This window comes from Mytilus edulis, chromosome 12 (genome assembly GCF_963676685.1).
Source record: "Mytilus edulis chromosome 12, xbMytEdul2.2, whole genome shotgun sequence".
NCBI classification, from domain to species: domain Eukaryota; kingdom Metazoa; phylum Mollusca; class Bivalvia; order Mytilida; family Mytilidae; genus Mytilus; species Mytilus edulis.
Window position 1 is genome coordinate 81,516,709 of NC_092355.1, and position 144,179 is coordinate 81,660,887.

The window sequence follows — 144,179 nt, forward strand, 5'->3', positions numbered from 1 at the left end:
TTTCTACTGGCACTCTGCTGCAGGCTCCCTCGATCACTTAAATATGACTACCAAGGTTGGTGGTTTTCTACTGGCACTCTGCTGCAGGCTCCCTTGATCACATAAATATGACTGCCAAGGTTGGTGGTTTTCTACTGGCACTCTGCTGCAGGCTCCCTTGATCACTTAAATATGACTGCCAAGGTTGGTGGTTTTCTACTGGCACTCTGCTGCAGGCTCCCTTGATCACTTAAATATGACTGCCAAGGTTGGTGGTTTTCTACTGGCACTCTGCAGGCTCCCTCGATCACTTAAATATGACTGCCAAGGTTGGTGGTTTTCTACTGGCACTCTGCTGCAGGCTCCCTCGATCACTTAAATATGACTGCCACAAAATAGTACAATTGTATTGAAAGCAGCATCAACCAATCAGATAGAAGTTATTGAGATGTTGCAAAAGTTGCATCAGATTAACCTGTGTTTGTTTCTAAAAAAACAAACATTTTAAGACAATTTAGATTTTAATAACATAGATATATGCACTGTATCCATGATATCCAGAATAACATAAATATATGCACCGTATCCATCATATCCAGAATAACATAGATATATGCACCGGATCCATCATATCCAGAATAACATAGATATATGCACCGTATCCATCATATCCAGAATAACATAGATATATGCACCGTATCCATCATATCCAGAATAACATAGATATATGCACCGTATCCATCATATCCAGAATAACATAAATATATGCACCGTATCCATCATATCCAGAATAACATAGATATATACACCGTATCCATCATATCCAGAATAACATAGATATATGCACCGTATCCATCATATCCAGAAATCACAATAATCAATCTCACAATTGTGTCCATGCAACAATCGCAGTAGTAAGTCCATGCAACAATCACAATTAAGTAAGTCCAAAAAAAATTCTCAATTTACCATATCAATTTAAATGTGCCTGCTACTACTGACCTTAAAATTGATTGGTTTAATTATTGGTGTTTAAAGCCACTTTCAACACTATTGTGCTATTTCATTGCGGTTAGTTTTTATACGACTGCAAAAATTTAATTTTTTTTGGTCGTATATTGGTATTACGTTGTTGTCGTGGTCGTCAGCGTTGTCTGTAGACAGATGGTTTCTGGGGATAATAACTTTAGTATAAGTAAATACAAATCAATAAAATTTTAATACAAGGTTTATAGCCACTAAATAAAGGTTGGTATTGATTTTCGGGTTATGGTCCCAACTGTTTAGGAATTAGGGGCCCCAAAAGTGGCCCAAATAAGCATTTTGTTAGTTTCCAGACAATAACTTGTGTTTAACTGTATTGATCTTTCTGAAATTGTACCATAAGGTACAACATACAGTCTTAAACAATAGACAAACGTCTTTACAAAATGTTAAGCCACAAATCGTCCTAAGTTCTATAAAGAGGTCCAAATACTGTCTTAAACAATAGACAAACGTCTATACAAAATGTCAAGCTCTAAATCGTTCCGAGTCTAAATAAAGATGTCAACATACAGTCTTAAATAATAGACAAACGTCTATACAAAATGTTAAGCCACAAATCGTCCTGAGTCTAATAAAGAGGTCAAGATACAGTCTTAAACAATATACAAACGCCTATACAAAATGTCCAGCTCTAAATCGTCCCGAGTCTAAATCAAGAGGTCATCATACAGTCTGAAACAATAGACAAACGTCTGTACAAAATGTTAATCTAAATCGTCCCGATTCTACATAAAGAGGTCAACATACAGTGTTAAACAATAGACAAACGTCTGTACAAAATGTCAAGCTCTAAATCGTTCCGAGTCTAATAAAGATGTCAACATACAGTCTTAAACAATAGCCAAAAGTCTATACAAAATGCCAAGCTCTAAATCGTCTCGAATCTGATTGAAGAGGTCATCATACAGTTTTAAATAATAGACAATTGTCTATACAAAATGTCAAGCTCTAAATCGTCTCGAATCTGAATAAAGAGGTCAACATACAGTCTTAAACAATAGACAAACGTCTATACAAAATGTCAAGCTCTAAATCGTCCCGAGTCTTAATAAAGAGGTCAACATACAGTCTTAAAAAATAGACAAACGTCTATACAAAATGTAAACCTCTAAATCGTCTCGAATGTAAATAAAAAGGTCAATATACAGTCTTAAACAATAGACAGGCGTTTATACAAGACGTCTATACAAACAAGAATGTGTCCATAGTACACGGATGCCCCATTCGCATCATCATTTTCTATGTTCAGTAGACCGTGAAATTGGGGTCAAAACTCTAATTTGGCAATTAAATTAGAAAGATCATATCATAGGAACATGTGTACTAAGTTTGAAGTTGATTGGACTTCAACTTCATTAAAAACTACCTTGACCAAAAACTTTAACCTGAAACTTGCACTATTATTTTCTATGTTCAGTGGACCGTGAAATTGGGGTCAAAAGTCTAATTTGGCAATTAAATTAGAAAGATCATATCATAGGGAACATGTGTACTAAGTTTGAAGTTGATTGGACTTCAACTTCATCAAAAACTACCTTGACCAAAAACTTTAACCTGAACGAACGAACGAACGGACAGATGGAAGGACTAAAGGACGGACGGACGGACGGACGCACAGACCAGAAAACATAATGCCCCTCTACTATCGTAGGTGGGGCATAAAAATCAACCTCTAAATCGTCCAGAGTTGAAATAAAAAGGTCAAGATACAATCTTAAACAATAGACACACGTCTATACAAAATGTCAAGCTCTAAATCGTCTCGAGTCTGAATAAAGAGGTCAACATGCAGTCTTAAATAATAGACAAACGTGTATACAAAATGTCAACCTCTAAATAGTCTCGAATCTAAATAAAGAGGTCAACATACAGTCTTAAACAATAAAAAAACGTCTATACAAAATGTCAAGCTTTAAATCGTCTCGAGTCTGAATAAAGAGGTCAACATACAGTCTTAAACAATAGAAAAACGTCTATACAAAATATCAAGCTATAAATCGTCCCGAGTCTTAATAAAGAGGTTAACATACAGTTTTAAATAATAGACAAACGTGTATACAAAATGTCAACCTCTAAATCGTTCCGAGTCTAATAAAGATGTCAACATACAGTCTTAAACAATAACCAAAAGTCTATACAAAATGCCAAGCTCTAAATCGTCTCGAATCTGATTGAAGAGGTCATCATACAGTTTTAAATAATAGACAATTGTCTATACAAAATGTCAAGCTCTAAATCGTCTCGAATCTGAATAAAGAGGTCAACATACAGTCTTAAACAATAGACAAACGTCTATACAAAATGTCAAGCTCTAAATCGTCCCGAGTCTTAATAAAGAGGTCAACATACAGTCTTAAAAAATAGACAAACGTCTATACAAAATGTAAACCTCTAAATCGTCTCGAATGTAAATAAAAAGGTCAATATACAGTCTTAAACAATAGACAGGCGTTTATACAACACGTCTATACAAACAAGAATGTGTCCATAGTACACGGATGCCCCATTCGCATCATCATTTTCTATGTTCAGTAGACCGTGAAATTGGGGTCAAAACTCTAATTTGGCAATTAAATTAGAAAGATCATATCATAGGAACATGTGTACTAAGTTTGAAGTTGATTGGACTTCAACTTCATTAAAAACTACCTTGACCAAAAACTTTAACCTGAAACTTGCACTATTATTTTCTATGTTCAGTGGACCGTGAAATTGGGGTCAAAAGTCTAATTTGGCAATTAAATTAGAAAGATCATATCATAGGGAACATGTGTACTAAGTTTGAAGTTGATTTGACTTCAACTTCATCAAAAACTACCTTGACCAAAAACTTTAGCCTGAACGAACGAACGAACTGACAGATGGAAGGAATAAAGGACGGACGGACGGACGCACAGACCAGAAAACATAATGCCCCTCTACTATCGTAGGTGGGGCATAAAAATCAATCTCTAAATCGTCCAGAGTTGAAATAAAGAGGTCAAAATACAATCTTAAACAATAGACACACGTCTATACAAAATGTCAAGCTCTAAATCGTCTCGAGTCTGAATAAAGAGGTCAACATACAGTCTTAAATAATAGACAAACGTGTATACAAAATGTCAACCTCTAAATCGTCTCGAATCTAAATAAAGAGGTCAACGTACAGTCTTAAACAATAAAAAAACGTCTATACAAAATGTCAAGCTTTAAATCGTCTCGAGTCTGAATAAAGAGGTCAATATACAGTCTTAAACAATAGACAAACGTCTATATAAAATATCAAGCTATAAATCGTCCCGAGTCTTAATAAAGAGGTTAACATACAGTTTTAGATAATAGACAAACGTATATACAAAATGTCAACCTCTAAATCGTGTCGAATCTAAATAAAGAGGTCAATATACAGTCTTAAACAATAGACAAACGTCTATACAAAATATCAAGCTATAAATCGTCCCGAGTCATGATAAAGAGGTCAGCATACAGTCTTAAATAATAGACAAACGTGTATACAAAATGTCAAGCTCTAAATCGTCTCGAATCTAAATAAAAAGGTCAATATACAGTCTTAAACAATAAAAAAACGTCTATACAAAAAGTCAAGCTCTAAATCGTCCCGATTTTACATAAAGAGGTCAACATACAATCTTAAACAATAGACAAGCGTCTATACAATATGTCCAACTCTAAATCGTCTCGAGTCTGAATAAAGAGCTCAGCATACAGTTTTTAACAATAGACAAACGTCTATACAAAATGTCAAGCTCCAAATCGTCTTTAGTCTTAATAAAAAGGTCAACATACAGTCTTAAACAATAGACAAACGTCTATACAAAATGTCAAGCTCTAAATCGTCCCGACGTTAAATAAAGAGGTCAACATACAGTCTTAAACAATAGACAAACGTCTATACAAAATGTCAAGCTCTAAATGGTCTCGAGTCTGAATAAAGAGGTCAACATACAGTTTTAAATAATAGACAAACGTCTATACAAAATGTGAACCTCTAAATCGTCTCTAATCTGAATGAAGAGGTCAACATACAGTTTTGAACAATAGACAAACGTGTATACAAAATGTCAAGCTCTAAATCGTCCCGACGTTAAATAAAGAGGTCAACATACAGTCTTAAACAATAGACAAACGTCTATACAAAATGTCAAGCTCTAAATGGTCTCGAGTCTGAATAAAGAGGTCAACATACAGTTTTAAATAATAGACAAACGTCTATACAAAATGTGAACCTCTAAATCGTCTCTAATCTGAATAAAGAGGTCAACATACAGTCTTAAATAATAGACAAACGTCTATACAAAATGTCAACCTCTAAATCGTCCCGATTCTAAATAAAGAGGTCAACATACAGTCTTAAACAATAGACAAACGTCTATACAAAATGTCAAGCTCTAAATCGTCTCGAATGTAAATAAAAAGGTCAATATACAGTCTTAAACAATAGACAGGCGTTTATACAACACGTCTATACAAACAAGAATGTGTCCATAGTACACGGATGCCCCATTCGCATCATCATTTTCTATGTTCAGTAGACCGTGAAATTGGGGTCAAAACTCTAATTTGGCAATTAAATTAGAAAGATCATATCATAGGAACATGTGTACTAAGTTTGAAGTTGATTTGACTTCAACTTCATCAAAAACTACCTTGACCAAAACCTTTAGCCTGAACGAACGAACGAACTGACAGATGGAAGGAATAAAGGACGGACGGACGGACGCACAGACCAGAAAACATAATGCCCCTCTACTATCGTAGGTGGGGCATAAAAATCAATCTCTAAATCGTCCAGAGTTGAAATAAAGAGGTCAAAATTCAATCTTAAACAATAGACACACGTCTATACAAAATGTCAAGCTCTAAATCGTCTCGAGTCTGAATAAAGAGGTCAACATACAGTCTTAAATAATAGACAAACGTGTATACAAAATGTCAACCTCTAAATCGTCTCGAATCTAAATAAAGAGGTCAACGTACAGTCTTAAACAATAAAAAAACGTCTATACAAAATGTCAAGCTTTAAATCGTCTCGAGTCTGAATAAAGAGGTCAATATACAGTCTTAAACAATAGACAAACGTCTATATAAAATATCAAGCTATACATCGTCCCGAGTCTTAATAAAGAGGTTAACATACAGTTTTAGATAATAGACAAACGTATATACAAAATGTCAACCTCTAAATCGTGTCGAATCTAAATAAAGAGGTCAATATACAGTCTTAAACAATAGACAAACGTCTATACAAAATATCAAGCTATAAATCGTCCCGAGTCATGATAAAGAGGTCAGCATACAGTCTTAAATAATAGACAAACGTGTATACAAAATGTCAAGCTCTAAATCGTCTCGAATCTAAATAAAAAGGTCAATATACAGTCTTAAACAATAAAAAAACGTCTATACAAAAAGTCAAGCTCTAAATCGTCCCGATTTTACATAAAGAGGTCAACATACAATCTTAAACAATAGACAAGCGTCTATACAATATGTCCAACTCTAAATCGTCTCGAGTCTGAATAAAGAGCTCAGCATACAGTTTTTAACAATAGACAAACGTCTATACAAAATGTCAAGCTCCAAATCGTCTTTAGTCTTAATAAAAAGGTCAACATACAGTCTTAAACAATAGACAAACGTCTATACAAAATGTCAAGCTCTAAATCGTCCCGACGTTAAATAAAGAGGTCAACATACAGTCTTAAACAATAGACAAACGTCTATACAAAATGTCAAGCTCTAAATGGTCTCGAGTCTGAATAAAGAGGTCAACATACAGTTTTAAATAATAGACAAACGTCTATACAAAATGTGAACCTCTAAATCGTCTCTAATCTGAATGAAGAGGTCAACATACAGTTTTGAACAATAGACAAACGTGTATACAAAATGTCAAGCTCTAAATCGTCCCGACGTTAAATAAAGAGGTCAACATACAGTCTTAAACAATAGACAAACGTCTATACAAAATGTCAAGCTCTAAATGGTCTCGAGTCTGAATAAAGAGGTCAACATACAGTTTTAAATAATAGACAAACGTCTATACAAAATGTGAACCTCTAAATCGTCTCCAATCTGAATAAAGAGGTCAACATACAGTCTTAAATAATAGACAAACGTCTATACAAAATGTCAACCTCTAAATCGTCCCGATTCTAAATAAAGAGGTCAACATACAGTCTTAAACAATAGACAAACGTCTATACAAAATGTCAAGCTCTAAATCGTCTCGAATGTAAATAAAAAGGTCAATATACAGTCTTAAACAATAGACAGGCGTTTATACAACACGTCTATACAAACAAGAATGTGTCCATAGTACACGGATGCCCCATTCGCATCATCATTTTCTATGTTCAGTAGACCGTGAAATTGGGGTCAAAACTCTAATTTGGCAATTAAATTAGAAAGATCATATCATAGGAACATGTGTACTAAGTTTGAAGTTGATTGGACTTCAACTTCATTAAAAACTACCTTGACCAAAAACTTTAACCTGAAACTTGCACTTTTATTTTCTATGTTCAGTGGACCGTGAAATTGGGGTCAAAAGTCTAATTTGGCAATTAAATTAGAAAGATCATATCATAGGGAACATGTGTACTAAGTTTGAAGTTGATTTGACTTCAACTTCATCAAAAACTACCTTGACCAAAACCTTTAGCCTGAACGAACGAACGAACTGACAGATGGAAGGAATAAAGGACGGACGGACGGACGCACAGACCAGAAAACATAATGCCCCTCTACTATCGTAGGTGGGGCATAAAAATCAATCTCTAAATCGTCCAGAGTTGAAATAAAGAGGTCAAAATACAATCTTAAACAATAGACACACGTCTATACAAAATGTCAAGCTCTAAATCGTCTCGAGTCTGAATAAAGAGGTCAACATACAGTCTTAAATAATAGACAAACGTGTATACAAAATGTCAACCTCTAAATCGTCTCGAATCTAAATAAAGAGGTCAACGTACAGTCTTAAACAATAAAAAAACGTCTATACAAAATGTCAAGCTTTAAATCGTCTCGAGTCTGAATAAAGAGGTCAATATACAGTCTTAAACAATAGACAAACGTCTATATAAAATATCAAGCTATAAATCGTCCCGAGTCTTAATAAAGAGGTTAACATACAGTTTTAGATAATAGACAAACGTATATACAAAATGTCAACCTCTAAATCGTGTCGAATCTAAATAAAGAGGTCAATATACAGTCTTAAACAATAGACAAACGTCTATACAAAATATCAAGCTATAAATCGTCCCGAGTCATGATAAAGAGGTCAGCATACAGTCTTAAATAATAGACAAACGTGTATACAAAATGTCAAGCTCTAAATCGTCTCGAATCTAAATAAAAAGGTCAATATACAGTCTTAAACAATAAAAAAACGTCTATACAAAAAGTCAAGCTCTAAATCGTCCCGATTTTACATAAAGAGGTCAACATACAATCTTAAACAATAGACAAGCGTCTATACAATATGTCCAACTCTAAATCGTCTCGAGTCTGAATAAAGAGCTCAGCATACAGTTTTTAACAATAGACAAACGTCTATACAAAATGTCAAGCTCCAAATCGTCTTTAGTCTTAATAAAAAGGTCAACATACAGTCTTAAACAATAGACAAACGTCTATACAAAATGTCAAGCTCTAAATCGTCTCGAATTTGAATGAAGAGGTCAACATACAGTTTTGAACAATAGACAAACGTGTATACAAAATGTCAAGCTCTAAATCGTCCCGACGTTAAATAAAGAGGTCAACATACAGTCTTAAACAATAGACAAATGTCTATACAAAATGTCAAGCTCTAAATGGTCTCGAGTCTGAATAAAGAGGTCAACATACAGTTTTAAATAATAGACAAACGTCTATACAAAATGTGAACCTCTAAATCGTCTCTTATCTGAATAAAGAGGTCAACATACAGTCTTAAATAATAGACAAACGTCTATACAAAATGTCAACCTCTAAATCGTCCCGATTCTAAATAAAGAGGTCAACATACAGTCTTAAACAATAGACAAACATCTATACAAAATGTCAAGCTCTAAATCGTCCCGGCTCTAAATAAAGAGGTTAAGATACAGTCTTAAACAATAGACTAGCGTCTATACAAAATGTCCAACTCTAAATCGTTCTGAGTCTAATTCAAGAGGTCAAAATACAATGTTAAACAATAGACAGGCGTTTATACAACATGTCAAGCCACAAATCGTCCCGAGTCTAATAAAGGGGTCAAAATACAGTCTTTAACAATAGACAAACGTTTATGCAATATATCAACCTCTAAATCGTACCGAGTTTAAATAAAGAGGCAACATACAGTTTGAAACAAAAGACAACTGTCTATACAAAATTTCAACCTCTAAATCGCGCGAGTCGGAATAAAGAGGTCAAAAGACAGTCTTCAACAAAATATCAACCTCTAAATCGTCCCGAGTTTAAAAAAAGAGGTAAACATATAGTCTTAAACAAAAGACAAACATCTATACAAAATGTCAAGCTCTAAATCGGCCCTAGTCTAAATAAAGAGGTAAACATTCAGTCTTAAACAGTAGACAAACGTCTATACAAATTGAAATATCAATCTCTAATTCGCACCGACTCTAAATAAAGAGGTCAACATACAGTCTTAACCAATAGACAAACGTCTATACATAATGTCAAGCTCTAAATCGTCCCGAGTCTTAATAAAGAGGTCAACATACAGTCTTAAACAATAGACAAGCGTCTATACAAAATGTCCAACTCTAAATCGTCTCGAGTCTGAATAAAGAGGTCAACATACAGTCTTAGATAATAGACAAACGTCTATACACAATGTCAACCTCTAAATCGTCCCGATTTTACATAAAGAGGTCAACATACAATCTTAAACAATAGACAAACGTCTATACAAAATGTTCAACACTAAATCGTCCCGATTCTAAATATAGAGGTCAACATACAGTCTTAAACAATAGACAAACGTCTATACAAAATGTCAAGCTCTAAATCGTCCCGATTTTACATAAAGAGGTCAACATACATTCTTCAACAATAGACAAACGTCTATACAAAATGTCCAGCTCTAAATCGTCCCGACTCTCAATAAAGAGGTCAGCATTCAGTCTTAAACAATAGACAAACGTTTATACAAAATGTTCAACTCCAAATCGTCTCGAATTTGAATGAAGAGGTCAACATACAGTTTTGAACAATAGACAATTGTCTTTTCAAAATTTCAAGCTCTAAATCGTCCCGACTCTAAATAAAGAGGTCAAGATACAGTCTTAAACAATAGACAAGCGTCTATACAAAATGTCAAGCTCTAAATCGTCTCGAGTCTGAATAAAGGGGTCAAAAGACAGTCTTCAACAAAATATCAACCTCTAAATCGTCCCGAGTGTTAATAAAGAGGTAAACATACAGTCTTAAACAAAAGACAAACATCTATACAAAATGTCAAGTTCTAAATCGGCCCGAGTCTAAATAAAGAGGTAAACATACAGTTTTAAACAGTAGACAAACGTCTATACAAAATATCAATCTCTAAATCGTCATGAGTCTAAATAAAGATGTCGACATACAATCTTCATTAATAGACTCACGTCTACTAGTATACAAAATTACAGGCTCTTATAAATCGTTCCGATTCTAAGTAAAGAGATCAACATACTGACTTAAACAATAGACAGACGTCTATACAAAATGTCAAGCTTTAAATCGTCCCGAGTCCTAAATAAGAGGTCAAAAGACAGTTTTCAACAATAGACAAGCGTCTATACAAAATGTCAGTCTCTTACATGTAATCGTCCCGAGTCTGCATAAAGACGTCAGCATACAGTCTTAAACATTAGACAAACGTCTATACAAAATGTCAACCTCTAAAACGTCCCGAGTCTCTAAATAAAGAGGTCAAGGTACAGTCTTAAACAATAGACAAGCGTCTATACAAAATATCAAGCTTTTCATCGTCCCCACTCTGTATAAAGAGTCACTTTAGTATTTCTTATTGGCAATCGAAAATCAAATTGTATTTTTTTCTCAATCAAATTCAACATTTAAGACTGCACGATATTTCAATGACAACGTCAGAACAATGCACAAGAAAAACAAACGAAAAGTTTGATATAACTCGTAATTATTTAGTTGTAGCATATTAATGTTATTATAAGAAACGAAGGCTTCCTTTTATTTTATTTCATAGGGTTGTGAAAGCGTTGATTTGCGCACTTTTTTTAGTGTGAAGCACTTTCTCATACAAAAAGTGCTTCAGTAAAGCACAAAATAGTTCCCAGAAAATTAACTTTGAGTACGGCATTGTTCAATTGTTTAACGCCACTTTAAGCATAAATTTGAAATGGCGCTATGCAAATACATTTGTTGCGTACAAATCTCAATCGATGAGTCAACAGTACGTCAGTACTTTTATTATTGTCTCGTTTTCACTACATATATTCACTTCCTGTGTTCATTACTAATCGAACTCTTCCTTCAAACCGAGGCCTTTCAAGGCAATAAGGCGTTGTTTTTTTTTCTTATAACGAACTGCCCAGAACGGTAAGTATGATTAATAACATTGTATATGATAATTTTTCCTCACTATGTTCAGATTTTATTTCAACTTTAAAGAAAAATATTTAAAGGCCTTTTCAAGCAATGGTAAACAAGGAAAATTAAGAAATGTACTGTTTTCAAACGTTTCTAAAAAAGCCTTAACATATGATTTTGTAAAGCATATACATAAATGAAATAAATATTATAATGAATTTTTAAATAAACAATCACAATGAAATGGACAACCGGAAGATTTCATTAACGTCGACATTATGTCAGGAAAAGAATGAATTATTTTGTTGAAGCCTATCGGCGGATATTAGGCAGAAATCAAGCCTTACGTGTATATATATAGTTCTGAAAAATATCAAATCCCAGTCAAAAACTGTATAGGTACATGATTGTCAACAGACATTTTTAGTTATTTATTTTACTTCAATTCATGAGAAAAGAGCTAATTCCTGGAGAAACGGAAACCTCTTATCATACATGTCATAACATTAAGGAAGACGGAAATTCGCAATTGAAATTTAAACTTTGAACTGTGTTATAGTTTTACATTTTTAAAACGGAAATGTATTTATCAACAATATATCAATTTTGAGAAAATCTATGCATTGGTGATTGGCGATTTGATCATTTTTAGACAAATTTAAGAACGTTTTCGCCTATTTAATGTGGTTTCTACAGAAATGTGCATCTTCTTTCAAAAGATCACTTTAGTTATATTTCAGAAAATTAAACATAAACCCATAACTTTTTGCCATTTTCAGTTTTAGTTCAACGAGCCAAAGTTGTATGCAAAATGTTACCAAAATCTGTGACATACCTCATTTTAAATACTGTATACCTTTCAGTATTAATTGAATGTATTGTTTATAAAAACTACCGACAGAGTGTTATAATATAGACAATAACTGTTTAGTGTCTTAAAATATCAGCTGTATTTGTACGAGGCTGAGAAACAGGTGTAATGCGAGCTTTAGCGAGCTATTACTCCTGTTTCGAGCCGAGTACAAATGCAGCTGATATCTAAAGACACTAAACAGTTGTTTTCTTTATACTGCAATTAATTTTGGATATTTGTTTTGCTTTGAACATGTTGAAAGACAGAAAAACTCACATTTATTGCATTTATTTTCGATTTAACATCTTTTGAGGCCCGCGTAATAATAAAATCACACATTCAGCTGAAGACGGGTTCGCAGAAAATAATTTCGAATGGTCAACAATAATAAATCGCTTAAAGTAAATAAATATTTATTATAACATAACAATTAATTTCAACAGTAAAAATAGATAACAAAACATTGTCCGATTTAAAACAAAAGTGTATGAGTTGTCCTACGCTTCAAAAATTTTGAACTGAACATGACATTCACTGAACATGCTGAAATTGACATTTTTGCATGGTTGTTTTTGTGTGTTACACGTTTATATATCGCCTTTGGTAAAGTTTTTTTTTTTCAAAACCCTTACTTGAAATGCAAGGAATATAGTATCGTAATAGATAACTGTTGCGCTCGATTTTGCACTTAAGTAGAACAGTTCCTCAGTTTGTTGTCACACCATCAAATCATCCAGTGAGCATCAAGAACAAGTAAAACCTACTCTGACAAAACTTGTTCAGTAGAACAGTTCCTCAGTATGGTGTCACACCATCAAATCATTCAATGAGCATTACGAACAAGTAAAACCTACTCTGACAAAACTTGTTCAGTAGAACAGTTCCCCAGTTTGATGTCACACCACCAAATCATCCAATGAGTATTAAGAACAAGTAAAACCTACTCTGAAAAAACTTGTTCAGTAGAACAGTTCCCCAGTTTGGTGTCACACCACCAAATCATCCAATGAGTATTACGAACAAGTAAAACCTACTCTGACAACACTTGTTCAGTAGAACAGTTCCTCAGTTTGGTGTCACACCACCAAATCATCCAATGAGCATTACGAACAAGTAAAACCTACTCTGACAAAACTTATTCAGTAGAACAGTTCCTCAGTTTGTTGTAACATCACCAAATCATCCAATGAGCATTACGAACAAGTAAAACCTACTCTGACAAAACTTGTTCAGTAGAACAGTTCCTCAGTTTGTTGTAACACCACCAAATCATCCAATGAGCATTACGAACAAGTAAAACCTACTTTGACAAAACTTGTTCAGTAGAACAGTTCATCAGTTTGTTGTCACACCACCAAATCATCCAATGAGCATTACGAACAAGTAAAACCTACTCTGACAAAACTTGTTCAGTAGAACAGTTCCTCAGTTTGGTGTCACACCACCAAATCATCTAATGAGCATTACGAACAAGTGAAACCTACTCTGACAAAACTTGTTCATTAGAAACCTCTAAATCGTCCCGAGTTAAAAAAAAGAGGTTAACATACAGTCTTAAACAAAAGACAAACATCTATACACAATGTCAAGCTCTAAATCGGCCCGAGTCTAAATAAAGAGGTCAACATACAATCTTAAACAATAGACAAACGTCTATACAAAATGTCCAGCTCTAAATCGTCTCGAATCTGAATAAACAGGTCAACATACAGTTTTAAACAATAGACAAACGTCTATACAAAATGTCAAGCTCTAAATCGCACCGACTCTAAATAAAGAGGTCAACATACAGTCTTAAACAATAGACAAACGTCTATACAAAATGTTCAACTCTAAATCGTCTAGAGTCTGAATAAAGAGGTCAACATACAGTCTCAAACAATAGACAAACGTCTATACAAGATGTCAAACTTTAAATCGTCTCGAGTCTGATTAAAGAGGTCAGCATACAGTATTGAATAATAGACAAACTTTTATACAAAATGTCAACCTCTAAATCGTCCCGATTTTACATAAAGAGGTCAACATACAATTTTAAACAATAGACAAACGTCTATACAAAATGTTCCACTCTAAATCGTCCTGACTCTAAATAAAGAGGTCAACATACAGTCTTAAACAATAGACAAACGTCTATACAAAATGTCAACCTCTAAATTGTCCCGACTCTAAATAAAGAGGACAACATACAGTCTTCAACAATAGACAAACGTCTATACAAAATGTTCCACTCTAAATCGTCCTGACTCTAAATAAAGAGGACAACATACAATTTTAAACAATAGACAAACGTCTATACAAAATGTTCCACTCTAAATCGTCCTGACTCTAAATAAAGAGGTCAACATACAGTCTTAAACTATAGACAAACGTCTATACAAAATGTCAACCTCTAAATTGTCCCGACTCTAAATAAAGAGGTCAACATACAGTCTTCAACAATAGACAAACGTCTATACAATATGTCAACCTCTAAATCGTCCCGACTCTAAATAAAGAGGACAACATACAGTCTTAAACAATAGACAAACGTCTATACAAAATGTCAAGCTCTAAATCGTCTAGAGTCTGAATCAAGAGGTCAACATACAGTCTTATAAAATAGACAAACGTCTATACAAAATGTCAAGCTCTAAATCGTCCCGACTCTAAATAAAGAGGACAACATACAGTCTTAAACAATAGACAAACGTCTATACAAGATGTCAAGCTCTAAATCGTCCCGAGTCTTAATAAAGAGGTCAACATACAATCTTAAACAATAGACAAACGTCTATACAAAATGTCAAGCTCTAAATAAAGAGGTCAAGATACAGTCTTAAACAATAGACAAGCGTCTATACAAAATGTCAAGCTCTAAATCGTCTCGAGTCTGAATAAAGGGGTCAAAAGACAGTCTTCAACAAAATATTAACATCTAAATCGTCCCGAGTCTTAATAAAGAGGTAAACATGCAGTCTCAAACAAAAGACAAACATCTATACAAAATGTCAAGCTCTAAATCGGCCCGAGTCTTAATAAAGAGGTAAACATACAGTCTTAAACAAAAGACAAACGTCTATACAAAATATACCAATCTCTAAATCGTCATGAGTCTAAATAAAGATGTCGACATACAATCTTCATCAATAGACTCACGTATACTAGTATACAAAATGTCAGGCTCTTATAAATCGTCCCTAGTCTAAGTAAAGAGATCAACATACTGACTTAAACAATAGACAGACGTCTATACAAAATGTCAAGCTTTAAATCGTCCCGAGTACTAATTAAGAGGTCAAAAGACAGTTTTCAACAATAGACAAGCGTCTATACAAAATGTCAGTCTCTTACATGTAATCGTCCCGAGTCTGAATAAAGACGTCAACATCCAGTCTTAAACATTAGACAAACGTCTATACAAAATGTCAAGCTTTTTATCGTCCCCACTCTGTTTAAAGAGTCAATATAGTATTTCTTATTGGCAATCGAAAATCAAATTGTATTTTTTTCTCAATCAAATTCAACATTTAAGACTGCACGATATTTCAATGACAACGTCAGAACAATGCACAAGAAAAACAAACGAAAAGTTTGATATAACTCGTAATTATTTAGTTGTAGCATATTAATGTTATTATAAGAAACGAATGCTTCCTTTTATTTTATTTCATAGGGTTGTGAAAGCGTTGATTTGCCCACTTTTTTAGTGTGAAGCACTTTCTCATACAAAAAGTGCTTCAGTAAAGCACAAAATAGTTCCCAGAAAATTAACTTTGAGTACGGCATTGTTCAATTGTTTAACGCCACTTTAAGCACTTTTGCTATTTCGTGGCGGTATTTTTTTATTAGTAGAGGCAGGGACTGAGCTTTTACTGCTTTTAGGAAAACTGACATTTTGTGTTACTAGTAATTCAGATTGGAGTCTAATGCATCCGTAATGTGCAGGGGTTGAACTCGGAATCTCAGTCGGACTACTTAGAACACAGGGTCACGGAGACCCCGCAATCCCCAGTAACACATCAGGTATGTACTCAGGTGCTCCTGAAGGTACAGCTGTTCCTGCTCCAAATATGACTCCTGTTGTGTTACTCTTAAAAAACATTGATGAGTCAAATCTACAAAAATAGCAAAAGGAAAGAAGATAGTTTAGTCACCGATAAAACATGGAAATTAAACTCTTCAATATTTTACTCGTTCTCCGCGGGGACGCTACTGGTCATAGGTGCACAAGAACCGTGACAATCTAGTAAAAATGAAAAGAGAAATTAAATTTCATACAAATGTATATATCATGTTAGCATTTCCCTCTTAACGACAAATTCGACATTTTGCGATAAGAAGTATGTGTTAAATAAATTTGAAATAGCGCTATGCAAATACATTTGTTGCGTACAAATCTCAATCGATGAGTCAACAGTACGTCAGTACTTTTATTATTGTCTCGTTTTCACTACATATATTCACTTCCTGTGTTCATTACTAATCGAACTCTTCCTTCAAACCGAGGCCTTTCAAGGCAATAAGGCGTTTTTTTTCTTATAACGAACTGCCCAGAACGGTAAGTATGATTAATAACATTGTATATGATAATTTTCCCTCACTATGTTCAGATTTTATTTCAACTTTAAAGAAAAATATTTAAAGGCCTTTTCAAGCAATGGTAAACAAGGAAAATTAAGAAATGTACTGTTTTCAAACGTTTCTAAAAAGCCTTAACATATGATTTTGTAAAGCATATACATAAATGAAATAGATATGATAATGATTTTTTAAAATAAACAATCACAATGAAATGGACAACCGGAAGATTTCATTAACGACATTATGTCAGGAAAAGAATGAATTATTTTGTTGAAGCCTATCGGATATTAGGCAGAAATCAAGCCTTAAGTGTATATATATAATTGTGAAAAATATCAACCACCTGTCAAAAACTGTATAGGTACATGATTGTCAACAGACATTTTTAGTTATCAACATTTATTTTACTTCAATTCATGAGAAAAGAGCTAATTCCTGGAGAAACGGAAACCTCTCATCATACATGTAGTAACATTAAGGAAGACGGAAATTCGAAATTGAAATTTAAACTTTGAACTGTGTTATAGTTTTACATTTTTAAAACGGAAATGTATTTATCAACAATATATCAATTTTGAGAAAATCTATGCATTGGTGATTGGCGATTTGATCATTTTTAGACAAATTTAAGAACGTTTTCGCCTATAATGTGGTTTCTACAGAAATGTGCATCTTCTTTCAAAAGATCACTTTAGTTATATTTCAGAAAATTAAACATGCATAAACCCATAACTTTTTGCCATTTTCAGTTTTAGTTCAACGAGCCAAAGTTGTATGCCAAATGTTACCAAAATCTGTGACATACCTCATTTTAAATACTATATACCTTTCAGTATTAATTGAATGTATTGTTTATAAAAACTACCGACAGAGTGTTATAATATAGACAATAACTGTTTAGTGTCTTTAAATATCAGCTGTATTTGTACGAGGCTGAGAAACAGGTGTAATGCGAGCTTTAGCGAGCTATTACTCCTGTTTCGAGCCGAGTACAAATGCAGCTGATATCTAAAGACACTAAACAGTTGTTGTCTTTATACTGCAATTAATTTTGGATATTTGTTTTGCTTTGAACATGTTGAAAGACAGAAAAACTCACATTTATTGCATTTATTTTCGATTTAACATCTTTTGAGGCCTGCGTAATAATAAAATCACACATTCAGCTGAAGACGGGTTCGCAGAAAATAATTTCGAATGGTCAACAATAATCAATCGCTTAAAGTAAATAAATATTTAATATAACATAACAATTAATTTCAACAGTAAAAATAGATAACAAAACATTGTCCGATTTAAAACAAAAGTGTATGAGTTGTCCTACGCTTCAAAAATTTTGAACTGAACATGACATTCACTGAAAATGCTGAAATTGACATTTTTGCATGGTTGTTTTTGTGTGTTAAACGTTTACATATCGCCTTTGGTAAAGTGTTTTTTTCAAAACCCTTACTTGAAATGCAACGAATATAGTATCGTAATAGATAACTGTTGCGCTCGATTTTGCACTTAAGTAGAACAGTTACTCAGTTTGTTGTCACACCATCAAATCATCCAATGAGCATTGAGAACAAGTAAAACCTACTCTGACAACACTTGTTCAGTAGAACAGTTCCTAAGTATGGTGTCACACCACCAAATCATTCAATGAGCATTACGAACAAGTAAAACATACTCTGACAAAACTTGTTCAGTAGAACAGTTCCTCAGTTTGTTGTCACACCACCAAATCATCCAATGAGCATTACAAACAAGTAAAACCTACTTTGACAAAACTTGTTCAGTAGAACAGTTCATCAGTTTGTTGTCACACCACCAAATCATCCAATGAGTATTACGAACAAGTAAAACTACTCTGACAAAACTTGTTCAGTAGAACAGTTACTCAGTTTGTTGTCACACCACCAAATCATCCAATGAGCATTACGAACAAGTAAAACCTACTCTGACAAAACTTGATCAGAAGAACGGTTCCTCAGTTTGGTGTCACACCACCAAATCATCCAATGAGCATTACGAACAAGTAAAACCTACTCTGACAAAACTTGTTCAGTAGAACAGTTCCTCAGTTTGGTGTCACACCACCAAATCATCCAATGAGCATTACGAACAAGTAAAACCTACTCTGACAAAACTTGTTCAGTAGAACAGTTCCTCAGTTTGGTGTCACACCACCAAATCATCTAATGAGCATTACGAACAAGTAAAACCTACTCTGACAAAACTTGTTCATTAGAAACCTCTAAATCGTCCCGAGTTTAAAAAAAGAGGTAAACATGCAGTCTTAAACAAAAGACAAACATCTATACAAAATGCCAAGCTCTAAATCGGCCCGAGTCTAAATAAAGAGGTAAACATACAGTCTTAAACAGTAGACAAGCGTCTATACAAAATATCAATCTCTAAATCGCACCGACTCTAAATAAAGAGGTCAACATACAGTCTCAAACAATAGACAAACGTCTATACAAGATGTCAAACTTTAAATCGTCTCGAGTCTGAATAAAGAGGTCAGCATACAGTCTTAAATAATAGACAAACTTTTATACAAAATGTCAACCTCTAAATCGTCCCGATTTTACATAAAGAGGTCAACATACAATCTTAAACAATAGACAAACGTCTATACAAAATGTCAAGCTCTAAATCGCACCGACTCTAAATAAAGAGGTCAACATACAGTCTTAAACAATAGACAAACGTCTATACAAAATGTTCAACTCTAAATCGTCCCGACTCTAAATAAAAAGGTCAAGATACAGTCTTAAACAATAGACAAACGTCTATACAAAATGTCAACCTCTAAATCGTCTACAGTCTGAATAAAGAGGTCAACATACAGTCTTAAAAAATAGACAAACGTCTATACAAAATGTCAAGCTCTAAATCGTCCTGACTCTAAATAATGAGAACAACATACAGTCTTAAACAATAGACAAACGTCTATACAAAATGTCAAGCTCTAAATCGTCCCGATTTTACATAAAGAGGTCAACATACAATCTTAAACAATAGACAAACGTCTATACAAAATGTCAAGCTCTAAATCGTCCCGAATCTTAATAAAGAGGTCAACATACAATCTTAAACAATAGACAAACGTCTATACAAAATGTCAAGCTCTAAATCGTCCCGAATCTTAATAAAGAGGTCAACATACAGTCTTAAACAATAGACAAGCTTCTATACAAAATGTCAAGCTCTAAATCGTCCCGACTCTAAATAAAGAGGTCAACATACAGTCTTCAACAATAGACAAACGTCTATACAAAATGTCAAGCTCTAAATCGTCCCGACTCTAAATAAAGATGTCAACATACAGTCTTGAACAATAGACAAGCGTCTATACAAAATGTTCAACTCAATCGTCTCGAGTTTAAATAAAGAGGCCAACATACAGTCTTAAACAATAGACAAGCGTCTATACAAAATATCAAGCTCTAAATCGTCCCGACTCTAAATAAAGAGGTCAACATTCAGTCTTAAACAATAGACAAACGTCTATACAAAATGTCAAGCTCTAAATCGTCTCGAGTCTGAATAAAGGGGTCAGAAGACAGTCTCCAACAAAATATCAACCTCTAAATCGTCCCGAGTCTTAATAAAGAGGTAAACATACAGTTCTAAACAATAGACAAACGTCTATACAAAATATCAATCTCTAAATCATCTAGAGTCTGAATAAAGAGGTCGACATACAGTCTTAAATAACAGACAGACGTCTATACAAAATGTCAAGCTCTAAATCGTCCCGACTCTAAATAAAGAGGTAAACATACAGTCTTCAACAATAGACAAGCGTCTATACAAAATGTCAACCTCTAAATCGTCTAGAGTCTGAATAAAAAGTTCGACATACAGTCTTAAACAACAGACAGACGTCTATACAAAATGTCAAGCTCTAAATCGTCCCGACTCTAAATAAAGAGGTCAACATTCAGTCTTAAACAATAGACAAACGTCTATACAAAATGTTCAACTCTAAATCGTCTCGAATTTGAATGAATCGGTCAACATACAGTTTTGAACAATAGACAATTGTCTATTTAAAATTTCAAGCTCTAAATCGTACCGACTGTAAATAAAGAGGTCACCATACAGTCTTAAACAATAGACAAACGTCTATACAAAATGTCAAGCTCTAAATCGTCTCTAGTCTGAATAAAGGGGTCAAAAGACAGTTTCCAACAAAATATCAACCTCTAAATCGTCCCGAGTCTTAATTAAGAGGTAAACATACAGTTCTAAACAATAGACAAACGTCTATACAAAATATCAATCTCTAAATCATCCCGAGTCTGAATAAAGATGTCGACATACAGACTTAAACAATAGACACAATCTTCATCAAAAGACTCACGTCTACTAGTATACAAAATGTCAGGCTCTTATAAATCGTCCCGAGTCTAAGTAAAGAGATCAACATACTGACTTAAACAATAGACAGACGTCTATACAAAATGTCAAGCTTTAAATCGTCCCGAGTCCTAAATAAGAGGTCAAAAGACAGTTTTCAACAATAGACAAGCGTCTATACAAAATGTCAGTCTCTTACATGTAATCGTCCCGAGTCTTATTGGCAATCGAATATCAAATTGTATTTTTTTCTCAATCAAATTCAACATTTAAGACTGCACGATATTTCAATGACAACGTCAGAACAATGCACAAGAAAAACAAACGAAAAGTTTGATATAACTCGTAATTATTTAGTTGTAGCATATTAATGTTATTATAAGAAACGAATGCTTCCTTTTATTTTATTTCATAGGGTTGTGAAAGCGTTGATTTGCCCACTTTTTTTTAGTGTGAAGCACTTTCTCATACAAAAAGTGCTTCAGTAAAGCACAAAATAGTTCCCAGAAAATTAACTTTGAGTACGGCATTGTTCAATTGTTTAACGCCACTTTAAGCACTATGGACTATTTCGTGGCGGTATTTTTTTATTGGTAGAGGCAGGGCCTGAGCTTTTACTGCTTTTAGGAAAACTGATATTTTGTGTTACTAGTAATTCAGATTGGAGTCTAATGCATCCGTAATGTGCAGGGGTTGAACTCAGAATCTCAGTCGGACTACTTAGAACACAGGGTCACGGAGACCCCGTAATCCCCAGTAACACATCAGGTATGTACTCAGGTGCTCCTGAAGGTACAGCTGTTCCTGCTCCAAATATGACTCCTGTCGTGTTACTCTTAAAAAACATTGATGAGTCAAATCTACAAAAATAGCAAAAGGAAAGAAGATAGTTTAGTCACCGATAAAACATGGAAATTAAACTCTTCAATATTTTACTCGTTCTCCGCGGGGACGCTACTGGTCATAGGTGCAAAAGAACCGTGACAATCTAGTAAAAATGAAAAGAAAAATTAAATTTCTTACAAATGTATATATCATGTTAGCATTTCCCTCTTAACGACAAATTCGACATTTTGCGATAAGAATTATGTGTTAAATAAATTTGAAATGGCGCTATGCAAATACATTTGTTGCGTACAAATCTCAATCGATGAGTCAACAGTACGTCAGTACTTTTATTATTGTCTCGTTTTCACTACATATATTCACTTCCTGTGTGCATTACTAATCGAACTCTTCCTTCAAACCGAGGCCTTTCAAGGCAATAAGGCGTTTTTTTTTTCTTATAACGAACTGCCCAGAACGGTAAGTATGATTAATAACATTGTATATGATAATTTTCCCTCACTATGTTCAGATTTTATTTCAACTTTAAAGAAAAATATTTAAAGGCCTTTTCAAGCAATGGTAAACAAGGAAAATTAAGAAATGTACTGTTTTCAAACGTTTCTAAAAAAGCCTTAACATATGATTTTGTAAAGCATATACATAAATGAAATAAATATTATAATGATTTTTTAAAATAAACAATCACAATGAAATGGACTACCGGAAGATTTCATTTACGACATTATGTCAGGAAAAGAATGAATTATGTTGTTGAAGCCTATCGGATATTAGGCAGTAATCAAGCCTTAAGTGTATATATATAATTGTGCAAAATATCAACCCCCTGTCAAAAACTGTATAGGTACATGATTGTCAACAGACATTTTTAGTTATCAACATTAATTTTACTTCAATTCATAAGAAAAGAGCTAATTCCTAGAAAACGGAAACCTCTCATCATACATGTAGTAACATTGAGGAAGACGGAAACTCGAAATTGAAATTTAAACTTTGAACTGTGTTATAGTTTTACATTATTAAAACGGAAATGTATTTATCAACAATATATCAATTTTGAGAAAATCTATGCATTGGTGATTGGCGATTTGATCATTTTTAGACAAATTTAAGAACGTTTTTGCCTATTTAATGTGGTTTCTACAGAAATGTGCATCTTCTTTCAAAAGATCACTTTAGTTATATTTCAGAAAATTAAACATAAACCCATAACTTTTTGCCATTTTCAGTTATAGTTCAACGAGCCAAAGTTGTATGCCAAATGTTACCAAAATCTGTGACATACCTCATTTTAAATACTGTATACCTTTCAGTATTAATTGAATGTATTGTTTATAAAAACTACCGACAGAGTGTTATAATAATATAGACAATAACTGTTTAGTGTCTTTAAATATCAGCTGTATTTGTACGAGGCTGAGAAACAGGTGTAATGCGAGCTTTAGCGAGCTATTACTCCTGTTTCGAGCCGAGTACAAATGCAGCTGATATCTAAAGACACTAAACAGTTGTTTTCTTTATACTGCAATTAATTTTGGATATTTGTTTTGCTTTGAACATGTTGAAAGACAGAAAAACTCACATTTATTGCATTTATTTTCGATTTAACATCTTTTGAGGCCCGCGTAATAATAAAATCACACATTCAGCTGAAGACGGGTTCGCAGAAAATAATTTCGAATGGTCAACAATAATAAATCGCTTAAAGTAAATAAATATTTATTATAACATAACAATTAATTTCAACAGTAAAAATAGATAACAAAACATTGTCCGATTTAAAACAAAAGTGTATGAGTTGTCCTACGCTTCAAAAATTTTGAACTGAACATGACATTCACTGAACATGCTGAAATTGACATTTTTGCATGGTTGTTTTTGTGTGTTACACGTTTATATATCGCCTTTGGTAAAGTTTTTTTTTTTCAAAACCCTTACTTGAAATGCAAGGAATATAGTATCGTAATAGATAACTGTTGCGCTCGATTTTGCACTTAAGTAGAACAGTTCCTCAGTTTGTTGTCACACCATCAAATCATCCAATGAGTATTAAGAACATGTAAAACTTACTCTGACAAAACTTGTTCAGTAGAACAGTTCCTCAGTTTGGTGTCACACCACCAAAGAATTCAATGAGCATTAAGAACAAGTAAAACCTACTCTGACAACACTTGTTCAGTAGAACAGTTCCTCAGTTTGGTGTCACACCACCAAGTCATCCAATGAGCATTACGAACAAGTAAAACCTACCCTGACAAAACTTGTTCAGTAGAATGGTTCCTCAGTTTGGTGTCACACCACCAAATCATCCAATGAGCATTACGAACAAGTAAAACCTACTCTGACAAAATTGTTCATTAGAATAGTTCCTCAGTTTGGTGTCACACCACCAAATCATCCAATGAGCATTACGAACAAGTAAAACCTACTCTGACAAAACTTGTTCAGTAGAACGGTTCCTCAGTATGGTGTCATACCACAAAATCATTCAATGAGCATTAAGAACATGTAAAACCTTTCCTGACAAAACATTGTGCTTCCGACGGTGTTGCTAACTAAGACTAGCAATAAGAGGGACATAAAGGAATCTTTACTGAATGAGAATTTTGGAGGCCAAATTTATTTTTCTATGAATTTGAATAACGGCTTTAGAGAAAATATGTACTTAATAATTTGCTTACATGTAGTCGAGATTGTTAGTAGTGGGCGACTTCCGGAATGTCACTGAACTGAATTACCTCTCCCTAAATATGTGAAAGTTTACACATTGTTGTATACTTTATAGAAATAAGGAGAATGTAAATAACGCAAAGTTATTTTGAAAACTATTCATAATTTTTTCTTTTACCCAACATAACAAACCAGATAACTGAAATTAGAAGTACTCTACTATACTGATTCTAACTCGACCATTCTGAATAAGTCTGAATAAATAATGTTTTGGTCAGGCAGATTTTTTTCATTTGATTGACCAGATGTCAAGCACAGAATCCAAACATTCGAGAAGACTGGTATCACATTACTACATACATGTACATGATGTGAACATGGAACACAATTCTATCACGGTAGCACTGTATATATATATGATATGATATGACAAGTACGTTTAAACAAGTGACAACTCTACGACAGATCCATCTATTGGATCACCAGTGATACACGGCTGAAAACACATTTTATTTTCATAACTACTCGAAATATCAGCACAAGAATGTTAAATCTACAAATTTGTTGGTCTGTAGAGAAGATTTTTAAAGGTCCGAAAACAATTTTTCAAGCAAGCTAGTGCTGGTGGGCGTGAAGACTGAATATAGAATGTAGAACAAAGAATTTACTGTCAGGTTGACATCAATATTGTCTTTACATCTAAACTGATTTTCACAAAAATATGAAAAAATAAATAAGGACATTTTCCTGCCAGATGGGCCTTTATAATTCTAAGGCCGTACCTATGCATATTATTTTAGTGAGGCAAAACTGATCACCGAGCGGAGGGATGCGACAAATATTGCCGACTACCCGCGCTAGGCGAAAAATGTCGACAGGGAGTCCGGGATAAAAGTAGTACAATCCTGCATTCTGGGCATTCTGCAGAGAGCTTGACATCGTTTTGAAACAAGCTGTCCGGAGTTTTTATATTTTGACACTTTTTACATCGGATGTGACCTTGAGAGGTCATACCGGTGTTATCATGGTTATGTTGCCGCAGAAATTTCCCTGTGCTTTTGACTTATCGCTGATTATAAATTCATTTCTGTAATAAATACTCATGAAAATATTTTTTAAGAATATAGATAAATGAGGGGGGATAGGACCTTTATCGGGACTCCGGGATCAGGTGTTTTTAAGCTCGGGATTTCGGGATTGACCCTTTTGGGATCCGGGAATTCTTGATTTTGAATTTCGGGACGTCGGGATCTCGTGTTTTTAAACCCGGGATTTCGGGATTTCGTGTTTTTAAGCTCGGGATTTCGGGATCAGGACCCCTCCTACCCCCCCTCATAAATGATATGAGAATATTTTGTCGTAAGAAATATATGATATATATATATCTCTTCAGTAACAAATCATGAATACCAAAAACGTGTGTTAACGCATGCGGAAGAATATCTGGAGAGATTGTTTGCTATATACATGTATATAACTGTTATACAAATATTAAAATAATATATGTAACACTCAGAAACGTGTCCATTCCCCCAAATGTCCATATCAAGTCTATACGTTTCCTTTTATGAACGCTCCATCTTGTTCATATTTTCAAATGCCCATGCAATTAATTTAATTTTTGACCTTCAAGTAACAATTACATGTCCACCAATATTAAAATTCACAATTTTGTTTAATAACAAATTTTGGTTATTGTTCTTCTATTGACGTATACTCCTTTTAATTTACTCTTTCATCTATTATCCTACTTCCAAGCGTGAATTGAGAGTAGAAACATGGTCAATTAGGTCTTCTTCCAACCGACAGTTAAATCCTTGTCAAAGTTGGGCGTCCATTTGTTTGTGTGGGATGTAAAAGTACGCAGTCATGCACCTCGTGTAGGAAGAGATAGATATACCTTATGTATTTATTTACATTGTCGTTCTGAATATGCATGAAATATTTGTAACTGGACTATAAGCAATGAACAATGAAGAGTAAATGCATATGTTGCAAATCAAACTTGCAATTATACTAATATAAATAGCCGGCGTTGAACAAACAAATGTCAACAAATTTAGAATTTTCTTCTTTAAACTCTGCTCCTTTTTTAATTTCCAAAATACTTCAGCATTTATGCCTTTTGAATAATGTTTTAATCCTTTTTTATAGGATCTAATCGAAACCCAACATCTTAAATCGTGTCCACGAGAAATTAATTGCCATAGGCGCGTCACTGAGAACATAAAAGCGCTAAATGTTTTAAGACGTTCAGGCCTACCAAAGTGGACACGTTTTGTCGAATAACAATTATCGGACACGTTTGCCATGGGAATGCGAAACTTGACATGTATTGGCGATTTGGGATTTTCAGGACACGTTTGGGCGAAATAGACACGTTTTGGGGAATCGGACACGTTTGGGGGGATGGACACGTTCGGAGTGTTAAATATATAACAACAAAGCAGATGATACTGATAACAAATGATTATATCACTACAATTTAATAATTATTACGGTCAGGTTAAATTCCCTGTCATTTATTCATCATCCACACAGAAACTTGTCTCAGAAAAAAATATATCTATGTACCTTAACCTAACTTTCAGATAAAGAGATATGTTTTTTTTGAGACCATCCACCATAAATTGCGGTCATACGATGTTCAGTTCTTCAGTACTTTGATTATATATTTTTGATACTGTACGGACACCAAAATTTCAACAACATCTAAATTTATATGCCAGATAAAAATCCAAATATCAAGTTGAGTCTGCCGCCAGATCACATAACAAACATTCAGTAGCAATTGTTATGTATATTGGAGTTTTACAATTTTTTCTATGTCCGGTTTCGTCAAATCGTTTCAGAATATTTGATTTGCTGACATCCTTATCGCGATAAACATGGAGCATGACAAGACCGCACAGTCTCTGACCACTCATGCATGCACTTTCCCAATTTTTCAGTCGTCTCAGGGCTGAAAATGAACGTTTACAGCAAACACTCTTCACTGGGAGGGTTATTACAAGCAGAAGAACACGTCTTACAGCAAACACTCTTCACTGGGAGAGTTATTAGAAGCAGAAGAACACGTCTTACAGCAAACACTCTTCACTGGGAGAGTTATTACAAACAGATGATCACGTCTTACAGCAAACACTCTTCACTGGGAGAGTTAATACAAACAGAAGATCACGTCTTACAGCAAACACTCTTCACTGGGAGAGTTAATACAAGCAGAAGATCACGTCTTACAGCAAACACTCTTCACTGGGAGAGTTATTACAAGCAGAAAAACACGTCTTACAGCAAACACTCTTCACTGGGAGAGTTATTACAAACAGAAGATCACGTCTTACAGCAAACACTCTTCACTGGGAGAGTTATTACAAACAGAAGATCATGTCTTACAGCAAACACTCTTCACTGGGAGAGTTATTAGAAGCAGAAGAACACGTCTTACAGCAAAAACTCTTCACTGGGAGAGTTATTAGAAGCAGAAGAACACGTCTTACAGCAAACACGCTTCACTGGGAGAGTTATTACAAACAGATGATCACGTCTTACAGCAAACACTCTTCACTGGGAGAGTTTATACAAACAGAAGATCACATCTTACAGCAAACACTCTTCACTGGGAGAGTTAATACAAGCAGAAGATCACGTCTTACAGCAAACACTCTTCACTGGGAGAGTTATTACAAGCAGAAAAACACGTCTTACAGCAAACACTCTTCACTGGGAGAGTTATTACAAACAGAAGATCACGTCTTACAGCAAACACTCTTCACTGGGAGAGTTATTACAAACAGAAGATCACGTCTTACAGCAAACACTCTTCACTGGGAGAGTTATTACAAACAGAAGATCATGTCTTACAGCAAACACTCTTCACTGGGAGAGTTATTAGAAGCAGAAGAACACGTCTTACAGCAAACACTCTTCACTGGGAGAGTTATTAGAAGCAGAAGAACACGTCTTACAGCAAACACTCTTCACTGGGAGAGTTATTACAAACAGATGATCACGTCTTACAGCAAACACTCTTCACTGGGAGAGTTTATACAAACAGAAGATCACATCTTACAGAAAACACTCTTCACTGGGAGAGTTAATACAAGCAGAAGATCACGTCTTACAGCAAACACTCTTCACTGGGAGAGTTATTACAAACAGAAGAACACGTCTTACAGCAAACACTCTTCACTGGGAGAGTTATTACAAACAGAAGATCACGTCTTACAGCAAACACTCTTCACTGGGAGAGTTAATACAAGCAGAAGATCACGTCTTACAGCAAACACTCTTCACTGGGAGAGTTATTACAAGCAGAAAAACACGTCTTACAGCAAACACTCTTCACTGGGAGAGTTATTACAAGCAGAAGATCACGTCTTACAGCAAACACTCTTCACTGGGAGAGTTAATACAAGCAGAAGATCACGCCTTACAACAAACACTCTTCACTGGGAGAGTTATAACAAACAGAAGATCATGTCTTACAGCAAACACTCTTCACTGGGAGAGTTATTAGAACCAGAAGAACACGTCTTACAGCAAACACTCTTCACTGGGAGAGTTATTAGAAGCAGAAGAACACGTCTTACAGCAAACACTCTTCACTGGGAGAGTTATTACAAACAGATGATCACGTCTTACAGCAAACACTCTTCACTGGGAGAGTTTATACAAACAGACCATCACATCTTACAGAAAACACTCTTCACTGGGAGAGTTAATACAAGCAGAAGATCACGTCTTACAGCAAACACTCTTCACTGGGAGAGTTATTACAAACAGAAGATCACGTCTTACAGCAAACACTCTTCACTGGGAGAGTTATTACAAACAGAAGATCACGTCTTACAGCAAACACTCTTCACTGGGAGAGTTATTACAAACAGAAGATCACGTCTTACAGAAAACACTCTTCACTGGGTGAGTTAATACAAACAGAAGATCACGTCTTACAGCAAACACTCTTCACTGGGAGAGTTGATACAAGCAGAAAAACACGTCTTACAGCAAACACTCTTCACTGGGAGAGTTATTACAAGAAGAAGATCACGTCTTACAGCAAACACTCTTCACTGGGAGAGTTTATACAAACAGAAGATCACGTCTTACAGCAAACACTCTTCACTGGGAGAGTTTATACAAACAGAAGATCACGTCTTACAGCAAACACTCTTCACTGGGAGAGTTAATACAAACAGAAAACACGTCTTACAGCAAACACTCTTCACTGGGAGAGTTTATACAAACAGAAGAACACGTCTTACAGCAAACACTCTTCACTGGGAGAGTTATTACAAACAGAAGAACACGTCTTACAGCAAACACACTTCCCTGGGAGCTAGAGTTATTACAAACAGAAGATCACGCCTTACATCAAACAATCTTCACTGGCAGAGTTATTACAAGCAGAAGAACACGTCTTACAGCAAACACTCTTCACTGGGAGAGTTATTACAAACAGAAGAACACGTCTTAAGTACAGCAAACACTTTTCACTGGGAAAGTTTATACAAACAGAAGAACACGTCTTACAGCAAACACTCTTCACTGGGAGAGTTATTACAAACAGAAGAACACGTCTTACAGCAAACACTCTTCACTTAGAGAGTTATTAGAAGCAGAAGAACACGTCTTACAGCAAACACTCTTCACTGGGAGAGTTATTACAAACAGAAGATCATGTCTTACAGCAAACACTCTTCACTGGGAGAGTTATTAGAAGCAGAAGAACACGTCTTACAGCAAACACTCTTCACTGGGAGAGTTAATACAAGCAGAAGATCACGTCTTACAGCAAACACTCTTCACTGGGAGAGTTATTACAAGCAGAAAAACACGTCTTACAGCAAACACTCTTCACTGGAAGAGTTATTACAAGCAGAAGATCACGTCTTACAGCAAACACTCTTCACTTAGAGAGTTATTAGAAGCAGAAGAACACGTCTTACAGCAAACACTCTTCACTGGGAGAGTTATTACAAACAGAAGATCATGTCTTACAGCAAACACTCCTCACTGGGAGAGTTATTAGAAGCAGAAGAACACGTCTTACAGCAAACACTCTTCACTGGGAGAGTTATTAGAAGCAGAAGAACACGTCTTACAGCAAACGCTCTTCACTGGGAGAGTTAATACAAACAGAAGATCACGTCTTACAGCAAACACTCTTCACTGGGAGAGTTAATACAAGCAGAAGATCACGTCTTACAGCAAACACTCTTCACTGGGAGAGTTATTACAAGCAGAAAACACGTCTTACAGCAAACACTCTTCACTGGGAGAGTTATTACAAGCAGAAGATCACGTCTTACAGCAAACACTCTTCACTGGGAGAGTTAATATAAGCAGACGATCACGCCTTACAGCAAACACTCTTCACTGGGAGAGTTATTACAAACAGAAGATCATGTCTTACAGCAAACACTCTTCACTGGGAGAGTTATTACAAGCAGAAGATCACGTCTTACAGCAAACACTCTTCACTGGGAGAGTTAATACAAGCAGAAGATCACGCCTTACAGCAAACACCCTTCACTGGGAGAGTTATAACAAACAGAAGATCATGTCTTACAGCAAACACTCTTCACTGGGAGAGTTATTAGAACCAGAAGAACACGTCTTACAGCAAACACTCTTCACTGGGAGAGTTATTACAAACAGATGATCACGTCTTACAGCAAACACTCTTCACTGGGAGAGTTTATACAAACAGAAGATCACATCTTACAGAAAACACTCTTCACTGGGAGAGTTAATACAAGCAGAAGATCACGTCTTACAGCAAACACTCTTCACTGGGAGAGTTATTACAAACAGAAGAACACGTCTTACAGCAAACACTCTTCACTGGGAGAGTTATTACAAACAGATGATCACGTCTTACAGCAAACACTCTTCACTGGGAGAGTTAATACAAACAGAAGATTACGTCTTACAGCAAACACTCTTCACTGGGAGAGTTAATACAAGCAGAATATCACGTCTTACAGCAAACACTCTTCACTGGGAGAGTTATTACAAGCAGAAAAACACGTCTTACAGCAAACACTCTTCACTGGGAGAGTTATTACAAGCAGAAGATCACGTCTTACAGCAAACACTCTTCACTGGGAGAGTTAATACAAGCAGAAGATCGCGCCTTACAGCAAACACCCTTCACTGGGAGAGTTATAACAAACAGAAGATCATGTCTTACAGCAAACACTCTTCACTGGGAGAGTTATTAGAACCAGAAGAACACGTCTTACAGCAAACACTCTTCACTGGGAGAGTTATTAGAAGCAGAAGAACACGTCTTACAGCAAACACTCTTCACTGGGAGAGTTATTACAAACAGATGATCACGTCTTACAGCAAACACTCTTCACTGGGAGAGTTATAACAAGCAGAAGATCACGTCTTACAGCAAACACTCTTCACTGGGAGAGTTAATACAAGCAGAAGATCACGCCTTACAGCAAACACCCTTCACTGGGAGAGTTATAACAAACAGAAGATCATGTCTTACAGCAAACACTCTTCACTGGGAGAGTTATTAGAACCAGAAGAACACGTCTTACAGCAAACACTCTTCACTGGGAGAGTTATTAGAAGCAGAAGAACACGTCTTACAGCAAACACTCTTCACTGGGAGAGTTATTACAAACAGATGATCACGTCTTACAGCAAACACTCTTCACTGGGAGAGTTATTACAAACAGAAGATCACGTCTTACAGCAAACACTCTTCACTGGGAGAGTTATTACAAACAGAAGATCACGTCTTACAGAAAACACTCTTCACTGGGTGAGATATTACAGACAGAAGATCACGTCTTACAGCAAACACTCTTCACTGGGAGAGTTAATACAAACAGAAGATCACGTCTTACAGCAAACACTCTTCACTGGGAGAGTTAATACAAGCAGAAAAACACGTCTTACAGCAAACACTCTTCACTGGGAGAGTTATTACAAACAGAAGATCACGTCTTACAGCAAACACTCTTCACTGGGAGAGTTTATACAAACAGAAGATCACGTCTTACAGCAAACACTCTTCACTGGGAGAGTTTATACAAACAGAAGATCACGTCTTACAGCAAACACTCTTCACTGGGAGAGTTAATACAAACAGAAGAACACGTCTTACAGCAAACACTCTTCACTGGGAGAGTTATTACAAACAGAAGAACACGTCTTACAGCAAACACACTTCCCTGGGAGCTAGAGTTATTACAAACAGAAGATCACGCCTTACATCAAACAATCTTCACTGGGAGAGTTATTACAAGCAGAAGAACACGTCTTACAGCAAACACTCTTCACTGGGAGAGTTATTACAAACAGAAGAACACGTCTTAAGTACAGCAAACACTTTTCACTGGGAAAGTTTATACAAACAGAAGAACACGTCTTACAGCAAACACTCTTCACTGGGAGAGTTATTACAAACAGAAGAACACGTCACAGCAAACACTCTTCACTTAGAGAGTTATTACAAGCAGAAGAACACGTCTTACGTTTGGGTAAAATACTGATGTGCGTATATTAAAGCTTGCTGAAAGGAATCGGGAACGGATTCCTTATCTGATAACTATACATGTTTTCCATCTTGGTTCTCTTGTTTTCACTTTAATTTACTTGTTAAAATTCAGCATAGATTGAAGATGTCACGGTTTGATTTCAAACCGTTTTATTGCGGTGTCGGAGCTAAATGTCAATTTTCAGCGTTGAACAGGGTATATTGGGATCTCTCTGCCATTTCACCTCCAGTAACATCGGATAATGATATTTGTTGTCATCTGAATTCAATGGATATTGGGGTACCTATGTCATTTTATGTTATTTTAGGAAAATCATTTTTAATTTTTCTTTTTGCCACATGCTACCTTTTAATGTTATGGATACGGTAATTTGGATATAACTATATCGGTTTATGTTATTCTAGTAATATTGAATTTTAGTTTTTTTACGCCGATACGGGGAAATTGGACTGGCGTTTTCGCCGTTTACATGAAGGCACGTTTTATTGGTCCTACCGTCTCTCAATACTGTCAAAACTGGATTACGGGATGTTCTTTTCAGTAAATTCTAAGGTGAACAAAACATGAATAAAAACTAATCCATGCAGGTTTCATATTATTTATATTTTGTTTATCTGTAAAGCAAACGAATAAACTAAGTTGAGGAAAACGGGGAAATTATGGAACGCCATGACTGCCTTATGTTAATGATCAGCATTATATGCAGTGTTCACATCATTATATGCAGTGCTCACATAATTATATGCAGTGCTCACAGCATTATATGCAGTGCTCACCGAACATTATATGAAGTGCTCACAACATTATACGCGGCAGTGGTCCAAACATTATATGCAGTGGTCACAACATTATATGAAGTCAGCGCTCACAACGTAAATATGAATTCACTATCATAATCAAAAGATTTGCCAGGAAAAAGAATAAAAATTAGTTAAGTATTTTGCCAACGGTAGGACGGATAAATTTTCTGGTACTAAGTGCACCGTTTTGGAGTATAAAACACTGAAAATCTTGTATTTGTTTGCTTCTTTTTGGTATAAAAAATTAAAGCTTTATATCAGTAAATCGTTTCAGAAGCGATACCCTCATCAAACCGCTAGAAATAGTCTAAATTGAAGGAATTATAGACTTGTTTATTTATTTTTTCCTTTCTTTCCGCTTCGTTAGTACCCAATTGCCGGTGGCGATGAATGATACACAGTGATCCTGAACCCTTTAAAAGATCAATCGAAGAAAGAAAAAAAATCAAGCATATTCTTATGACGTCTGTTGAAATTAAACCTAGTATTTGTAGATATTCCCTAGTGTTGTTCTCTAAACAGCAAAACTTGAAAAAAAAGTCCTAGTCTATCAGAAAAAAAGTTCCGGAAACAAGTCCTGAAACGAGTTATATATTATGCATAGTACATAGTTTCCCGCCGGCTGTCAAAGTATGTTTCCTGTAACGATTGTGAAAGAAATGGTAAGAATAAACGGTTTTTGTCAAACATACTCAAAGATAATTATATCAAATATGTTGTGAATACACAAAGAAGTTTGTTAAATAAGACGTGCAAGTTGAAATGCTGGTCCCAGCTGGTGTAGTGGCCTTCTTTTTACCTTAGGGCACAGGGGCTTGTTACAATTGCCGGGTTTACTATCCATACGAACCCCTGTTTTTTTAGGGGTTGGTATGGATAGTAAACCCGGCAATTGTAACAAGCCCCTGTGCTTAGGGGCCCCTATACTTTAGAGCTATACTTAACTACCCCCACCCCAAACCCAACCCTAACCAATACATAAATCACCACTAGCCCTAACCCTAGTCCTATAACATTTATATGACTTCGCATTCTTATTCAATTTTTAACGTTTTTATACTGATATTTTCATTTTTTATTTTTTTTGAATGCGAACATTGATAGTAAAAAAAAATTATCAGAACAGTAAATAGAAATAGTAAATAATGCCCCCGAGGTCATATGTTATAGGACTAGCCCTAACCCTAAAACCTAACCCTAACCTAGAACATCCCCTAATCTACAAGTAGTACCCCTGACTGACAGTGAGGCCTGTGTGCATAGGCGGATCCAGCCCCCCCCCCCCCCCCCCCCCCCCCCCCCCCCTTTCGTGGGAAAAATTTGGTTGCTATAGCTTGCTTTAGCAATAAACTTTCTTAAGACATCCGCCTTTAACCGGAAGTGAGACAGACTATCTTACTTTAGTGTGTCCTGCTTCTAGATAATATACAGTACTGGTGTTTGAAAACTATTTTTTACAGTGTGCTGTACTACTTTTGGGACAAATTATTTCAAAATTATAGAAAACTTCATCAGCTCTAACTCAAAATATGGACAATTTTATGTTTAGGGCATCTTGAAATCTTTTGACAGCTTCCGAAGTACTAATTTTTAATCTTTTTCAGCTGGACCAAATCACTACTTTCCTTTAAAATTCTGGACCCAATTTTTTTTACAGTGTAATTTCACCCCCTACTTGCAATTTGAGGCATTAAACATGGAGAAATATATTTGGAAGGGGTATAAAAATTAATGGCAAGTAACCCACTGTCAACACTAGGGACTATATTAGTGGACAACGAAAATCAAGGGAAGACAATTGTGGTCTCGGACCACTATAACTTGAAAACAGTAAGTGACAGACACACATGGTTTTCGGTAATGATCACAGGACCATAAAACAAATCAAATTGAATTCAGGTTTAGTCCATGGGATCACCCCAACCAACCCCTCATGTTTGAGAAGTTAAAAACAGTCAAGATCCCCACCCCTAAACCATATATATTCTTATATGGTACACTAAAACAAATCAAATGAAATAAAAGGCAAGTCCCCTGGGGTCACTCCCACCCCCTTGTTGTTTGAGAACTTGTTAACAGTTATTTCAGTTGAGATCCCCACCCATAAACCATATATATTTTTGTATTGGACAATGAAATAAATCAAATGAAATATATATAGGAACTCCAGAGGGGTCAGTCATCCCAACCCTTTCTTTCTGAAAACTTGTTAACAGTCAAGATCCCCACCCCTAAACCATATATATTTTTTTATGTGGCAACAAAACAAATCAAATGAAATAAAGTGGGAGTCAAGTCAGCCTCCACCCCTTCATGTTTGAGAACATGGAAATGGTTGAGATCCCCACCCTAAACCATATATATTGTGTATGGGGCAACAAAACAAATCAAATGAAATAAATTGGGAGTCCCTTTGGGTCAGCCCCACCCCTCTTGTTTGAGAACTTGGAAATGGTCAAGATCCCCTACCCTTAACCATATATATTCTTGTACGGGACAATAAAACAAATCAAATGAAATAGAAGGCAAGTCCCCAGGTGTCACTCACACCCCCTTTTTGTTTGAGAACTTGTAAAGGGTTGAGATCCCCACCGATAAACCATATATATTTTTGAATTGGCTAATAAAATAAATCAAATGAAATATAGAAGAAGTCCAGAGGGGTGAACCCACCCCCTTCTTTTTGAAAACTTGTAAACGATTGTGATCCCAACCCCTTAAGTTAACCATGTATTGAGCTATAATAAGTTAGGAGGCCGAAATCATAACATACATATATATAAAAAGAAACACAAAAAGCACTTTAAATATTCCATGCATTCGTCACGCTTTTTTGTGTAAACTTTCACCAGGAACTCTCAAAGATCAAACAATCATACCACATCTTCTTTTTTATATTGACTGTACATGATCCTTAATACTTAGATCTTTAAATTCAAATTTTATAGGGGGCCTCGGTGGCCGAGTGGTCTAAGTATTTACTACTGTAATAACTAGCCAGTCACAGTCAGGGGACTTACTGATGTAAGTGATTTTTAAATCACTTATTTGAGTAGCAAATTTGAAGTTTTGTCTCAAATTTTGATTTTGTAATTTTAACAAAATTTCAAACACATAGATTTAAATAATATCTTTTCATTAGTAAAATTGAAAAAAATGTATTTTTTGCTTCTTTTAAGTAGCAAGGATTATGCCTTTGATGCAATCATTTAGCTGCAAATTCTATTTTAGTTGAAAAAATGCTGTAATAAAGGCTTTACATAATGAATCGATACTTTCTTGACAGATTTTCCCCAGCAGTGGGAGTATTTTTCCTGTAAAGTTCAAGGTTTCAGCTTTCAGATTATGTAATAAAATTTTACTGTTTGTGATAAAAATTTCACTGTTCGGGGGTGTTGAAATTAGTGGGGGTTATTAAAATAATGATACAGTACAATTTTCGCGAAAGCCATCCCAAACTCCATACACCGAGTTTTTTCCTGGTGTGACACCAGGAAACTCCGACATCATTCCCTAAATTCTCGGAGAAATTTGGGAGTATTCCCTCCGACTTCTGCATAAAGAAGTGACTTTTGGGAAGGAAATTGAGGTATGATACTTAAACAAGTGATTTTTATGTCATTATCCTAGATGCAGTACAAGGTCATCACCTGAAATGACCTGGTCATCCTGGACAACACAGATGTTGGTTCTGATAAGTTTAGAAACATAATTAGTATTCTATATTTAAAGCTACAGTAAAATTAAATCACTTCTAGTGATTATTTTGTACTACTTAAATAGGTGATTATTAAAGAAAGACAACTCTTAATTCCAACCTTTATGAAAATAATGCTACTTGAATCAGTGATTTAGAAAATCACTCATTTAAGTAAGTCCCCTGACCAAATGAAGATAGGTATTTTTAAGCCAAAGAACGTATAAAAGAGAATAGGAAATAATTACCAATGAAGGAAATACACATTCGCTACATTCCTTATATGTACGTTCAAAGTCAGAAGCACGCAGTTTAGTAACTGTCGTTTCTTATAAAGTCTATAACATTTCCTTTTCTTTGTAAATTGTTTATGCCTTTAGTTTTCTCAATTGAATTGGTTCTTATTTTTCATGTCGGGGCGGGACGTTTTAAAACCGACTATTTTTCACTGTTGAAGGTCGTGTGGTTGTCTATATTTGGCGCTTACATCTTTTTGATTTGGCCTTTCTTGAACAGTTGTGTCATTGGCAATCATAATACATTTTTGTGCATTGTTCGAAACATAAACATATGTAAATTTCGGTGAAGACATATGAATGTGTTCGTTACAAAATTATACTTTGCATAAAATTTGTGTTACAATTTTTTATTAATAACTCATTTTTGTCGAGCCGTCGAGGGAGACATATTGAACATGTATTCTTTTGTCGGCAGTTGAGATGTCCACAAATATGCACTCTGTGGGTAAAGATTTTTAAATGTTGATAACTTTCTTAAACTATCATGTATTTCTCCCATACTTTGACAGAAGCTTGTTTGTGATCATTAGATACAGGTAGTATCCAGAAGTAAAAAAAACGACAAAAAAAAACCTACTTTTTTGTCCGTATGTTAATCATATAAAGTCTTAGTTTTCCTGCCAATTAACATTTTATTCACTTTGTGGTTACAGCTGATTGCATTGAGTGTGTAGACAAAGGTAATATATTTGGTGAAACAGATACATTGGATTGGTTACCTGTCGGGCTAGTCTAATATTAAAGGAGGGTAGATTACCTAACATAATAATGACTTCACTGTTCAGTTATAAAGCAAGCTAACAAAAGATATTACATTTGTCTACACACTATGCAATCGGCTGTAAAGTTTTTAAAATCTTAATAACTTTCTGAAACAATCCTGGATTTCTACCAAACTTGGACAGAAGCTAATTGTTTATGATAAAAAAAAATAGTATCTTAGTATCAGGAAATTTTGTAAAAATATATTTCCTGTTTTTCTGTATGTTACTTATAAATGGACTGAGTTTTTCTTTCAGTCGACATAACATACAGCCTGCCGTTAAAGTTCTTAACACATTTATAAGATTTATAAAGTAGGCAGGACACTGGATCCGCGTAACCCTACACATACATTTTGATTTAAGGAAATTGATTTGAAAAAACCAACTTTTTTGCTGCATGTTTACATGTATCTGGTTTATAAAAAAACTTCGGTGGTTTTCTTCATTAGAAGTTGGGACAAATAAACTTCAATCCAATTGTCATATAAAAAAAAGTGGGATAAATGTGCTCGTTTTTGAGTAAATTGTAAAAATAATTGGAAACATGCATTTTTATACGACCGCAAAATTTGAAAATTTTTTCGTCGTATATTGCTATCACGTTGGCGTCGTTGGCGTCGTCGTCGTCCGAATACTTTTAGTTTTCGCACTCTAACTTTAGTAAAAGTGAATAGAAATCTATGAAATTTTAACACAAGGTTTATGACCACAAAAGGAAGGTTGGTATTGATTTTGGGAGTTTTGGTCCCAACATTTTAGGAATTAGGGGCCAAAAAGGGCCCAAATAAGCATTTTCTTGGTTTTCGCACTATAACTTTAGTTTATGTTAATAGAAATCTATGAAATTTTGACACAAGGTTTATGACCACAAAAGAAAGGTTGGGATTGATTTTGGGAGTTTTGGTTTCAACAGTTTAGGAATTAAGGGCCAAAAAAGGGCCCAAATAAGCATTATTCTTGGTTTTCGCACATTAACTTTAGTTTAAGTAAAAAGAAATCAATGAAATTTAAACACAATGTTTATGACCACAAAAGGAAGGTTGGTATTGATTTTGGGAGTTAAGGACCCAACAGTTTAGGAATTAGGGGCCAAAAAGGGACCCAAATAAGCATTTTTCTTGGTTTTCGCACCATAACGTTAGTATAAGTAAATAGAAATCTATGAAATTTAAACACAAGGTTTATGACCATAGAAGGAAGGTTGGTATTGATTTTGGGAGTTTTGGTCCCAATAGTTTAGGAATAAGGGGCCCAAAGGGTCCAAAATTAAACTTTGTTTGATTTCATCAAAATTGAATAATCGGGGTTCTTTGATATGCCGAATCTAACTGTGTATGTAGATTCTTAACTTTTGGTCCCGTTTTCTTATTGGTCTACATTAAGGTCCAAAGGGTCCAAAATTAAACTTAGTTTGATTTTGACAAAAAATGAATTGGTTGGGTTCTTTGATATGCTGAATCTAAAAATGTACTTAGATTCTTGATTATTGGCCCACTTTTCAAGTTGGTCTAAATTGGGGTCCAAAATTAAACTTTGTTTGATTTCATCAAAAATTGAATAAATGGGGTTCTTTGATATGCCAAATCTAACTGTGTATGTAGATTCTTCATTTTTGGTCCTGTTTTCAAATTGGTCTACATTAAAGTCCAAAGGGTCCAAAATTAAACTTAGTTTGATTTTAACACAAATTGAAATCTTGGGGTTCTTTGATATGCTGAATCCAAACATGTACTTAGATTTTTGATTATGGGCCCATTTTTCAAGTTGGTCCAAATCAGGATCTAAAATTATTATATTAAGTATTGTGCAATAGCAAGTCTTTTCAATTGCAAAGTATTGTGAAATAGCAATATTTTTTTTTAATTAGAGTTATCTTTCTTTGTCCACTGACCAGAATAGTAAGCAAGAAATATCTAATTGCAAAATATTGTGCAATAGCAAGATTGTTTTTTAATTGGAGTTATCTTTCTTTGTCCAGAATCAACTTAAATCTTTGTTATATACAATATACAATGTATGTTCACTTTTTACTACCAACTGATAAATTAAAATAATCTTTACCATTCAGTGATAACAAGCATTTTTTTTACATCTTAATATTTTCTGATGTATTTAAATGAGTAGTTATTGTTGCAAACTCCATTAGAAATTTTAATTGAGATTAGTTTTGGAATAAGGGAAAGGGGGATGTGATTAAAAAAATTGGGTTCAATTTTTCTCATTTGAAATTTCATAAATAAAAAGAAAATTTCTTCAAACATTTTTTTGAGAGGATTAATATTCAACAGCATAGTGAATTGCTCTAAGAGAAAACAAAAAGTTCATTAGAACACATTCATTCTGTGTCAGAAACCTATGCTGTGTCAACTATTTAATCACAATCCAAATTTAGAGCTGAATCCAGCTTGAATGTTGTGTCTATACTTGCCCCAACCGTTCAGGGTTCAACCTCTGCGGTCGTATAAAGCTACGCCCTGCGGAGCATCTGGTTCATATAGATAAGACGGTTGGTTTTCACGTTTTAATGGTTTAATACTAGTCAATTTTTGGAAGCGCCAATGCTTTGTGTTTAAGTCTGTTCTTTGATCCATAATGGTTGACTTATACTAATTATGACTATGATGGAGAGTTATCTCATTGACAATCATCGCACATATTCTTATATATCTTTTACATCCCAACTTTGCCTGTATTACAGTGTCAATTTCTTAATAACTGGAGATAACTCGTTTTAAGTTGGCAAAATATTATTCCACGTTGAGGTTGCAATCATAAATATCTGAGATTCTTTTCCCCATCTGATATATGCTGATGTTTGCTATTAGTTTTAGCGGAAACTGTCGAAGTGATAATCACAATAACGACTCCCTGTTGTTTCCAGGAGACGGCAAAATGGCCGGCATAACAATGTTAAACATCCATAAGGATAGGAATTTGGGCGGTACATGATGATCAATGGAGCGGTCAGTTAAGGAATAATGTTAAATGGAATGGATGGACAGTTATCGAATGTAATTTCTTGGTCAAATGATTTAAATCATAGCGGTAAAAAAAATATAATGTTTTTAAGGCAGACAGGACCCCCTGAGCCAGACTATAGATGACGCTTGTACATATCACTTTACTAGACCAGACCAATTTGTATTGTACTTTGCCCAATGTCAGGCGACAGAGAATGACTAATTTTGAATGCTTTGTTTGGGAGCTTTGATTCGTACATGTAGCAGCATCCTGTTACAATTATTTCTTGTATGAAGTTTTTTTTTTAATGGAAAAAAGTTAACCAGGCAATCTACACGACAAGTTACTTGTCACAAGCTTAAAAGGTATATACATGTTCAGAAATGGTTCAACCAATATTTATCTAAAACTAAAATTGAGCTATTTTATATTTTCAGTTTAAAGATCGATCTACTGTTCGTTTTTATTTGATTTAAGTCCAGTCAGTTTATTACTAAGTAAAGGTAAGTGAACATTATAGTCAAACTGTATTGGAACGTTATTTATTTCATCAAATGAAATTCAGAAATATATTTCAATTGTAAAAGTTAAAATTATTAAAGGCTTCAAGAGCTAGCTGGTTCATTCTAAGTAACATTTCAGCAGTGCTTTTTTTAAAATTCTTTTTAAGGTGGTACCTAACGCTTTAACTAAATTTAATTTGGCTCGTTTAATTTTCTAGGTATTTTGACAAATATTTTACTTTGACCCTTTGACAAAAATATAAAAATTTCAAAAAATGTGAACCAACCGTTTAATCAGAAAAATTACACTAGTTATAAAATATAGCAGTTTGACAAACACTTATTTTGATCATTGAGAAGCTTGATACTCCCTTATAAACACAACGTCATTAAAACACTCTGCTGATTTTACAGTTATCTCCCTGTAGTGTCAGGTACCACCTTAAACAGGATTAACATTTTGCACTTACCAACTTTTGTTAAATAAATTGGAAACAAAAAATAACATGACATGATTACAAAAAATGAAGTGCATGCAGCATTGGGTAGTCAAAACAGCATTTGGTAGTCAAAACTAAACAAAACATTGCAATCATTACAATGTGAGTTGCTTAAAGAGTAAGAGTTTTTAAGAAGTCACTTGTGGTGTAGGAATGACAGATTGGATGTTAATGTCAATGAGACAGCAACCATTCAATGAAAGAGGTCAACATTGTATTCAACCATTGAAAACTATCTTTAAATTAGAACTATCACTGAGTGTGTACTTATTAATGAGCAACACAAGTGCCACATGTGGAGCACCTGAGATAACCCCTAACTTTTGATGTGTTAATGAGCAACACAAGTGCCACATGTGGAGCACCTGAGATAACCCAAACTTTTGATGGGTTAATGAGCAACACAAGTGCCACATGTGGAGCACCTGAGATAACCCCAACTTTTGATGGGTTAATGAGCAACACAAGTGCCACATGTGGAGCACCTGAGATAACCCTAACTTTTGATGGGTTAATGAGCAACACAAGTGCCACATGTGGAGCACCTGAGATAACCCCAACTTTTGATGGGTTAATGAGCAACACAAGTGCCACATTGGGAGCACCTGAGATAACCCCAACTTTTGATGGGTTAATGAGCAACACAAGTGCCACATGTGGAGCACCTGAGATAACCCCAACTTTTGATGGGTTAAAGAGCAACACAAGTGCCACATGTGGAGCACCTGAGATAACCCCAACTTTTGATGGGTTAATGAGCAACACAAGTGCCACATGTGGAGCACCTGAGATAATCCTAACTTTTGATGGGTTAATGAGCAACACAAGTGCCACATGTGGAGCACCTGAGATAACCCTAACTTTTGATGGGTTAATGAGCAACACAAGTGCCACATCTGGAGCACCTGAGATAACCCCAACTTTTGATGGGTTAATGAGCAACACAAGTGCCACATGTGGAGCACCTGAGATAACCCCAACTTTTGATGGGTTAATGAGCAACACAAGTGCCACATGTGGAGCACCTGAGATAACCCAAACTTTTGATGGGTTAATGAGCAACACAAGTGCCACATGTGGAGCACCTGAGATAACCCAAACTTTTGATGGGTTAATGAGCAACACAAGTGCCACATGTGGAGCACCTGAGATAACCCCAACTTTTGATGGGTTAATGAGCAACACCAGTGCCACATGTGGAGCACCTGAGATAACCCCAACTTTTGATGGGTTAATGAGCAACACAAGTGCCACATGTGGAGCACCTGAGATAACCCCAACTTTTGATGGGTTAATGAGCAACACAAGTGCCACATGTGGAGCACCTGAGATAACCCCAACTTTTGATGGGTTAATGAGCAACACAAGTGCCACATGTGGAGCACCTGAAATAACCCAAACTTTTGATGGGTTAATGAGCAACACAAGTGCCACATGTGGAGCACCTGAGATAACCCAAACTTTTGATGGGTTAATGAGCAACACAAGTGCCACATGTGGAGCACCTGAAGTAACCCAAACTTTCTATGGGTTAATGAGCAACACAAGTGCCACATGTGGAGCACCTGAGATAACCCCAACTTTTAATGGGTTAATGAGCAACACAAGTGCCACATGTGGAGCACCTGAAATAACCCTAACTGTTGATGGGTTAATGAGCAACACAAGTGCCACATGTGGAGCACCTGAGATAACCCTATCTTTTGATGGGTTAATGAGCAACACAAGTGCCACATGTGGAGCACCTGAGATAACCCCAACTTTTGATGGGTTACTGAGCAACACAAGTGCCACATGTGGAGCACCTGAGATAACCCCAACTTTTGATAGGTTAATGAGCAACACAAGTGCCACATGTGGAGCACCTGAGATAACCTCAACTTTTGATGGGTTAATGAGCAACACAAGTGCCACATGTGGAGCACCTGAGATTACCCAAACTTTTGATGGGTTAATGAGCAACACAAGTGCCACATGTGGAGCACCTGAAATAACCCTAACTGTTGATGGGTTAATGAGCAACACAAGTGCCACATGTGGAGCACCTGAGATAACCATAACTTTTGATGGGTTAATGAGCAACACAAGTGCCACATGTGGAGCACCTGAGATAACCCCAACTTTTGATGGGTTAATGAGCAACACAAGTGCCACATGTGGAGCACCTGAGATAACCCCAACTTTTGATGGGTTAATGAGCAACACAAGTGCCACATGTGGAGCACCTGAGATAACCATAACTTTTGATGGGTTAATGAGCAACACAAGTGCCACATGTGGAGCACCTGAGATAACCCCAACTTTTGATGGGTTAATGAGCAACACAAGTGCCACATGTGGAGCACCTGAGATAACCCCAACTTTTGATGGGTTAATGAGCAACACAAGTGCCACATGTGGAGCACCTGAGATAACCCCAACTTTTGATGGGTTAATGAGCAACACAAGTGCCACATGTGGAGAACCTGAGATAACCCCAACTTTTGATGGGTTAATGAGCAACACAAGTGCCACATGTGGAGCACCTGAGATAACCCCAACTTTTGATGGGTTAATGAGCAACACAAGTGCCACATGTGGAGCACCTGAGATAACCCAAACTTTTGATGTGTTTCCTGCTCAGTCTTTCATTGTTAATTTTGTGTTTTGTGTTTTGTTGTATTTCTTTTTCTTTTTTAGCCATATTTTTAGTTTAAACATCTATTATTTGTATTTATTAGATCCTTGTCCAGTCAAGATGTTATTATAGTTAATGTGATCCTTGTCCAGCCAAGTTGTTATTATAGGTAAGTGTACATTATATGTGAACTATATAGGATCATTTACTATTGAAATTTGATTCAAATGTAAAATGTTCAAACTCTATAGGGGAAGATAATGTGAATTGTTCAAACTCTATAGTCTATAAGCATGGTTAGGGGAGATAATGTAAAATGTTCAAACTCTATAGGGGGAGATAATGTAAAATATTCAAACTCTATAAGCATGGTAAGGGGAGATAATGTAAAATGTTTAAACTCTATAGGGGGAGATAATGTAAAATATTCAAACTCTGTAAGGGGAGATAATGTTAAATGTTCAAACTCTATAAGGGGAGATAAGGTAAAATGTTTAAACTCTAAAAGGGGAGATAATGTAAAATATTCAAACTCTGTAAGGGGAGATAATGTTAAATGTTCAAACTCTATAAGGGACGACATCAAAAGTTCAATGTAGAATAAAAAACTTAATTCACATAATTTTTTCGCTAACCCCGTACCCCCTTCTTAACTTAATTTGGGAAAAATTGATTTACCTATATGGATATATGTAAAATCGATTTTAGATTAACAAAACTTGCAGCAATGTTGACCCCCCACCCCCAAACTATTTGATTTAAGTTTTTTATCCTACATCGATCTTTTGATGTCATCCCTAAGGGGAGATAAGGTAAAATGTTTAAGGTGTAACACCACTAATTAAGGCCAGGCCATAAAGCACATACCAGAAAGTAGTACATATTTAACACAAAATAGTTCCTACGCATGAGTGTAACTTTCAAAATATGTAGAATATTTAGGTATTGTTGGTATGAAATGAAAGCTGATGGACTGGTGATCATTGTAGAACACTTTTGGACTTTTAATTTTGAATATTAAAAAAACTGCATCAAATTTTAAAAAGAGGGTTCATTTTGTCTGTTTGTCAGATCTGAAGTGCCTGTTTTGGTACATCCGAAATTCCGGGAACCAGTTCTTTCTTATATGCAATTAAAGGTATGTTGATTTTTTCAGTAGAAAACACCATAAAGTGTTGCTTTGAAATGCAATGATTGCCACTTTATTTGAACTTAAAACAAAAGGGGTGTGCCTTCTTGAAACGGAAGAATTTAACATAGAAAGCAATGGGACCATGAATTAGTGGTGTACTTCCTTAAACTCTATAAGTGGAGATAATGTAAAATATTCAAACTCTATCAGGGGAGATAATGTAAAATATTCAAACTCTATCAGGGAGATAATGTAAAATGTCCAAACTTTAAAAGAAGAGTTAAAGTAAAATGTTCAAACTCTATAAGGGGAGATAATGTAAAATATTCAAACTCTATAAGGGGAGATAATCAACATATAGTTTTTACATTCAAAATACCACCAATGTCTTTATAGTAAACAAGACACAAAGAATGTGATAACATCATTACAATGTTATTTGTCTTCAAATATAAGCATTGAACTTGTGCTATAGAAAAATAAAGTGAGATATATGTCAATGACAGCAACCCAACAAAGCAAGAATGGAGATGTGTACAGGTCAATATATAGTCAACGATTCAAAAATAACCTCATATGATAAGGTCTTCATTTTCATGAAGCGGGCCATTAAATCTAGGATTTATTCATGTTAAGGAAATAATTGCACATTATACCTTTTTATCGCACCACGGGTAAATTATGATGTGATTGGTTTAACGCTGTCACATGGTGACCCCTATGGATCTGTATGGGGTTAGTAAATTTCATATGGGTTCATGACGTCTGTCTATTTTTAATGGTGACGTCATCTATTGATGTTGTTGTATTTCATTGTTTATTTTTATACAAAACACAGCAGGAAAAGTCCCATGTGCGATAAATTCGTTATATCATATATATGGTTCACTACTTACCCCCTTTGGCCTCAGCCCCTTTGGATTTTACTAACCCTCTACGGATCCGTAGGGGGTCAATAGCGAACCATATAACTTATAACTGTAAGTTTATTTTATTGAAACAGGGAGATAACACACACACATTGATATGTTTATAAGAAACATTCATAACAAGTACGAATGAAGTATTTGTTAGTCATACTTCAATTTTACATATATATCGGGCTTAAACAAGTATATATGATTTATAGTTATTTTTCACAGATGCTTTAGATGACGACACAACGTTACTTATAAATTAGGCTGACCTCAGAAGTACATTCATCAGTATTTATTTATTAGTAAGTATTGTATAATATATGTTTTTTTAAGAGAACAAAACAAATCAATCCATAAAGACTGCCTCTTTGATCTTCACGGTGTTGTGGTATTATGTTAACTTTTAGTGTGGGAGGTGGTGGGTTTGAACCCTGGACAGTTAAACCAAAGTTCTTCACGGTGTTGTGGTATTGTGTTAACCTTTAGTGTGGGAGGTGGTGGGTTTGAACCCTGAACAGTTAAACCAAAGATCTTCATGGTGTTGTGGTATTGTGTTCACCTTTAGTGTGGGAGGTGGTGGGTTTAAACCCTGGACAATTAAACCAAAGATCTTCACGGTGTTGTGGTATTGTGTTAACCTTTAATGTGGGAGGTGGTGGGTTTGAACCCTGAACAGTTCAACCAAAGATCTTCACGGTGTTGTAGTATTGTGTTCACCTTTAGTGTGGGAGGTGGTGGGTTTGAACCCTGGACAGTTCAACCAAAGATCTTCACGGTGTTGTAGTATTGTGTTAACTTTTAGTGTGAGAGGTGGTGGGTTTAAACCCTGAACAGTTAAACCAAAGATCTTCACGGTGTTGTAGTATTGTGTTAACTTTTAGTGTGAGAGGTGGTGGGTTTAAACCCTGAACAGTTAAACCAAAGATCTTCACGGTGTTGTGGTATTGTGTTAACTTTTAGTGTGGGAGGTGGTGGGTTTAAACCCTGGACAGTTCAACCAAAGATCTTCACGGTGTTGTGGTATTGTGTTAACCTTTAGTGTGGGAGGTGGTGGGTTTAAACCCTGGACAGTTCAACCAAAGATCTTCACGGTGTTGTGGTATTGTGTTCACCTTTAGTGTGGGAGGTGGTGGGTTTGAACCCTGGACAGTTCAACCAAAGATCTTCACGGTGTTGTGGTATTGTGTTAACTTTTAGTGTGAGAGGTGGTGGGTTTGAACCCTGGACAGTTCAACCAAAGATCTTCACGGTGTTGTGGTATTGTGTTAACTTTTAGTGTGAGGGGTGGTGGGTTTAAACCCTGGACAGTTCAACCAAAGATCTTCACGGTGTTGTGGTATTGTGTTAACCTTTAGTGTGGGAGGTGGTGGGTTTGAACCCTGGACAGTTCAACCAAAGATCTTCACGGTGTTGTGGTATTGTGTTAACTTTTAGTGTGGGAGGTGGTGGGTTTGAACCCTGGACAGTTCAACCAAAGATCATCACGGTGTTGTAGTATTGTGTTAATTTTTAGTGTGGGAGGTGGTGGGTTTAAAGCCTGGACAGTTCAACCAAAGATCTTCACGGTGTTGTGGTATTGTGTTAACCTTTAGTGTGGGAGGTGGTGGGTTTAAACTCTGGACAGTTCAACCAAAGATCTTCATGGTGTTGTGGTATTGTGTTAACTTTTAGTGTGGGAGGTGGTGGGTTTGAACCCTGGACAGTTCAACCAAAGACTTGAAAAGTAATATTTGCTGCTTCTCCAAAATGAGGTAAATCAATACAGAGTCAGAGTAAGTAGTTTTCACATATGCCATACAGCCACTTCCTTTTTTCACATCTGCCATACAGCCACTTCCTTTTTTCACATCTGCCATACAGTCACTTCCTGTTTTCACATCTGCCATACAGCCACTTCCTGTTTTCACATCTGTAATACATCCACTTCCTGGTTTCACATCTGTCATACATCCACTTCCTGTTCTCATATTTGTCATACAGCCACTTCATGTTTTCACATCTGCCATACAGTCACTTCCTGTTTTCACATCTGCCATACAGTCACTTCCTTTTTTCACATCTGCCATACAGTCACTTCCTTTTTTCACATCTGCCATACAGCCACTTCCTGTTTTCACATCTGCCATACAGTCACTTCCTTTTTTCACATCTGCCATACAGTCACTTCCTGTTTTCACATCTGCCATAGAGCCACTTCCTTTTTTTCACATCTGCCATACAGTCACTTCCTTTTTTCACATCTGCCATACAGCCACTTCCTTTTTTCACATCTGCCATACAGTCACTTCCTGTTTTCACATCTGCCATACAGCCACTTCCTGTTTTCACATCTGTAATACATCCACTTCCTGGTTTCACATCTGTCATACATCCACTTCCTGTTCTAATATTTGTCATACAGCCACTTCATGTTTTCACATCTGCCATACAGTCACTTCCTGTTTTCACATCTGCCATACAGTCACTTTCTTTTTTCACATCTGCCATACAGTCACTTCCTGTTTTCACATCTGCCATACAGCCACTTCCTTTTTTTCACATCTGCCATACAGTCACTTCCTTTTTTCAGATCTACCATACAGTCACTTCGTTTTTTCACATTTGCCATACAGTCACTTCCTGTTTTCACATCTGCCATACAGCCACTTCCTGTTTTCACATCTGTAATACATCCACTTCCTGGTTTCGCATCTGTCATACATCCACTTCCTGTTCTCATATCTGTAATACAGCTACTTCCTGTTTTCACATCTGTCATACAGCCACATCCTATTGGTTGATAGTTTGAAATTATACAACACTCATTGTACAATGAAAATTTCTTTTTCTTGGTTTCTATGGAAGGGAATGATTTTGTATTTGATGAACAGCTTGAAAATGTTGATTTGTAGAATGTTAGCAATTTTTATGTCCCATTTATGGGCATTATGTTTTTTGATCTGTGGGTCCATCTGTCCTGCTTCAAGTTAAAGTTTTTGATGAACTTGAAGTCCAATGAACTTGAAACTTAGTACACATGTTCCTTATGATATGATCTTTCTAATTTTAATGCCAAATTAGAGATTACTTTCAGTTCACGGTCCACTGAACATAGAAAATTATAATGCGGAATGGGCATCCGTGTACTTAGGACACATTCTTGTTGTTTATACTGTGCAACTTCTTTCTGTTACCCAATAGTTTGAAATTATTCAAATTCATTGTATAAAGAAAATATTCATGAAAGTTAATGTGATGAATAACAATGATACACGTATCCCTAGACTAAAGAATAATGATATAAACAATTGCAGTTTGTCCAACAGCCTTCCACAATGAGCAAAACCCATACCATATAATAATTAGGAGATGTGGTATGATTAACAATGATACAATTAATCCTAGACCATAGGACAAAGATATAAACAATTACAGGTCGTCCAACAGCCTTCAACAATGAGCAAAACCCATACCATATAATAATTAGGAGATGTGGTATGATTAACAATGATACAATTAATCCTAGACCATAGGACAAAGATATAAACAATTGCAGGTCGTCCAACAGCCTTCAACAATGAGCAAAACACATACCATATAATCATCTATAAAAAGCCTTGGTACGATAAAATGTGAAACATTTCAAAAGAAAAACGAACAGCCTACTACAACAATGAAGGAAACACAAATATGGTACACAGCTTCTAACTACAGCCACTACGTTATAGGTCCTGGCTGTGGACAGGCACATACAGAATAAAAAAAACATGATTGAATTTAATGTGACTGTTCTAGTTGATCATAGACAGTGTTTGGAGATGCTGCAATATGATATTTAATATTGTTCTTTATGTGTGTCTTAATGCTGGTAAATAAAACTTTTGGAATTTTTAGATCTGGAAAAGTGCAATAGATGTTCTGGTGTTCGATGGAAAAAGTCACACCCTGCTTGTAGAATACATTTGTACCTTATTTAGGTATGTGATTAGATTTTTAAGGTTTTGAGTTCAGTTCATTAACTTTAAATAGTGCAGAAAAGTTGAGATAAATGACTGTTTCGATGCTATAAAAGAGGGACGAAAGATACCAAAGGGACAGTCAAACTCATAAATCTAAAACAAACTGACAACGCGATGGCTAAAAATGAAAAAGACAAACAGAAAAACAATAGTACACATGACACAACATAGAAAACTAAAGAATAAACAACACGAACCCCACCAAAAACTAGGGGTGATCTCAGGTGCTCCGGAAGGGTAAGCAGATCCTGCTCCACATGTGGCACCCGTCGTGTTGCTTACGTGATTACAAATCCGGTTAATAGTCTAATTCGGTAGGTCACATTCATGAAAGTGAAGGGGATTGTAGTTACGACGTAAGGAACATATCCGATATCATTTGTGAAACGGTTATTCCATAACGGTCAACCAACTCGTGATGGCGTCCGTAAAATTTACGAAGGGATGATTTCAACTTCACCATTTGGAACTCTTGGTTTAATAGCTTCCTTGTGAGCAGTAACCCTCTATCAAGAAAATCATGATAGGAAATGCAAGCACGGGAATATCGTATAATATATTATTTGAATGAAATAAGAAGATAAAAATATTAAGTCAGTATTTTACCACTCATAGTGATCATGCTTCAATTGGCAATAACACAAATACCTCAATTAAAACTCAACAGTATATATTGACTATAATTATTCTTTTCTATTTTTAGGCTATAATGGAAAGTTGGAATGAGGTAAGATTTACTTAAAAGTCTCCTTGTCATTTGTAGTTTTGTTCCCCATTAGGCCAAATAAAAATATATGTGTGGTTCCAGTAACCCTACCGTCCCTACTTTTGCGGCTTAAAAAAAGCCTACCCTAAAGATTTTATTGTCATTTTTCATTAAGCACTGTTAAAGTCAGAATGTTGCTCCCATAGACTCATTGTAAAGAAAAAACATAAAATAAAAAAAATCCCTGCCTACCTACCCTAACTTATTTTCAGATGTAACTGGAACCACACATACTTTTTTATTTGGCCTTAGTGTACAATTAGATACACTGGTGACACACAGCATTTGAATCAGTATTCAGTAACTAAACAAAACAAACAAAAATGCAGTTTAAGAAATTTAGCGAATATTTTTCAAGTATGAATGTACATGATGTAGGAGGGGATGGACAGCTTTTGAGGGAGGTGGGAAAGGGGGGGGGGGAGATTTTTAAAGTGGGAGATAGTGTATTATTTATGAAGTACCTTCAGAATCCTTGTTTATTTGTAACTCTAAGTAGGTCTATAGAGTTATTTGAAAAAAATATTGGGACAATTTTTGTACATAAAAAAAAATAAAATACAGAAGTTATCTCCCCTTGCCATTGTTAAGTTCATGTGAGTTGAATAAGACCAATCTATTTTATGGTATAAAGAGCTGACTGATGCAACACAGTTTTTGTCTTGTTAGGTTACATTCTCATTGCTTTATTATATCCCACATCTACATTTATTCAGTCTACATACATTTATATCTGTATCTCTTTAAGTTAATAGAGAGATTTCTACTAGCTGATATGAAAAAGGATGAGAAAGTACCTAGGGGCAAAGTGAAGGAAACACAACTACATGTCTTTAAAAGGCAATTAAAGGACTTAGTGAATGAAAAACACAACTACATGTCTTTAAAAGGACAAAAGTAGGGGCAACTAAAGGACTAAGTGTATTACATGTCTTTAAAAGGACAAAGGTCAAAGTCCAGAAAATACTACAAGAAAGAAAAATCAAGGATATGCCAAATCTAGTCCATGATTCTATAAAAAAATAATTTTTTAAAGGTTAACAATTTTTGTCGAGCCTGTGGCTTAAGTCACAGAAAGCTCGACATAGGGATAGTGATCCGACGACGGATATCATCTTAAAAGCTTCATATTTTAGAAGGTTGAAAACCTGGATGCTTCATACTTTGTATATAGATGCCTCATGTTATGAAGTTTCCGTCAGTCACATGTCCAATGTCCTTCACCTCATTTCCATGGTTCAGTGACTACTTGAAAAAAATATTTTTTGTAATGTTAAATTCTCTCTTATTATAAGTAATAGGATTACTATATTTGGTATGTGTGTACCTTGCAAGGTCTTCATGCCTGTTAGACAGTTTTTACTCGACCTCATTTCATGAATCAGTGAACAAGGTTAAGTTTTGGTGGTCAGGTCCATATCGCAGATACTATAAGCAATAGATCTAGTATATTCAGTGTATGGAAGGACTGTAAAGTGTATATGTCCAAATGACAGGTGTTTTCTGACCTTGAACTCATTTTGATTGTTCAGTGGTTACAGTAAGGTTTTTGTGTTTTGGTCTGTTTTCTTATTCTGTATGCAATAGGTCTACCATATTTGGTGTATGGAATGATTGTAAGGTGTACATGTCTAGCTGGCAGGTGTCATCTGACCGTGACCTCATTTTCATGGTTCACTGGTCAAAGTTCAGTTTTTTAGTTTTGGTCTTTTTATTTAATACTTTATGCAATATGTCAACTATATTTGTTGTATGGAAATATTTTATGGTGTATATGTCAATCGCACAGGTTTTATTTGATCTTGACCTCATTTTCACAGTTCATTGCTCAGTGTTAAGTTTTTGTGTTTTGGTCTGATTTTCTTAAACTATAACCAATAGGTCAACTATATCTGTTGTTTGGAAGAATTGTTAGCTGTACATGCCTTGACCTCATTTTCATGGTTCATTGGTCAATGTTTAGTTTTCTTGGTTAATGTTAAGTTTATGTGACAGTTGTGATAAAGCTTTTTATTTAGGACTATCAACATAATATGAATAATTAGTAAAGAAGGCGAGACATTTCATCGTGTGCACTCTTGGTGTTTTTCTTGATAATATAAAATGCATAAATCCCAACAATTATATGCTATTAAAAGAATTCCACTCTGTCTGTTATTTGAAGGAAGGATACTACTGATTTATGTAGTCATTGCTAAACAGAAGAATACATAATTATTACCTAATTTAACAGTAAGGACATTCATTACAATCTATTTTTATTATGGTTTACTTACAGAAACTTTCTACAGCTGCTGGGGATAGAGATATAGAAGCCTTAACATTGTGTCTACAGAATGGTGCAGACATTGATTATCAAGATTAAATGTAATTTCTATGTTATACTTACAGAAACTTCTTACAGCTGCTAGAAAGGGAGATAAAGAAGATGTGAAAATATGCCTAGAGAATAAAGCAGACATTGATTATCAAAATGTAAGTAAAATAGTCACATTCAAAACTTCCTTATTTTAATAATTCATAGAAAAATCATTTAAAGATACAGCCTTTTATGGTACATGAACAAAAAAGACACAAAACTGCATGTTACTTAAAATTAAAGCACAGTGAAACAGTGAAAACTACAAGTAACTTCAAAATGTTGAATATTGTACATAAACACACAACAACAATTTACTTTAGAACTATAAGAACAGAAGTATAAAAAATAAAAAAACAAGTTGCTTCAGAACATAACAGATTGTACATAAGCAGTATAAAAGAAACAAAGTTCTACAAATTACTTCAGAACAGAACAAATTGTACACAAGCAGTATAAAACACACAACTACAAGTTACTCCAGAACAGATCAAATTTTACACAAGCAGTATAAAACACACAACAACAAATTACTTCAGAACATAACAGATTGTACATAGGCAGTATAAAACACACAACTACAAGTTACTTCAGAACATAACAGATTGTACACAAGCAGTATAAAACACACAACTACAAGTTACTTCAGAACAGAACAAATTGTACACAAGCAGTATAAAACACACAACTACAAGTTACTCCAGAACAGATCAAATTTTACACAAGCAGTATAAAACACACAACAACAAATTACTTCAGAACATAACAGATTGTACATAGGCAGTATAAAACACGCGACTACAAGTTACTTCAGAACATAACAGATTGTACACAAGCAGTATAAAACACACAACTACAAGTTACTTCAGAACAGAACGAATTGTAAATAAGAAATATAAAACACACAACTACAAATTACTTCAGAACATAACAGAGTGTACATTAGCAGTATAAAACACACAACTACAAGTTACTTCAGAACAGAACAGATTGTACACCAGCAGTATAAAACACACAACTACAAGTTACTTCAGAACAGAACAAAGTGTACATCAGAAATATAAAACACACAACAACAAATTACTTCAGAACACAACAGATTGTACACCAGCAGTATAAAACACACAACTACAAGTTACTTCAGAACAGAACAAATTGTAAATAAGAAATATAAAACACACAACTACAAGTTACTTCAGAACATAACAGACTGTACGTAAGCAGTAAAAAAACACACAACTACAAGTTACTTCAGAACAGAACAAATTGTACACCAGCAGTATAAAACACACAACTACAAGTTACTTCAGAACAGAATAAATTGTACATAAGAAATATAAAACACACAACTACAAATTACTTCAGACCATAACAAATTGTACACCAGCAGTATAAAACACACAACTACAAGTTACTGCAGAACAGAATAAATTGTACATAAGAAATATAAAACACACAACTACAAATTACTTCAGACCATAACAAATTGTACACCAGCAGTTTAAAACACACAACTACAAGTTACTTCATAACAGAACGAATTGTACATAAACAGTAAAAAAACACACATCTACAAGTTACTCAGAACAGAACAAATTGTACATCAGAAATATAAAACACACAACAACAAATTACTTCAAAACATAACAGATTGTACACCTGCAGTACAAAACACAACTGCAAGTTACTTCAGAACAGAACAAATTGTACATAAGACATATGAAGCACACAACAACAAATTACTTCAGAACATAACAGATTGTACATAAGCAGTATAAAACACATAACTGCAAGTTACTTCAGAATATAACAGATTGTACACCTGTAGTATAAAACACAACTGCAAGTAACTTCAGAACATAACAGATTGTGCATTAGCAGTATAAAACACACAACCACAAGTTACTTCAGAACATAACAGATAGTACACCAGCAGTATAAAACACACAACTACAAGTTACTTCAGAACATAACAGATTGTGCACCAGCAGTATAAAACACGCAACCACAAATGACTTCAGAACATAACAGATAGTACACCAGCAGTATAAAATATACAAGTGCAAGTTACTTCAGAACATAACAGATTGTACATGTGTAGTATAAAACACACAACCACAAGTTACTTCAGAACATAACAGATTGTGCACCAGCAGTATAAAACACACAACTACAAGTTACTTCAGAACATAACAGATTGTACATTAGCAGTATAAAACACACAACTGCAAGTTACTTCAGAACATAACAGATTGTGCACCAGCAGTATAAAACACACAACTACAAGTTACTTCAGAACATAACAGATTGTACATTAGCAGTATAAAACACACAACCACAAGTTACTCAGAACATAACAGATTATACATAAGCAGTATAAACATACAAATACAAGTTACTTCAGAACATAACAGATTGTACATTAGCAGTATAAAGCACACAACCATAAGTTACTTCTGAACATAACAGATTGTGCACCAGCAGTATAAAACACACAACCACAAGTTACTTCAGAACAGAACAAATTGTACATCAGAAATATAAAACACACAACAACAAATTACTTCAGAACATAACAGATTGTACACTAGCAGTATAAAATATACAACCACAAGTTACTTCAGAACATAACAGATTGTACATTAGCAGTATTAAACACACAACCACAAGTTACTTCAGAACATAACAGAGTGTACATCAGCAGTATAAAACACACAACTACAAGTTACTTCAGAACATAACAGATTGTACATCAGCAGTATAAAACACACAACTACAAGTTACTTCAGAACATAACAGATTGTACACAAGCAGTATTAAACACACAACCACAAGTTACTTCAGAACATAACAGATTGTACATCAGCAGTATAAAACACACAACTACAAGTTACTTCAGAACATAACAGATTGTACACAAGCAGTATAAACATACAAATACAAGTTACTTCAGAACATAACAGATTGTACACAAGCATGTTCAAATAAGGCCTTTGAAAATAGTGGAATTAATTACTTTTGGAGTGTCAAAAACTCGTTGGAAGTACTTGATAAATTGCATGCATATATTGGTGATTTTGAATCTGTTCAAAGTTTTGATTTTTCCACCCTATATACCACTTTGCCTCATATTCTTATTAAGAAAAAATTCACATCCCTAATTAACTGGGCATTTAAAAAGTCGGAATGCGAGTACATATGTTCAAACTCTTTTAGATCATTTTTTAGTAGCAATAAACAAAAGAACTATGTCAATTGGACATGCTTTGATACTATTTATGCACTTGAATTTTTACTTGATAACATTTTTGTTCGCTTTGGAGATTCCGTATATCGTCAAGTTATTGGAATTCCAATGGGGACTAACTGTGCACCACTTATTGCGGACCTGTTTTTGTATTGTTATGAGTTACAATTTATGACTAAAATTAGCAAAGACCCATCAAAACAACATTTGATACAAAAATTTAACAATACTTTTAGATATTTGGATGATATATTGGCTCTAAATAATGACGACTTCAGTATGTATACTAAAGAAATTTATCCTGTAGAACTTACTTTAAATAAAGCTAATGATAACAATGACCACTGCCCTTTCCTCGATCTTGATATCTATATCATAAACGGGAAGCTTAATACTAAAATTTATGATAAAAGAGATGATTTTTCATTTCCTATTGTTAATTATCCATTTTTAGATGGTGACGTTCCCTTGTCACCATCTTATGGTGTTTATATATCTCAACTTGTACGATTCGCTCGTGTATGTAACAATGTATTAGATTTTAGCGAGAGAAATTTATGTATTACTGAAAAATTATTACACCAGGGTTTTCGATATCACAAACTGGTCAAAACATTTACTAAATTTTATCACCGGTATAAGGAAATAATTCGTAAATATAACTCAACATGCAGACATCTTATACGTTCAGGTATTTCACATCCAAAATTTTATGGAAATATTCTTTATAAAGCACAAAAATGTCAGTATTCTCCTCAGAAACTAACAAAACCTTTAAATAGACTTATTAAAAGGGGATATAGTTACGATACTGTTGTCAGGTCATTAAAGATTGCATATTTTGGCTTTAACATTGATTCACTGATAGGGTCTTTGCATCGGAACTAAACACATTTATTTCTTAAAAAAACAGTTGTTGGCATGACACGGGTTATGTTCTTCTCATATATTTTATGATAGTATGATACTAAACCCCTAACGGGAGGGATTGTACCTGATATTCATATGATGAAGACATAATCTTTCAATCAGTTTAATTGAGGTCTGGAGCTGGCATGTCAGTTAACTGCTAGTAGTCTGTTGTTATTTATGTATTATTGTCATTTTATTTATTTTCTTTTGTTACATCTTTTGACATCAGACTCGGACTTCTCTTTAACTGAATTTTAATGTGCGTATTGTTATTGTTTTACTTTTCTACATTGGCTAGAGGTATAGGGGGAGGGTTGAGATCTCATAAACATGTTTAACCCCGCCGCAATTTTGCGCCTGTCCCAAGTCAGGAGCCTCTGGCCTTTGTTAGTCTTGTATGATTTTAAAATTTTAGTTTCTTGTGTACAATTCGGAGTTTAGTATGACGTCCATTATCACTGTACTATTATGCATATTTTAGGGGCCAGCTGAAGGACACCTACGGGTGCGGGAATTCTCGCTACATTGAAGACCCATTGGTTGCCTTCGGCTGTTGTTTGCTCTATGGTCGGGTGGTTGTCGCTTTGACATATTCACCATTTCCTTTCTCAATTTTATAGTATAAATATACAAATACAAGTTACTTCAGAACATAACAGATTTTACATCAGCAGTATAAAACACACAACCATAAGTTACTTCAGAACATAACAGATTGTACATAAGCAGTATAAACATACAAATACAAGTTACTTCAGAACATAACAGATTGTACATTAGCAGTATAAAGCACACAACCATAAGTTACTTCAGAACATAACAGATTGTACGCAAGCAGTATTAAACACACAACCACAAGTTACTTCAGAACATAACAGATTGTACATCAGCAGTATAAAACACACAACTACAAGTTACTTCAGAACATAACAGATTGTACACAAGCAGTATTAAACACAACCACAAGTTACTTCAGAACATAACAGATTGTACATCAGCAGTATTAAACACACAACTACAAGTTACTTCAGAACATAACAGATTGTACACAAGCAGTATAAACATACAAATACAAGTTACTTCAGAACATAACAGATTGTACATCAGCAGTATAAAACACACAACTACAAGTTACTTCAGGACATAACAGATTGTACACAAGCAGTATAAACATACAAATACAAGGTACTTCAGAACATAACAGATTGTACATTAGCAGTATAAAACACACAACCACAAGTTACTTCAGAACATAACAGATTGTACATTAGCAGTATAAAACACACAACTACGTTACTTCAGAACATAACAGATTGAACATTAGCAGTATAAAATACACAACCACAAGTTACTTCAGAGCATAACAGATTGTACATTAGCAGTATAAAACACATAACTACAAGTTACCTCAGAACATAACAGATTGTACATCAGCAGTATAAAATATACAACTGCCAGTTACTTCAGAATATAACAGATTATACACAAGCAGTATAAAACACATAACTACAAGTTACTTCTGAACATAATATAATAATATATCGGCATGGAAACTGATATTTATATCATTATACTGAATTTGATATTAAATCAAAATCTGTTTTTAATTTAACAGTTTAAATGAAAGAAAAAAAGTACGTAAAGGTATTTTTTTCTCTCATTAATTGTTTTTGTTTGTTTTGAATTATAGTTGATAAAGTTCTTACTTTGAATATTTATACAAGAACATTTTTTACACCAAGGTTTTACAGCGGGTGTAAAACAAATATCACACATGTATGTTATTGCTTCACTTTGACAACATTTCTTAATATATACAAAATTATGTTGTTAATTAGACAGGTTGAATGGACAACAAATATTTGTAAGAATCATATAAAGTGGGGTCTCATTTTGTTTGTCTCCTCATGCTAAATCAGGAAATGTAGCTATTTTTCATATTTCTTTGAAAAAGTTACTTTTAAAAAAAATGATTATTATTCTGAATCATGTTAATCAGACAGATTTAATCATTATATTAACAAATACTTGTTAGAATTATATAAAGTGAGATGTCATTTTACTCAGAGAATTGTAATGAATCCATTGATATAAATATTTTGTTCATTTCTTAAAAAAAAAACCAAAAAAAAAATTAACACGACAGTTCTGATGGAAGTTTTGACATCTCACAAAAAAAAACAACAGTTGTTTATTTGTTGTTTATGATCAATATAAATACAAGTGTGACTGGTCATTTTATTCAGTTTTGACCACTGATTCATGTGATATATATTTTGTTTATATTTATTACACAAAATTGTCCAGTTTATCAGACAAGTTTTGATGTCAGTTGTATTATTCCAGGATAAAGGACAGACAGCATTAATGTGGGCTGCCTTTGGAGGACACCTGGAGATCTGTAGACTCCTCATTGATAGAAGATGTAAGATCGACACCACAATGGTATGTTATCTACTTAGTCTGATCACATTACTATTAATCTACACTAAATCATGTTGTTAATTAGACAAGTTTAATTTATAAATATTTGTAATAATTATATCAAGTGGGGTCTCATTTTACTCATAGCATTGTTCTGAATCAGAAAATATTACTTTTTTCATGTTTCTTTAAAAAATTTTTTTTTTTATTAAAATGGACAATGATACTGAATCTACACTAAATCATGTTGTTAATTAGACAGTTTTAATGAACAAATATTTGTAAGAATCATATAAAGTGGGGTCTCATTTTGCTTGTTTTGTTCTACTGAATCCATTGATATAATTATTTTACACATTTCTTGAAAAAAAAAATTTTTTTAAGATATCAGGTTTTATGGAAGTTTTGACATTTCACAACAAAACATGTTTATTTATTGTTTATATACAATATAAATACAAGTGTGACTGGTCATTTTATTCAGTTTTGACCACTGATTCATGTGATATATATTTAGTTTATATTTATTACACAACATTGTCCAGTTTATCAGACAAGTTTTGATGTCAGTTGTATTATTCCAGGAGAATGGATTGACAGCATTAATGATTGCTGCCAGGAATGGACACCTGGAGGTCTGTAAACTCCTCATTGATAGAGGATGTAAGATCGACATCACAGCAACAGTATGTTATCTACTTAGTCTGATCACATTACTATTAATCTACACTAAATCATGTTGTTAATTAAACAGGTTTAATGAACAAATATTTGTAATAATTATATCAAGTGGGGTCTCATTTTACTCATATTATTGTTCTGAATCAAAAAATATAAAAAAATTTCATGTTTCTTAAAATTTTTTTTTTTATTAAAATGATCAATGATACTGAATCTACACTAATTCCTGTTGTTAATTAGTCAGTTTTAATGAACAAATATGTATAAGAATCATATAAAGTGGGGTCTCATTTTACTTGTTTTGTTCTACTGAATCCATTGATATAATTATTTTACACATTTCTTGAAAAAAATATTTTTTTAAGATATCAGGTTTAATGGAAATTTTGACATCTCACAACAAAACATGTTTATTTATTGTTTATATACCATATAAATACAAGTGTGACTGGTCATTGCATTCAGTTTTGACAACTGATTCATGTGATATATATTTAGTTTATATTACACAACATTGTCCAGTTTATCAGACAAGTTTTGATGTCAGTTGTATTATTCCAGGGTTTTGGAATGACAGCATCTATAAGGGCCATCTTGGATGGATACGTGGATATCCGTCGACTCCTCATTGATAGAGGATGTAAGATCGACACCACAGATGTATGTTATCTACTTAGTCTGATCACATTACTATTAATCTACACTAAATCATGTTGTTAATTAGACAGGTTTAATGAACAAATATTTGTAATTTGTAATAATTATACAAAGTGGGGTCTCATTTTACTCGTATTATTGTTCCGAATTAGAAAATATTACTCTTTTTCATGTTGCTTTAAAAAAATATATTTCACAACAAACCATGTTTATTTATTGTTTATATACAATATAAATACAAGTGTGACTGGTCATTGTATTCAGTTTTGACCACTGATTCATGTGATATATATTTAGTTTATATTTATTACACACCATTCATTGCCCAGTTTATCAGACAAAGTTTAATGTCAGTGGTAGGATATGTTGTATATTATTGATATTGACAACAAAGTATTGAACATAATAGTTACATGTTATTTGGTTATATTATAGATTGTTGGAAGAACAGCTTTACATATGGCTGCTGAGGGGGGACATCTACAGACCACAAGATGTCTGGTAGAACAAGGAGGTGCAAGTCCCTTGGTTACAACACTTAAGGTAATATTTTATAGTATATGCCCAGTGTTCAACTATTAAGTAATAAATCACTAAAATGATGTATAACATATGCTTGGTCAAATTAAATCTTTTTCAAGGCTATAGTTAAAAATCATATGATAATTTAAATTGGACTTAAAATATGAAAAAGTTATATAGACTTGAATGTCTAAATTTTACTATAAAACACATAGACTATCATACTAGCTGTAATTAAAGTCAGTGTAAACAAACAAATTGTCAAACAAAACTTACACCAATCCGTTGTCATGACAATTATAACAAAGTTATGTGATAATATCAAAACAGTCTAAGCAATGCATTGTCATTCGTTCACCATGTGTTTATATATTCAAACAGATGCGAGGTGGGCAATGACAGATAATCTTTATGATGGGTGAAACAAACTTTATATACAGGAATAAACACTACTAGACAATATTTATATGGATTCAATAAGGGGAAATACAAATTTCTTAATTATTTCATATAGTTGGCAGTTTGAAAATATTTAATGCAATAATTTGAAAGAGATGATCCTATGGAGACAATTTCTACAAAGCTGTTTAGTGTCAAGAGATAAATGTCCTAATCTATTTATTTCCTTATTTGAACAATACCAGTAGGACAACCAGAAGCGCCTGAGTAAGAATTTCAGCGCTCAATGATACGGTTCACTAGACGACGTTGTCAACACGTAATGGCGGCCATTATTTAACGTCGGATTTGGCATTCCACGTTGAAAAGTTGCATTTATGACATTCTTGGATGCTTAAACCTTGTGCCACACAACATAAAAGATAAACACTAAAAACTATGAAATGCTGTAAAATAACTATATACAGATATAGGAGGGTAGAAATAGGGTATACAAATATAGGAGGGTAGAAATAGGGTATGCAGATATAGAAGGGTAGAAATAGGGTATACAAATATAGGAGGGTAGAAATAGCTATAGGGTATACAGATATAGAAGGGTAGAAATAGGGTATACAAATATAGGAGGGTAGAAATAGGGTATACAAATATAGGAGAGTGTGGATGGGGTATACAGATATAGGAGGGTATACATAGGGTATACAGATATAGGAGGGTAGAAATAAGGTATACAGATATAGGAAGGTATACATGGGGTATACAAATATAGGAGGGTGTGGATGTGGTATACAGATATAGGAGGGTAGAAATAAGGTATACATATATATATATAGGAGGGTATACATAGGGTATATAGACATAGGAGGGTAGAAATAAGGTATACATATATAGGAGGGTATACATAGGGTATACAGACATAGGAGGGTAGAAATAAGGTATACATATATAGGATGGTATACATAGGGTATACAGACATAAGAGGGTAGAAATAAGGTATACATATATAGGAGGGTATACATAGGGTATACAGACATAGGAGGGTAGAAATAAGGTATAGATATATAGGAGGGTATACATAGGGTATACAAATATAGGAGGGTGTGGATGGGGTATACAGATATAGGAGGGTATACATAGGGTATACAAATATAGGAGGGTAGAAAAAAGGCATACAGATATAGGAGGGTGTGGATGGGGTATACAGATATAGGAGGGTGTGGATAGGGTATACAGATATAGGAGGGTAGAAATAGGGTATACAAATATAGAAGAGTAGAAATCGGGTATACAAATGTAGGAGGGTAGAAATAGGGTATACAAATATAGGAGGGTAAACATAGAGTATACAAATATAGGAAGGTAGAAATAAGGTATACAGATATAGGAGGGTATACATTGGGTATACACATATAGGAGGGTATACATAGGGTATAGAAATATAGGAGGGTAGAAAAAGGGTATACAAATATAGGAGGGTAGAAATAAGGTATACAGATATAGGAGGGTATACATTGGATATACACATATAGGAGCGTGTGGATGGGGTATACAGATATAGGAGGGTATAAATAGGGTATAGAAATATAGGAGGGTAGAGAAAGGTATACAGATATAGGAGGGTAGAAATAGGGTATACAAATATAGGAGGGTGTGGATGGGGTTTACAGATATAGGAGGGTATACATATGGTATACAGATATAGGAGGGTAGAAATAAGGTATACAGATATAGGAGGGTATACATAGGGTTTACAAATATAGGAGGATGTGGATGGGGTATACAGATATAGGAGGGTGTGGATAGGGTATACAGATATAGTACGGGATACTTAGGGTTTACAAATATAGGAGGGTGTGGATGGGGTATACAGATATAGGAGGGTATACAGATATAGGAGGGTAGAAATAAGGTATACAGATATAGGAGGGTAAACATAGGGTATACAGATGTAGGAGGGTAGAAATAAGGTATACAGATATAGGAGGGTATACCTAGGGTATACACATATGGGAGGGTGTTGAGGATAAATAGAGACAATCACATTACGCGGGATTCATACATGTACTTATACGCGTTACTGCTCTCTATATGTAATGTCATGGTTGATATGTATTAACGCCATTGTATTCCAGCATTAAATCATCAATTTGTATAGATGTCTTTTTCTCTATTCAAAACACAACGCAAACAACAAATATACGATCACGAGATGGGTGTGGATGGGGTATACAAATATAGAAGGGTAGAAATAAGGTATACAGATATAGGAGGGTATATATAGGGTTTATAAATATAGGAGGATGTGGATAGGGTATACAGATATAGGAGGGTATACATTGGGTTTACAAATATAGGAGGGTGTGGAAGGGTATACAGATATAGGAGGGTATACATAGGGTATACAGATATACGAGGGTAGAAATAAGGTATACAGATATAGGAGGGTATACATAGGGTATACCAATATAGCAGGATGCGGATAGGGTATACAGATATAGGAGGGTACACATAGGGTATATAAATATAGGAGGGTGTGGATTGGGTATACAGATATAGGAGGGTATACATAGGGTATACAAATATAGGAGGGTAGAAATAAGGTATACAGATAAAGGAGGGTATACATAGGGTATACAAATATAGGAGGATGTGGATGTGGTATACAGATATAGGAGGGTATACATTGGTATACAAATATAGGAGGGTATGGACGTGGTAAAGAGATATAGGAGGGTATACATAGGGTATACAGATATAGGAGGGTGTGGATGGGGTATACAGATATAGGAGGGTATACATAGGGTATACAAATATAGGAGGGTGTGGATGGGTTATACAGATACAGGAGGTTGTGGATGAGTAATACAGATATAAGGAGGGTGTGGATAGGTTGTACAGATATAGGAAGGTGTGAATGAGGCACACATATATAGGAGGGTGTAGATGAGTAATATAGATATAGGAAAGTGTGGATTGGTTTAACAGATATAGGCGGGTGTGAATGGGTTATACAGATACAGAAGGGTGTGGATTGGAAATACAGATACAGGAAGGTGTGGATGAGTAATACAGATATAGAAGGATGTGGATAGGTTATACAGATAGATGAAGGTGGTGTGGAGGAAGCACACAGATATAGAAGGGTGTGAAATGATAATATATAGGAGGGTTTAGATTTAAAGGAAATACAGATAAAGGAGGGTGTGGAGGGGGTTCATAGATTTTACAGATATAGGACAAACACATATTAGGAATGGGGAGAAATGGGCAAAACAATTAATTAAAACAAAAATAACAGGGTACAACAATATAAAGAAAAAAGAATGATAGGGTGCAACAATATAAAGAATATAAATGATAGGGTAAAACAATATAAAGAATAGAAATGATAGGGTAAAACAATATAAAGAATAGAGAATGATAGGGTACAACAATATAAAGAATAGAGTATGATAGAGTGCAACAATATAAAGAATAGAAATGATAGGGTGCAACATTATAAAGAATAGAAATAATAGGGTGTAACAATAACAAAGAATAGATAATGATAGGATACAACAATATAAAGAATAGGGAATGATAGGGTACAACATTATAAAGAATAGAGAATGATAGGGTGTAACAATATAAAGAATAGATAATGATAGGATACAACAATATAAAGAATAGAGAATGGTAGGGTGTAACATTATAAGGAATAGAAATGATAGGGTACAACATTATAAAGAATACAGAATGATAGGGTGCAACAATATAAAGAATAGAAATGATAGGGTACAACATTATAAAGAATAGAGAATGATAGGGTGCAACAATATAAAGAATAGAAAATGATAGGATACAACAATATAAAGAATAGAGAATGATAGGGTACAACAATATAAAGAATAGGGAATGATAGGGTACAACAATATAAAGAATAGAGAATGATAGGGTAAAACAATATAAAGAACAGAAAATGATAGGGTACAACAATATAAAGAATAGAGAATGATAGGGTTAAACAATATAAAGAATAGAAAATGATGATAGGGTGTAACAATATAAAGAATAGAGAATGATAGGTTACATCAATATAAAGAATAGAGAATGATAGGTTACATCAATAAAAGAATAGAGAATGATAGGGTACAACAATATAAAGAATAGAGAATGATAGGTTACAACAATATAAAGAATAGACAATGATAGGGAACAACAATATAAAGAATAGAGAACAATAGGGTACAACATTATAAAGAATAGAGAATGATAGGGTACAACAATATAAAGAATAGAGAATGATAGGGTACAACAGTATAAAGAATAGAGAATGATAGGGTACAACAATATAAAGAATAGAGAATGATAGGGTACAACAATATAAAGAATAGAGAATGATAGGGTACAACAATATAAAGAATAGAGAATGATAGGGTACAACAGTATAAAGAATAGAGAATGATAGGGTACAACAATATAAAGAATAGAGAATGATTGGGTACAACAATATAAAGAATAAAGAATGATAGGGTACAACAATATAAAGAATAAAGAATGATAGGTTACATCAATATCAAGAATAGAGAATGATAGGTTACATCAATATAAAGAATAGACAATGATAGGGTGTAACAATATAAAGAATAGAGAATGATAGGGTACAACAATATAAAGAATAGAGAATGGTAGGGTGTAACAATATAAAGAATAGATAATGATAGGGTACAACAATATAAACAATAGAGAATGATAGGGTACAACAATATAAACAATAGAGAATGATAGGGTACAACAATATAAAGAATAGAGAATGATAGGGTACAACAATATAAACAATAGAGAATGATAGGGTACAACAATATAAACAATAGAGAATGATAGGGTACAACAATATAAAGAATAGACAATGACAGGGTGTAACAATATAAAGAATAGAGAATGATAGGGTACAACAATATAAAGAATAGAGAATGGTAGGGTGTAACAATATAAACAATAGATAATGATAGGGTACAACAATATAAAAAATAGAGAATGATAGGGTACAACTATATAAAGAATAGAGAATGATAGGGTACAACAATATAAAGAATAGAGAATGATAGGTTACAAGGTACAACAATATAAACAATAGAGAATGATAGGGTACAACAATATAAAGAATAGAGAATGATAGGGTACAACAATATAAAAAATAGAGAATGATAGGGTACAACAATATAAAGAATAGAGAATGATAGGGTACAACAATATAAAGAATAGAGAATGATAGGGTACAACAATATAAAGAATAGAAATTGATAGGGTACAACAATATAAAGAATAGATAATGACAGGGTATAACAATATAAAGAATAGATAATGATAGGTTACAACAATATAAAGAATAGATAATGATAGGGTACAACAATATAAAGAATAGATAATGACAGAGTATAACAATATAAAAAATAGATAATGATAGGGTACAACAATATAAAGAATAGAGAATGATAGGGTACAGCAATATAAAGAATAAAGAATGATAGGGTACAACAATATAAAGAATAGATAATGATAGGGTACAACAATATAAAGAATAGATAATGACAGAGTATAACAATATAAAAAATAGATAATGATAGGGTACAACAATATAAAGAATAGAGAATGATAGGGTACAACAATATAAAGAATAAAGAATGATAGGGTACAACAATATAAAGAATAGAGAATAATGGGGTACAACATTATAAAGAATAGACAATGATAGGGTGTAACAATATAAAGAATAGAGAATGATAGGATACAACAATATAAAGAATAGAGAATGGTAGGGTGTAACAATATAAAGAATAGATAATGATAGGGTACAACAATAGAAACAATAGAGAATGATAGGGTACAACAATATAAAGAATAGACAATGATAGGGTGTAACAATATAAAGAATAGAGAATGATAGGGTACAACAATATAAAGAATAGAGAATGGTAGGGTGTAACAATATAAACAATAGATAATGATAGGGTACAACAATATAAACAATAGAGAATGATAGGGTACAACTATATAAAGAATAGAGAATGATAGGGTACAACAATATAAAGAATAGAGAATGATAGGGTACAACAATATAAAGAATAGAGAATGATAGGGTACAAGGTACAACAATATAAACAATAGAGAATGATAGGGTACAACAATATAAAGAATAGAGAATGATAGGGTACAACAATATAAAAAATAGAGAATTATAGGGTACAACAATATAAAGAATAGAGAATAATAGGGTACAACATTATAAAGAATAGAGAATGATAGGGTACAACAATATAAAGAATAGAGAATGATAGGGTACAACAGTATAAAGAATAGAGAATGATAGGGTACAACAATATAAAGAATAGAGAATGATAGGGTACAACATTATAAAGAATAGAGAATGATAGGGTACAACAATATAAAGAATAGAGAATGATAGGGTACAACAGTATAAAGAATAGAGAATGATAGGGTACAACAATATAAAGAATAGAGAATGATAGGGTACAACAATATAAAGAATAAAGAATGATAGGGTACAACAATATAAAGAATAGAGAATGATAGGTTACATCAATATAAAGAATAGAGAATGATAGGCTACATCAATATAAAGAATAGACAATGATAGGGTATAACAATATAAAGAATAGAGAATGATAGGGTACAACAATATAAAGAATAGAGAATGGTAGGGTGTAACAATATAAAGAATAGATAATGATAGGGTACAACAATATAAACAATAGAGAATGATAGGGTACAACAATATAAAGAATAGAGAATGATAGGGTACAACAATATAAACAATAGAGAATGATAGGGTACAACAATATAAACAATAGAGAATGATAGGGTACAACAATATAAAGAATAGACAATGATAGGGTGTAACAATATAAAGAATAGAGAATGATAGGGTACAACAATATGAAGAATAGAGAATGGTAGGGTGTAACAATATAAACAATAGATAATGATAGGGTACAACAATATAAACAATAGAGAATGATAGGGTACAACTATATAAAGAATAGAGAATGATAGGGTACAACAATATAAAGAATAGAGAATGATAGGGTACAACAATATAAAGAATAGAGAATGATAGGGTACAAGGTACAACAATATAAAGAATAGAGAATGATAGGGTACAACAATATAAAGAATAGAGAATGATAGGGTACAACAATATAAAAAATAGAGAATGATAGGGTACAACAATATAAAGAATAGAGAATGATAGGGTACAACAATATAAAGAATAGAGAATGATAGGGTACAACAATATAAAGAATAGAAATTGATAGGGTACAACAATATAAAGAATAGATAATGACAGGGTATAACAAAATAAAGAATAGATAATGATAGGTTACAACAATATAAAGAATAGATAATGATAGGGTACAACAATATAAAGAATAGATAATGACAGAGTATAACAATATAAAAAATAGATAATGATAGGGTACAACAATATAAAGAATAGAGAATGATAGGGTACAACAATATAAAGAATAAATAATGATAGGGTACAACAATATAAAGAATAGAGAATGATAGGGTGTAACAGTATAAAGAATAGAGAATGATAGGGTGTAACAATGTAAAGAATAGAGAATGATAGGGTACAACAATATAAAGAATAGAGAATGATAGGGTACAACAATATAAAGAATAGAGAATGATAGGGTACAACAAAATAAAGAATAGAGAATGATAGGGTACAACAATATAAAGAATAGAGAATGATAGGGTACACTATATAAAGAATAGAGAATGATAGGGTGTAACAATATAAAGAATAGAGAATGATAGGGTACAACAATATAAAGAATAGATAATGATAGGGTACAACAATATAAAGAATAGAGAATGATAGGGTACAACAATATAAAGAATAGAGAATGAGAGAATGATAGAGTGTAACAATATAAAGAATAGAGAATGATAGGGTACAACAATTTAAAGAATAGATAATGATAGGGTACAACAATATAAAGAATAGAGAATGATAGGGTACAACAATATAAAGAATAGAGAATGATAGGGTGTAACAATATACAGAATAGAGGATGATAGGGTGTAACAATATAAAGAATAGAGAATGATAGGGTGTAACAATATAAAGAATAGAGAATGATAGGGTACAACAATATAAAGAAAAGAGAATGATAGGGTACAACAACATAAAGAATAGAGAATGATAGGGTACAACAATATAAAGAATAGAGAATGATAGGGTGTGACAGTATAAAGAATAGAGAATGATAGGGTGTAACAATGTAGAGAATAGAGAATGATAGGGTACAACAATATAAAGAATCGAGAATGATAGGGTACAACAATATAAAGAATAGAGAACGATAGGGTACAACAATATAAAGAATAGATAATGATAGGGTACAACAATATAAAGAATAGGGAATGATAGGGTACAACAATATAAAGAATAGAGAATGATAGGTTACAACAATATAAAAAATAGAGAATGATAGGGTACAACAATATAAAGAATATAGAATGATAGGGTACAACAATATAAAGAATATAGAATGATAGGGTGTAACAGTATAAAGAATAGAGAATGATAGGGTGTAACAATATAAAGATTAGAGAATGATAGGGTACAACAATATAAAGAATAGAGAATGATAGTGTGTAACAATATAAAAAATAGAGAATGATAGGGTGTAACAATGTAAAGAATAGAGAATGATAGGGTACAACAATATAAAGAATAGATAATGATAGAGTACAACAATATAAAGAATAGAGAATGATAGGGTACAACAATATAAAGAATAGAGAATGATAGGGTACAACAACATAAAGAATAGAGAATGATAGGGTGTAACAATATACAGAATAGAGAATGATAGGGTGTAACAATTTAAAGAATAGATGATAGGGTGCAACAATATAAAGAATAGGGAATGATAGGGTGAAAAAATATAAAGAATAGAGAATGATAGGATACAACAATATAAAGAATAGAGAATGATAGGGTACAACAATATAAAGAATAGAGAATGATAGGGTACAACAATATAAAGAATAAAGAATGATAGGGTGCAACAATATAAAGAATAGAGAATGATAGGGTGTAACAATATAAAGAATAGAGAATGATAGGGTACAACAATATAAAGAATAGAGAATGGTAGGGTACAACAATATAAAGAATAGATAATGATAGGGTACAACAAGATAAAGAATAGAGAATGATAGGGTACAACAATATAAAGAATAGATAATAATAGGGTGTAACAATATAAAGAATAGAGAATGATAGGGTACAACAATATAAAGAATAGAGAATGATAGGGTACAACAATATAAAGAATAGAGAATGATAGGGTACAACAATATAAAGAATAGATAATAATAGGGTGTAACAATATAAAGAATAGAGAATGATAGGGTACAACAAGATAAAGAATAGAGAATGATAGGGTACAACAATATAAAGAATAGAGAATGATAGGGTGTAACAATATAAAGAATAAAGAATGATAGGGTACAACAATATAAAGAATAGAGAATGATAGGGTGTAACAGTATAAAGAATAGAGAATGATAGGGTGTAACAATATAAAGAATAGAGAATGATAGAGTGTAACAATATAAAGAATAGAGAATGATAGGGTACAACATTATAAAGAATAGAAAATGATAGGGTGTAACAATATAAAGAATACAGAATGATAGAGTGTAACAATATAAAGAATAGAGAATGATAGGGTACAACAATATAAAGAATACAGAATGATAGAGTGTAACAATATAAAGAATAGAGAATGATAGGGTGCAACAATATAAAGAATAGAGAATGATAGGGTGTAACAATATAAAGAATAGAGAATGATAGGGTACAACAATATAAAGAATAGAGAATGGTAGGGTACAACAATATAAAGAATAGATAATGATAGGGTACAACAATATATAGAATAGAGAATGATAGGGTACAACAATATAAAGAATAGGGAATGATAGGGTACAACAATATACAGAATAGGGAATAATAGGGTACAACAATATAAAGAATAGGGAATAATAGGGTGTAACAATATAAAGAATAGAGAATGATAGGGTGTAACAATATAAAGAATAGAGAATGATAGGGTACAACAATATAAAGAATAGAGAATGATAGGGTACAACAATATAAAGAATAGAGAATGATAGGGTACAACAATATAAAGAATAGAGAATGATAGGGTGTAACAATATAAAGAATAGAGAATGATAGGGTACAACAATTTAAAGAATAGATAATGATAGGGTACAACAATATAAAGAATAGAGAATGATAGGGTACAACAATATAAAGAATAGAGAATGATAGGGTGTAACAATATACAGAATAGAGGATGATAGGGTGTAACAATATAAAGAATAGAGAATGATAGGGTGTAACAATATAAAGAATAGAGAATGATAGGGTACAACAATATAAAGAAAAGAGAATGATAGGGTACAACAACATAAAGAATAGAGAATGATAGGGTACAACAATATAAAGAATAGAGAATGATAGGGTGTGACAGTATAAAGAATAGAGAATGATAGGGTGTAACAATGTAGAGAATAGAGAATGATAGGGTACAACAATATAAAGAATCGAGAATGATAGGGTACAACAATATAAAGAATAGAGAACGATAGGGTACAACAATATAAAGAATAGATAATGATAGGGTACAACAATATAAAGAATAGGGAATGATAGGGTACAACAATATAAAGAATAGAGAATGATAGGTTACAACAATATAAAAAATAGAGAATGATAGGGTACAACAATATAAAGAATATAGAATGATAGGGTACAACAATATAAAGAATATAGAATGATAGGGTGTAACAGTATAAAGAATAGAGAATGATAGGGTGTAACAATATAAAGATTAGAGAATGATAGGGTACAACAATATAAAGAATAGAGAATGATAGTGTGTAACAATATAAAAAATAGAGAATGATAGGGTGTAACAATGTAAAGAATAGAGAATGATAGGGTACAACAATATAAAGAATAGATAATGATAGAGTACAACAATATAAAGAATAGAGAATGATAGGGTACAACAATATAAAGAATAGAGAATGATAGGGTACAACAACATAAAGAATAGAGAATGATAGGGTGTAACAATATACAGAATAGAGAATGATAGGGTGTAACAATTTAAAGAATAGATGATAGGGTGCAACAATATAAAGAATAGGGAATGATAGGGTGAAAAAATATAAAGAATAGAGAATGATAGGATACAACAATATAAAGAATAGAGAATGATAGGGTACAACAATATAAAGAATAGAGAATGATAGGGTACAACAATATAAAGAATAAAGAATGATAGGGTGCAACAATATAAAGAATAGAGAATGATAGGGTGTAACAATATAAAGAATAGAGAATGATAGGGTACAACAATATAAAGAATAGAGAATGGTAGGGTACAACAATATAAAGAATAGATAATGATAGGGTACAACAAGATAAAGAATAGAGAATGATAGGGTACAACAATATAAAGAATAGATAATAATAGGGTGTAACAATATAAAGAATAGAGAATGATAGGGTACAACAATATAAAGAATAGAGAATGATAGGGTGCAACAATATAAAGAATAGAGAATGATAGGGTACAACAATATAAAGAATAGATAATAATAGGGTGTAACAATATAAAGAATAGAGAATGATAGGGTACAACAAGATAAAGAATAGAGAATGATAGGGTACAACAATATAAAGAATAGAGAATGATAGGGTGTAACAATATAAAGAATAAAGAATGATAGGGTACAACAATATAAAGAATAGAGAATGATAGGGTGTAACAGTATAAAGAATAGAGAATGATAGGGTGTAACAATATAAAGAATAGAGAATGATAGAGTGTAACAATATAAAGAATAGAGAATGATAGGGTACAACATTATAAAGAATAGAAAATGATAGGGTGTAACAATATAAAGAATACAGAATGATAGAGTGTAACAATATAAAGAATAGAGAATGATAGGGTACAACAATATAAAGAATACAGAATGATAGAGTGTAACAATATAAAGAATAGAGAATGATAGGGTGCAACAATATAAAGAATAGAGAATGATAGGGTGTAACAATATAAAGAATAGAGAATGATAGGGTACAACAATATAAAGAATAGAGAATGGTAGGGTACAACAATATAAAGAATAGATAATGATAGGGTACAACAATATATAGAATAGAGAATGATAGGGTACAACAATATAAAGAATAGGGAATGATAGGGTACAACAATATACAGAATAGGGAATAATAGGGTACAACAATATAAAGAATAGGGAATAATAGGGTGTAACAATATAAAGAATAGAGAATGATAGGGTGTAACAATATAAAGAATAGAGAATGATAGGGTACAACAATATAAAGAATAGAGAATGATAGGGTACAACAATATAAAGAATAGAGAATGATAGGGTACAACAATATAAAGAATAGAGAATGATAGGGTGTAACAATATAAAGAATAGAGAATGATAGGGTGTAACAATATAAAGAATAGACAATGGTAGGGTGTAACAATATAAAGAATAGAGAATGATAGGGTACAACAATATATAGAATAGAGAATGATAGGGTACAACAATATAAAGAATAGAGAATGATAGGATACAACAATATAAAGAATAGAGAATGATAGGGTGTAACAGTATAAAGAATAGAGAATGATAGGGTGTAACAATATAAAGAATAGAGAATGATAGAGTGTAACAAGATAAAGAATACAGAATGATAGGGTACAACAATATAAAGAATAGAGAATGATAGGGTACAACAATATAAAGAATAGAGAATGATAGGGTGTAACAATATAAAGAATAGAGAATGATAGGGTGTAACAATATAAAGAATACAGAATTATAGAGTGTAACAATATAAAGAATAGAGAATGATAGGGTGTAACAATATAAAGAATAGAGAATGATAGGGTACAACAATATAAAGAATAGAGAATGATAGGGTATAACAATATAAAGAATAGAGAATGATAGGGTACAACAATATAAAGAATATAGAATAATAGGGTGTAACAATATAAAGAATACAGAATGATAGGGTACAACAATATAAAGAATAGAGAATGATAGGGTACAACAATATAAAGAATAGAGAATGATAGGGTGTAACAATATAAAGAATAGAGAATGATAGGGTGTAACAATATAAAGAATATAGAATGATAGGGTACAACAATATAAAGAATAGAGAATGATAGGATGTAACAAGATAAAGAATAGAGAATGATAGGGTACAACAATATAAAGAATAGAGAGTGATAGGGTACAACAATATAAAGAATAGAGAATGATAGGATGTAACAAGATAAAGAATAGAGAATGATAGGGTACAACAATATAAAGAATAGAGAGTGATAGGGTACAACAAGATAAAGAATACAGAATGATAGGGTACAACAATATAAAGAATATAGAATGATAGGGTACAACAATATAAAGAATAGAGAATGATAGGGTGTAACAATATAAAGAATAGAGGATGATAGGCTACAGCACTATAAAGAAAAGAGAATGATAGGGTGTAGCAATATAAAGAATAGAGAATGATAGGGTGTAACAATATAAAGAATAGACAATGGTAGGGTGTAACAATATAAAGAATAGAGAATGATAGGGTACAACAATATAAAGAATACAGAATGATAGGGTAAAACAATATAAAGAATAGAGAATGATAGGGTACAACAAGATAAAGAATAGAGAATGATAGGGTGTAACAATATAAAGAATAAAGAATGATAGGGTGTAACAATATAAAGAATAGAGAATGATAGGGTACAACAATATAAAGAATAGAGAATGATAGGGTGTAACAGTATAAAGAATAGAGAATGATAGGGTGTAACAATATAAAGAATAGACAATGGTAGGGTGTAACAATATAAAGAATAGAGAATGATAGGGTACAACAATATATAGAATAGAGAATGATAGGGTACAACAATATAAAGAATAGAGAATGATAGGATACAACAATATAAAGAAGAGAGAATAATAGGGTACAACAATATAAAGAATAGAGAATGATAGGGTGTAACAATATAAAGAATAGATAATGATAGGGTACACCATTATAAAGAATAGAGAATGATAGGGTGTAACAATATAAAGAATAGATAATGGTAGGGTGTAACAATATAAAGAATAGAGAATGATAGGGTACAACAATATAAAGAATAGAGAATGATAGGGTACAACAATATAAAGAATATAGAATGATAGGGTACAACAATATAAAGAATATAGAATGATAGGGTGTAACAGTATAAAGAATAGAGAATGATAGGGTGTAACAATATAAAGATTAGAGAATGATAGTGTGTAACAATATAAAAAATAGAGAATGATAGGGTGTAACAATGTAAAGAATAGAGAATGATAGGGTACAACAATATAAAGAATAGATAATGATAGAGTACAACAATATAAAGAATAGAGAATGATAGGGTACAACAATATAAAGAATAGAGAATGATAGGGTACAACAACATAAAGAATAGAGAATGATAGGGTGTAACAATATACAGAATAGAGAATGATAGGGTGTAACAATTTAAAGAATAGAGAATGGTAGGGTGTAACAATATAAAGAATAGAGAATGATAGGGTACAACAATATAAAGAATAGGGAATGATAGGGTACAACAATATAAAGAATAGAGAATGATAGGTTACAACAATATAAAAAATAGAGAATGATAGGGTACAACAATATAAAGAATATAGAATGATAGGGTGAAACAATATAAAGAATAGAGAATGATAGGGTACAACAATATAAAGAATAACGAATGATAGGGTACAACAATATAAAGAATAAAGAATGATAGGGTACAACAATATAAAGAATAGAGAATGATAGGGTACAACAATATAAAGAATAACGAATGATAGGGTACAACAATATACAGAATAGAGAATGGTAGGGTGTAACAATATATAGAATAGGGAATGGTAGGGTGTAACAATATATAGAATAGGGAATGATAGGGTACAACAATATAAAGAATAAAGAATGATAGGGTACAACAATATAAAGAATTGAGAATGATAGGGTACAACAATATAAAGAATAAAGAATGATAGGGTACAACAATATAAAGAATAGAGAATGATAGGGTACAACAATATAAAGAATAAAGAATGATAGGGTACAACAATATACAGAATAGAGAATGGTAGGGTGTAACAATATATAGAATAGGGAATGATAGGGTACAACAATATAAAGATTAGATAATGATAGGGTACAACAATATAAAGAATAAAGAATGATAGGGTACAACAATATACAGAATAGAGAATGATAGGGTACAACAATATATAGAATAGGGAATGATAGGGTGCAACAATATAAAGAATAGAGAATGATAGGGTACAACAATATACAGAATAGAGAATGATAGGGTGTAACAATATAAAGAATATAGAATGATAGGGTACAACAATATAAAGAATAGAGAATGATAGGGTGTAACAATATAAAGATTAGATAATGATAGGGTACAACAAGATAAAGAATAGAGAATGATAGGGTACAACAATATAAAGAATAGAGAATGATAGGGTACAACAATATAAAGAATAGAGAATGATAGGGTACAACAATATAAAGAATAGAGAATGGTAGGGTACAACAATATAAAGAATAGAGAATGATAGGGTGTAACAATATACAGAATAGAGGATGATAGGGTACAACAATATAAAGAATAGAGAATGATAGGGTACAACAAGATAAAGAATAGAGAATGATAGGGTACAACAAGATAAAGAATAGAGAATGATAGGGTACAACAATATACAGAATAGAGAATGATAGGGTACAACAAGATAAAGAATACAGAATGATAGGGTACAACAATATAAAGAATAGAGAATGATAGGGTACAACAATATATAGAATAGAGAATGATAGGGTACAACAAGATAAAGAATAGAGAATGATAGGGTACAACAATATAAAGAATAGATAATGATAGGGTACAACAATATAAAGAATAGAGAATGATAGGGTACAACAATATAAAGAATAGAGAATGATAGGGTACAACAATATAAAGAATAGAGAATGATAGGGTACAACAAGATAAAGAATAGAGAATGATAGGGTACAACAATATAAAGAATAGATAATGATAGGGTACAACAATATAAAGAATAGAGAATGATAGGGTACAACAATATAAAGAATAGAGAATGATAGGGTACAACAATATAAAGAATAGATAATGATAGGGTACAACAATATATAGAATAGAGAATGATAGGGTACAACAATATAAAGAATAGAGAATGGTAGGGTGTAACAATATATAGAATAGAGAATGATAGGGTACAACAATATAAAGAATAGAGAATGGTAGGGTGTAACAATATATAGAATAGGGAATGATAGGGTACAACAATATAAAGAATAGAGAATGATAGGGTACAACAATATAAAGAATAGAGAATGATAGGGTACAACAATATAAAGAATAGAGAATGATAGGGTACAACAACATAAAGAATAGAGAATGATAGGGTACAACAAGATAAAGAATAGAGAATGATAGGGTACAACAATATAAAGAATAGATAATGATAGGTTACAACAATATAAAGAATAGAGAATGATAGGGTACAACAATATATAGAATAGGGAATGATAGGGTGCAACAATATAAAGAATAGAGAATGATAGGGTACAACAATATACAGAATAGAGAATGATAGGGTGTAACAATATAAAGAATATAGAATGATAGGGTACAACAATATAAAGAATAGAGAATGATAGGGTGTAACAATATAAAGATTAGAGAATGATAGGGTACAACAATATATAGAATAGGGAATGATAGGGTACAACAATATAAAGAATATAGAATGATAGGGTACAACAATATAAAGAATAGAGAATGATAGGGTACAACAATATAAAGAATAGAGAATGATAGGGTGTAACAATATAAAGAATATAGAATGATAGGGTACAACAATATAAAGAATAGAGAATGATAGGGTACAACAATATAAAGAATATAGAATGATAGGGTACAACAATATAAAGAATAGAGAATGATAGGGTGTAGCAATATAAAGATTAGAGAATGATAGGGTACAACAATATAAAGAATAGAGAATGATAGGGTACAACAATATAAAGAATAGAGAATGATAGGGTACAACAATATAAAGAATTGAGAATGATAGGGTACAACAATATAAAGAATAGAGAATGATAGGGTGTAACAATATATAGAATAGGGAATGATAGGGTGCAACAATATAAAGAATAGAGAATGATAGGGTACAACAATATACAGAATAGAGAATGATAGGGTACAACAATATACAGAATAGAAAATGGTAGGGTGTAACAATATATAGAATAGGGAATGATAGGGTGTAACAATATAAAGAATAGGGAATGATAGGTTACAACAATATAAAGAAAAAATAATGATAGGGTACAACAATATAAAGAATAGATAATGATAGGGTACAACAATATAAAGAATAGATAATGATAGGGTACAACAATATAAAGAATAGAGAATGATAGGGTACAACATTATAAAGAATAGAGAATGATAGGGTACAACATTATAAAGAATAGAGAATGATAGGGTACAACAATATAAAGAATAGAGAATGATAGGATACAACAATATAAAGAATAGCGAATGATAGGGTACAACAATATAAAGAATAGAGAATGATAGGGTACAACAATATAAAGAATAGAGAATGATAGGGTACAACATTATAAAGAATAGAGAATGATAGGGTACAACAATATAAAGAATAGAGAATGATAGGGTGTAACAATATAAAGAATAGAGAATGGTAGGGTACAACAACAACATAAAGAATAGAGAATGATAGGGTGTAACAATATAAAGAATAGAGAATGGTAGGGTGTAACAATATATAGAATAGGGAATGGTAGGGTGTAACAATATAAAGAATAGAGAATGATAGGGTACAACAAGATAAAGAATAGAAATGATAGGGTACAAAAATATAAAGAATAGAGAATGATAGGGTACAACATTTTAAAGAATAGAGAATGATAGGGTACAACAACATAAAGAATAGAGAATGATAGGGTACAACAATATAAAGAATAGAGAATGATAGGGTGTAACAATATAAAGAATAGAGAATGGTAGGGTACAACAACAACATAAAGAATAGAGAATGATAGGGTGTAACAATATAAAGAATAGAGAATGGTAGGGTGTAACAATATATAGAATAGGGAATGATAGGGTGAAACAATATAAAGAATAGAGAATGATAGGGTACAACAATATAAAGAATAGAGAATGATAGGGTACAACATTATAAAGAATAGAGAATGATAGGGTGTAACAATATAAACAATAGAGAATGATAGGGTACAACAATATAAAGAATAGAGAACGATAGGGTGTAACAATATAAAGAATAGAGAATGATAGGGTACAACAATATAAAGAATAGAGAATGATAGGATGTAACAATATAAAGAATAGAGAATGATAGGGTGTAACAATATAAAGAATAGAGAATGATAGGGTACAACAATATAAAGAATAGAGAATGATAGGGTACAACAATATAAAGAATAGACAATGATAGGGTACAACAATATAAAGAATAGAGAATGATAGGATGTAACAAGATAAAGAATAGAGAATGATAGGGTGTAACAATATAAAGAATAGATAATGATAGGGTACAACAATATAAAGAATAGAGAATGATAGGGTACAACAATATAAAGAATAGAGAATGATAGGGTACAACAATATAAAGAATAGAGAATGATAGGGTACAACATTATAAAGAATAGAGAATGATAGGGTGTAACAATATAAACAATAGAGAATGATAGGGTACAACAATATAAAGAATAGAGAATGATAGGGTGTAACAATATAAAGAATAGACAATGATAGGGTACAACAATATAAAGAATAGAGAATGATAGGATGTAACAATATAAAGAATAGAGAATGATAGGGTGTAACAATATAAAGAATAGAGAATGATAGGGTACAACAATATAAAGAATAGAGAATGATAGGGTACAACAATATAAAGAATAGACAATGATAGGGTACAACAATATAAAGAATAGAGAATGATAGGGTACAACAATATAAAGAATAGAGAATGATAGGGTACAACAATATAAAGAATAGAGAATGGTAGGGTGTAACAATATAAAGATTAGAGAATGATAGGGTACAACAATATAAAGAATAGAGAATGATAGGGTGTAACAATATAAAAAATAGAGAATGATAGGGTGTAACAATGTAAAGAATAGAGAATGATAGGGTACAACAATATAAAGAATAGAGAATGGTAGGGTGTAACAATATACAGAATAGAGAATGATAGGGTGTAACAATTTAAAGAATAGATGATAGGGTGCAACAATATAAAGAATAGGGAATGATAGGGTGAAACAATATAAAGAATAGAGAAGGATAGGGTACAACAATATAAAGAATAGAGAATGATAGGGTACAACAATATAAAGAATAAAGAATGATAGGGTACAACAATATAAAGAATAGACAATGATAGGGTACAACAATATAAAGAATAGAGAATGATAGGATGTAACAAGATAAAGAATAGAGAATGATAGGGTGTAACAATATAAAGAATAGATAATGATAGGGTACAACAATATAAAGAATAGAGAATGATAGGGTACAACAATATAAAGAATAGAGAATGATAGGGTACAACAATATAAAGAATAGAGAATGGTAGGGTGTAACAATATAAAGAATAGAGAATGATAGGGTACAACAATATAAAGATTAGATAATGATAGGGTAAAACAATATGAAGAATAGAGAATGATAGGGTACAACAATATAAAGAATAGAGAATGATAGGGTGTAACAATATAAAGAATAGAGAATGATAGGGTGTAACAATGTAAAGAATATAGAATGATAGGGTACAACAATATAAAGAATAGAGAATGATAGGGTACAACAATATAAAGAATAGAGAATGATAGGGTACAACAATATAGAGAATAGAGAATGATAGGATGTAACAATGTAAAGAATATAGAATGATAGGGTACAACAATATAAAGAATAGAGAATGGTAGGGTGTAACAATATAAAGAATAGAGAATGATAGGGTACAACAATATAAAGATTAGAGAATGATAGGGTAAAACAATATAAAGAATAGAGAATGATAGGGTACAACAATATAAAGAATAGAGAATGATAGGGTGTAACAATATAAAGAATAGAGAATGATAGGGTGTAACAATGTAAAGAATATAGAATGATAGGGTACAACAATATAAAGAATAGAGAATGATAGGGTAAAACAATATAAAGAATAGAGAATGATAGGGTACAACAATATAGAGAATAGAGAATGATAGGATGTAACAATGTAAAGAATATAGAATGATAGGGTACAACAATATAAAGAATAGAGAATGATAGGGTAAAACAATATAAAGAATAGAGAATGATAGGGTGCAACAATATAGAGAATAGAGAATGATAGGGTACAACAATATAGAGAATAGAGAATGATAGGATGTAACAATGTAAAGAATATAGAATGATAGGGTACAACAATATAAAGAATAGAGAATGATAGGGTGTAACAATATAAAGATTAGAGAATGATAGGGTACAACAATATAAAGAATAGAGAATGATAGGGTACAACAATATAAAGAATATAGAATGATAGGGTACAACAATATAAAGAATAGAGAATGATAGGGTAAAACAATATAAAGAATAGAGAATGATAGGGTACAACAATATAGAGAATAGAGAATGATAGGGTACAACAATATAGAGAATAGAGAATGATAGGATGTAACAATGTAAAGAATATAGAATGATAGGGTACAACAATATAAAGAATAGAGAATGATAGGGTGTAACAATATACAGAATAGAGAATGATAGGGTGTAACAATTTAAAGAATAGAGAATGGTAGGGTGTAACAAGATAAAGAATAGAGAATGATAGGGTGTAACAGTATAAAGAATAGAGAATGATAGGGTACAACATTATAAAGAATAGAGAATGATAGGGTACAACATTATAAAGAATAGAGAATGATAGGGTACAACAATATAAAGAAGAGATAATGATAGGGTGTAACAATATAAAGAATAGAGAATGATAGGGTACAACAATATAAAGAATAGATAATGATAGGGTACAACAATATAAAGAATAGATAATGATAGGGTGTAACAATATAAAGAATAGAGAATGATAGGATGTAACAAGATAAAGAATAGAGAATGATAGGGTGTAACAATATAAAGAGTAGAGAATGATAGGGTACAACAATATAAAGAATAGATAATGATAGGGTGTAACAATATAAAGAATAGAGAATGATAGAGTGTAACAATATAAAGAATAGAGAATGATAGGGTACAACATTATAAAGAATAGAGAATGATAGGGTACAACATTATAAAGAATAGAGAATGATAGAGTGTAACAATATAAAGAATAGAGAATGATAGGGTACAACAATATAGAGAATAGAGAATGATAGGGTACAACAATATAAAGAATAGAGAATGATAGGGTACAACAATATAAAGAATAGAGAATGGTAGGGTACAACAACAACATAAAGAATAGAGAATGATAGGGTGTAACAATATAAAGAATAGATAATTATAGGGTACAACAAGATAAAAAATAGAGAATGATAGGGTGTGACAATATAAAGAATAGATAATGATAGGGTGTAACAATATAAAGAATAGAGAATGATAGGGTACAACATTATAAAGAATAGAGAATGATAGGGTGTAACAATATAAACAATAGAGAATGATAGGGTACAACATTATAAAGAATAGAGAATGATAGGGTACAACAATATAAAGAATAGAGAATGATAGGGTGTAACAATATAAACAATAGAGAATGATAGGGTACAACAATATAAAGAATAGAGAATGATAGGGTGTAACAATATAAAGAATAGAGAATGATATTGTACAACATTATAAAGAATAGAGAATGATAGGGTGTAACAATATAAACAATAGAGAATGATAGGGTACATTAATAAAAAGAATAGAGAATGATAGGGTGTAACAATATAAAGAATAGAGAATGATAGGGTACAACAATATAAAGAATAGAGAATGATAGGGTGTAACAATATAAAGAATAGAGAATGATAGGGTACAACAATATAAAGAATAGAGAATGATAGGGTGTTACAATATAAAGAATAGAGAATGATAGGGTACAACAATATTAAGAATAGAGAATTGTAGGGTGTAACAATATAAAGAATAGATAAGGATAGGGTACAACAATATAAACAATAGAGAATGATAGGGTACAACAATATAAAGAATAGAGAATGATAGGGTGTAACAATGTAAAGAATAGATAATGATAGGGTACAACAATATAAAGAATAGATAATGATAGGGTACAACAATATAAAGAATAGAGAATGATAGGGTGTAACAATAGAAAGAATGGAGAATGATAGGGTGTAACAATATACAGAATAGATAATGATAGGGTGTAACAATATAAAGAATAGAGAATGATAGGGTGTAACAATATAAAGAATAGAGAATGATAGGGTACAACAATATAAAGAATAGAGAATGATAGGGTACAACAACATAAAGAATAGAGAATGATAGGGTACAACAATATAAAGAATAGAGAATGATAGGGTGTAACAATATAAAGAATAGAGAATGATAGGGTGTAACAATATAAAGAATAGAGAATGATAGGGTACAACAACATAGAGAATAGAGAATGATAGGGTACAACAATATAAAGAATAGAGAATGATAGGGTGTAACAATATAAAGAATAGAGAATGATAGGATGTAACAATATGAAAAATAGACAATGATAGGGTACAACAATATAAAGAATAGAGAATGATAGAGTGTAACAATATAAAGATTAGAGAATGATAGGGTGTAACAATATAAATAATAGAGATCCAATGATAGGGTACAACAATATAAAGAATATAGAATGATAGGGTACAACAATATAAAGAATAGAGAATGATAGGGTACAACAACATAAAGAATAGAGAATGATAGGGTACAACAATATAAAGAATAGAGAATGATAGGGTGTAACAATATAAAGAATAGAGAATGATAGGGTGTAACAATGTAAAGAATAGAGAATGATAGGGTACAACAATATAAAGAATAGAGAATGATAGAGTACAACAATATAAAGAATAGAGAATAATACGGTACAACAATATAAAGAATACAGAATGATAGGGTACAACAATATAAAGAATAGAGAATGATAGGGTACAACAATATAGAGAATAGAGAATGATAGGGTGTAACAATATAAAGAATAAAGAATGATAGGGTACAACAATATAAAGGTACAACAATATAAAGAATAGAGAATGATAGGGTACAACAATATAAAGAATAGATAATGATAGGGTACACCAATATAGAGAATAGAGAATGATAGGGTGTAACAATATAAAGAATAGAGAATGATAGGGTACAACAATATAAAGAATAGAGAATGATAGGGTGTGACAGTATAAAGAATACAGAATGATAGGGTGTAACAATGTAAAGAATAGAGAATGATAGGGTACAACAATATAAAGAATAGAGAATGATAAGGTACAACAATATAAAGAATAGAGAATGGTAGGGTGTAACAATGTAAAAAATAGATAATGATAGGGTACAACAATATAAAGAATAGAGAATGATAGGGTAAAACAATATAAAGAATAGATAATGATAGTGTACAACAATATAAAGAAGAGAGAATAATAGGGTACAGCAATATAAAGAATAGAGAATGATAGGGTACAACAATATAAAGAATAGATAATGATAGGGTACAACAATATAAAGAATAGAGAATGATAGGGTGTAACAATATAAAAAATAGAGAATGGTAGGGTACAACAATATAAAGAATAGAAAATGATAGGGTACAACAATATAAAGACTAGATAATGATAGGGTGTAACAATATAAAGAATAGAGAATGATAGGGTACAACAAGATAAAGAATAGAGAATGATAGGGTACAACAATATAAAGAATAGAGAATGATAGGGTACAACAATATACAGAATAGAGAATGATAGGGTACAACAATATACAGAATAGAGAATGATAGGGTACAACAAGATAAAGAATAGAAAATGATAGGGTGTAACGATATAAAGAATAGAGAATGATAGGTTGTAACAATATAAAGAATAGAGAATGATAGGGTACAACAATATAAAGAATAGAGAATGATAGGGTACAACAATATAAAGAATAGAGAATGACAGGGTACAACAATAAAAAGAATAGAGAATGATAGGGTGTAACAATATAAAGAATAGAGAATGATAGGGTACAACAATATAAAGAATAGAGAATGATAGGGTGTGACAGTATAAAGAATAGAGAATGATAGGGTACAACAATATAAAGAATAGAGAATGATAGGGTACAACAATATAAAGAATAGATAATGATAGGGTACAACAATATAAAGAATAGGGAATGATAGGGTACAACAATATAAAGAATAGAGAATGATAGGTTACAACAATATAAAAAATAGAGAATGATAGGGTACAACAATATAAAGAATATAGAATGATAGGGTACAACAATATAAAGAATATAGAATGATAGGGTGTAACAGTATAAAGAATATAGAATGATAGGGTGTAACAATATAAAGATTAGAGAATGATAGGGTACAACAATATAAAGAATAGAGAATGATAGGGTGTAACAATATAAAAAATAGAGAATGATAGGGTACAACAATATAAAGAATAGAGAATGATAGGGTACAACAATATAAAGAATAGAGAATGATAGGGTAAAACAATATAAAGAATAGAGAATGATAGAGTACAACAATATAAAGAATAGAGAATGATAGGGTACAACAATATAAAGAATAGAGAATGATAGGGTACAACAATATAAAGAATAGATAATGATAGGGTGTAACAATATAAAGAATAGAGAATGATAGGGTACAACAATATAAAGAATAGACAATGATAGGGTGTAACAATATAAAGAATAGAGAATGATAGGGTACAACAATATAAAGAATAGATAATGATAGGGTGTAACAATATAAAGAATACAGAATGATAGGGTACAACAATATAAAGAATAGAGAATGATAGGGTACAACAATATAAAGAATAGAGAATGATAGGGTACAACAATATAAAGAATAGAGAATGATAGGGTACAACAATATAAAGAATATATAATGATAGGGTACAACAATATAAAGAATACAGAATGATAGGGTACAACAATATAAAGAATAGAGAATGATAGGGTACAACAATATAAAGAATAGAGAATGATAGGGTACAACAATATAAAGAATAGAGAATGATAGGGTACAACATAATAAAGAATAGAGAATGATAGGGTACAACAATATAAAGAATAGAGAATGATAGGGTACAACAATATAAAGAATAGAAAATGATAGGGTACAACAATATAAAGAATAGAGAATGATAGGGTACAACATTATAAAGAATAGAGAATGATAGGGTACAACATTATAAAGAATAGAAAAGGATAGGGTGTAACGATATAAAGAATAGAGAATGATAGGGTACAACATTATAAAGAATAGAAAAGGATAGGGTGTAACGATATAAAGAATAGAGAATGATAGGGTACAACAATATAAAGAATACAGAATGATAGGGTACAACAATATAAAGAATAGAGAATGATAGGGTACAACAATATAGAGAATAGAGAATGATAGGGTGTAACAATATAAAGAATAGAGAATGATAGGGTACAACAATTTAAAGAATAGAGAATGATAGGGTGTGACAGTATAAAGAATACAGAATGATAGGGTGTAACAATGTAAAGAATACAGAATGATAGGGTACAACAATATAAAGAATAGAGAATGATAGGGTACAACAATATAAAGAATAGAGAATGGTAGGGTGTAACAATGTAAAGAATAGATAATGATAGGGTACAACAATATAAAGAATAGAGAATGATAGGGTAAAACAATATAAAGAATAGATAATGATAGGGTACAACAAAATAAAGAATGGTAGGGTACAACAATATAAAGAAGAGAGAATGATAGGGTGTAACAATATAAAGAATAGAGAATGATAGGGTACAACAAGATAAAGAATAGAGATGATAGGGTACAACAAAATAAAGAATAGAGAATGATACAACAATATAAAGAATAGATAATTATAGGGTACAACAATATAAGAATAGAGAATGATAGGGTACAACAATATAAAGAATAGAGAATGATAGGGTGTAACAATATAAAGAATAGAGAATGATAGGGTACAACAATATAAAGAATAGATAATGATAGGGTACAACATTATAAAGAATAGAGAATGATAAGTTACAACAATATAAAGAATAGAGAATGATAGGGTGTAACAATATAAAGAATAGAGAATGATAGGGTGTAACAATATAAAGAATAGAGAATGATAGGGTACAACAACATAGAGAATAGACAATGATAGGGTACAACAATATAAAGATTAGAGAATGATAGGATGTAACAATATAAAAAATAGAGAATGATAGGGTACAACAATATAAAGAATAGAGAATGATAGGGTACAACAAGATAAAGAATAAAGATGATAGGGTACAACAAAATAAAGAATAGAGAATGATACAACAATATAAAGAATAGATAATTATAGGGTGTAACAATATAAAGAATAGAGAATGATAGGGTACAACAACATAGAGAATAGAGAATGATAGGGTACAACAATATAAAGAATAGAGAATGATAAGTTACAACAGTATAAAGAATAGATAATGATAGGGTGCAACAATATAAAGAATAGAGAATGATAGGGTACAACAGTATAAAGAATAGAGAATGATAGGGTACAACAATATAAAGAATAGAGAATGAAAGGGTACAACAATATAAAGAATAGATGATAGGGTGCAACAATATAAAGAATAGAGAATGATAGGGTACAACAATATAAAGAATAGAGAATGATAGGGTACAACAGTATAAAGAATAGAGAATGATAGGGTACAACAATATAAAGAATAGGGAATGAAAGGGTACAACAATATAAAGAATAGAGAATGATAGGGTGTAACAGTATAAAGAATAGAGAATGATAGGGTACAACAATATAAAGAATAGAGAATGATAGGGTACAACAATATAAAGAATAGAGAATGATAGGGTACAACAATATAAAGAATAGAGAATGATAGGGTACAACAATATAAAGAATAGAGAATGATAGGGTACAACAGTATAAAGAATAGAGAATGATAGGGTACAACAATATAAAGAATAGGGAATGAAAGGGTACAACAATATAAAGAATAGAGAATGATAGGGTGTAACAGTATAAAGAATAGAGAATGATAGGGTACAACAATATAAAGAATAGAGAATGATAGGGTACAACAATATAAAGAATAGAGAATGATAGGGTACAACAATATAAAGAATAGAGAAGGATAGGGTACAACAATATAAAGAATAGAGAATGATAGGGTGTAACAATATACAGAATAGAGAATGATAGGGTACAACAATATAAACAATAGATAATGATAGGGTACAACAATATAAACAATAGATAATGATAGGGTACAACAACATAAAGAATAGAGAATGATAGAGTACAACAATATAAAGAATAGAGAATGATAGAGTACAACAATATAAAGAATAGAGAATGGTAGGGTACAACAATATAAAGAATAGAGAATGATAGGGTACAACAATGTAAAGATCAAAAATTGTTAAGGTGCAACTATAAAAAGAATAGAAAATAATAGGGTGCAACAATATAAAGAACAGAAAAAATAAGAGGGTGTAACAATATAAAGAATAGAGAATGATAGGGTGTAACAATATAAAGAATAGAGAATGATAGGGTGTAACAATATAAACAATAGAGAATGATAGGGTGCAACAGTATAAAGAATAGAGAATGATAGGGTACAACAATATAAAGAATAGGGAATGATGGGGTGCAACAATATAAAGAATAAAAAATAATAGGCTTGTAAAATTTAATGAACTGGGAATAATTAGTAAAACAAATAGACAAATGAATAGTTTGAAATGAAGACACCAAAAAAAAACCCCAACCCCTCGTAAAGACATGCATATAAACGCATTTAGAATCTTCAAACTGCGAAGAAAATTACAAAAATCAAACGATGACAGATGGAGCTTATATATATAAGAGCCAATTTAAAGTCTTGAAAAAATTTTGAAAAATAATCTGAATGTTGTCTAATCAGTTATATTTAATGTAGGAATATAATTTTGTTAGCATTGTTAAGATGAAATACAACATCACTCAGCTGCTACTAATTGTAAAATATGTGCTACAAAAGTCTTCTTTGTAATTAGCAGACGAAAGCAATATACAAATGTGTCTGTATTTCAGGGTAATACTCCATACGATCTAGCAGCAGCAAGAAAAGAGGGGCAATATAAAGAAGTGATGGAATACTTAGAAGTAATTAAAGTGTTAAAATGCAAATGCTTACACTTTAAATAGTTTGATATAAAATAATTAAATAAATGTAAAAGCTGAAAAACAGAATACCACCAAAAAGGGAAAACACATAAAACCATGTAAGGTTAACCAGAAGGGTAAACTTTCGTTTACATCTGATAGTTAAAATTTCTCATTACAAAAGTAAAATTATGAAAGTACAATATTTTTTTTTATGATATTTGAGGTATCTGTGGGTCCTGTAGTCACCATACAGTTGCTATTGACATTGCGATGACAATGTGGTAACCTCTTTCTAGATTTAATCCTATATAGAAATATAATATGCATTAACTGGTTCACACCCTTTTAAGTCGGATTCCTTCCCAGCTTTATGAACAATAAACACATTTTCTATAAGACCTTCATACAACAACATGATACTGTTTTCAATGTGTCAAAGATATTTTTCTGATCTTCCTTAATCAGGTTAGAAAGAGACTTCAACTTCTGAAAGCAAAACATCTTAAACATTTAAGCAAATAAAAATCAATAGGACCCGTTAAAGCTCAGAAAGCTCATCTTCACAAACGGTTAATAACATTCTAATGCAATTCGTTTTAAGGAGAGTTTTCATTGGACGTTGACAATTATTTTGAAGGGGTAAACTCCACGTTCTACTAGTCTGTAACTAAGAAAGCCACCATTTTGAATTAAGATTTTTTGGTACATTTATGTTATATCTCACAAAATAATCACGAAAGATACATTTTGAGCTTGCAAATGTTCTTTTTATCAACGTTGGAATCATTATGAAGCGTACGAAATGTATAAATACCTCTAGAGTTGTATGTTGGACATCGTGGGTATTAATATGACATCACATTGTTTAGTTGCTAAAGTCAATGCACTAGTTTCACAGACTTTTCCATTTACATCATTTTATGCAAAATATTTATTCAAAATGGTACTTATTTTCATTTGCTGAAATAGAATGGAGATAACTGTATTGTATAACGCGTCACTAGGTAACCTCAATTTGTAAAATCTTCGTTTTACGTAAGCCAAACTTATCATACAATACAGTTATTTTCTAATTAATCTTTACAATAAATTCTTCAGTTGTTCTTAAACATGATTCTGTATAAACAAAGTACATATATTTAAAAAAAAATGTTTTATGGATTTCCACAAGGGACATAATCAATAATTAAGTCAATGTACAAACAATGTTATTAGTATCTAAGTTTTATGTTGCTAATTTTTATTATTTGATAGTATTTTCTTTTCAAACCACTCATTGTATACTTTATAGACTACTACTTAAAGTTGTGAAAACCCAAAACAACAAAATGTGTGAAAATGTGGAAATAAAAACGTTTGAATTGACAGCAAAAAAAAGCCTGAAATTGTTAACTTTGCCTGATAGAGTTGCCACCTTTTGGTTTACCCAAATAACTTAACCATATCAATTGAAAATGACAGTAATAAAACAAAACATTTAACAACCACTTTACTTCTAAAATAAATAAATGGAAACCCGAGAATGGGTTATTCACATTCAGAACATAATAACTGATTCCCGTATAAATAAATGTCCGTCATTACAAGCATTCCAATAGTTCTAAACCTAGGTTGTATTAAAAAATCGTAATAGTTTCAGAGCCTTATGATCAAAGAAGATATAAATAAAGTGTACTTTGCAAATTGTGATTCTTATTTCTTTGTTAAACAATATTATAAGACAGCTACAACTTTTTTATATTGACTTATCGTAGTTACTTAAGACCAGGATAAACATAAATTAATAGACTAATTCTGTTAATTACATAGAAAATGACAGATCCCATTTTGACCAAACTCAGACAGTTGAATAGAAATGACTTCCAGGATCTTGTAGCTCTCGGAACATTTGCTTCCTATGAAAACAGGGTTTATTTGTCTGGGCCTTGTAACATTGGAAAATCGTCGCTTGCAAGTATTCTTATTGGCGAGGAAATTCCAAAGACGTGGTTTTCAACTGATGGACTAATTATTCATTTTGGAAGAAATGGCATCGACTTACAACAACGAAAGATGATTCCATTGGAAAAAGGTCTGTATTATATGTTTTACCACTAAACAATCTGCTTACAGTCTGAAAAGACCATATTTTGTGCTCATTGACAATCAATGACTTGACAAAATATCGACAGTACTGAACTTTAGTATCTACTTTACTTAATAAATCTAATTAGGTACTTGATAATTGTGGTAAAGTCTAAATATGTTCTCGACCAGTCTTGGCCTTTTTCGTCCTGCCTCGACATGTCTCGTCTCAGTTTAAATATTTTTGTTGAATTTGGAGGTTTGTTCTTCCAACAGACTATTGGAATCCCAATGGGTACCAATTGAGCCCCTCTACTTGCAGATTTGTTTTTATACTCCTATGAAGCAGAATTTATCCAAGGGCTTGAACAGAAAGGAGAAAAGAAATTAGCCCAGTCTTTTAATTTCACCTTTCGGTATATTGATGATGTACTGTCTCTTAATAATAATAGATTCAGTGATCACTTACATTTAATGTATCCAAGTGAACTTGAAATTAAAGATACTACAGACACAGATAAATCTGCTTCATATTTAGACCTTTTTTCTCGAAATGACTACTGATGGTAGGTTGAATACCAAAATTTATGACAAACGCGATGGATTTAATTTTCCTATAGTCAACTTTCCATTTCTGTGTAGCAACATCCCCCAGCATCGGCATATAGAGTATATGTGTCTCAATTGATACGTTACTCTAGAGCTAGCTGAAAGTACGTTGATTTTGTTGAACGAGGAATACTACTTTCTCAAAAGTTGCTAAGACAGGGCTATGAATCACTCAAATTAAGGTCATCACTCGAGAAATTTTATGGTCGCCATCATGAGCTGATTGGCCATTATGACAAAAGTGTGTCAGAAATCATATCTGATATTCATCCTCAGTCATAGTAACCTTAGGTCATTAACGAACTGAACAAAAAAATAACATGACGGGTGCTGTATACGGTGCTGGAAATGCTTACCCTTCCGGAGCACCTCACTGATTTCACTCCCGGTTTTTAGTAGAGTTGGTGTTGTTTCTTATTTATTATTTATAACTGTTGATGTAAATGTCCTTTTGTTTTATGAGTCTTTGTTTACTCCTTGGTTTTGATTGTTATATTGTCTTTCTATATTTTTTTTAATTCAACTTGAATTCTCAGCAAAATCTACAGCTACATGTATATTAATTATCTATTAATTATCTATTGATCTTACACATTGCTAGGTTATTTTGGTAGTTTATTTTGTTGCTGTCAAATTTAAATATTATAATTATAGGTACATGTACCTCTCTAAATTTAACCAAACTTAAATTTAAGCTTTTTTTTTACCTTCAAATTTCATCTTTATTAGTTATCAAAGGTATCAGGATAATAGTTGAGTACGCCACATGCACTTTTTGTCTACGTAAGACTCATCAGTGTCGAAAGAACAAAGTTGAAGAGCATTTAAGATCCAAATTTCAAAAAAAATGTGCCAAATATGGCTGAGGTAATCTTATAATGCCTGGAAAAAAAAATCCTTAGTTTTGTGAGAAATTTGAAAAAATAACCACATAATTGATATTCATGTCAATATTCGGGACCATATGAGTATTTGGACCATACGCGTATTGTAATGACTGTACTGGTATATACTAGTACGCATATGGCCGACCATACGCGTAGTACTCATATGGTCCGACCGTACGCGTATGGTCAGGATAATCAACAAGTTTACAGTTAATATTTATCTCTTCATAAGGAATGAACCTTCTGGTTGTCACGTCAATAAAAAGACAATATCAAGGGTCAGAATATTATATTATAATGATAAAAATTAACCAGTTTTATGTATTTATTTTACTCTCTAGTCACTATAGTATAGTAAACACCCTTTATACATTACCGATTTGTTATGACAATTGAATGGCAATATGTCGACTTGGGGAGATATTTCCAAAATTTCCGGATGACTGTTATGTATGTATCATTATACGTATATTGACTTGACCATTCACATATGGTTAAAATACTCATATGTTCCGGAACATCAAAACCGAAGTGTTGACTACTGGGCAGGCGATACTCTCGGGGAGGAAACGTCGGTCAGTAGTGGCATCGACCCAGTGGAGTTAATAAGATCCTTGATTAAAATTGACTACACCAGTCGCGTGTTTCGTCGACAAGACTCATCAGTGACGCTTATATCAAAATAGTTATAAAGCCAAACAATTACAAAGTTGAAGAGCATTGAGGATCCAAAATTCCCTTGGATAGATAAATTATGTGCAACACAGTAGAAATTTGAACTCAGTTATTCTAATATCTAGGTGTCATTAAAATAAAATTATTTTGTAAGGCTTTCAAGAATAGGTTGACATTTATTTAAATTTTTTATTTTATTTTTTTATTTTTAAATGTCCAAGGTCAAATTATTGCTTTTCTCATGCCTCTTCCTTTTATTTTTAACCTTGTTAGGTAGTGGTGATGTTTTAGCAAAACTACTTCTTGGGAATCCAGAATTAAAGAAACAACCAAGTCTGCAAGGTGAGAGTATAGAAAAAAATCCAGGTGATCCAAAGTCTAATGTTAAAACAAAGGGAAATCAATTAGATCTATCGAATATAAATCTGGGTCCTTCAAACCAGGAACGCATGTCATCGAAATCCAATCAGGAGACATCAAAAGAATTCAAGGAACCACCAATCCATACTGCTAATTCCATTCAAGATGACTTATTGGAAAAGATTAAGAAAGGTACAAATATCATGAATATAGCACCATCAGATCTGGTCGATTTTGGTGGACAAAAATCATTTGATATGACCCATCAGTTATTTATCCAGCACAGGGGAACGTTCATTCTGATGTTTGATGGACGTAAAGGCCTTTATACAAAATTAGAAGAATATCCGCAAGGAGATGTTACAGCAGCATGTAAGTCGCTTTGAATAGACAATTGGGTTTCAAAATACTCTAAGAGATTATAATATAATTTATTTAATTGGACGTTTCTGTATTGACCCTGATATAGATTCGAAGTTAGTTGTATTAAACAAGATACTGAAGGGCCAATATAGGAGATCGAGAATCTATAACATTTACAATACAGAAACACCGAGTTCATAAAACTTTTATTAAATGAGTTTGATTCACACTTTTCGCAGTCACGATTGATATATTGTCAACAGTGTTGTCATTCATGATTCCTAGTCCAAATTCTTCAGTCTTAGAGTAGCTAGATTGTGTCTAGCAAATTAAAGGAGATGAGAAGAATAACTCAGACAGTTTAACCATTTATTCCACTGCATTCTGATAATAATCGATCTACGGAAATGAAACAGTGATAATAATCAAAAGTTTAATGCGAAAGGCTGTAAAATATTTCCATCTTAAGACATTACAAAACAAGAAAAATCATTTAATTTATTTGTGCTATTTTAAGTCAAATTTCAAACTATATGAAACAAATGTATTGTATCCAGAATGATAAGCAAAATGTTATTTTAAGAATAAAGCGCATCTGCAGCAATCAATAATATTTGTATTTCAATACTATAGTTAACCAATTATTTGATTAGTTTTCAAGAGAAGAAAAGTAACATGAATTTGAATCAATGTAATCATGGCTAAAATGGCAAGCTTTATACAGTTATATATATCCATCATGATAAAATATATTATTGAGAAGTCTGCAGAAAAATCAGGAAATAGGTTTAGAAAACCTCTGTACTGTTAATGAAAATTCAAGCAATTTGAAATGAAGTGAATCTTTTGGAAACATTTTATTACTTGGTTTACTGTTGTAGCTATTCTGGAGCATTGGATTAATTCTGTATTGACATACTGTAACAAAACTGAAGATAAAATGCCAAGAATTTTGTTTGCGGCCACTCATAGTGATAGCTTCTCAGAGGTATGTCTGCCTTTATTATTCCTTTTTCCGTCTTACTTTTCAACACACATATGCAAAATTTCAGTGACAAAACTGTTTCTCCCTCCATATTTTTAAATATTTAACAATTGAAACAATCAGGCACTGAACTTAATTCTTTTTTGTCAAGGGCCAAGTTTTAAATTAAGGGCCCAACCTATATTTGTCATATTAAATAAGACTTAAATGTAATTTTAATATACCAAATACAGCCTTTTTATGCAATCATATATGTAGCTCTTGAGTCTTAAAAAAGATTATCTGTTATAATTTTATATTAAAGTCAATGCCACTTAAACTACATAAACTATGTCAAATGGAAACAAACCTTATGCATCCACTGATCTACAATTTTCAATTACTTGTTATTGAAGATCGGATGTATAGCAAACAAGATCTTTCGAAATTTATTTAGAAGATTTTGCGTTCGGTATTTCATTGAAAATTTTGTAAATAGATATAAGTGGACAAATTATTGTCAAATAAGTGCTTGTAAGCACTCCCTGGAAAACTATAATAAATCTCTGAATCAATGTTGAGTCAACAGTTTAGGAAAAAAACACTAAACACTAATGAAAAAATCGTTTGGAAAATCATGACTTTGCATTGAAAACCTAGTCGTTCGATCAAGTAATGGTTATTGAAATGAATTCTCGCTTTAATTTTTCCACTTTGATAAAACAATAAGGTTTCTGTTTTGGGATACTTTTTGGTTATATCGGTGGGAAACAGTAGAAATGGGATTCACTTCAAAATAGTTTGCAGTAACCAACTTGGCAGTCATTGTCAAGAGGATAAAATACATTTACATGGTCGAGAATCTGAGATACAATGTACGTTTTTAAAGCTTAACCTGGAAATTTTGAGTCATCTGAAAAAAAAATAGGTTTTGTTATTGTTTAACAGTGTTTCAAAATATTTCGGTTGATTACATTTAGTGGTTCTATGAAATATGTTGGGATTATAAGAAAAGCCCTCTCCAAATGATTTTTGTATAGAAATAAAAAGCTTTTTTGTGATTGCAAACTTCCTACTTACGTTTTTGTTTTTGTTTTCTTGTGCTATTACCGCTATACAACCAGGTTTAATCCACCATTTTCTACATTTGAAAATGCCTGTACCAAGTCAGCAATATGACGGTTCTTGTTCACTCCGTTTTTATGTGTTTTTTCATTTGAATGTGGACTTTCCGATTGGATTTTCCTCTGAGTTCAGTATTTTTGTGACTTTACTTTTTAACCATTTCATTGTTATGATTGACAGGATGAGCAAAAGAAACTGGTGCTTAAATTCAAAGAAGAACTGCGGAAAATGTTTTCCTCACACAAGCTTCAAGAGCATATCATGTATGACACTGTCTTTTTCATGAATGCAACAGATGCAGCAGACCAAGATATTGAGCGCATGAAGGATACATTAGTTGATATCGCATTTCAGCAGTCAACATGGGGACAACAAATGCCGATTGTTTGGGTGCCTCTTGATTTACAGATATCAGATATGAGAGCAGAGGGAGTAAAGTTGATAACAAAGAAGAGACTTTTAGAGATAAACAAATCTAATAATGAATTTGCTCTAAATGAAAGAAGAGTAGACGATTTCTTACTTGTTCAGCACTCAATCGGAAAGCTGTTGTATTTCGATGAACCTGCTTTGAGAGATTTCATTGTCATTCAACCTTCAGCAATGGTCAATATCCTGAGAGCCTTCGTTACAGACATAATGTTTTGGCCAGAAAAAGGACCTGTTCGAGACATACTTGAAAATTTATCATCTACTGGAGTTCTAAAGAAGACAGACCTTTTTACTCTTTGGTCACAACCAGCTTTCAAGGAAATTTTGACCGATATCAGAACAAAGGAATATATAGTGCAAGTCCTCCTCCATCTAGATATCCTTGTAGAACCTAAAAGATACAGTGAAACAGAAGTTGCTGCAGATTTTTTTCTAGTACCCTGCATTGTGAAGGAAAATATTCCACAAAAAATGCGCAGAAATGCAACAGACGACAAAACACTATGCATAGCTTATCATCTGAAGGAGACAGTAGTTCCATCTGCTTTGTCGTTCAAGCTTATAGGGGCTGCTATTAGCATCTGGCCTCTGAAAGTAGAAGACTCTCGGTTTTGTCTTTATTTTCAAGCTGCAATTATGGATGCTGACAACAGAAATGAACTTCAAATTCATGTTAAAGGGCAGAGAATATTTGCATACCTCATAAATGACGAGTCAAAGCAGCTCATATCACCAGATCTAGCAACAACAACACAGGAATGCCTAACTTTGGCACTTGAGCGAATTCTTCAGTTTTACCGTCGTTGTTTTGGTAAACAAAGTCACCATTTTATGTCAGATCTGTTTGAAATAGAGGTCGGAGAAGTATGCAAAGGCGAAACGTGCTTACTTCCATTGTGTGATGCTAAAACAAGAAAGTCTTGGATATGCAAGAATGGAATAGAACATAAAACCAAAATTTCTCTGAACTGGGTTTTTGATAAGGTCAGTGACACTTTTTTATAACTATTATCTTTATCTTCTGACTGCATAAGACTGAATTTATTGAGGATAAATTAGGAAAAATGAATTTGACATGTATCTTGTAAAACAGATTGATTGATGTGTTAATACATTTCAGCAAATTTCAAACACTTATTAGATTGCTTTAACGAAATATGAAGAAAATCTAGATCTGTAGAAAATGCCTTTACCAAGTCAGAAATATGACAGTTGTTATACATTCATTTTATGTATTTTATCTGTTGATTTTGCTATTTTATAAGGAACTTTCAATTTTGAATTTTCCTCAGAGTTTGGTATTTTTGTTAATTCACTTTTATGATCGTGATAGAAATCAAAAGTTACCATAATAAGATACATTTATACTTGGTTAATTTTTTCTTTTACATGCTCCTGATTTTATAAAAAGTAAAGTATAACTAACATAACTCCCGTCTTGTCATTGGTTATATTGGAAAAGATAGCATATTAGAGTCCAACGTAAAAAAATTAAATTGCTTCAAAATTGGTTGATTATCTTTAGAAAACTATCGAAAACGAAAAAAAAATTGATAAACTCATCAGTGGCAAGATAAGTGAAATTATACCAGTAAAACCAAAACACAAAATTAGAAATCTAAAGAAGCAGTCCTGTAAAATAGTCAACAACAAAATAGTCATGCAAAACATTACTGATATTCCTAATGTATATATGTATCTCTTTATTTCAGAAAAAAGAGACTTGTGACGAAAACTGCAATGGTAATAAATTACAATATTTTTGATAATATTTTTTTCAATGAATAGTAGTTAGAGTATGTAGCAGATTTTAGTAAAATAATGCATACAACTGTGGCTCGTTACAATAACTTAAACAATTGAAAATCGAAAATATATTATCTCTTTTATTATCTGACATTTAACTGATTGAATTCTTTCAGAACAATAAATCATTTGTAAAGAATGCATATAAAAGCGGCGAATACCATTCACAACGTTCTTTAAACTAACAATTATTGTATTTCAAATCCACATTTAAAAAAATAAATATTGTATTGGTACATACATTTCAGTAGTAATAATTTTGAATAACCATATTGTCATCGATTTATTGTTTGCTCTATTAACCAACCGGTTACCTTATCGGTAGTTTAAAACAACACCTTAACAGCCTACAACTCACTGGTGCTTTTGTTATCTGGACGATTTATATGTGATGTTTTAAAAGAACAGACATGTATGTTTCAACTACACATGGTTTTTAACAAAAAATCAACTCTTTAAAATACATTTTCAAGAGCGTTTTACTCTGATGTAAGTATCTTTAATGTAATAATAAATGTTCTCTGCCTGAAGATAGTTTCTATGTTGTTTTTATTTACAACCGACTGGTATATACTCCGTATAATACTGCAATGAGGACGGTCTAGCTAATGTTGTGAGTTCAATGAAACAAATGTTGCCGCTGTGATTGATAGATATGAACAAAGTCTTACACGAAGATATAAAGTAGATAGAGAGGATTAAATGAGATGAGATAAAGATATAGACATTTTGGTATATAACAAAATTAGATAGCAAATCTAAATATTGATGTCAGTCATCATGGCATATCATATTAGCAACAGTCATTATTCTTTTATTTAAGGTCTTGGCTCAGAAATGCTACTCCTAGAACCAAATGATCATCATTTCGTCCATTTAGCACAAATAATGGGGATTGATGAGTTTCGTGAATTCTTGATTCATCTAGGTATCAGCACATCTGATTACGAAAAATTGAATCATTGTTATTTCTCAAATCCAATGAATTTTATGTTGATGGGGCTGTTTAAATGGAGGGATAAGGCAGAAATTGACCAATCAATATCAACATTTGAGGAATTGATGAGAGCACTGACAGCTATTGATAGAAAACATTATCTTTGCAAGGTATGTATAATCAACTGCTCTTTTGATTATTATAGTTGGTTTTTTTTGGGGGGGGAGGGGGCGTTTACACTCTCTTCAGACATAAATTTGGTTACTGATTGTGGGTTACTCATGGATAATAGAATTGGGGTGAATGTCGATATTGACGATATAGATTTTGAGTTGAACATGAATTATAGAATTCGGGTGACGTCGATATTGACGATATAGCTTTTGGGTTGAACATGAATCATAGAATCAGGGTGAATGTTGATATTGACGATATAGATTTTGGGTTGAACATGAATCATAGAATCGGGTGAGGGTCGATATTGACGATATAGATTTTTCATTCAAGAGTTATGGTCCTTGCTTGATTAGAAAATGACACTTTGTCGTTTGTGTTCATTACTTTAAAGTACTTTAAACCATTATTTCCAAATCGTATTACGCTTTTATTGATCTCAAAAATCGAGGCCTACAATTAGGAGTGAGTCCTTGCTTGATTAGAAAATGACACTTTGTCGTTCCTGTTCATTACTTTAAAGTACTTTAAACGATTTTTTCCAAATCGTATTACGTTTTTATTGATCTCAAAAATCGAGGCCTAAATCTTCATATATTATTCAGGAGTGAGTCCTTGCTTGATAGGTTAATGTCATTTCACGTTGTTCCCATGTGATGCCTTAAGAATTGTTTTACCAATGCTTTCTTAATGCAGACTACACATTTTGTTGTCAATTTGACATCGTATTTCTTGTTTTGATTTAACAAATACATATACATTGTATATATAATTATGAATAATAAACATAAATATATGTGTCCTAGTATTTGTCAACTTTAAAACAGATGTTATAAAGTAACAACTACTTCATTACAAATGTTACATATATCATATAACAATTGTAAAAATGACAATTTTCAGGTACAAAGAGAGGACCATAGTTTAATGGGTATGTTCAATTACAACTATAAATGTTGTTGTTTTATATTTCAAATTCATATGAAAAAATGTTCTTGTAATGATAAGGCTGATGAATAAATGCATGCATATTGAAAATATACCAAACCGAGTACGTTGTAAGGATTTTATTTAACATGTTTTATATATAAATAACATAATCAACATATTTCATATGAGGAATTGTTTTATAGCAAAGCTGCTTATCACTTTTTGTTTGTTGAAGTTTATTTTTGACCTTTGTTTTAAAGATGTTTTGTACCAAGTTTGACATATATCAGGTACACAGATATATATGTAGGACTCTAGAGTGCGATGAGGACGCTAAAATGAGATTGTCACACTAAAGTGCGATGGCCTACGCTAAAGTTCGATGGTTTGAAACGCTGAAGTGCGTTTTTCTGCAAATGTATCGACGTTAACAACGTTCGACAGCATAATGACGAGAATGTTTGTCCAGATTAAGGATTTTTATTTCACAAAAAAAGAAAGAAGAGAAGAAAAAAACAAATGGTCACAATCTGGATTTTTTGGTCATTGCTGACAGAGGTTAACTTAATTTGTGAAATTGTAGAAATAACTTTAACCAAAACAGTTACTTTTTAATTGAATTATTCAATACAAAAAAAAAATACAATATGGTTTGTTATTTCTGTTAAATAATGAATATACGTCAATTAGACAGCAACTTAACAAACAGATGTGAATTATCATCATACTATATGATTGCCAATACGACAACTATCTATTTTCGACCTGATGTAATTAATGAATGGCTATTATTTATTTTGAATTTATTGAACCATAAAACTAATTTTTGACTCTTCACATTGAATAATCCGCGAAGCGGATTATGTAAAATGTGAAGAGTCAAAAATTAGTTTTATGGTTCAATAAAATCAAAATAAATTATTGCCATTCATTATAAATAAATTTCTATCAAAAATAAGACTCAAAGAACTTATGTATATTATTTATCTTGACAAAAACAACGTACACACATGTTAGCGTATGAATACACAATGTCAGAGTGGGCGTGTCGCCATCAGAATTGATAACATTGAAAATAAAACTAATAATTTTAACCAATCAGAAGACAGCAAATACACAAAATTTATTTATTTGAAATATGCAATTTTAAGTATGACCTTTAACACAGGGCATTGTCTCATAACATATTATTTTATTAAAAAACGACTTCCACTAAATTCCAGATGTACTAACTATACTGCAGTGTAACCATTACACCTTTTGGACAACTATCGTACTTTAGATAAACAAATAAGAAGATGTAGAATAAAATAATCATTCATTCCTAAATGTCGTTCATGTATGCAACTTATAATCATACGACCGTCAACGTAAAGCCTTGGCCCATGCCGCAACAAGCTATATAGGGTTATACAATGACCAGTGTAAAACAATTCAAGAGGAAGACTAAGGCTTGACATATAATTAAAACAATAAACGAAAAAGTAATAGGAACTCAGCAACAAACGAAAACCATTGCCTAAACCACATTCCCGTTACACCATCGGACTTTACCGTGTCATACCATCGCACTTTAGTGTGATTTCTGATCCACTTATAAAACAAACAACCATCGCACTTTAGCGTCTGATACCAACCCACTTTAGCGTAGAGCAGCCTACTTTAGCGTGACCATCCTACCTTAGCGTGACCATCACACTTTAGAGTACCATTGCACTTTAGAGTCCTACATATATATGACCCATTTATTTATCTGATTCTCTTGTCATAACAGGTTTAGTTGCCTTTCATTTCATCTTGTCTTGCATCATTGCGATATGTTATTATTGAAGTAATACAAGAGATATCGGCGAACTAGCATACGAGAAGACACTATTTCAAAAGCATTGAAGATATTTTTTTTTATATAAAATCAATGGATTTCATTGAAATGAATGTCTTTAACATAAATTTGATTCAAATCTTAGGCCGTGTTCACACCAAACGCCGTGTACAGTAAACATGTTTACATTTGGTTTGATGTTATGTACACTAGTTTCACATTAAATTTGTTCACATTTATACACCTTGTTTAGTTATCTGTACATAAGATTTGTTCAAACTTGTAAACTATATGTCATCTAAAAGTTCATTACGTAGAACCGAATTCAAATTTTCGAACAACTTTTCTAGCAGTTAGGGAACGACCATTTGACTAAATGAAAAAGGGGGATGGATTGATTTTTTACACAATTTGATTAAAAAATCAAGGTCAGTTTTAAACGGGACTTAAACGTGTAAGTACTAATGAAAGAAATTATTTCCGTACCCTTAGTAATGGTGTATGTACTTGAAATTTTTGCATTATTTATACATTTTCTTCATTTGAAAGTGCCTGTACCAAGTCAGGAATATGACAGTTCTTGTCCATTCGTTTTTGATGCGTTTTGTTATTGGATTTTGCCCTGTGATTATGGACTTTTCGAATTGATTTTCCTCTAAGTTCAGTATTTTTGTGATTTTAATTTTTACATGACACATTTTAAGATGAAGTGAGTTAAATTAAAAGATGCGGACGATGTATAAAGATTTTTTAAGGAAGTCAAACACAAACTGAAAAAGCCATGGTTACCAATCAAATATAACCACAAGACAAAAAACAGTCCGAAAATCAAAATATAAAAAAATTTAAGACAGAGTAAAACAAGCATCTTTAGAAAATGATGATCTCAGATGCTCAGAAATATTAAATAACTACTTTTACACATTTGCTAATATAAGTTGAAATTCGAAAATTTTACATTCGTGAAAATAATTTTGGTTAAGACACAATCAACATATCTACTGTCATTTCTTAAAAAGTCAATTAAGGTCAAGCTACTCATGATTGCGTCTGTAAAATTTACTTAGATAAATGACCACAACTAAAAAATATGGGGTGTTCTTAGGTGCTCCAGAACAGAATGCAGATCCTTCTCTACTTGTGGCACGGACATTTAGTTAATAACATTTGTTACAAGTTAAAGTATTACCATTCTAATTGTGAATGAGAAATATAATATCAAAGTTACATAAATGTATGACATATAAGTTGTTATGCTTAAAATATTTAAATAGGTGTTTATTAATTCATTCTTCTTTTTATCTTTTTTCCTCCATGATAAGTTATATATAAACAGTTTTCATACTATTATTAATTGATTTTTTATTTATAAATTTATTTATTTGTTAACCTCTTTCAGTAAAATCTCACAGTCGCCTTCAAGATGTTCCATCAGAAGACATTATTAAAGCTTTGACACAAAAGAACCTAATAGGTGACTGCGTTGTTCACTTTGGTATTGAACTAGGTCTTACCAGTGTGGACATCAGTAAGACTTTGTACAATTTTCAAAGGGATTTAGATGGTCAAATACATGACCTTCTTATGAAATGGAGAAAGACTGATGGGAAGAAGCCAACAATTTACTGGTTGATGGTAGCTTTAAAACGTGTTCAAGCAGTGAAAGGACTCAAATATGTAAAGAAAACATATTGTGTTGAATAAGTTGGTGTGCTCAAGTACGAAAAAAGTTATCACTTTATAGAAGAGATAATACTTTTTCTTAGATAAACTATACCCATTGGTGGCCTAGACCTGTTTTCTGCTCATCCGTCTGTTTGTTGTCTGTTTCACACATTCCCTGTTCCCATTCTCTATTTCAGTTTTTTAACTTGTTTTTGTCTTTCCTGCATATAATGATGCAGAACGAGGACAGCGAGATAACTCTCTATCTTCCATTGTCCTTGGCGTAATTTTTTATCGAGCCTACAACTTCTGTGATGATAATGATACGGCCACGGCACCTCGAGCTAACTTCTTAAAAGCTTACAATTACAGAAAGTATAAGACCTGGATGTATATAGCTGCCTTAAGTTATAACATTACTGTCTGTCAAATGTCCATTATCTTTAACCTCATTATCATGGTTCATTACCTACTTGAACAATAAAATTATGACTTTTTGTATAATTATTTCTCTCTTGATATGTATGACATGATAACTATATTGGGTATGTTCGTACTGTGTAAGTTCCCGATGATATGGGTAATATGATAACTATATTGGGTATGTTCGTACCGTGTAAGTTCCCAATGGGTAATATGATAACTATATTAGGTATGTACTGTACCGTGTAAGTTCCCGATGGGTAATATGATAAATATATTGGGTATGTTCGTACCGTGTAAGTTCCCAATGATATGGGTAACATGATAACTATATTGGGTATGTTCGTACCGTGTAAGTTCCCGATGATATGGGTAACATGATAACTATATTGGGTATGTTCGTACCGTATAAGTTCCCGATGATATGGGTAATATGATAACTATTGGGTATGTTCGTACCGTGTAAGTTCCCAATGATATGGGTAATATGATAACTATATTGGGTATGTTCGTACCGTGTAAGTTCCCAATGATATGGGTAATATGATAACTATATTGGGTATGTTCGTACCGTGTAAGTTCCCAATGATATGGGTAATATGATAACTATATTGGGTATGTTCGTACCGTGTAAGTTCCCAATGATATGGGTAATATGATAACTATATTGGGTATGTTCGTACCGTGTAAGTTCCCAATGATATGGGTAATATATGGTGTACCATTTGGTTCAAAAGGTATTTTTATCGATTAACCGCTATTTTTATCGATTAACCGCTAACTATATTGCGGTTAACCGCTAATTTTATACCGGTTAACCGCTATTTATATCGGTTAACCGCCATTTTTATACCGATTAACCGCTATTTATATCGGTTAACCGCTATTTTTATACCGATTAACCGCTATTTATATCGGTTAACCGCTAGTTATATATCGGTTAACCGCTATTTTTGTCGGTTAATCGCTAGTTATATATTGGTTAACCGCTATATTCATGTGTCAATCGCTATCTTATAGGGTTAATCACTTTTAATCTATCGATAATCTACAAATCAGTTTATTATTCGAAATGAATAAGTGATTGGTGGATAAGGTTTTCGCTGAACCTATTTTGTGAGTGGTTTACTCCTCCCATTCATCTATTTTATTGTCAATCATTACAACCCAATTTGTAGAGTTGTCTGTCAAACGCCCACATGTTTCGAGTGCTGAACACGCAGCATTTTTAAAGCATATTACACTTGATTGCACGTTAGCAACGAAAAAATAGCGGTTAACCGACAAATAACTGGGCATTTTAAAAGTCAGAATGAGGGTACATATGTTCAAACTCTTTAGGTCATTTTTAGTTGCAATAAACAAAAGAACTACTAGTATGTCATTTTGATATGCTTTGATACTATATATGCGCTTGAATTTTTACTTGATAACATTTTTGTTCGCTTTGGAGATTCCGTATATCGTCAAATTATTGGAATTCCAATGGGGACTAACTGTGCATCATTTATATACATAGGCCCCCTATAGACAATACATTCAAATGTCTTATTTTGGAGAAACACTGAATGGAATGAAACCAAACATGGCATGTATGTTCCTTATGAGGTGCTGACCAAGTTTTGTGTCTTTGAAGCCGTTTTTATTTATAAGGGCCAATACTTAGCTTAATTTGGCCTTAATTATTATATGGGATTATGCTATAATTTCAATCTATTGTCACACAATTTCCAAAACTAAAGTAGAGTCAACCGGTGTAGAGTCAGATGAGCGACAAAGAATGTCAGGCGCACCCAGTTTTAATATAGGAACTCTTTTGTAATATCTTAGTTTATAATTATAACGTACATTCATACCCTTTTAATATAAAACTACAATAACACAATCTTTTGACACGATGAAAATTCTTATACTATAAATTATTTTTGGTTCAGCGCTTCCATTTTCAACATATAAATGAGTATAGGTTTACACCAAATCTTCTTTGACATTTTTTTAAGACCGTTTGCAAACTGATTATTTTTATGTTTTCGGTTTCAATCGTTTCGTTTATACCTTGTTTTTCAAGTATAATAAAAGTACTAATGTACTGAACATCGGATGACTGCAAGTTCTTGTGGATGGTGACAAATCACAACTCTATACCTGAAACTGAGGTTTATGTAAAGATAAAAAAAAATCTGATACAGGTTCGCGTGTGGATGATGAATAAATGACAAGGAATTCAACTTCTCTGCTTTAATATCTATTGTATTGTGGTGATACAAATCAGTATACTCTGGTTTATTGTTATATATTATATTAATATTTGTATATAGCAGTTACATGTATGTATAATTTTCATCAAATTGTATATCATTCTATTTTACGATTCTAATAAAAGTGCAGAACACGTGCATGGTGGACACTCTTCTATAACAATTCGATTGTTCCAATAGATAAGATTTGAGTTGACATTCATATGTTTCCACTAAACTGTTCTGTGATATTCTTCTGCATGCGTTAACACAATTTTTGTTAGATGACTAGGGATTGTTCTACTCACAGCAGATTAAAACAAATTCTTCAGAAGTGTTTATGACATACGAGTATTTCTCTGATAAAATTTGTTGTTAAATGAGTCGATGCGAAAAAAAGAAAAAAAGATTGCACGTTTTACTCAAATGTTCACGACTAAAGAGTACTTTTTCTCATAAGATTTTTGTGAGAATTTTCATTCATGTGTATAGCTTCGAATCTTTTGATAGCAACGCTAGGAAACAAAGAAACTATCTGGTTGCAGAGGTTAATTAAAATCTTACTTTTGATCGCATTTTCTTTTTTCAATGTATCTTGCTTTTATAAAGTGGGAGTGTGGTCATTAGTAAGTTATTTCTTTGTTATCTCTCTGGGGCCTTGTCTTTATGAAATATCCGAGTAAAATATTTCGACATCTTATATCCTTGAAACGAAGCAGATCAATATTTTGATGCATATTTAAAAATGGGAACTTATATAGATCAGACCATTTCATGAAATTATGTTATGCCAAAGATGCAAGAAAAGTCGTATATACAGTTTCACGTTATTATAACGCGAACGTCAAATTACGGTTACGGGGACATGTCATTGGACATCTGAGATCGTTTCGGATTTTCTACCTGCAACTCAAACAAATTTATAATCACATCTTTTTTAAAGGAAATTAAATTTATTTTCCATCCATATCAGGTAACAGGTGTTAAAAATTGAGATAAAAGTAGAATTTCGTTTGATAAAAAGCCTCTGAACTATTCTTTGTGTTATTTTGTCCATTGGTACATTTTATTGGACACGGGGAAAATGACGATGTTTTTAAGATAAAACCGCAGTTACATAATCATGACTTCAGATGGCTTCTTCGGGACATATAATTTTTCTGATATAATTAAAATCTATTTTCGTCCGTTATATCTTATGAGAGCGAAGACAAAGTCTTTTACGGGTTGTGCAGCTAATTGGAAGTTTTCATTAAAAAATAGAAAAAACACAAAATCATCTCTGTTATTGATTTCTATGGTTTATTTCCTTTCGAATGATATGCATAACATGGATATTTATTGCCGTATAGGATGAGAGCTTGAATTTGAATAACCCGCATTCTAACCTATATTTCCAAAGTGACACTAATATCGTGCGCAACGTCTTAAATCTTTCCGACTTGAGTTTTTATTGACCCTTTGATATCATCCGCCTCCTTTCACATGTATACATACAACCAAACAAAGTTTAAGGTAGTATAATGTTAATAAGTTGTGTTCGTCGTTGTCCGAAGACATTTATTTTCCAGCCAATAACTTGAGTATAAGAGTAACGATCTCTATATGAAATTGTACCACAAGATTCTACATCATACATTGTAACAGGAAGGTCAGGATATTTTTTTGAGTTACTTGTACTGTCCCATCTTTTTAGGAATTAGGGACAAAACAAGTCCACTTTTATTTTTTGTCTATCTGATGAGTTAAGCCTTATTCAACTGATTTTTATAGTTCGTTTCTTATGTTGTACTGTTATACCACTGTCCCAGGTTAGGGGGAGGGTTGGGATCCCGCTAACATGTTTAACCCCGCCACATTATTGATGTATGTGCCTGTCTGTAAGTCAGGAGCCTGTAATTCAGTGGTTGTCGTTTGTTTATATGTTACATATTGGTTTTTCGTTCATATTTTTTTTACATAAATAAGGCCGTTAGTTTTCTCGTTTGAATTGTTTTACATTGTCTTATCGGGGCCTTTTATAGCTGAATATGCGGTATGGGCTTTGCTCATTGTTGAAGGCCGTACGGTGACCTATAGTTGTTAATGTTTGTGTCATTTTAGTCTTTTGTGGATAGTTGTCTCATTGGCAATCATACCACATCTTCTTTTTTATATTGTTCTTGTTTAAGTACAAAAACTTGTTGATAAGTGTAAGGCGCGGATCCAGCCATATTAAAAAGGGGGGAGTGCCAACCCAGGACAAAGTGGGGTTTGCAACTATATGTCCCCATTCAAATGCATTGATCTTCGAAAAAAAGGGGGGTCCTACCCCCGGAACCATCCACTGGATCCGTCACTGAGTTTATGGATCTCAATAAAATTGTTCCACAAGGTCCCATAACTCCAAGGGAATGTTTGAATTACTATTGAGGATAATGGATCATATGATTTAGATATATGGAGTCAGACAAAACAAGGATTTTACATGTTTCTTGATCATAACTTGACCATTAGTCAATGAATCTCTATGATATTGTATCACATGGATTCGTGAAAATTAAAGGAAGCTTGAGAATTATGATATGGCCTCAATCGTTTGCTTAAAATTAACCCACACGATACTGTTATAAAACTTTGTATAAAATTCTTTAGCAACTTCAATATAATTATAAAGTTTGATTTAAAATATGTGATATTCCTTAATCTAAACATGTACGTTAATAGATTTTCAATTTTCACAATTTTTTGGAAATATTTTAACAACTTCGTGGTGGGTATAAAGTTTTACATGAATTTATTTAATCTATGTGTAATTTGATATTGTGAATCTATCCGAGTATCACTTAAATTTTAGATATTGGAGGATCATAGGTAAAACTCAATTTCGTTTTTTTTTCATTTCTTTGACCACATTTATTCTGTGTCAGAAACCTATGTGGTGTCACGTACCTATCACAATAAAAAAAAAATCAGAGCTGTCATTACCCTAATATGTTGTTCATACTTGCCCTTACTGATCAGGATTCGGCCTCTGCATCTTTTGATTTTACTTAAGAAGCTTTAAAGCCATTCAATCATTTAATTTTTACAGATTGTACATTTAACAAGTTTTTATTGGAAGTGCCTTATTTGGCTGATTTCTTTATTTGTTTGGATTTGTTACTTGGTACTGTGATGAAATCGGTAGCCACTCTCTTTGTTGTCAACTCAAACTAAGTCTGAAGGCCGTACGGTGACCTATAATTGTTAATGTTTGTGTCATTTTGGTATTTTGTGGATAGTTGTCTCATTGGCAATCATACCACATCTTCTTTTTTATATTATTTAAGTTTCATGGAAGATGAACTTTGATTGCAACTTTGTATATGTAGATTTAGTATATACCTGCACCAGATCACTGACTAGTCTAACCATGCAATCAAGGATTGATTTAATTGTTGCTAAAATATTATACGAATGTATAGAAAGTGTCGGTTAGATAGCTTACCACCATTGCAGAACCACATGAATCAACTTAATCGATGAATCCAATATTTGAACCGCTAATTTAAGCATAATAAAAAACATTTTATCCCGGACTTTTAATGTATAACTTGAACCTTTGAATGCCAATTTACGTTTTTGGTGAAGACAGATAATGACTCGGAAATAACCTACGACTAAGAAAAGCCCTAGAACTTTGTACACAATTTTTATAAATATACTTCGTAGCTAATCTACCTCAAGATAATACTAATTGACTATTTCCATATAACCGACTTTTTTTAGACAGGTTATCTTCTGTTTGCTAGGTCACACCGGTGCTCGGTCACTCCCTTGTGAAATGAAAGTAAAAAGGTACCAGCAAGCTTTTAATCGGTTAAATCGTTTGGGGGAAGTTAGCTGTGGATATCTCAACTAGTATACTAGTATACACTACAAAATAATAAGAAAGCAATTGATTTTCGACCATAAAACTCACCTACTGTTTGTTAGAATTTATTTCTTTAGATTGCTCTTACCTAACCGAGTACTAGTTAATAAATATAGGCCACCATACGACCCTCTCCAATGGATATAACCTTCCCGAATAGCCTCCAAATGAAAAATAAAATTAAACCAAGGCCGTTAGTTTTCTCGTTGCAATTGTTCTACATTGTCATTTCGGGGCCTTTTAAAGCTGACTATGCAGTATGGGCTTTGCTCATTGTTGGTGACCGAACGGTGACCTATGGTTGTTAACTTCTCTGTCATTTTGGTCTCTTGTTGACAGTTGTCTCATTGGCAATCATACAACATCTTCTTTTTTATATGAAGAACCAGATATATTTTATTACCAATGTCATGTATCTATTATAAAGAACGTACAATAAATCTTTAAAAAAAACAATTCAGCCTTTATTGTTTGAAACAAGAAATTCATAGTAACAGAGACATATAATACAAGAGATTGGCAACTCGGCGAAATCCCGTAATATCACACGGCCACATTTAAATCTCGCGAGATCTCTTTGGGTAATAGAGTTATTATCAAAGTATTAAAAGTACTCGAGGTAATGTTGAATGTTTAAGCATAAATTAACTGTTTCAGTGTTAAATTTAACATAATTAATGAAATAATTTGAGTTCATACATTCATAATTATTTATTTCAATGTCCTTTTAATTTTTATTTGTATTATTTGTATTATTGAAAAAGAGACATAATTTGATATTGAATTAAAAAAACCAATATTAAATAATTAACACTTAATAAATTGTATCAGAGTTCATTTTATTTGATACTTTCACAATGGGTTTCTATTAAATATACACCTGTCTCGGAGACATAATTTCACAGTGTAACATGTATATTAGGCTTGAATTATTCGATGGTAAGGTAAATCACAACTGAAGAGTTTTATTTGACACCTGGTACACAAGAAGTTGTTACACCACAGGTGTCCACACTATTTCCGAAAATACTATTTACAAAATATATAAAATTAATTAATGTGTAGAAAAAAATAATTAATTTGTTTGTTTATCGTTAATCATGATCGACTTCGTCTTATATTCATAATTTGTATAGATCATTAAAAATTGAATACTTATTGTGTTCATTATTAATTGGGCTTGTATTAAGTTTTTTTCTATGATTGTCGGTAAATTGTTTTCTAAGTGTGTTTTTTTCAAAATTAACATTATGAGCTTGCATTGAGTTTTTTTTTTTTTATGATTGTCGGTTTATTTATGGTTTCTCCTTTTCACGGATTGTGTATTTAGGACTTACATTTAATGATTATTAAATAGAAAATGGCAATATAAGTCTCACTTTTGACCTCGAATAGAAAGAGATTAAACCATATTTTAAGTGTAAGGAACTGATAAATATACGATAAAGACTCAGAGCAGCAGGTATTGCTGCCTTTTCATGTAACAATTTTTGTAAGAAGAAACATTTTACTATGTTATACTTCTGTCAGCTTGGAAAGTTGACTTCAAAGCATACACCCGTTTTACTGCCACATTGATATCTAAATGTTTCGAAATGTACACGTTTTCCTTCTTTCTTTCTTTTGGACTAGTTAAAATCTCCTTTTAGTTTTGAAACGGACATGCAAATGTGTAAATAGTTTTACAACTATTTGACTTGATTTGTAAGTCAAAACCTTTTTGTTTTACTTTATACAAACTGCACGAAAATGCGCCTACCTTTGTTGTTGATCAGGCTGATTTAATTGATGGTTGCCTAACGTCCAGTGGAAAATATGTCATGGCATATTTTTAATATATTGATGTGCGAGTGTATAACATTTCTTTTCTGTACAGTATATGCAATATAATAATGAACTCTCCACAAGAAACCAAATGATACAGACATTAACAACTGTAGGTAACCATAAGGCTCTTAGCAACGAGTAAAATTCATACTGCACTGCGAACTATACAAGGTCTATTTACGTCATGTATGAAAAATTCAAACAAGAAAACTAACCGCCCGATTTATGTACAAAAAAATCCAAATATGATATACAGCAACAAACATGGGCGTCAAGTTGGTTACCTATTCCCTATTCCCTATTCGTTACCTATTCCCTATTCCCTATTCGTTACCTATTCGTTACCTATTCCCTATTCCCTATTCGTTGCCTATTCGTTACCTATTCCCTATTCCCTATTCGTTACCTATTCGTTACCTATTCCCTATTCCCTATTCGTTACCTATTCCCTATTCCCTATTCGTTGCCTATTCGTTACCTATTCCCTATTCCCTATTCGTTACCTATCCGTTACCTATTCCCTATTCCCTATTCGTTACGTATTCGTTACTTATTTGATTTTTAATATCCTTGCCCCTTTTTAATTATGGCATGGAATAGTTTAATATGGCTGCCGTTACCATTTTAAAACATTGTAGGTGCCCACTATATACAGGTGTTGGATGATTTTGGCGATCATTGGAACTACTATGTTGCCATGGAAACTACACCAAAATTTTCAAAATTCTCAAAACTTCACAGTAATGATAAGCAACATTGGTAGATGTGGCATTTGGAGTTGGAATTTCCAAAATAGGTCTTGTTACCATGGAAACAATGCAAAAAGATCAAAAATTTCAAAAATAAGAATTCAGAGTAAACTGGATGAAACTTTCCAGAAATGGTAACTGGCATAGGCAGAGTTGGATTTTGAAGTTAGAATTTTCAAAATGGCCGCCGTAACCATGGAAACAGCAAAAATATCAAAAATTTCAAAATGTTCAAACTTAATGAAACTTTGCAAAAATGTTACTAGACATCTGTAGATGCTCTCTTTGACTTTGGAATTGTTAAAATGGCTGCCGCTCACCTGGTAATAGGGGGAAGGGTGCCATCCGTTATTGCTAGCATTTACAAATCTAGTTGTTAATACTCTTACATATGGTAATAGTTCTAAATTTGTTGAGGTAAAATGATCTTTTTATGACCTATGTATATGTGTTTGTGCTCAACCGATCCTGTTACTTCATGTTCGATACGCATTTGTTCCTTACTTGTTTTTTATACGTTCTACCTTTTAACTGCTTTATGTCCGTATGTTTGAAGATGGATCTTGGTTCGACGGGATGAAATCACCGTGTTAGCGCCTTGCATAAAAAAAAAGATGTGGTATGATTGCCAATGAGACAACACTCCACATTAGACCAAAATGACACAGAAATTATCAACTATAGTTCACTGTACGGCCTTCAACAATGACCATAGCCCAAACCGTGTAGTCACCCATAAAAGGCCCAGACATGACAACCTCATACAATTCAAACAACAAAACTGACGGCCGTATTTCATAAACAAAAATAAACGGAAATATGTAACATAAAAACAAACGATAACTACTTAATTTCAGGCTCTTGTCTAGGGACAGGCACAAACTAACATAATGTGCTGGAGTTAAACATGTAAGCAGGGTGTACATCGTTTCGGAGCATGCTATTACCTTGTTTAATTCGTTCCATCACTCGCTTATAATTCGCTTATAATACGAGTACAAGTATCTTACGTTGCACCTTTTAAAACATCATTTTCAATTGTTTTCTTGTCTCTGGTTGAAGATTTGGGCTCTTAGAGGTGATATAACTCTGTAACTGCATTTGTATCCGTTCCAGCGCTCGGATAATACCCTGTTAAATATTCGTTACTTATTTGCTTTTAAAAAGTTTGTTGTACGTTGCACCTTTTAGAAAAGAATTTTCAATTAAGTTCATATCTGTGGTGGTAATAATGTGTTCTTATAGATGAAATACCCCTATTAGCGCATATGTACTCGTTCCAGCGCTCGGATAATACCCTGTTACTTATTCGTTCCTTATTTGCTTTTAATGCACGAGGTATACGTTGCACCTTGAAATAAATCGTTTTTTAATTGTGTTCATGTCTCTGGTGGTACAATGTGTTCTTAGAGATGAAATGACCATATAAGCGCGCATGTACCCGTTCCAGTGCTCGGTTAATACCCTGTTACCTATTCGTTACCTATTCGTTACCTATTCACTTATAGTACGTTTGTTGTACGTTGCACCTTTTAGAAAAGGATTTTCAATTAAATTCATATCTCTGGTGGTAATAATGTGTTCTTATAGATGAAATACCCCCTATAAGAGCATATGTACTCGTTCCAGCGCTCAGATAATACCCTGTTACTTATTCGTTCCTTATTTGCTTTTAATGCACGAGGTATACGTTGCACCTTGAAATAAATCGTTTTTTAATTGTGTTCATGTCTCTGGTGGTAATAATGTGTTCTTAGAGATGAAATGACCCTATTAGAGCGCATGTACCCGTTCCAGCGCTCGGTTAATACCCTGTTACCTATTCGTTACCTATTCGTTACCTATTCACTTATAGTACGTTTGTTGTACGTTGCACCTTTTAGAAAAGGATTTTCAATTAAATTCATATCTCTGGTGGTAATAATGTGTTCTTATAGATGAAATACCCCTATTAGCGCGTATGTACCCGTTCCAGCGCTCGGATAATACCCTGTTACTTATTCGTTCCTTATTTGCTTTTAATGCACGAGGTATACGTTGCACCTTGAAATGAATCGTTTTTTAATTGTGTTTATGTCTCTGGTGGTAACATTGTGTTCTTAGAGATGAAATTACCCTATTAGAGTGCATGAACCCGTTCCAGCGCTCGGTTAATACCCTGTTACCTATTCGTTACCTATTCGTTACATATTCGTTACCTATTCACTTATAATACGTTTGTTGTACGTTGCACCTTTTAGAAAAGGATTTTTAATTGTCTCCATGTCTCTTGTGGTAACAATGTGTTCTAAGAGATGAAATTACCTTATTAGCGCGCATGTACCCGTTCCAGCGCTCAGTAAATACCCTGTTACCTATTCGTTACCTATTCGTTACTTGTTCACTTATAATACGTTTGTTGTACGTTAAACCTTTTAGAAAAGGATTTTCAATTGTGTCCGTGTCTCTGGTGGTAACAATGTGTTCTTAGACATGAAATGACCCTATTAGCGCGCATGTAACTGTTCAAGCGCTCGGTCACAGTTATACCCTGTTACCTATTCGTTACCTATTCGTCACATATTCGCTTTTATATAGATATAGGAAGATGTGGTGTGAGTGCCAATGAGACAACTCTCCATACAAATAACAATTTAAAAAGTAAACCATTATAGGTTAAAGTACGGCCTTCAACAAGGAGCCTTAGCTCACACCGAACAACAAGCTATAAAGGGCCCCAAAATTACTAGTGTAAAACCATTCAAACGGGAAAACCAACGGTCTAATCTATATAAACAAAACGAGAAACGAGAAACACGTATATATTACATAAACAAACGACAACTACTGTACATCAGATTCCTGACTTAGGACAGGTGCAAACATTTGCAGCGGGATTAAACGTTTTAATGGATAAAAACATACGTTTGTTGTACGATGCATCTTTTAGAAAAGAATTTTCAATTAAGTTCATATCTCTGGTGGAAATATAGTGTTCTTATAGATGAAATACCCCTATTAGCGCATATGTACTCGTTCCAGCGCTCGGATAATACCCTGTTACTTATTCGTTCCTTATTTGCTTTTAATGCACGAGGTATACGTTGCACCTTGAAATAAATCGTTTTTTAAATTGTGTTCATGTCTCTGGTGGTAACAATGTGTTCTTAGAGATGAAATGACCCTATTAGAGCGCATGTACCCGTTCCAGCGCTCGGTTAATACCCTGTTACCTATTCGTTACCTATTCACTTATAATACGTTTGTTGTACGTTGCCCCTTTTAGAAAAGGATTTTTAATTATCATCATGTCTCTTGTGGTAACAATTTGTTCTTAGAGATGAAATTACCCTATAAGCGCGCATGTTCCCGTTCCAGCGCTCAGTAAATACCCTGTTACCTATTCGTTACCTATTCGTCACCTTTTCACTTATAATACGTTTGTTGTACGTAACACCTTTTAGAAAAGGATTTCAATTGTGTCCGTGTCTCTGGTGGTAACAATGTGTTCTTAGAGATGAAATTACCCTATTAGCGCGCATGTACCTGTTCAAGCGCTCGGTCACAGTAATACCCTGTTACCTATTCGTTACCTATTCGTCACATATTCGCTTTTAATACGTTTGTTGTACGATGCACCTTTTAGAAAAGAATTTTCAATTAAGTTCATATCTCTGATGGAAATATAGTGTTCTTATAGATGAAATACCCCTATTAGCGCATATGTACTCGTTCCAGCGCTCGGATAATACCCTGTTACTTATTCGTCCCTTATTTGCTTTTAATGCACGAGGTATACGTTGCACCTTGAAATAAATCGTTTTTTTAATTGTGTTCATGTCTCTGGTGGTAACAATGTGTTCTTAGAGATGAAATGACCCTATTAGCGCGCATGTACCCGTTCCAGCGATCAATTAATACCCTGTTACCGATTCGTTACCTATTCGTTACCTATTCACTTAAAATACGTTTGTTGTACGTTGCACCTTTTAGAAAAGGATTTTTAATTATCTCCATGTCTCTTGTAGTAACAATGTGTTCTTAGAGATGAAATTACCCTATTAGCGCGCATGTACCCGTTCCAGCGCTCGGTAAATACCCTGTCACCTATTCGTTACCGATTCGTTACCTATTCACTTATAATACGTTTGTTGTAAATTGGACCTTTTAGAAAAGGATTTTCAATTGTGTCCGTGTCTCTGGTGGTAATAATGTGTTCTAAGAGATGAAATGACCCTATTAGCGCGCATGTTCCCTTTCCAGCACTCGGTTAATACCCTGTTACCTATTCGTTACCTATTCACTTGTAATACGTTTGTTGTACGTTGCACCTTTTAGAAAAAGATTCTAAGATGTATCCATGTCTCGGGTGGTAATAATGTGTTCTTAGAGATGAAATGACCCTATAAGCGAGCATGCACCCCTTCCAGCGCTCGGTAAATAACCTGTTACCTATTCGTTATTTATTCGATTTTAATGCGCGCGATATACGTTGCACCTTGAAATAAATCGTTTTTTAATTGTGTTCATATCTCTGGTGGTAACAATGTGTTCTTAGAGATGAAATGACCATGTTAGCGCGCATGTATCCGTTTCAGCGCTCGGTTAATATCCTGTTACCTATTCGTTACATATTTGTTACCTATTCACTTATAAAACGTTTGTTGTACGTTGCACCTTTTAAAAAAGGATTTTCAATTGTGCCCATTTCTCTGGTGGTAGCCATGTGTTCTTAGAGATGAAATGACCCTATTAGAGCGCATGTACCCGTTCCAGCGCTCGGTTAATACCCTGTTACCTATTCGTTACCTATTCGTTACCTATTCACTTATAATACGTTTGTTGTACATTGCACTTTTTAGAAAAGGATTTTTAATTGTGTTCAAGTCTCTGGTGGTAAGAATGTGTTCTTAGAGATAAAATGACCCTATTAGTGCGCATGTACCCGTTCCAGCGCTCGGTTAATACCCTGTTACCTATTCGTTACCTATTCGTTACCTATTCACTTATAATACGTTTGTTGTACATTGCACTTTTTAGAAAAGGATTTTCAATTGTGTCCACGTCTCTGGTGGTAACAATGTGTTCTTAGTTACCACCAGAGACATGAACACAATAAAAAAACGATTTATTTCAAGGTGCAACGTATACCTCGTGCATTAAAAGCAAATGCGAGTACATATGCCCTTATAGGGGTATTTCATCAATAAGAACACATTGTTACCACCAGAGATATGAACTTAATTGAAAATTCTTTTCTAAAAGATGCAACGTACAACAAACGTATTAAAAGCGAATAAGTAAGAATAGGTAACGAATAGGTAACAGGGTATTAATCGAGCGCTTGAACGGGTACATGCGCGCTAATAAGATAATATCATCTCTAAGAACACATTGTTACCACCAGAGACACGGACACAATTGAAAATCCTTTTCTAAAAGGTGCAACGTACAACAAACGTATTATAAGTGAATAGGTAACGAATAGGTAACGAATATGTAACAGGGTATTTACCGAGCACTGGAACGGGTACATGCGCTCTAATAGGGTCATTTCATCTCTAAGAACACATTGTTACCACCAGAGACATGAACACAATTAAAAAAACGATTTCTTTCAAGGTGCAACGTATACCTCGTGTATTAAAAGCAAATAAGGAACACGAATAAGTAACAGGGTATTATCCGAGCGCTGGAACGAGTACATATGCGCTAATAGGGGTATTTCATCTATAAGAACACATTATTACCACCACAGATATGAACTTAATTGAAAATTCTTTTCTAAAAGGTGCAACGTACAACAAACGTACTATAAGTGAATAGGTAACGAATAGGTAACGAATAATTAACAGGGTATTATCCGAGCGCTGGAACGAGTACATATGCGCTAATAGGGGTATTTCATCTATAAGAACACATTATTACCACCAGAGATGTTAATTTAATTGAAAATCCTTTTCTAAAAGGTGCAACGTACAACAAACGTACTATAAGTGAATAGGTAACGAATAGGTAACAGGGTATAAACCGAGCGCTGGAACGGGTACATGCGCGCTAATAGGGTAATTTCGTCTCTTAGAACACATTGTTACCACATGAGACATGGAGACAATTAAAAATCCTTTTCTAAAAGGTGCAACGTACAACAAACGTATTATAAGTGAATAGTTAACGAATAGGTAACGAATAGGTAACAGGGTATTAACCGAGCGCTGGAACGGGTACATGCGCGCTTATAGGGTCATTTCATCTCTAAGAACACATTCTTACCACCAGAGACTTGAACACAATTAAAAAACGATTTATTTCAAGGTGCAACGTATATCCCGCGCATCAAAATCGAATAAGTAACGAATAGGTGACAGGTTATTTACCGAGCGCTGGAACGGGTGCATGCTCGCTAATAGGGTAATTTCATCTCTAAGAACACATTGTTACCACCAGAGACATGGATACAATTAAAAATCTTTTTCTAAAAGGTGCAACGTACAACAAACGTATTACAAGGGAATAGGTAACGAATAGGTAACGAATAGGTAACAGGGTATTAACCGAGCGCTGGAACGGGTTCATGCACTCTAATAGGGTAATTTCATCTCTTAGAACACATTGTTACCACCAGAGACATAAACACAATAAAAAAACGATTTATTTCAAGGTGCAACGTATACATCGTGCATTTAAAGCAAATAAGGAACGAATAAGTAGCAGGGTATTAACTGAGCGCTGAAACGGGTACATACGCGCTAATAGGGGTATTTCATCTATAAGAACACATTATTACCACCAGAGATATGAATTTAATTGAAAATCCTTTTCTAAAAGGTGCAACGTACAACAAACGTACTATAAGTGAATAGGTAACGAATAGGTAACAGGGTATTAACCGAGCGCTGGAACGGGAACATGCGCGCTAATAGGGGTATTTCATCTATAAGAACACATTATTACCACCAGAGAAATGAATTTAATTGAAAATCCTTTTCTAAAAGGTGCAACGTACAACAAACGTACTATAAGTGAATAGGTAACGAATAGGTAACAGGGTATTAACCGAGCGCTGGAACGGGTACATGCGCTCTAATAGGGTCATTTCATCTCTAAGAACATATTCTTACTACCAGAGACATGAACACAATTAAAAAACGATTTATTTCAAGGTGCAACGTATACCTCGTGCATTAAAAGCAAATAAGGAACGAATAAGTAACAGGGTATTATCCGAGCGCTGGAACGAGTACATATGCGCTTATAGGGATATTTCATCAATAAGAACACATTGTTACCACCAGAGATATGAACTTAATTGAAAATTCTTTTCTAAAAGATGCAACGTACAACAAACGTATTAAAAGCGAATAAGTAACGAATAGGTAACGAATAGGTAACAGGGTATTACTGTGACCGAGCCCTTGAACAGGTACATGCGCGCTAATAGGATAAGTTCATCTCTAAGAACACATTGTTACCACCAGAGACACGGACACAATTGAAAATCCTTTTCTAAAAGGTGCAACGTACAACAAACGTATTATAAGTGAATAGGTAACGAATATGTAACAGGGTATTTACCGAGCGCTGGAACGGGTACATGCGCGCTAATAGGGTTATTTCATCTCTTAGAACACATTGTTACCACAAGAGACATGGAGACAATTAAAAATGCTTTTCTAAAAGGGGCAACGTACAACAAATGTATTATAAGTGAATAGGTAACGAATAGGTAACAGGGTATTAACCGAGCACTGGAACGGGTACATGCGCGCTTATATGGTCATTTCATCTCTAAGAACACATTGTACCACCAGACACATGAACACACAATTAAAAAACGATTTATTTCAAGGTGCAACGTAAACCTCATGCATTAAAAGCAAATAAGGAACGAATAAGTAACAGGGTTTTATCCGAGCGCTGGAACGGGTACATACGTGCTAATAGGGGTATTTCATCTATAAGAACACATTATTACCACCAAAGATATGAATTTAATTGAAAATCCTTTTCTAAAAGGTGCAACGTACAACAAACGTACTATAAGTGAATAGGTAACGAATAGGTAACAGGGTATTAACCGAGCGCTGGAACGGGTACATGCGCTCTAATAGGGTCATTTCATCTCTAAGAACACATTCTTACTACCAGAGACATGAACACAATTAAAAAACGATTTATTTCAAGGTGCAACGTATACCTCGTGCATTAAAAGCAAATAAGGAACGAATAAGTAACAGGGTATTATCCGAGCGCTGGAACGAGTACATATGCGCTTATAGGGGTATTTCATCAATAAGAACACATTGTTACCACCAGAGATATGAACTTAATTGAAAATTCTTTTCTAAAAGATGCAACGTACAACAAACGTATTAAAAGCGAATAAGTAACGAATAGGTAACGAATAGGTAACAGGGTATTACTGTGACCGAGCGCTTGAACAGGTACATGCGCGCTAATAGGATAATTTCATCTCTAAGAACACATTGTTACCACCAGAGACACGGACACAATTGAAAATCCTTTTCTAAAAGGTGCAACGTACAACAAACGTATTATAAGTGAATAGGTAACGAATAGGTAACGAATATGTAACAGGGTATTTACCGAGCGCTGGAACGGGTACATGCGCGCTAATAGTGTAATTTCATCTCTTAGAACACATTGTTACCACAAGAGACATGGAGACAATTAAAAATGCTTTTCTAAAAGGGGCAACGTACAACAAATGTATTATAAGTGAATAGGTAACGAATAGGTAACGAATAGGTAACAGGGTATTAACCGAGCACTGGAACGGGTACATGCGCGCTTATATGGTCATTTCATCTCTAAGAACACATTGTACCACCAGAGACATGAACACACAATTAAAAAACGATTTATTTCAAGGTGCAACGTATACCTCATACATTAAAAGCAAATAAGGAACGAATAAGTAACAGGGTATTATCCGAGCGCTGGAACGAGTACATATGCGCTAATAGGGGTATTTCATCTATAAGAACACATTATTACCACCACAGATATGAACTTAATTGAAAATTCTTTTCTAAAAGGTGCAACGTACAACAATCTTTTTAAAAGCGAATAAGTAACGAATATTTAACAGGGTATTATCCGAGCGCTGGAACGGATACAAATGCACTTATAGAGTTATATCACCTCTAAGAGCCCAAATCTTCCACCAGAGACAACAAAAATATTGAAAATGATGTTTTAAAAGGTGCAACGTAAGATACTCGTATTATAAGCGAATTATAAGTGAGTGATGGAACGAATTAAACAAGGTAATAGCATGCTCCGAAACGATGTACACCCTGATTACATGTTTACCTCCACCACATTATGTTAGTATGTGCCTGTCTCTAGACAAGAGCCTGAAATTAAGTAGTTATCGTTTGTTTTTGTGTTACATATTTCCGTTTATTTTTGTATATGAAATACGGCCGTCAGTTTTGTTGTTTGAATTGTATGAGGTTGTCATGTCTGGGCCTTTTATGGGTGACTTCACGGTTTGGGCTATGGTCATTGTTGAAGGCCGTACAGTGAACTATAGTTGATAATTTCTGTGTCATTTTGGTCTAATGTGGAGTGTTGTCTCATTGGCAATCATACCTCATCTTCTTTTTTATGCAAGCGCTGACACGGTGATTTCATCCCGTCGAACCAAGATCCATCTTCAAACATACGGACATAAAGCAGTTAAAAGGTAGAACGTATAAAAAACAAGTAAGGAACAAATGCGTATCGAACATGAAGTAACAGGATCGGTTGAGCACAAACACATATACATAGGTCATAAAAAGATCATTTTACCTCAACAAATTTAGAACTATTACCATATGTAAGAGTATTAACAACTAGATTTGTAATTGCTAGCAATAACGGATGGCACCCTTCCCCCTATTATCAGGTGAGCGGCAGCCATTTTGACAATTTCAAAGTCAAAGAGAGCATCTACAGATGTCTAGTAACATTTTTGCAAAGTTTCATTAAGTTTGAACATTTTGAAATTTTTGATATTTTTGCTGTTTCCATGGTTACGGCGGCCATTTTGAAAATTCTAACTTCAAAATCCAACTCTGCCTATGCCAGTTACCATGCCTTGAAAGTTTCATCCAGTTTACGCAGAATTCTTATTTTTGAAATTTTTGACCTTTTTGCATTGTTTCCATGGTAACAAGACCTATTTTGGAAATTCCAACTCCAAATGCCACATCTACCAATGTTGCTCATCATTACTGTGAAGTTTCATGAAGTTTTGAGCATTTTGAGAATTTTGAAAATTTTGGTGTAGTTTCCATGGCAACATAGTAGTTCCAATGATCGCCAAAATCATCCAACACCTGTATATAGTGGGCACCTACAATGTTTTAAAATATGATGATTCTGAGTTGATGCATATTCAAACAGTTCACCAAAAACCAAAAACTGATTTTTTTCACAATTGTGCCGTTTCCATGGTAACGGCAGCCATATTAAACTATTCCATGCCATAATTAAAAAGGGGGAAGGATATTAAAAATCAAATAAGTAACGAATAGGTAACGAATAGGGAATAGGGAATAGGTAACGAATAGGTAACGAATAGGGAATAGGGAATAGGTAACGAATAGGCAACGAATAGGGAATAGGGAATAGGTAACGAATAGGTAACGAATAGGGAATAGGGAATAGGTAACGAATAGGGAATAGGGAATAGGTAACGAATAGGGAATAGGGAATAGGTAACCAACTTGACGCCCATGCAACAAACCACAAGTGAATTACAGGCTTCTTACTTTGGCATAAAGGCATGATAATATATTTCACCATTTATATCAAAAGCCGTACAGTTTTATGTTTTTGTTTGGTTTTTTTTATGTTCCCCCCCCCCCCCCCCCCCCCCCCACAGTAAGCATATCTATAAATCATATAAACCAATTAATTTGGTGTGGCTTTTGGATAAACCAAATTACATCATTCTGTAAAAAAAAACACTGTCATACATCCCATTATTCTGAAATGAAAAGGACCAGTCACACTGAGAATCAGAACAAGTATTTATGTATACAATATATCTAGACTATCACTACACATCATTCCATCCTTTTTCAATAATTAAACCAAGATATAAGAGAACAAAACTAATTCCAGGTATAAATAATATTTTTATTATCAAACATTCACTTATAATGTTACTGTCAATGATAACTGAGAGATTCGTGCTAATTTCCCTGCAACTGATCTGGTACAGTTCAACTGTATGCAAATTTCGGTATCTGTACAGCTAAGGATATATGTACATGTATCATTGATGCTAACTTGTAATAAATTGCATAAAGTCTGAAAGGGAGAATGGGAGAAAGGTAAGGTTCTTCATGTTCATTGTGTGTCTCATTCACTGCAAATATCTCAATTACAAATGTATTGTGTAATCAGTTGCTCTGTGCCTTCCAGTGGTGCAAGAAAAAAATCAGCATGGCAATCAAATTCAAGCGTACATATTTTTTCATTCTCAAATGGCTGTTCTTTTGCTGCATAAGTGTGGTCTGAATGTTCATCTAACAAGAGTTCTCCTTTGACTTCTTCTGATGTAATAGAAATTTCCTCAGAACGTACAAACTCGACCAGAGATGTGTCATAATGATCCTTTTCATCTTCTGGATTGAAACTGCAACAGATATCTCCTCCATAATGGTATCAACAGCTGTCCATGGTCGAGGATTACCTTTCTTTTTAACTCCTTTTGTTAACTTACTACATTTTTTCCTCTTTTGGCATTCTAAATTAAAAAAAAAATAATATTTTAGAGTTGAAAAGAAATTTGAATTTGTAGAGCCTATTATACAACATCTATTTGTCTTACTTTTAAACTTTATTTCCTACATGTATGTCATACAACATTCTGCAGGTTTTTATTATGCTAAATCTATTTTAAATTTCATTTTGTCATGTATGGACCTTTCAAGCTTGCTATTAGGAACAAATATTTGATATGTTTGTCAATTGTTCAACATCGTACAGTGAACATACAATGTAAGTTGCTGACATCAACTTTACTTAGTCTCTGCTTCTATCTCATGAGGGTCTGCAAGCAGGGGCGGATCAACCCAGGATAAAGGGGGGGGGGGGGGGTTCCAACCACATGTCCCCATTCAAATTCATTGATCATCCAAAAAAGGGGGCTGGATCCGACAATGGGAAGGTGTTTACAAAAGGTAAGCGGACAGAAAGTCACAGGACATAAAATCACAAATTTGGTAGGACAAAAAGTCACAAATAACCTGTTGACAATTGTTTGTATATATAAGAGAAATATCTTTAAATATTTACTTTTTAATACATATATTCATATTAAAGTTTAATAAATGTGTCATTATATTTGAAAAATGAAGATTTATTTAATTTTAATCATGCAAAAGAAAGATTTCTTGGCACCATGAAGCCATTTAAGTGCCAAACCAGTTTGACATTTTGTTTTTTCAACAATTATTTGATCATTTTTTAATTGTTTTTGATAATTTTTGTTTACAAAGTTGGTTTATATACAATTGTTCAAGAATAGAAATAAGCGTTTTTTTGTTCAAAGAAATAATCAGAAAAAATGAATTGTGACTTTTGCCCTGTGACTTTCTGACACTGTCCTACATTCATACAATAGGAGTATTGGAATAACTGCATAAATTGAAATCAGAAAAGTAAAGACAAGAGGAAACATTTTATCAAAATATCAAGATTGCAGAATGATGGGGTGCTAAAATAAATAAAGAATAGAGAATAATGGGCAAAATTTATAAAGAAAAGAAGAATATATTGGGAATGTGTACATGTCCATGGTATACACATATATGCCCCGCTGATCTTATTTTAACAAGATAACATTTGGAATTTATACAGGCTCATTAAATTGCATATTTATTCGATAATTTCTAAGTTTTATGAAAAAAAGGTTATTCTCGCATAGCTGGATTTGGGTATCAATGTGAAAAAAATAAATCACCTTTGATGGTATTTTATGAAAACACTATTTGATCAAAATATACGAAAATAGTATCATTTTAACGGGATAACAATCGGGAGTAGAATAACACTTTAAAATTGTATATAAAATCGTAAATTTTAAAGTTTTATGGAAAAAAAATGGTGGGCCACACCGGTTCTACAGCAATAAAGAGGGGAAGCTGAATGGACCGAATTTAATTTGGTCTGCATTTGATTATTATCATCATCTCAGCACATTATAGTATAAACAAATTGGTAGAACTAGTTAAATGTATCTTTTGAATATACTTACATGCTTTAGCTGTGAAAGCAATCGACATAAACGAGAAAACAAATCTGTAAGCGTATCGTCTCTTTTAACAACAATGGCGGAATTTTCTCATCTCGATCCTCCTTCATCCCAGGTCACATCATAATCTCAAGCACTTCCGGTGGCCAAGTGATTTCATTGGCCGTTATATAGACTCTACTAGAGTTGCCAATCTCTTGTATTATATGTCTCTGATTTGGGTCATTGGTTCCTGGTAATGTATTTATGTCCGTCAAGCAGGATTTCCTTGAAGCCGAAATCGTGTCATGGTTTAAGATTTGATTTGTTTTATCTGTTTTCATTTCCAATAAACAATAGGACAACTATATTTGGTGTTGAATGCCTGTATGATGTACATCTCTATCTAGGTATACCTGACCTTCACTAAATATTCAGACTTCATTAGTCAATGTTTAGTTTTCCTGGTGAAATCTGTTTCTAAGATTATATAAGCAGTATATTCACTATATAATGTGCACAGAAGGATTTCGAACTTACATGTATGTCTAGCATAAATTATCATCTAAGTTTCATGGTGCATTGGCCAAAGTTAAGTTCATGGTTCAGTGTGTTTCTTAGTAACTATATGCACTGATCCAACTATAGTTGTATTTAATGATTGTAAAGTGTATATTTCTGTCTGGATGGCTTGTATTATGTTCATTTTTATCAGTTGATGATTTTGGCTTTTCAACTCTATGCACTGCACTCTTTGTCACCAATTGTTCCTAATTTGTTGATAAGTGTGTGAAGGCTTTTTATGTTGTCATCTTATCTGAAGGGGAAATGTTTCATTTTTGGTCCTATAAGTAGTTTTAACATGTTAAACAGAGAAAAGTGAAGGCCTTATATAGTTCGGGCTTCATGAGAATTAAGTAGAAGGGGTTGAACTTATAGATTCGTTTGCAAGCTTATTATTTTTATTGAATTTGAAAATAAATTCCATCCAAAGTCTTTTGATTAATTAACCCTGTATACCGCCATTATCCATGTGAAATTACATTTTTGTTTAAAACATCGAATAGCAAAATTATTTTATGTTAACTCTTATGTTACGTTTACATTTTAAGACGCGAATCAATGCATGTGGTTTTAAATTAGAAAGATGTTCTCTGTATTTTTTTGTTAAATATTTGTATGTTTTGAGATTATGACGCAGTGATGACTGCTGTATCCATATGCTGACTATTTTACTTATTATGTCTGTTTATTCACGCATCGTTGTAAATATAACTGAATGTGATGCGACTGTCATACAAATGAGAGGTTTTGCGCTATAAAACCAGGTTTAATCCCCCATTTTCTACATTTGAAAATGCATGTACCAAGTCAGGAATATGACAGTTGTTGTCCATTCGTTTTATGTGTTATATCATTTAATTTTGCTATTTGATTAGGGACTTACAGTTTTGAATTTTCCTCAGAGTTCAGTATTTTTGTGATTTTACTTTTAAAGCATTTGGATTTTTTAAAAAGTTTGGCTTTTTAACTGTTTTTGATTCGAGCGCACTGGCGAGTCTTTAGCAGTCGAAATGCGCGTTTGGACTAAATACAAAAGTTAGTCCTGGTACCTATGATGAGTTTATTTATTACCACTGGGTCGATACCACTGCTGGTGGAGTTTAAATTCCTCGAATTCTGTGCTGACATGGATTATCATTTTAAACAACGGTTATATTTATAAATTAACTGTATACAAAAATGCCAAATCTGATCCTGGTATCTATAATGAGTTTATTTGCATACAATTGTCCATTTTGTTAATAAAAGCAATCAACAGTCAGTCCTTGTGGTTGTTATACATGTTATAGATGTATTTAATTAAGTAGTCTATTAACGGACAATTTACAAAAGTACTGACTAATGAGCTGAAGAAACCATTGGGGACTGATGAATCGAAAAAAAAATGAAGAAAAATATAATAGACCTTTAAAATAGTTATCAAAGGTATCAGGCTTAAAATTAAATACGCCATACTCGCGTGTCCTCTACATAAGACTCATCAGTGAACATGCAATATAGTTCGAAAGCCAAACAAGTACAAAGTTGAAGACCATCGTATAGACCTAACATTCCAAAAAATTGTAGCAAATACCGCTTAAGAAATTTATCTGGGGAAAAGTTAAAAGGTGGGGCGCTATGAAAAGGGAAAATGACTGTATGTAATCTGTTAAAAAAGCACTGTATAATTCATGTAATTGTTGATTTTCGATTCTTTGTTTTTATTTCACGCTGTTAATCGCAGTCGCGGGTTATGGGTAGGTTGGCTGCCGAAGCATATTTAACCTGACACATTTTGAATCGGCTGTAATTCAGTGCTATTAGTTTGTTTGTGCATATCGTATTTGATTTTTGTATTTGTGCTTTATGATTTAATATTATATTGTAAAAGAAAATGAATTTATACATTTGTTTACCTAACATTTTGAGGAAAGACACTATTGGCCGCAATCAAGGCTCTGAAAAGTGTTCACTCTGAATTTTAAAATGAACTGTAATGAGAAGATTTGTTTAGCCGAGAAGTACAGTTTTTGATAGATATCAATTTCAGAACCAGGTTTATTGCATTTTGATAATTTATGATAATGTTGGATTTCCAGGCAAAAATGAAAGGACAGCCAAAAGTTTCCTAATTCCAACTTTGCAATTCTTAAGTTGTATCTCTGAACCTCTGAAAATTTAGTTTCCAAATTGCAATTTGTAATTTGTACCACTGCATCTGGACAATTTTACGTTTAAGATTTGCATCTAGAAATATGTAACTATGTAATTCAAAATTCTAATTGCAACATGATAACGTGTTTATTTTGTGAGGTATATATTTGTAATGTAAAATTTGTAATAAAAATTATAACGATTTACATCTTCAATCTTTGTTTTTGAAAAGTGTTTTCTTAATTCAAATACTTTCATTGAAAAAAAACGACAACTGTTCTCTGTAATGATCGTTCTAATATAAAGTATAACGACATGTTGTGCAGCTGTCAGATTTTTCAATCAAGGCTAGATAACTCGGTCTATAACAATGACGGACTGCAACATACTTGGACTAAACGAAAAATATAAGTAAGATGAAAGATGATATTTCTTCTTTTTAAAATTTATTATCCATTGACATAATAATATTACTTATATTTTACAAGAACAATAGGGTTAGGTCAGGGTTACGAAGACAGATTCCATCGATGCTGGATAACTCGTCCTGAAACAGACTCAGTCGATATCGGATTGTAACAAACTGAAACAAATCCGCACTATAAAAAGAAAATAAGCAAAATAGACGATGTTATTTAATCACTTTGAAATCAATTATCAATTGAAATAGTAATTGAAACAAGATAAAATAAGACTAATGTCCCACTTTTTTCCCCTATTTTCGAAACTTGAAAATGTTCATGCAGCTCTTCTTTTTATGCCCCACCTACGAAAGTAGAGGGGCATTATTTTTTCTGGTCTGTGCCTCCGTTCGTCCGTCCGTCTGTTCGTCCGTCCGTCCGTCTGTGCCTCCGTTCAACTTGAAACTTAGTACACTTGTTGCTTATGATATGATCTTTCTAATTTTAAAGCCAAATTAGACTTTTGACCCCAATTTCACGGTCCACTGAACATAGAAAATGAAAGGGGGAGTTTCAGGTTAAAGTTTTTGGTCAAGGTAGTTTTTGATGAAGCTGAAGTCCAATCAACTTGAAACTTATTAGACTTGTTGCTTATGATATGATCTTTTTAATTTTAAAGCCAAATTAGACTTTTGACCCCAATTTCACGGTCCATTGAACATAGAAATGAAAGTGGGAGATTCAGGTTAAAGTTTTTGGTCAAGGTAGTTTTTGATGAAGCTGAAGTCCAATCAACTTGAAACTTAGTACACTTGTTGCTTATGATATGATCTTTCTACTTTTAAGCCATATTAGACTTTTGACCCCAATTTCACCGTCCATTGAACATAGAAAATGAAAGTGGGAGTTTCAGGTTAAAGTTTTTGGTCAAGGTAGTTTTGATGAAGCTGAAGTTCAATCAACTTAAAACTTAGTAAACTTGTTGCTTATGATATGATCTTTTTAATTTTAAAGCCAAATTAGACTTTTGACCCCAATTTCACGGTCCACTAAACATAGAAAATGAAAGGTGGAGTTTCAGGTTAAAGTTTTTGGTCAAGGTAGTTTTTGATGAAGCTGAAGTCCAATCAACTTGAAACTTAGTACACGTGTTGCTTATGATATGATCTTTCTAATTTTAAAGCCAAATTAGACTTTTGACCCCAATTTCACGGTCCACTGAACATAGAAAAATGAAAGGGAGAGTTTCAGGTTAAAGTTTTTGGTCAAGGTAGTTTTTGATGAAGCCGCAGTCCAATCAACTTGAAACTTAGTACACTTCTAGCTTATGATATGATCTTTCTAATTTTAAAGCCAAATTAGACTTTTGACCCCAATTTCACAGTCCACTGAACATAGAAAATGAAAGAGGGAGTTTCAGGTTGAAGTTTTTGGTCAAGGTAGTTTTTGATGAAGCTAAAGTCCAATGAACTTGAAACTTAGTACACTTGTTGCTTATGATATGATCTTTCTAATTTTAAAGCCAAATTAGACTTTTGACCCCAATTTCACGGTTCACTTAACATAGAAAATGAAAGTGGGAGTTTCAGGTAAGTTTTTGGTCAAGGTAGTTTTTGATGAAATTGAAGTCCAATCAACTTGAAATTTAGTACATATGTTCCCTATAGTATAATCTTTCTAATTTTAATGCCAAATTAGATGATTACCCAATTTTTACAGTCCATGGAACATGGAAAAGGATAGTGCGAGTGGGGCATCCGTGTACTTTGGACACATTCTTGTTAATTTTGCAATGTGTATTCTGTTTATACCTGTAACAGTCTCGTCCGTCTATCCTTTAGCCAGAAAAACTTAATTCAATTTCAAAATTTCACATTTGATCAAGTTTTAAGGTTAATATATTTTCTGTGATCAATGGTCTAGATATTTTTGAAAGCCTCAGGGTTAGATAAGGGTAAATCCACTATAACGTCATAGCTTATCACTTTTTATAGGTTGATCAGGATCCGTTTTGAACCTTCCAAAGCACATGGCAACACCATTGTTGTTATGGATCGTGTAGCTCAGTTTTCGGTTTTCTATGTTGTGTTTTGTGTACTTTTATTAGTCTTTATCCATACACCGTATAGTTGGTTATAAAAGGTGGGAAACAATTACAATTAAATGGATAAACTTTCGGTCTAATTTACAAAATAAATATGGCAGACATGAAACAACGACAACCATTGAACTACAGGCTTCTGGCTTTGTGTGGACTCCTTAAGGATGTGACGGTGTTAAACATGTTTGTGAGCGCTCAACCCACCCCAAATATAGGGCAGTGGTGTTACAGCAATTGCAATTGAAATTACCGTACGTTAACAGATCGATACAAAGCATGCAAACATCTAACAAACATGGCTAAATATTTGTATATCCACAACAATAAAAGTTACATATCTTAGAGAACCAGCAATTACTGACAGCTACATTTGTACAAGTATTTCCCAACAAATAACATATACAAGTATCTAAGACTAAAATGACGCTTTGATCTGTTCTTAATTGTCAATTAATTGTCAATTGAAACAAATAATTTATTGAAAAAACATGCAACTCTCAAATGTGTGATTGTCGATTTTCACTTTTACACATAAAAAATTAGAACATAGGGGTAAAATCAATGTATCGTCATGATGTGTTTCCCTGTTTTTCCCCGGTTTGTTTTTTCCTAATCGATAGATAACTTATGAAAAGCGGTATACTGCTGTTACCATTATTTACAAATCTCCAATGAAAAATTGTGAAAGGTCCCTGACTTATGATTGTGCACATCATGTTCACTCTCGTCTAAATATTACTAATCAATAGAGCTCGAATCATAACAGTTGGAAGTCAACATTTGACAAAACTTGAAATCAAAACATTCCGAATACCTGAGCCGAAATATGATCCTGGAATTAATGCTTTGGATATAAAACCTAATTTTAGAATAGAAAACATTTGCATTAGATTAACAGATTTAATATGCTAAACATTTCAAGATCAATCTATTTTTTTTTCTAAATAACTATCAAGTGATTTTTTATGAGTTATTGTCCTAGGATGCCAGTTATGTTTTACTTGTCTATTGTTAAAATACAATATAAGATAAGTTAGAAGCGTAAACAGTGAAATAAGTCAGTACGACCCAATCAATATCAACGGGGAAAAGGAGATATAAAGGATACTAAAGAGATAAACAAGATCATTATTCGAAAACAAACTACAATGTCATCGCCAAAAAAAAAACCTGAATAATTATTATTATTGTCATTCAGGCTAGAAAAGTTGCCTGTTCACAGACTTAATTGTTTGGCCGAACATAATTTTAGGCATAATTGGGAAATGTCAACTGGAGATAAATAGACTTACTTTGTAGTCAGAGAAACCTTAAAAGATATTTTGACAAATGTCAGAACAAACATGACAAATGAGTATGTAGTGCAGGTCCCCATCTAGATAGCCTTCAACGACCTTATAGCTACACTGCAATGGACACAGCTGCATAATTATTCTGGTACCACGTATCGTTTAGGAGAAGATCCAGCCAATTTTTCGAGCAAAAAGTATTTGATAACAAAGACAATAACAATCAAAACCAAGGAGTAAACAAAGACTCATAAAACCAAAAAGACATTTACATCAACAGTTATAAATAATAAATAAGAAGCAACACGAACTCAAACAGGGAGTGAAATGGGGTGCTCCGGACGGGCAAGCATTTCCTGCACCGTATTCGGAATGCAGAAGTTTCTTTTGTTTTGTCTTTTAAACTAAACTGATTGCTTCAATTAGCATCTGACCTTTGGAGCGAGTAGACTTTTCTTTTATTTTACGTTTAAGCTGCAATTGTCGATAACGATTGCATTTATGGACTTTAAATTTGTGTGGGCGGTACATCATTAATGAACCACTTATTTGATTGTTCAACAAAATACACATGCCATTTGTGTGTGTGCATAATTATAGATACGGGAAACATCGCATATTTCAGGGTTGTAATAGTGGTTATTTTTCACAAATACTGTATCAAATGTCGCTACGTGTATCTAGTTATTTCCAAATGAAGCGCAAAGAACTTCTTACAGGGCATCTTACTTTAACTATGATTATCACTTGGTGTTTGTTGTGTCGTCGTCTGTTAATAAACTGCTTATTTTACATTAAATAGCGCAACAAGTCGAACATGAGCTATGTCCTTATAAGGCACCTCAGTTTAACTATTCTCGTCACTTGCCGTCCGTTGAGTCGTTGTCTGTTAACAATTTACCTATTTAACATAGTACAGGAACTGCACTTGTTTTAGGGCACCTCAGTTCAGCTGTTCTCCTTATTTGTCGTCTGTTGTGTCGCCGTCTGTTAACATTTTTTACTTATTTAACATAAGATAGTGCAACTATTGGAACAGGAGCTGCTATTCCTTCCAGGGCACCTCAGTTCATCTATTATCATAACTTGCCGTCCGTTGTGTCGTCTGTTAACATTTTATTTTTTTACATGAAATAGTGCCACTATAAATGCAATCTCTACTATTATCTTAACTTGCCGTCCGTTGTGTCGTCTGTTAATAATTTACTTATTTTGCATTATATACAACCACCAGCGAAGCAGGAGCTGGTTGTCCTGCCAGGGAATCAGAGTTTACTTATTCTCATCATTTGGTGTCCGTTGTGTCGTCGTCTGTTAATTTCTTTTATGTATTTAACATAATATATGCCACATGTGGAGTAGGAGCTGCTAGACCTTCCAGGGCATCTCAATTCATCTATGGCGAGCATTTGACTTCCATTGAGTCGTTGTCTATTAGCAATTTACTTGTACTACATGAGATACATGTAGTGTAATTAATAGAGTAGAGGCTGCTTGTCACTCCAGGGCACCTCGTGTCATCTATAACGAGCATTTTGCATCCATTGAGTCGTTTTCTGTTAGCAATTTACTTATTTTACAGAAGACAGTGCCACTAGTGGAGCAGGAGCTGCTCATCCTTCCAGGGCACCTCAATTCATCTATGACAGGCACTTGACGTCCATTGAGTCGTCTTTTAACAATTTACTTATTTTACATGAGATAGTGCCACTAGTGGAGCAGGAGCTGCTCGTCTTTCCAGGGCACCATAGTTTACATATTCTCGTCACTTGGCATCGTAAAAAATTACTTATTTTACATAATAAAGTGTCAATTGTGGAGCAGGACCTGCTTGTCCTTCCACGGCTCCACAGTTCAGTCAATATAATCACGAGGCGTCTGTTGTGTCGTCCTCTGTTAACATTTTACTTATTTGAGTAATTTTACTTAGGAGGTGCCACTTGTGGCGTAGGAGCTTCTCGTCCTTCTGTGGCACCTCAGTTCAGCTATTATCATAACTTGGCGTCCATTGTGTCGTCGTATGTTAACATTTTACTTTTTAAAATAATAAAGTGACACGTTTGGAGATAATAGAGCAGGAGCTGCTCGTCCTTAACATCCAGGGTACCACAAATTGGCTGAGGTCATTACTTTTGCAGTAGGAGCTTCTCGTCTTTCTGGGGCACCTTAGTTCAACTTTACTCATCATTTTACTTTTTAGCATAAGGTAGTGCCACTAGTGAAACAGGAGCTGCTCGTTTACATATTCACTTGGAGTCCGCTGTGTCGTTGTCTGTTAACATGTTACTTAATTTACATACGATAGTGGCCCCAGTGAAACAGGAGCTTCAAAACATTCCAAGGCACACGGGTTCAGAGATTAATCATTATCACTTATAACGTTCGTTTTGTCGTCGTCTGTTTAGAAGTTTACATAAGATAATGCCAGTAGTGGAACAGAAGCCTGTTGTCCTTTCAGGGCACCTCATTTGAACTAGGATCATCGCTTGATGTTGGTTGTGTTGTCGTCTATAAACAATTTACTTATTTTACATAACCTAGTGCCAATATTGGAACAGGAACTTCTCGTCCTTATAAGACACATCAGTTGTGCTATTTTCATCACTAGGCGTTTGCTGAGTCGTTGTTTATTAACATTTTACTTGTTTTACACAAGATTGTGCAACTAGTAGAACGGAGGCTGCTCAACTTTATAAGGCACCCCAGTTCAGCAATTTGCATCACTTGACGTTCGTTGTGTCGTCGTCCGTTAACATTTTACTTATTTTACATGAAATAGTGCCACTATAAATGCATTCTCTACTAGTATCTAGAAGAAAAACTATAGATAATCTGACTTGAAAGGAGTGTTCATAATGTTGAGATCGACTATTAATGCATTTACATTTTTAAAAATTGTCGGAAGATTTCTGACGATTAAGAGTAATTGCCCTTAAATGAACATATTTTTTTTTGTCTATTGTTGGCCAACTATCTTGAATACTAGAATAGATAGTAAGAAATGTTGAAATGAGCAGCAAGACAAAATCTCGACTACTTAGATAGAGGGTAGTCGCCTTCAAACTTCTTCATTCCCCTCACATTCGATGCATGCATGTCCCAAGTCAGAAAACAGTTATTCAGTGGTAGTCAATTGTTGTTGTGTCCAAATTTGTTTTTGTATTATTATGTACATAAATTAGGCCGTTAGATATACCGTTTGAATTGTTTTACTTTTGTCATTCTGGGCCTTTTATTGCTGACTATTCAGTTAGGGCTTTTCTCATTGATTAAGCTGTACGGTGACTGACCTATATATAGTTATCAAAGGTATCAGGTTTATAATTTAGTACGCTATAGTTTGTTTCTAATTTCTGTGTCATTTAGTCTCTTGGGGAGTGTTCTCATTTGCAACAATACCCCATTTTTTAATAATATTTACAAATTATACACCTTAACCGAAATCGGACTGTTTGTCGTTTCATAGATAGTATCACCATTTGTTGCATTTTATCTTGAAGCTATATCAGATAGATGGAAACTTTATCAGAAAAAAAATATCAGCAAGTGCAGATCTGCACAAGAAAAAAAATATCACGCCAAGGAGTCCATTGTTGAAGATGCAACATCGACTCTTCAATTCCTCCCTGTTGTTTTTCGCCTGAGACGAACGTCTCGGAAAAGCACGACCAGAAATTGTTACGTTTTCTGCTAAAGTTAATTAGTATGAACTTTGAATCGATCTACTTGTGATCAATGATAGTGTGTATGTATTCTATCAGTTGTAATGCTTACGTATAAAAGATTATTATTATGAAGTCGCATTACTATCAGCATGATCAGAACATACCAATTTGACAACTATTTTGAAGACCTGCTCGCTAGGACATAGTCAAGTGACTTTGAATTAATTAGCTATTTCAATGTCAAACATTCTGCTTTAGTTAGTTTGATAGGATCTACTTTTGATAAGTCATTGAAATCGCATCTCTATCAGGTTATATCATTTTGATGACTATTCCGATACCTTGTCACCTTTGACATGATCACGTGACTGAGTTGATAGGCAATTTGCAATGTTTTGTTTTTCTGATGAAGTTATATTGATGATAAATATGCACAATAAACAACAATACTTTCTATAAAGTTACATGACTGTCTGTTTATCTCAGTTTGTCGACAATGATCAGGCTCTGTTCAGTAGATGATTGTCTAACTACTAGATTAATAAGCAATGGGATGTTCATCATTTTATGTTGATAGGCGAGACATATCTGTTTGTCAACAGTTTATTTTAATATTCTCCGAAGAAAAAATCAGAAGAATAAACTAAATTCTTTGTCCGTACCAAAGCCAATTGTTTCAATGATAGACAAAATGCCATTACTCGTTTAAAATGGTCCAAAGAAATGATTGATAGTACAATATGGTAAGTTTCGTGCCATGGCAAACATAATTCTAATTATCCAAGCATTATGTCGGAGAAGTTGCATTTTCAATTGATTGTCAATACAACAACTCCCGTCAAATTGTTGATTCTTAATGACAGTATAATATAAAATATTCTTAGTGTCCATGGTAAGGCTTCCAATCTTGCGTTACGTACATATCCGCAGCTTTATCTTTCATATTTTATACCATATTAGTAAAGAATGTTAAATATTGTTCTGGATTAACTGACATTGAAGTTGGTAACGACAAAAATATGAACTGTTATGATCTGCATGAGTGAGACGTAGCATAACAAATCAAAGTACTGAAGAACTGAAGTACTGAACATCGGATGACCAAAATTTCTTGTAAATGGTCCGACAAGAACTTTCTCAGATAAAAAAACACAACTCAATACACAGTTAGGAAAAAACTTAGAATTGACACTCATAACTTTTAAACACCCTCTTTTCCGTCCTTTCTTACAAATAAGGCTTTATATTTGTATTATGTATGTGTATATTGATTGAAAGTGAATATTCCATAGATTTGATTTCCAATAGCTATTATGGTGAAATATATTCTCTTTTTGGTGTAACCATTGAAACAATCTGCATTTATTTAATACAAAAATTGTAAAAATTGGGGTGAACATGTCACAAAAGTCTCCCAAAATTTGGTCAAGATGAAAATTTCAATCAATTAGAGTGATACCTTTCCTTTAACCATAGACCTTTATCTATCAAGAGGTCCAAAAATAATCAGAGAATTTCTGCTTGTTCTTCCATCAAATTGAATTGAAAAGATTGAGCAACAAATCTTTGATGATTTGATGAAAAACACTACATAATTTCTAGATCTATGAGCGGTACGCATAGGGAAATACGGATTGTCAAACAGGAAAATGGCCTATTAAACATGCTTAAAACAATCTAACTGTTCATATAAACCCGTAAGGCTATATTATTCTTCAAATATCTAAAAATCAATTTTATTGTACAAAAAACTTTCATATTTAAAAAATTCACTATGGCCATAATGCGAAACTAAACTTCTAACTGTGTATCGCTACCTAATGTACATACAATTAATAATGACAGGGAATTCATCCTCACTGTAATGACTATCATATTGTAGTGATACAAATCAGTATACTGTGGTCTATTGTTACAATGTATATATTATATTGATACTTGTATATAACAGTTACATGTGTACATCAGTTTCATGCATTTGTAGATCATCTTATTCTACTATATTAATAATAGTGTAGCGAAGTGCATGGTGGACACGTCACTCTTTTGTAATAGTTCGATTTTCTTATAGAAATGAATGGATTTGAGTAGACATTCGTATTTTCCCGCAAAAATGTTTAATCATTTATGCAGTGTTATCATGTCTTGAAATTGCAAACGTTCTTGAGATATTCTTCCACATTTGTGTGCATAGATATTAATGATTTGTTTTGCTTATTTGTATACATATATAACAAAACATTTCAGTAATATTATTTATTTATCTTGTAAAAGTATTTGATGAGTATTCATTGAAGAAATGAATGCATAACAAGCGACAAGAAATGTTAGTTTGCACTTGATGATGTCTACGTATTCATCATGTTTATAGATCGGTTTAAAACCCCAAAAGAATATTACGTAATGGAAATCTAGGAGATATCAATACACCGGAATCACTCACGGTCATCCGCTGTAATAAATGATTTATATTATGGCATGTACGAAATGCATATGTAAATCACCAAGTTGTTCATTTCATAAACTTGACAACTACAGGGTTAGCATTACAGTGTTATTTTTTTTACTCGATTCTGCAATCGTCAAAATTTGCATTTTTACAGAGATCTTAGTGAGATCGTGGCCCAGTGTGACTGCGGTATTTTATGCTAGGTTCACACTGCCGATCAGATCAACTCGATGATCCCCGACCTTACCTCGACCATTCACAAATCCTTACATTTAATGACTCCATCACGACTTCTTCCCAACGACAGCAAAATGAATACTTATTCGATAATTCCGAGTAATACATGATCTTTACTCGACTAGCTAGACCAAACCAATTATTCAAAATCTCAGCATGATCTCGATCAGACCAGATCGACCTGATCGTATATGGGTCGTAGGGATAATCTGGAATTGGTCGGGTATGCACATCTTTTGTATTAAAACGTCCGATTGTTTTATTCCCTGCCGCTTCGGAGTGGGCTTTAAGTGTTACCCTTGTAAGTCCGTGCTCACGTACGTCCCAACATGACCCTTAATAATGTTATACAATGTATATGCTAGCAGGGGCATTATTGGTGTCCCATGGACACATTCTCCGTTTATTTGGTAAAATTCAGTAGAAGGTCCGAGAAAAATCATAAATTGTTAAACAGCATTTAGTGCAATAAAGATGATTTAATTGTTTCAAAAAAAAAAAATTAAAAAAAATTGCTGTATTCCTACCAAACTCGATCTCTACACGAGTCTTTCCCGATCAATTCGACAGCTACTCGAGGAATTCTTGATCTCTTTAATTCTCGACTTGCTTCTAGATCCTTACTCGAAGAATGTTTTTGACATGTCAAAAACTTTCGGGTAGAAAGTCAGATCGATGACGAGCAATGTAGACTATCCCGAACATTCTTGTCGATTGAGTCAGACCAGTCTCCCGATCACGTAATTTGTCTTGATCGGGATTATTTCGAGTTGATCTGATCGGCAGTGTGAACCTAGCTTTACAGCCATTTATAGGTTTACCTCCGATTTTAGATAATTAATATCACGCCTTCAAAGTTGATTATGTCAGATTTATTGTATCGTTTTTTATGTCTCACTATGCATGCTATGATTTTCGATATTTGCGTCTGTCGTTCTTTGGTCCGTCCGTCCTTTCATTCTTTCGTCTGTCCGTCCGTCCTTTAATTCGTCCGTACGTCCGTCCTGGCTTCCGTCCGTCAGTCTGTCCCGGCCACTTTAGGTTAAAGTTTTGGGTTAAAAATTTTGGACAATGTAGTTTTTGAAACTAAGTACACATGTTCCCTATGACAGGATATTTCTCATCTTAATGCCAAATGACAGTTTTTACCACAGTTTTACGGTCCACTAAACACTGAAAATAAATGATAGTGCGAGTGGGGCGTCCGTTTACTATGGACACATTCTTGTCTTTCATTTGTCCCTTCTAATCTTAAACGGAACAGTTTTGTGATCCCGCTGCTTTCTAATTGCATCTATAATGGATCCTAAAGCAACATCGTTTGTAAAGTCCATTTTGATTGGTTAATGTCACCAATTTTCATGAAATCAATTCACAATTGATGCTATGAAAACGTACGCGCAAGCGCAGACGAAAAATAACATATTTTTAATGTATGTTTTAATGTTGTTTTCTGTCAGTGCCATTTGAATGGAGATAACAATATTGTATCGCAAGAAAACTTGATTTGCAACCATGAAATCACAAATTGATCCCGTCGTAGTTTAAATGCAATACCGTTACATGTATCTCCTAATTGTTGTAAAGAAAGTATATATGCACGTGGCTAGTGTTATTGATTTGTGGATTGAACACATTGGCTTCATTCAATGAACCGACCATTTTATCCTTGAAGAAATTAATTTAAGAGAACCTATGTTTTAAGAACATAGAGTTTTGAAGTACATTTGTTACTAGTATTCTTTGACTCGTGCATCGGTATTCATATATGTACCGGTTGTTTTCTGTTTGCTTGCTTTTCTTTTTTATGTTGTATGTATGTGTGTATTGGAGCGAGGTTTAGAAAGCTCGACATAGGGGTAGTGATCCGGCGGCGGCGGCGTTAGATAACTTCTTGAAAGCTTTATATTTTAGAAGGTGGGAGACCTGGATGCTTCATTCTTTGTATATGGATGCCTCATGT

At 33.2% G+C, this 144,179-nt stretch overlaps 1 protein-coding gene across 2 annotated transcripts; it reads left to right on the plus strand.

Moving 5' to 3' along the window:
• The first annotated feature begins 16,883 nt into the window (after positions 1 to 16,883).
• LOC139499212 (uncharacterized) lies at positions 16,884 to 107,513 on the plus strand. Of its 2 annotated transcripts, none has more exons than XM_071287889.1 (20): positions 16,884 to 16,967; positions 42,349 to 42,414; positions 45,635 to 45,700; positions 47,806 to 47,882; positions 51,454 to 51,536; positions 52,282 to 52,305; positions 54,736 to 54,819; positions 61,209 to 61,307; positions 61,871 to 61,972; positions 62,529 to 62,627; positions 63,060 to 63,167; positions 92,125 to 92,196; positions 94,009 to 94,270; positions 96,708 to 97,166; positions 98,039 to 98,145; positions 99,427 to 100,662; positions 101,391 to 101,421; positions 102,308 to 102,591; positions 103,499 to 103,526; positions 106,747 to 107,513. In XM_071287889.1, exons 6-20 carry the CDS (start codon positions 52,288 to 52,290, stop codon positions 107,049 to 107,051), a joined length of 3,294 nt encoding a protein of 1,097 aa, XP_071143990.1. In that variant the 5' UTR covers positions 16,884 to 16,967; positions 42,349 to 42,414; positions 45,635 to 45,700; positions 47,806 to 47,882; positions 51,454 to 51,536; positions 52,282 to 52,287; the 3' UTR covers positions 107,052 to 107,513. The 2 variants fall into 2 exon arrangements, with proteins under 2 accessions (XP_071143990.1, XP_071143989.1); XM_071287888.1 differs by lacking the exon at positions 16,884 to 16,967 and adding an exon at positions 22,296 to 22,651.
• Positions 107,514 to 144,179: the final 36,666 nt, after the last annotated feature.

Coding starts and splice junctions, on each gene's coding strand:
- LOC139499212 (XM_071287889.1), top strand. Junction 54,820..61,208: donor CAGACATTGATTATCAAAAT/GTAAGTAAAATA, acceptor GTATTATTCCAG/GATAAAGGACAGACAGCATT. Junction 97,167..98,038: donor AGGAGATGTTACAGCAGCAT/GTAAGTCGCTTT, acceptor TTACTGTTGTAG/CTATTCTGGAGCATTGGATT.